At 45.5% G+C, this 132327-nt stretch overlaps 2 protein-coding genes across 2 annotated transcripts; both read left to right on the forward strand.

Annotated features, from left to right (window-relative positions):
• The first annotated feature begins 8157 nt into the window (after positions 1-8157).
• Positions 8158-21639, forward strand: LOC142813874 (uncharacterized). The gene is made up of 5 exons (XM_075891831.1): positions 8158-8227; positions 9851-9915; positions 11088-11255; positions 12790-12888; positions 21494-21639. The coding sequence occupies exons 1-5, from the start codon at positions 8221-8223 to the stop codon at positions 21572-21574; spliced, it is 420 nt and encodes a 139-aa protein (XP_075747946.1). The 5' UTR covers positions 8158-8220; the 3' UTR covers positions 21575-21639.
• A 6486-nt stretch (positions 21640-28125) lies between these two features.
• On the forward strand, positions 28126-104123 carry Gad1 (glutamate decarboxylase). The gene is made up of 14 exons (XM_037422218.2): positions 28126-28267; positions 58275-58508; positions 76373-76463; positions 79340-79446; positions 83817-83932; positions 92360-92439; positions 96285-96456; positions 96569-96633; positions 97788-97866; positions 97929-98078; positions 99087-99136; positions 99782-99836; positions 100539-100628; positions 103749-104123. The coding sequence occupies exons 1-14, from the start codon at positions 28219-28221 to the stop codon at positions 103920-103922; spliced, it is 1512 nt and encodes a 503-aa protein (XP_037278115.2). The 5' UTR covers positions 28126-28218; the 3' UTR covers positions 103923-104123.
• Positions 104124-132327: the final 28204 nt, after the last annotated feature.

A 132327-nucleotide genomic window follows, 5' to 3' on the forward strand; every position in this document is an offset into this window, starting at 1 on the left:
CTACTAGCACATCAGTTTCGTTGGGCGGACAAAGAGGAGGTCTTGGAGAGTTCGACGACGACGCAGTTCTTGCCTCCAGAACTGCGGCTGTCAGTTTTCCTCTCGAGCGGGGCTCGTGCGCCGAAGCATCGGGGAGACAGATCGGCGACGGGGTGGTAATGACCGGCGAGAATCGACAGGGCGTCGTGGGGACAATGAGTCGGTGATAGGTGAAGATGATCGCCTGGGATTCTGGGCAGCCTGGTAATTTGCAGAATTTCCATGGTCTGGAGGCTGGAAGTTGTGACGGCGACAGTAGCGTGCTATATGTCCCACGAAACCGCATGCAATAGAGAAGGGTCGATTATCCAACGTGAGCCATGGGTTAACCACAGAAGGTGCAGGGGGCGAAACAGAGTGGGGTGCCGTGTATGTAGGCAGCGTCGTAGGGTAGGAGGACCCGGTGCCCCGGTATGCGCCAGAGTCAGGTGGGGCTGGGGGTCTAGCAACGACGGCAGCGTAGGTCAGCGGCGTAGGGACAGATGGCGATGGAGGCAGTGCCTGCGTGACCTGTGTCTCAATGACCTGGCGTAGACGTGGGTCTAACGAGGTCACTGGCTCGGATGCTTCGGCCACAAGAGAAAGCTGACGCGCAACTTCTTCACGAATGAATTGTTTGATGTGGGGCAGTAAGACGGTGTGATCAGAAGTGACGTCGTGCACGAGGGCGGAAACTACAACCGTATCTTCAGCGGCCCTGTGCGTCGAGACACGATGCTTATGCAACTCGTCGTACTCCTGACAGAGCTGGACAACATCGGTGACGGTCTGTGGATTCCTAGCGACGAGCATCTGGAAGATATCGTCGTCAACTCCTTTGATGATGTGCTTGATTTTGTCGCGTTTGGTTAGAGATTCATCGACGCGCTTGCAAAAAGACAAGACATCTTCAATGTAACTTGTAAAGGTCTCGTCCCTGCGCTGGACTCGACTACGGAGACGCTGTTCCGCGTGAAGCCAGCGCATGGCGGGACGACCGAAGACCACGGCGATGGTGGTCTTGAAGGCGGACCAGTTGGTGACTTCGCCTTCGTGGTTCTTGAACCAGAGGCTGGCCACATCAGCGGGGTAAAAGCGCCCGTTTGTGAGCTGGTCGCAGGCGTTCCACTTGTTGGAAGCGCTTACGATTTCGTACTCGACGAGCCAGTCCTCGACGTCTTGTTCGTCGTTGCCGTGAAAAATTGGTGGGTTGCGTTGCCGAGGCACGCCAGTACAGTAGACTGTCGTTGGTAAGGCAGCTTCAGAAGGGCTAGGAGCAGTCATGGTGAATGGCGAGGGTAGCGTTCGAATGCGAAGTTCCAGGTTGATGGGAACCCCGGCTCCTCCACCACTTAAAATAGAGGTGTTGTACGTCGAGAAAGGTTCAGACGCAGCTTGGCAAAATTTACGTTATCAGGCAGGTCTGGCTAATGTCGAGCGGCGTGCGCGAGCTACTACTACAGCCACCGATCATGATCATCTTCTCCATTACCAGCAGAGCGTCCGTTATTCATATATATATATATATATATATATATATATATATATATATATATATATATATATATATATATATATATATATATATATATATATATATATATATATATATATATATATTGTGTATTCTGTTAGTCATTAGTGTTAGTCTACAAAGACGTCATTAGTAGCATGTGTTAGGAACACCCTGCGGACTTGGGCATTTTTTTTCAAAAGTGTCCTGTATATAGTGCTTATTTATTTGTTTATATTATTGTGATTGTTGCATAGACACTGTTTCCATGTATTTGTAGCGTCCAACGATAGAATACTTTTCTCTAAACAGAAAGATGCGAGGCCATGGCTGGAAATCGCCACCAGCCTGCTTTGTTGCCGATACTTGGGCGAATGAGACAAGCGATCATTGCGTGCCTCTCTGAAGAGCTCTTCTTCTTAGGGGAACGCAAGTTCCTGTGGCATTGGTCGTGCTCCTTCGTCAATGTTGCACATGAAAGTGTACAACTCATTTTTTGACCGACATGGTGCTAAACAGCGCCCGTTGAGTCGTTGTCCATGTCTTTATTTGTAACCAACTGTGTTTCATTGCATTGAAATGATACAATTATCGTTGTACCATTGGGTCCACTGTGCCATGATATCCTAACGAGTAATTTTGTACATGCAAGCCACGTCTCCCATGTATGTCAGGGTAAGTATGTGTTTGCTACAACCTAGTATAGTACAACATGTGTGTGCGCCTCTTAATAATGGAATGTTATGGCCTTGTTTTTTTTTACATAGTGCTAATAAACTTTTTCTAAGCAGACAGACCAAAATTTTCGCGTCGAAGTATCTCAAGAAAAGTTATCGTCTTTAAAAAAAACTTGGACCACCTCCCCGAAGGGAACCCAGATGGGATGCGAAGCAGCAGCGTTGCGTATGGGTGGCGTCACGGGTTGAACGGCGTGAACGCGGGTGCTGCGGTGAGAGCTGTAAGATTCATTTGAAGGGATGGTGGGTGTAGGCTTTGAGTGTGGCATGTACAGACATGTTTCAACGCGTATGTTAGGTGTGCGTCAAGTTTATTGCGCGTGAACCAACGAGTCGGCTGTGTATACAGCGAGCGGTGGTAACGGCAGGCGTTGCGGGCGAACGGTGGTGGTGGTAGTGGTTAGAAGATGAGAAAAGGCACCTAATTTCCGCAACCCGGTCGAGAGCACGGCGCAGTGCCTGGCGAACGGACGAGGTGGCAACTGCGGGCACCGCGGCAAGCGTGCGGCAGGTGAGGGAGTGTGATGCAAGGTTCTTGTTGCTGATTTGTTTTTCTCCCGGGCTGAGCCTCAGAGAGTTTTTCTAATAAGGACAAAGCCGTTCGGTTTCCAAGAAACACACAAAAAGTTTAATCGAAAAGTAAAAAGGCAAAGATTCCTCACAAAACAAAACACTTAATAAACAGTTGACTGGACATGACGAAACACATCTGTAAACACCCAACAAGAACGTTCAAAGTCAGTAACTAAACCTAACGTTCGAAAGAGGCTGAGTGATGGGAGTAGCGCAAGAGTATCGGTGCAGTCTCACCCACAAGTTGGTTTTCGGCGGTGATGAGAAACCGGAACGCCGTGACTCCTGCGTCAGTGCGTGGGCTGGACGAGGACGAGGGAACGCTGGCTGCTGGCGACACGTCGAAAAGCCCTACCAAATCGTGATGGTTTCGGCTTGAGGAGCGTGGACACGTCGGAGACGGGAGAACGCAGGCTGGTGGCGACGCGTCCGGGAACTAGGGTCGACCTAGTCAAGCAGCTGGGCGCACAGCTCGGGCCCGGAGCCCGACGGCTGTAGCTCGCCTGCCGGAACCAAAGTCCGCAGGCCCTGGAAAGGAGTTCAGGACCGGATGGCCACGGTCCTTTGGAGCGGGAACCCGACAGCAGGAGGCCCCGGCCGGTGGAAGTCCTGTAGGCTCGGGTCCGGAACCCAACGGCCCATCTTCAGCGCCCGGTCCGGTGACGACCTTCCGCTTGCACTCCTGCCTCGAATTCCCCTTGCTCTGGTCTCCTCAGGCTCCTGCTTCAGCTCTGGCCCACTTGTCTCGTTCTCATTGGAGATACTGCTGTTTCGTGGTGTCAAGCCATTGGGCCTTGAAATCTCCGTGTTCGCTGCCCATTGGATGTTTTACCTTTTGTTTACTTCACGTCCTGCCACGCATCCTCGTGCTTGACGCTCTTTAACGTCGTCATTCTTGTTTAAGCAGCACCGCACGTGCACTCTGGTATTTCTCCTTTTGTTTTTTTTTTTTCCGTGACGCGCACTTTTCGAAGGCGCGCACTTTGAACGCGCACCACACATCACATACGCCCCCCTTTTATTCAAGTTTTTTTTTTAGGAAAAAAAAAAAACTGCCGATGAGTGCGCGTTCTGCACTACGTCACAATTAAACCACATATTTGCACCACGCAGTTCAACACATCACCGGGCTACAGTTCGCTACATCGTCCAAATGTCCACACTTAAACTTTAGATTCACCCAATTGCATTTAAAAGTTCTGAAACCCGGAATAAACCTTTTTACTACAAAATCGACTATGGACAAAGCTACTTGTGTCCGCATCTAAAAGTCGAAGTCCAGAAAGAGCTACCGGTTTTCTAACCCTACACTCAGGTTATCGCGTCCCAAACCAGACGCACTGCCCTTCTCGCACGTTTCGAAAGTAACTGTGGCAAACATGCTTTTATGCACTTTCGCTGAAACGCGTGTCTGCGCCCCCGCCGGCCACATGAACGCTTACCGGTCACAGAGGAACAGGGCGCGGTCTCGAGCCGTCGGCGTCGACACGAAACGCACTGAGACACGAATGTCCAAATGCCACAATCTCTCACACAAATGCTTTCTTTTAGTTCACCATCTAATGAACACAAGCTCGGGGTGCCCTCAGCAAGCCCAAACGCTCCGACAAGCGTGTGAGGTTCCTGGATTCTTGAGAAGGGATGCCGTTGTGCTCGGTCATTATACAGCTCATCTTGAGTGGACTTAATTATAGGTTCAAAACCAATCACGTTCTCAGGTTCAAGACCCTGTCTGGCATTCTCCATACCTACTATCGAGCCCACCTCCGATTCGATACTGTTTATTTTGAAGAGTGCTTCAGCACTCCCATCGTGTTTTCTCGGACAAATAGCAGTTACGCTATCCTGTGAACTAGAATCCCCTCTCTCTCTGAGTGAGATATACGTATGGTCTAGGACCATTGACGTGGTGCCTGCTGCTACCTCTGTCGGTACAAAACAATCAGTGGCCACTATATCAGAGCCTTCATGGCATTCGCTGCCATCTTCCCAATGACGTTCTAGCGCTCCTTCCATGGAGCTATTGAGAGGTAGCCCTACCCCTTCCCGAAATGTGCTCGGCCTTTGAGACGTTCTGATACACACCTCATTCTGAATGGAACTTCTTTGTTCCCTGCTATCGAAGCTTTGCTCCACAACATTTTCCACAGCTTCTAGGTCGCCCATATCCAGGCGCTCTTCTTCATAGGTGCTTGGCCTCTCAGAGGTCCCCAAGCAGCTAACGGAAGTAATATGTTCCCAGCCAGAGAAGCTTTCCGTCGCTTCAACAAACTCCTCATGACTCCTGCCTTCTTGGCTGTCCACCTCTCTGCCTTCCTCTATCTGAGCTTCTCGCTCCGAAGTAAGGCTGTCGCGAGGCTCGAGGCCAACCTTGCAGGAATCGACTTCCCTCCAGCAAACGCTGCTATCGGAGCAAACATTCACCGCTTGCTCGACCTTCTGCATCGCCAGCTGCCCCCTTTTCGCCATCGCAAGCTCGAGTCGCCGCTCGAAGTCCACCCTCTCTAATTGGAGCTGCTGCTTCAGTATGCGTGTCTGACGCTCTAGCAACACTTTATTTTCACGCGTTACGCGCTCTAGCTCCTCCTTCTTAGCTCTAAGCACCAATTCAAGCTTTTCCTTCGCCGCCTTTCGTTCTGCAGCCCGTTGTTCACGCTCCCTCTCCATCCGCTCCTCGTACCATACTCTAAACTCCGCTCCCGTCAGTCCCATTTTATCCGCCAACTCAATTAACTCCCACGTGTTCGTCATCGTGTTAACCGCGTCAAAAAATCTACTGGAAAAACAAACGACTTTGTCCTGTCGCGGACGCCAGTTTGTGATGCAAGGTTCTTGTTGCTGATTTGTTTTTCTCCCGGGCTGAGCCTCAGAGAGTTTTTCTAATAAGGACAAAGCCGTTCGGTTTCCAAGAAACACACAAAAAGTTTAATCGAAAAGTAAAAAGGCAAAGATTCCTCACAAAACAAAACACTTAATAAACAGTTGACTGGACATGACGAAACACATCTGTAAACACCCAACAAGAACGTTCAAAGTCAGTAACTAAACCTAACGTTCGAAAGAGGCTGAGTGATGGGAGTAGCGCAAGAGTATCGGTGCAGTCTCACCCACAAGTTGGTTTTCGGCGGTGATGAGAAACCGGAACGCCGTGACTCCTGCGTCAGTGCGTGGGCTGGACGAGGACGAGGGAACGCTGGCTGCTGGCGACACGTCGAAAAGCCCTACCAAATCGTGATGGTTTCGGCTTGAGGAGCGTGGACACGTCGGAGACGGGAGAACGCAGGCTGGTGGCGACGCGTCCGGGAACTAGGGTCGACCTAGTCAAGCAGCTGGGCGCACAGCTCGGGCCCGGAGCCCGACGGCTGTAGCTCGCCTGCCGGAACCAAAGTCCGCAGGCCCTGGAAAGGAGTTCAGGACCGGATGGCCACGGTCCTTTGGAGCGGGAACCCGACAGCAGGAGGCCCCGGCCGGTGGAAGTCCTGTAGGCTCGGGTCCGGAACCCAACGGCCCATCTTCAGCGCCCGGTCCGGTGACGACCTTCCGCTTGCACTCCTGCCTCGAATTCCCCTTGCTCTGGTCTCCTCAGGCTCCTGCTTCAGCTCTGGCCCACTTGTCTCGTTCTCATTGGAGATACTGCTATTTCGTGGTGTCAAGCCATTGGGCCTTGAAATCTCCGTGTTCGCTGCCCATTGGATGTTTTACCTTTTGTTTACTTCACGTCCTGCCACGCATCCTCGTGCTTGACGCTCTTTAACGTCGTCATTCTTGTTTAAGCAGCACCGCACGTGCACTCTGGTATTTCTCCTTTTGTTTTTTTTTTTTTTCCGTGACGCGCACTTTTCGAAGGCGCGCACTTTGAACGCGCACCACACATCACAGGGAGAGAGTGACGTCAGCGCGCACTGCGAGGGAAAAATGGCGTAAACGCGCAGCAGCGGCATGACCTACTTGGCACTATGCCAACACCTGCAGCGCGCAGCGCGTTCGTACGGAGGGATAGCGTCACAGCGGCTAGTCAAAGAGCTGCTTCGCATCTAAAGGGGGAGGGGAGGAGCTTAAGCTAAGTCACGCAAGGCTGGCCAACAGCAGAGCTCATGGGTACCTATAGCTAGTTCTAACTTGGCTTGCTTTTACCACCTTGTTTCTTTTTCACCCCTTGATGCACTATACAGTGCATCGTAATATGCTTTTCTCTTTTTTTAATCTTTTTAACAGGACAGTGTTTTACGCCGGCGTCCACCTAACTTCAATAACGTACTTGCGTCGTAGTAATGACGCCGAAAATATGCGCACAATTAGATTAAAAAGAGTAAAAGTTTTGTCAACGAGAGTGGAGCCTACAACCTCTCGGTCGGCGATAAGAGATGCTGGGCACGCTATTCACGGTGCCACGACCACACACTCTGGAATATTTAGCAACACGCATTTTATATCTCTCGCACTTTGATCTCACAGTGCTTTCTGTCGGAGGGGTCATGCCATTCTCTATAGCGGTAAAGTGAAGTAATGCATCACCACCGCGGCCTCGGCGATTAGCTCCTGCAATTCGTTCTTGCTAGGCGTCCTTCCCGATGGCCCGTCCAATTCAGAGCATTGCCGACGCGAGAAGTTCAACTTTTGCTGAACTTCTCCCTCTCCCATGCGCAGGGTAGCAAACCGGCTGCCTATAGGCTGGTTAACCTCCCTGCCGTTCTTTTTCCCCTATTTTCCTTCCTTCAACTTTTGTAAAACCTTAAGGTGGACCCTTAGCCTATGCCTTGGTGTCGTTGATAGTGACCATCCATACCAAAAATAGCTTTGTGACGTGCGCCTGCTTCGCCTAGCTGTAACGCCGCGTTCCACGCCTACACCCGCACCAAGCATCAACGTGGGTGCACCCACATTAAACGATGCTGTAGCTGCCAAACACTAGGAGGCACTGTACAGGCTCTCGCATTATGTTACCATGCTATCATGTTCACCAAATCGAACCGCATTTCCCCTGGCTTCGATGTACGCGCAATGTCTAAAAAACGTCACAAGAAACAGAAGTGCTGTAAACCTCAATAACAGCGCCTACAGTAGCGTAGACAGAAATCGTTTTCAGCGTGGTGGAGAGGTTCGACCATATATTATGTCAGTTCGAATGCGCGTTTGAATGTGTGAGTATAAACATACACATGCAAAACAAAACTGCCACATTTTAATGTATGGAAGGGGAGTTGAACTATGCTTTTCTTTTTTTTCGGGTGGGGGGTGATCATGCTTCAGTAAAGCCTATTTCTTGAGATCCCTTATAGTGGGTATGAACCACATGTTCAGTAAACAACACCGTATATCAGGCAGTTCACGGCCGAGTTAGCTGTTCCAGCTTCTGTTCTTTGCTGACATCTTGCTGCAATGTCCTGTAAGCAGACACATTTACAATACCTTCGCTCCCTCAATGCATACGCCCGCCATATGTTTTCAAGCGGCTAGACAGGCAGAGGAGTTTAACGAATGATCATACTAACTAACCCTAACTTCATTTGCTTTTTCGTTAACTAGGGGTGGCCAGTATGATGCTGGTAAAATGACCTGTAGCATTTCAATTATGATGTGCATGCTGAAATCATTTGTATGCGATTCGTGTAGATCCCGGTGACCATATGGATGGCCGGTTCTTAATAATCATGGCTATATGTAAATATAACTGTTGAACGTTTACGCCGCGAAACCACGACGTGATCATAAGGTGAGCTGTATAGTGGTGGTCTCCGGAAATTTAGGTCACATGGGGTTATTTGACGTGCGTGTAAATATTATGATGTGCGCCACCCCGTACAAAAAAAAATAATGTGAAACGGGAGGGCTGTGCATTTTCGTGCACTTTATCCCACTAAAAATCCCGATCAAATAAAGGCTAATAGCTTGACTCTATCAGACTAAATTTGTCCCTAAGGTGTGACATTGATAGCCGTAGCAAGGTTAGTGTTGCGCTGGCGACATCTCAGAGCTACGCTTTGGTGTAAAGCGAGGCACGGCAGTGGCACTCCTTATGTCGCGCAACTTGAAGGAAATTCCGTCGGTGACTCGTAAGAGCTGCTCAGTGTTTTAGCGGCCCACACCAGGTGGCAGAACAAACGCGCAACGCAACTCAATCCATTCTAAGAGACCGGGCGTGCAAACGTGGCCCCACGAGAGAAGTCGAGAAGCCACAGAATCAATCCAGCGCAGACGAACTCCTTTGCTGAAACCCGTGTATACTCTCTGTCGGCACGTGAGAGTTGCGGTGCCACTCGACTATGTGTTTCCAATTCAAGTAGTAGCCCGTGACGACACCTAGTGTTAGTGTGCGACACTGCTGTCGGCATTCGAATAAACGGCGTGCGCCCTCTTGTAGGCTGCACAAAATCGCCTATTGATTGGCGGTGCGTTTATTTTGGCTTCGTCCCTTTTAAAGACCAATACGTCGCCTATAAGCCGAACTGTTGACGACAGTAGCGACGGAAATGTGTTGTAGCTCCACTGTACGTTACGCATTTGCACGGAACTGCAGCTTTCTACTGTCTAGGCATTTATGCCTCAACACCATATTATTCGCGAAAAAAAAAAAACTGTGGTAAATAAAAACAGAATACTTTCGTACACAGGTGATATTCGGTTTTGACAAAACGAAACACGCGTAGAACAAGGAAGCACTCAAGATCAGCGCCAATAAGCCCAGCGAGGTCTCATCCCTGTAAAAAAACGCAACGAACTTCACAAAAGGTCGCCACGCTGAGCTTGACGTTTCAGGTCGCTAACTTCTTTTCCAAAAGTTCTTGTGACAATAAGTGGATTATTTAGGTCTATTTGAATTTCATACTTCTTTTTTAATTTACAATACATGTGAGACCCGCATAACACGCTTTATAATCCTCCATTACGCGTAAGTTTACTATAAGCGGAGTGCACATAATTAAATGAAGTTTAGTGCACCTTTTCTTGAGTGTCTCACGGAAGTCGTTCTATTTATTCATACCTTTAATTCGGACGCTTTCGTTTTCAGCGGTTGGAGACGCGATCAAGACTTACTTCGACAGCTGGCATGGATTCTTCAACATAACAGAAACGGTACGTTTCATGTTTGTATTCTGCAACTCAGCGATGTGACGAAGAGCCCTTGATGACATATTCCAAACGTTTCGCTTTAAGTAAGTGTTACTAGGTGTCGCGCCCCTCGTCCATCCTCGTCGCTTCCCCATATAAACGAGAGCGTGTGCCTGTTGCCATCATTAGTCGTTCCCGCGGGCACAAAGCAACCGCGGGTGTGTCATAGTACGGTGAACCAGAAGAGGAGTGGTTGGCTCGACGGCGTCAAACACGTAACAACGCCAACGACTCCTTGTGCACTAAGGAATACGACAGTACATACGAATGCCGATGGGCTAATGTCGCCACCTGACCCCATAAACATCAAACGTTATGGCTAGCTGCCTCTAAGTTTTTGTTCTCTTCATTGGATAGAGGGAATTCCCGAGGAAACCACTAACATTGTGGTAGGCTCAGTCAGTATCGAAATGCAATTGCTTGTACGCGGTATACACTTTAAAGGGCTTTATAATACGTCCAATGAGATGCGCTGTGGTGGAGAGGCCCGAAGTTCAAATCTTGGCAGGGGGGATGATTTGGGCATTATTATTTATGTTTATCCCGGGTACATACTGCGCTGGGGGCAGCGCCTTCTATATTTTATAGAGGAGGCTGTTGGAAATCGTGCTCGAGCAGCGCATGGAATACGGCGACAAAGAGGTCAAGTGCACGTGCAGTCGAATCTGGACGGTTTGCTCGTGACCGATTTGTTCGCCATGTTGGAATGGCTTAGCGTTCTGTCAATAAACATGGCAGAAGTGTCTTATCCCTTCAGAGGCGCTGGCTGGACTAAAGTCTCGAATGTGTGCGTGTGTTGAGTGGCAGAAGGTGACATCACGTGCCGCTCAAATCGCGCCCAATCAATTTCAGAAGGGTCAAATCCCCCCCCCCTCCTAACTAATTTTTTTCCCCATTTTGTGTGGGGGTATACGAGGACACATACAAAACTAACACACAAACGTACATAAAAGGGGCTCCAACCTCCATACAAAAACTTCTGGCTACGCCCCTGCTCGTCGGTGAAGGAATGCTGTCTACATTTAAGATAGCAAGGTAACAATATCTGAAAGTGTCCTTCAGGCTGTTCAACATTACTGGCTTGTTCGCTTGCAGGCCATGCCAGGCGAATCATTGACAGCTTGTGGATTTTGCAGGCGGGTGACATGCTGCTGTTCCTGTTCCTGTACATGGGAACCCTGGAGACAGACTCGCAGAAGTGCCTGATGAACATGTGCATGGGATACGGCGTCAACGGGCTACTCTTCATGGTCTCCTCTGTGCTCTCAAACCCTACCGCCGGCACGCTGCCGTACATATTCTACGTGAGAATTCCCACAAAATTATCAAAACAGCAGGTTGCTGCTCTTATGTGCCACAGTCAGGCTATGGCGAGCCACACCGTCATTCGGAGGGGCTCCGGGTTAGCACAGATAACACGGCGTTCTTTAGCATGCTCGTATATCCAAGCACACGTGTGTTCTTTGCAATTAGTACCCTGCGAGATGTGGCCGCCGACGGCCTAGGGACGGATGCAGCCGCTGATTTTAAGGGGGGCGGGTGGTCACTTGAAATATATTCGTAGAGGGCGGGAGGAGGTTATGACTCTTTTGTTACTACACTCTAAAAAAATATCGAGTAAAAAGGGTGTCTTTTTGTCCCACAACAATAATCGTCATAAGGCTTGCGTGCGCTTCCTTTCTTGAAAACTCGGCGCTGGCCACTTTCCAATCGAGAATGCAATGTAACCTTGATAATGGGCATGTCGATCGTGACCGGAATGTACCGGGCGCGGGGCGATAGCTCAAGGATGGAACGCAATATAGCTGACGATTATTGTTGTGGGATAAAAAGACACCCTTTTTACTCGTTCTTTTTTTAGAGTGTTGTAGTAGTTACTATCATCACAGGAACACCCTTGCACCATAATTACTGGTAATTTCTCCCGCTCATTTCCCCCAATCGCTAATGGGAGGTGGACGACAGGCACTGAAGGGAGTGGTAAGGGTGCTGACACAGGCTTTAGGGGGAGGGGGAGTGATAACCCCTCCCCCTTTTCTGGATCCGCCACTGCGCGAGCCACGAATCGAACCAGTGCCCTCGAGCTTAGCAGTGCGACACCTTGTACGTGCTTGGCTACTGCGAGTTTCAACAAATTCTTACTGGAAAGGGTAGCTTGGAGCAATGATGCAACCTGTCGCGTCTTGCAAAGCAGGAGCTAATTTGTTTGGAATAATCAACCTTCGTTAGGCGATACGTGTTTAGAATATAGGTGACATAAAAGAGACAAGTATGAATAAGTACAGAGACTTTACAGACACTAAACCTCCGATGCAAAGCAGTTAACAACAAAGCTGAACAAAACGCCACGCACGATGCGAAACACTTCAAGCTACACAATAACTTTTTTTTTTGTGAGAGTTGGTGCCTACTGAAGGATATTGCAGCCTAACGGTCGGAAAGAACGACTGGGAGTCGGACAGGTCTTCCTCTACTTTATCTGTATGCCTCCTAGTTTTTTTTTTCTTTTCGAGTTTCACGCCACATGATTACGCAGTTCAGGCTACATGTATTATCATTCGCTTGCAGCCCATTTCCAAAAGAATGTCAATAGCAATCATCACTATAAAACTAGTTCTGGTCAAATATGTTCACAAACTGCCACTGATGTCTTTGTTAAAGCCAATTACATTCTATGCTATCAGAGTTCCTGAAGTCCGACAGCGTTAAGGACGGTCTATCTTGTACGTTTGCTCCAATCCGGCACATGCATGTCGCGAAAGAAAGAGGCGAAAACGTTACAGATCAGGACAGGCATTTTATTGCAGTCTCGCATCTGAGTCGGCGTCCTTTTCGCAGTACCACCTGTTCGAGTGGACGGCCATGCTGGCGCTCATCATATGCGGCGTGAAGATCATAGCCGACAAACAGGGTGGTGGTGGAGCGACCATGCAGGCGGTGGGTGAGATGAGCCAGTTGAGTACCTGGCATTTTAATCTGCCGTGAATTCAGTTACTGTTGGTACCGGTGTTATCTCGATTCGCTCTATTTCGAGAGCGCAAGCGCGCTCCATACCCTAATGCGCGCAGCAACGAAACTGCCGGTCTCTGCCACATGAGGGAGTTTCACGTGACCTGAACAGGAACGTCACATATGACGTCATTAGCACAGGCCACCCTGGCTCTCATAATATATATAGTGACGCTGGAAAACTATATGGTGACAACCGCGAAGTAGCGCGGTGCAGATCACTGGCACCCTAATGATCCACGTCACCCCTTGGCATTGTCAAAAAAGCGATATTTAGGCCACAAATCATTCGCTTTCGTTCAAATTTTGGAGGTGGTGTGACGATATGAGTGAAGTTAATGTTTTGGTAATAGAGGGAGTTAAATGGGATATAACAGGGCTCAGTGAGGTTAGGAGGACAGATGAGGCCTATACGGTGCTACAGAATGGGCACGTCCTTTGCTACAGGGGCTTGGCAGACAGAAGAGAACTGGCAGTGGGGTTCCTAATTCACAGAAACATAGCTGGCAACATAGAGGAATACTATACCATTAATGAAAGGGTGGTAGGTATCGTAATTAAACTGAATAAAAGATACAAGATGAAGGTAGTACAGGCTTACGCGCCTACATCCAGCCATGATGACGCTTCAGTTGAAAGCTTCTATGAAGACGTGGAATCGGCAATGAGTAAGGTAAAAACACAGTATACTATAGTGATGGGCGACTTTAATGCAAAGGTAGGGAAGAAGCAGGCTGGAGACCAGGCAGTAGGAGATTATGGCGTCGGTAGCAGAAACGCCAGAGGAGAGCTACTAGTAGAATTCGCAGAACGCAATAATTTACGGATTTTGAATACCTTCTACCGGAAACGAGAAAACCGCAAGTGGACATGGAGGAGCCCTAATGGCGAAAATAAGAACGAAATAGACTTTATAATGAGTGCACACCCTGGAATCGTGCAAGATGTGGAAGTGATTGGCAAGGTACGATGCAGTGACCATAGAATGGTGCGGTCTCGAATTCGCCTGGACTTGAAGAAGGAACGGCAGAAACTGATACGCAAGAAGCCAATAAATCAGCTAGCACTGAGAGGGAAAGTACAGGAATTCAGAGTGTCGCTGCAGAACAGGTACTCGGCTCTTAGTGAGGAAACAAACCTTAGCGTAGATACAATGAATGATAATCTGACGAGTATCATTACGGAGTGTGCAGTGGAAGTTGGAGGCAGGGTAGTTAGACAGGACACTGGCAAGCTTTCCCAGGAAACGAAGAACCTAATTAAGAAGCGTCAAATCATGAAAGTGTCAGGTACAACAGACAAAATAGAACTGGCAGAGCTTTCGAAGTTGATTAATAGACGTAAAGTATGCGATGTAAGAAGGTATAACATGGAGAGAATTGAACACGCTCTGAAAAACGGAGGAAGTGTCAAAGCATTGAAGAGGAAACTTGGGATAGGCAAAAGTCGGATGTATGCACTAAGGGACAAAGAAGGCAAAATAACTACCAATATGGATAGGATAGTTAAAATAGCGGAGGAGTTTTACAGAGATCTGTACAGTAGCCGAGACAACCACGACCTTAATACTATAAGAACTAGCGGTAACCCAGATTACACCCCACCAGTAATGATAGAAGAAGTCAGAAAAGCTTTGGAGAGCATGCAAAGGGGCAAGGCTGCTGGTGAGGATCAGGTAACATCAGATCTGCTGAAAGATGGAGGACAGATTGTGTTAGAAAAACTAGCCACCCTGTTTACGAGGTGTCTCCTGACGGGAAGGGTACCAGAGTCTTGGAAGAACGCTAACATCATCTTAATACATAAGAAAGGAGATGACAAGGACTTGAAGAATTACAGGCCGATCAGCTTGCTCTCTGTAGTATATAAGCTATTTACAAAGGTAATTGCTAACAGAGTAAAGAAAACATTAGAATTCAATCAACCAAAGGAACAAGCAGGATTTCGAACAGGCTACTCAACAATTGACCACATTCATACTGTCACACACTTCGGGTGAGGCCCCGCCGATCCAACATCGACGTGCGGCAGACTCGCAGGCTTCCACTTTACGCTTCGGCCTGCGACGCCTGAAAGGCCTCGAAGTGGCACATTTTGAATTTATTTGCGGGTTGGTCGACCCGTGCGGGGTTGCACGTGTGGTGATGTGTGGGCCTGACCGACGCACTCATAGAGCAGACACGGAGTTCGATTACACATAAACAAGCATTTAATTGGAACACTGGCAAAGGCAGGAGTTAAGAAAAATAACAGAGAGGAGTAACACTGATACGCAAAGGAAAGAACAGCTATATAACAAAATATGCTAAAAGAACACTACAAAAGATACAGACTAAAGACAAATATGCGGAACATTAATAAAATAACAACAAGATGGAAATCAAAGGAGAGAGACACTAGAAATTAATTACAGAATGATCATGGTGGCGCTTTAGAATTTAAACGTGCGACGCAGCGCACACTACAAATATTTAAAAAAAAGGCTGGTTAAAACAAGTTTACGGTTTAACAAAAAAGTCACAATAAAAAGTTCCATACGGACCAAACCAGCCCTTGGTGCACGTAGGGGAGTTGACGGGTGCCGCTGAAGGTCTCGCCGGCTTGGTAGACGACGAGGGTGCCCGGAATTGCAGCCGTCTCAATACGTTGCGCGGGTCACTCCGCGCTCGCCGCCTACGCGAGACTCGCGACACCGACGACCGCACTTGTTGCTGTCTGTACGTCAACTGCCTATTCCGATTCAGTCCAAACCTCTTCAGGGGCGTACACGTGTTCCCGTCTCATCTGGGAGTAATTCTCCCTGTTGAGACCGCCGGTTCCCCTTCCGGTCAGGGGCAGGGAAGACGAGCCGGCGCCACGCTGGGTCGTTATAGTCGCCGGATGTCGTCTCCCAACACAAAAACGCCCTTCCTTGGAAGATGGGGCCCGCGGATGCTCCGAAAATTGGAGTCGTTTGTGACATAGCCCCCTTCTTAAGAATATTACTTCGTAATGTTCAAGAAAATCACAAACGCTCAATGTTCGAGAGCCTGCCGTGTTCCGGTTGTCCACCAATGCGTTTTCTTTTTCGCGCGCACCATTTCGCTGATGTGGACGACACCGCAGAGAACACCCGACACACCACACTTTCACGGTCACTATACGATGAAAGTCGGAACTCGCGCACAACGTCATGCCCACACATGAAAAGACAATGACAAAAATACTGCACATTTCCAAGCTAAGGCACGTAAGCATCCTTTGATGCCACATATTAAAAACAATACACGCTTTAAGCGGTATTAAAAAGTCACTTATTGACACGCAGCTTTCGAAAAAGATGAATAAGAAAGAAATCGCCATGATCATTTGTGCACAGTTCTTGGACATGCTCCACACTAAAGCGCTTCCTTTCAAAATAATAATAGAAAGAAAAGTCTTGAATAACATAGCGCCATGTTTGTGCACTCATGCGTACCGTGATTTACTTCAATTGTACGACTAAGCAGTACCTTAAATTAAAAGTCCAACTAAATAAAATAACAACGTCCCTAAAACAAAGCTTTCCAAGCTGAACGGGTAATAGGTTGAAACGACAGAACATCGTCCACAAACACACAGACGACACAAGAAAATCAAATAAAAAAAAAGCCAAGCGATTGCTCCAAACGTTTATCAAATGTTTCAAAATGAAAAGACAGAAAGGAACATTGTTTTAAAAAATGTCCTTTTTCTTTAAGGCCACGTTTTCACTTTGATGTGCGTAACCTTTAACCGCGCTCGAGGTGGTCGCGCTCTTGGGGGAGCCATTCGAAGCAACCGGGGCAGACAAAAGCGTGTACGGCCGCTACACGGGCACCTGTTTCCCTTTAGTCTACACCTCGGAGGCATGCCTTCATCGACACCGCGTTCTACGGAAACGGGTCTCCGAACCATGTGGTGTCGCTCGGCCGAAAGGCGCTGCCTCGCAAGGCGCCCCGCGCTTCGAGCAGGACAATGGAGCGAAGGGGGTCGGCTCTTCCGAGCTCCACGAACAAATGCCTGCCTCCCCCCTCTACCTGTCGGGTGGTTTCGAGCATGGCAACCCACTCTACTGGCGAATGCCACCAAACGCAATCGAAGCTTTCGTTGCGTTGATTGCCGTTTGGCAATTCTCGATTTCATGGGTGGATTTACACCCTTCGCTTCTCTCTTGTTCTTGCTTTTGCGGCGTCTTTTCCTTTTTGCACGTTGCTCAGTGCTCACTTTCGAGAAGTCCGCTTGCAACATTTGCAGAGCAGAACTTGTCTCGCTTGTCTCTTCGGCTATAATGCCTATACAGTCGGGATTTTCCGTTAACTTGTGGACACCCTGACTTGCGGGAAGCTTGACTGACGGCTGAGCAATGCAAGCATCTTCCTCGGGGCTGCGCCGCTCGCACCTGGAAGAACTACTTGCCCCAACATTGCCCAGCTCGCAGTGCGCGTCAGCACCCGACTGTGCCCCGCTCTCTGTACAGGGCTCCTCACCTACTGGGCCGGAGGTACTGCGAACTTTACATTTAGCTGCTATGGCGACGCACAAACAGGGCGGCTGTGCCAAGTCCATTACAGATGACATTTCTGTATTAACAAGACTCTCCAGGCACAGCGCCTCGTCGCCATCACTGTGGCCTTCAGTGGCCTTTGTGGCCACAACGGGACTTTCAGCAGCTAACTTTTTAGGTTCACTCGCGAACCTGATGTCCGCCTGAACAGTACAAAATTTTTGCCCGGCTCTCGGCGGTTTGGCACCTACGGGCTCTTTGCTCCTTTTGTGCCGTGCATCCCAGGTCTCAAACATGCGCCGTCTATCTTCCATTTTCTGGCGCAGTAGCTGAACATGATCCTGGTAAGACTGCTTGTTTAGGCCACGGTAGGTCACGCTACTGGGCGTTCCAGCGGCTAAGCTGGGACCCGATTGTGTGGCACACAGTCCCAAGCGCTCTTTTTCTCTCTGAATTCTAAGTCTTGAATTTTCTCGCTCCTGTTCCATCGAATATTCCAGATGTTGCCTGTACCTAATGCGTTCGGCATTGCGCTCCTCTTTAAGCCTATTTCGTTCTTTTTCAACGAAATTATATAACTCCTTGCCTACCAAGCCAAAGGCTTTGCCCTGTTCAATAAGCCTGTCAAACTGCGTGCCGTCCATTGTTACAAACAGTTGATCACCAACATAACAATAAAAGGACGTCTACATACTGGACGCTCAGAGTTACGTCAGTCTCCCAGACATCACCACGCGGTCGGCCAGTCCTGTCGCGGACGCCAGATAATGTCACACACTTCGGGTGAGGCCCCGCCGATCCAACATCGACGTGCGGCAGACTCGCAGGCTTCCACTTTACGCTTCGGCCTGCGACGCCTGAAAGGCCTCGAAGTGGCACATTTTGAATTTATTTGCGGGTTGGTCGACCCGTGCGGGGTTGCACGTGTGGTGATGTGTGGGCCTGACCGACGCACTCATAGAGCAGACACGGAGTTCGATTACACATAAACAAGCATTTAATTGGAACACTGGCAAAGGCAGGAGTTAAGAAAAATAACAGAGAGGAGTAACACTGATACGCAAAGGAAAGAACAGCTATATAACAAAATATGCTAAAAGAACACTACAAAAGATACAGACTAAAGACAAATATGCGGAACATTAATAAAATAACAACAAGATGGAAATCAAAGGAGAGAGACACTAGAAATTAATTACAGAATGATCATGGTGGCGCTTTAGAATTTAAACGTGCGACGCAGCGCACACTACAAATATTTAAAAAAAAGGCTGGTTAAAACAAGTTTACGGTTTAACAAAAAAGTCACAATAAAAAGTTCCATACGGACCAAACCAGCCCTTGGTGCACGTAGGGGAGTTGACGGGTGCCGCTGAAGGTCTCGCCGGCTTGGTAGACGACGAGGGTGCCCGGAATTGCAGCCGTCTCAATACGTTGCGCGGGTCACTCCGCGCTCGCCGCCTACGCGAGACTCGCGACACCGACGACCGCACTTGTTGCTGTCTGTACGTCAACTGCCTATTCCGATTCAGTCCAAACCTCTTCAGGGGCGTACACGTGTTCCCGTCTCATCTGGGAGTAATTCTCCCTGTTGAGACCGCCGGTTCCCCTTCCGGTCAGGGGCAGGGAAGACGAGCCGGCGCCACGCTGGGTCGTTATAGTCGCCGGATGTCGTCTCCCAACACAAAAACGCCCTTCCTTGGAAGATGGGGCCCGCGGATGCTCCGAAAATTGGAGTCGTTTGTGACACATACTATCAATCAGGTAATAGAGAAATGCTCAGAGTACAACCAACCCCTATACATAGCCTTCATAGATTACGAGAAGGCGTTTGATTCAGTAGAAATATCAGCCGTCATGCAAACACTGCGGAATCAGGGCGTAGATGAAGTATATATAAACATTCTGGAAGAAATCTACAGGGGATCAACTGCTACCATAGTGCTTCATAAAGAAAGCAACAGAATACCAATCAAGAAGGGTGTAAGGCAGGGGGACACAATTTCCCCAATGCTATATACCGCGTGCTTACAGGAGGTTTTCAGAAGCCTAGAATGGGAACAGTTAGGGATAAGAGTCAATGGAGAATACCTTAGTAACCTGCGCTTCGCCGATGACATTGCATTGCTGAGTAACTCGGGGGACGAATTGCAACTCATGATTACGGAGTTAGACAAGGAGAGCAGAAAGGTGGGTCTTAAAATTAATCTGCAGAAAACGAAAGTAATGTACAACAACCTCGGCAAGGAGCAGCGCTTCGAGATAGGTAATAGTGCACTTGAAGTTGTGAAAGACTATGTCTACTTAGGGCAGGTAATAACCGCAGAGCCGAACCACGAGATTGAAGTAACTAGAAGAATAAGAATGGGGTGGAGCACATTCGGCAAGCACTCTCAAATTATGACAGGTAGATTGCCACTATCCCTCAAGAGGAAGGTATATAACAGCTGTATCTTGCCGGTACTTAGCTACGGAGCAGAAACCTGGAGACTTACAAAGAGGGTTCAGCTTAAATTGAGGACGACGCAGCGAGCAATGGAAAGAAAAATGGTAGGTGTAACCTTAAGAGACAAGAAGAGAGCAGATTGGATTAGGGAACAAACGGGGGTTAAGGATATCATAGCTGAAATCAAGAAGAAGAAATGGACATGGGCAGGGCATGTAGCGCGTAGACAGGATAACCGCTGGTCATTAAGGGTAACTGACTGGGATCCCAGAGAAGGGAAGCGGGTTAGGGGGAGACAGAAGGTTAGGTGGGCAGATGAGATTAAGAAGTTTGCGGGTATAAATTGGCAGCCGCAAGCACAGGACCGGGTTAACTGGCGGAACATGGGAGAGGCCTTTGTCCTGCAGTGGACGTAGTCAGGCTGATGATGATGATGATGATGATGATGATGATGATGATGAATGTTTTGGTCAGATGACGGCGGCCTGGAGTTACTCTCGATAGAGTACGGACACACGCAGGTTTGATGGCAGGCATGGCCCACTCCCTAAATGCGACCACGCTTTTTAGCGGTTTGCGATGACTGAACGCTGCCGATTTCAGAAGTCCAGCAATCTGGAACATCCACTACTGTGGCAAAGTCGACCGAGGAGAATTGGTCGTCGCAAAATTATGGGGAGCCTCCTTTAAATATAGATTAGTCAGTGATGCCTCATGTTTCGCTTATTGCGCTGGAGGCTCTTAATCCTGACAATGCGTTTGTGACGTGCATCGCGATTAGCTTTAATCCTTCAGCTAGATTCTTTTTTTACACACTTTTGTGCAGTTATCGAAAGTGGACGTGACAATTTTTAAAATGTTATTTGTAGCGCAATGGTCACTAACGTGATAATCACATTTTGGTGACAGGTACGTTAAGACGACCTTTCTAGGTGTACGCAGTCTTGTGGGATTACGCCTGCTGAATTGCTTCCCTAAGCAGTTCTTTTTTTTTTAACCTGATACGGCAGCAAAGCAGTGCTTTCAAAAAGAAGAAGTGAAGAAATAAGCGCGGCGTTGTAACTGTCTCTAACATCGGAGGTCACCTCCACAACACGGCACGGGGGATGAGGTAATGGGATTGTAAGATGGAGAGGTGAAGGATAAAGGAGAGAAAGATAACTGGGATGGGGAGACATGCTACCATAGGCGTGCGTATAGCTATAGGGGGGAGCCCTACACCCCTAGTCACATGGGGGGGGGGGGCACAAAAAATTGTGCCCCGTACATTGACTTAGTAGAGGGGGGTGCCACGAGAAACTTTCACTCCCTCCCCCCTTCATGAAGGGGAACCCTACGAGGGCTATAGACATGCCACACCGCTGGAAAAGCGCTATACGTTCCATATTCTTCATGTCACTTACGAGGTTGCCTGCTTGAAATCAAATCTCTCTCTCTCTCTCTCTTTTTCGAAGAACAGCTTCTATAACGCGAATCTGCTGTTGAACAAAAAAAGCATGCGTTTCACTCTCGTGTCATTTTTGTGCTGCATGGCCATTCGTGTCACACCTGAAACGTTTTCGTCATCTCTTCACTGCTCGCAGATAGTGGCCGTCCTGTGCGGATCCATCCACGCGGCTCACAGCGGCTACATTGTGTACCGGCAGTACATCAAGGAGTCGTAGTACTGGCCAATAAACCAGGTCTTTGCACGCTCTCGGAGAAAGAGGGCCGCCGCAAAAACGAAATTTCTCATCCTCCATTGACGAATGTTTATACTCGCGATAACGAACACAGCCTGGTGGCGAAACTCTTGTGGGCCTATATACTGTTCCACAAAAGTCTACTTGGGGAAACCTCTTTTCTCCCCTTTATCCCTTCTCCAGTGCAGGGTAGCAAACCGGATGTGCGTCTGGTTAACCTCCCTGCCTTTCCTTGAATCTTTATCTCTCTCTCTCTCTTTCTACTTGGGGAAAAAGCTATTGTAACGCGACAGCGTTGAACAGCTCACTTCGCAGGAACTCCGGTATCGGTGTCATTGCTCAGGGTAGTCCTTGTGGGCTGTCCCGTGTGAGAGAAATTTATAAGGATGCAAATAAATAACAAAAAAATGTTCGATTGAGTGAAAATAACCCTGCCTACTGCGTCGCAAGCGAATGTTCCGACAACAGGGCCACGTCATTGCTTGAAACCGGTTCGGGGGGAAGTATTTTTGATTCGGCATCTCCTCAACGCATGGAATACTGCGGAGCAGAATCACGCCAGGCGGCAATGCATGTAAAGTGCGCAACGAGCAGCTGTTTTAAATGCACCATTCATTTACAAAGCGCGCAGATATAATCATCATCAGCTACAAAAGTTTCAACAAAAAGAGCAGCTGCGTAGCTTGGCGTGTCGATGTACGGACGCGTGGTGGGGCCTCCACGGGGGTACTATTATGGACACTGTCAAATTCTGCCGTATTGTAATAGCGACATTTTATGCCAATCACAGAGGGCGTAGCAGCTCACTTGGCCAATTAGCATCAATGGCGGAATCTGACAACATGGCCGAATTCGACAATGTTCTGAATAGCACCCCTGATTCGCAGAAGGTGCCCCGCCACGGTGGTCTAGTGTCTAAGGTACTCGGCTGCTGACCCGCAGGTCGCGGGATCAAATCCCGGCTGTGGCGGCTGCATTTCCGATGGAGGCGGAAATGTTGTAGGCCCGTGTACTCAGATTTGGGTTCACGTTAAAGAACCCCAGGTGGTCAAAATTTCCGGAGCCCTCCACTATGGCGTCTCTCATAATCATATGGTGGTTTTGGGACGTTAAACCCCACAAATCAATCAATGATTCGCAGAAGGAAGAATCTTGGTGTGTTGGCACGGCCGCTAGATGAAAAAGCGCATGTTTCTCTTTTTCATCCAGTAGCCAAGCTAGCGGGCACTGTGCAACTGTACTTGAAGCAGGTATACTCTAGGATAGTTTGAAATGGCTGATTTTCGACGGAGGCGAAAGTGTTTCAGGCCCGTGTTCGCAGATTTAGGTGCGCGTTAAATGACCCCAAGTGGTCGAAATTTCCGCAGCCCTCCACTACGGCGTCTCTCATAATAACAGCGTACTTTTGGGACGCGTATTAACAAAACTGAGGGATGCGGCAAAACGACCAGTAAGATATATTTTAGCGCAAATAGTGTGCGCTAACAAACTGCACTAAAATGGTGTATTGTTTCGGTACTCATAAACCTGTGTCATCGGTGACGCAGAGCGGTTCGGGCAATGCTGTTGTCGAAAAACGAATTGTGTAGATGGCCATAGCAAGCAGAGGTGGGTTTCCACAACGTTCACACGGTGGATAATGCAAGCACGCCATTTTCTTTTGCAATTTCTTGCTTGCGGAGTTTTCCTGCCAAATCGCATTATTTTGTGAACATGTCTTGGTACAATGTTTTTTGAGAAGTCTGTATACTACAGGCGCAGCGAGACAGGGAGTATTTTGTAGCACGCTACAATAACGATTGCCACTCGTCAAAATAGCGCTATTCTTGCATGACACTCTTTTAGCAGCCCATTGACAAGCTTATTGGAGGTACTTCAAAAAAAAGGAGAGTTAAAATTTGTTTTGGTATCCTGTGGCAAGAAAAATCACAAAAGGATGTAAGAATGAGCTTGTGCGTAGAAATACGAAACTTATAAAATGAATAAAAAAACAGAGCCGACAAAGTGACGACAGGACTGTCGTCACGTCGTCACGCCGAGAGCTTTTTTTTTTTCGCCACAAGTTTTGTTAGTAAGACCACTCTACCTCACATGGTGAAGATGTTTAGACAATGTTTTGTCTGTGATATCAGACAGGGTTTCGTTTAGTGTTTCAGAGGTCTGGGGCCAGACACGGGAGTCAATGTTGCCTGACTGCCATAAAGTCTGGTGGCTAGGTCTACCCCTTTACATGTTGTTTTCATGTAATTAATTTTTTTATTTGGGGTTTGACGTCCTAAAGCCACCATATAATTACGAGAGACGCCGTAGCAGAATTTTGCGGAAATTCGACCTCTTGGGGTTCTTTAATGTCCACCCGTAGCTTTCGCGTAGGGTAGTTGTGTAGTCCACTGTGATCAGTCGTTCCTCCGTAATCCTGTGTAATCCACTGTCAACAGTCGTTGTAATTAATGATCCCTGCATATTTTTGGAGTATAGACCCGTCTTTTTTGACTTTATGCACCGTTATACCATTGCAGAATCGGTCTCTATTGTGCTTAACGTGAAACGGACATGATGTACTCGCTAAAGTCTGAGCATTCGTATAGGGAATTCACACTTTTAGGGCTCTTTTGCGTGTCAAAAATAGGGAATCAACGCGCAACAACGCGTTTGCTGTAGAAATCGAATGAATGACATCGTAGAATTGAATGGCACGGTGTTACCCTGTTCCAATACATAAAATTCAGGTCCCTGACATACAGAATATCTCCGTATTACAACCCCTTGCGATAGCTGTAGTAGTTAACGGTGGATGCATATCGAGAGAAAGTGGTGTGACAACCAGAAGAGCGTCGCCGATTGGACGCAGAACCTAGGCTGAGGTCGCCATTGTGCGGCATGTTAAAAAAAAAAAAAACTCAACGCGTCTCGTGTCTCGCCTGTCATAAAGTTTCCTAAATTTACCTATAGAGTGGACTCTGGCGCTGCGATCGTTCAGCGATCATTAGAATGATGGGTAGTACACACATTTGCCTATATAGTCTTCGTACTTGCGGGCTGCGAATCGTACTTGCGGCTTCGTTAAACGGTTTTTGTTTTGAAGGAAACAACGAACCCTTTTGAACTTTGTGACCCGATTTGAAAAAGGTAAGTCTAAAAGAATGAAATGGTGAAGTGCAACCGCTGAACGTTTGTTAATATCTGTTTCGTAAGAAAACAGCTCCAAGCCACACGAACACACACGGAGCCAAAAGCAGGCCAGAAGTACGAATATTAGACAAATGTGTGTACCACCCATCATTCCCATGCTCGCTGAAGCGCTGTGCGTTGCAGCTCCCAGACACTAGCGCCGAAGTTCCATCTAGTATATATTAGGAAACTGTATGTCGACTTTAGCTTGGTCGCGATTTTTCTCGTGGAAAGAGATGGACGCGTAGCAACGACGCGTTGCTGGAGTTAATCGCGGTGACCACGGTCATGGCGCATTACTGCACTACTTCTCTCAGAGAGCAACACCACCCCACCGACCAGGAGCAGTGCGAGGCTAAACTGTGAAATATAAAATGCGCGTTTTAGAAACTGCGAGAATGCGACCAATGCAGCTCTCGCTAAAAAAAAAAAAACATGATTGGTTCTTCCGTCATCGGAATATGTAAAACACCAAAGAAAAACTTGTCCTTACAGACGTAGTTTATTGGACGTTGATGTGAGAGCGCTTGTCTAATGTCCAGTGATGACTGACAGACACAGCATCTTTCAGCAATGATGCATCCCCGCTGAAGCTCAGTCATACATCTACATCCCGGTGACTAACGCCCATCAGTAATGAATAAAGAAACCATTGAGATTATAGATCCTTCTTGTAGCTGTTCTAGTTCACGGTGAAAGCAGAACCAGAGAAAGCGATGTGATAGCCCGAAGAGCATGACTTAATGGTCGCCGAACTTGCGCTAAGGTTGCCTACTCCGGGCATGTTGAAATAATTGAACACCCCTTCCCGACCAGAGGCAAACGCAACGTGCGTCGTGTCTTCTCTTTGGCCGGCCGCGATTATTGGTGAGGCAAGAGTAAGTGGATAACGCGTAGCTACGTCCAGGCGGCCGCAGAGCTTCTAGAGGTTGCTAGAATGGCACAGCTATATTTGGTATGGATGGATGCTATATGAGCGACGCCAATGCTCGTGGTAAGGTAGCCGTCTGGGAGTTTTCTCATGATAGCCTGGTCCAATGACTTCGAAGCACCTACTGAGGCAGCATCATCATCATTGACGGAGGGTCGGAAGGGACCGAGGTTAACTCTCTCTTCCCCACTCATCGCCCGAAGGAAACGGCCGAACTTCAAGTAAAATTTATTCATTCATTCATTCACAACAGCTTGTCATACCCCTATTTTACTTTTTTTTTCGTGTAACTCGTTTACAACTATCAGGTATAACGATGAAATTTTCGTTATAAGTGGGTTAAATTGTATTATAATAATAATAGCTGGGGTTTTACGTTCCTAAATCACGATATGATTATGAGAGACGCCGTGTGAAAGACTAGGAAGTTTCGACCATCTGTTGTTCTTGAACGTGCACTGATATCACACAGTATTCGGACCCCTACCATTTCGCCTCCATCGAAATGTGACAGCCACGGTCGAGGTTGAACCCGAGGTTCAGCCCGAGGCCTTCAGGTTTGCAGCGAAAAAACAATGATGGTTTTGCGAAACCAACGCCATTGTGAAGCGACAGTACTCATGGACGTTCTGCCTCATCTATGTAGAAGCCGGCCGCGGATAGTAGTCCTAAAGCACGTCTGAGTTAGGACGTCCCTTAAATGCAGTGCTAGCGTAGCAGCGGAAGAAGAAAAAAATTCGGCAGATCCTACGTACCTGGGAATCGACGTTATGCGAAGCATGTGGAAGAAAGGTGACCGTGTTGCAATTCTTTTTATTGAGTGGCAGGTCATGAAATGACACTAAATATATGTACAAATTTTGCACGCACAGACATATGTTGAATAGTTGCAGATGTTTATATAACCAGTTGTTTGCACTTGGGCAACGATAACAACTAGAACATGCGTATTAGCCACGCCAGAAGCTGATGTGAAGCACTGATGCTCGCGAAGATAGTGGCCCTGAACACTGCTACACAAATCAACTTCAGCGCATGACAACTAACCACAATTGACGCTAACCCGACGTGACGGCTGTATCGAAAGAGTACATATGTAATGTTTATACAATTGGGTAGGCAGCACTGCAACTACTATTGACGTTTCACAAAGATTAGCGTCCATTTGAAAAGTAGTTCCGAGACCTGGCGTAGCTCTGTGGTAAAATGCTTCATTGCCACGCAGAATGCTTGGGTTCCATTCCAGCTGGGACCCTGGCATTTATTCTTTGCATTCATCGGGTCGACGCTACCGATGTCGAGTCTTTCTTAACGCTCACGCGTTAAGATTGCCCATGTGTGTTCTCGTCGTTCCCGTGTAGATACTGTCAATCACCTGTGGCACATACCCGCATACCAGCGGCGCATACCCGCCCGTGGGTATGTGCCACTGTCTGGTGGGAAGTGTTTGACGACGTACGCGACAAGATTGTGACATTATTCATGTCTTGATCAGTGCGTCTTATTCCTCAAGCTATCTTACCTTTCCATGCTAATTTTGGTTCATGCCAAGGAGTGACCACGGGAGCACCCAAACGTAAGCGGCTAGATAGATAGATTCGCTCGAATTCGCCGAAGTTCTTCGCATTTAAAAGTGCAAGTTCAACGGCTTGTTTTCTTTGCTAGACGCAATGTTAATGACAACCAACAGACAATGATACCAACAGAAGTACGGGGGATGTGTTTAGAAGTAATTGTAATAAAACTGTGAAGAAAGATAAGTGGACAAAAAAGTATCGTCTTACTGGCACGACCAAAACCTGCGACCTTCAAATAACGCGTCCGATGCTCTACCACTGAGCTGCGGTGGTGGTAACCCATCCGTCCATGAAACGTGGGAACGTCAGTCAGCGCCACCTGGCTGTACTTTAAGTTTATTTTTGAGGAGTATTTTAATGTCAAAGCGAAAACCCTTCGCGGGAAAAAATCTGAGGGCGTCAGTTACAAACGAATGCGTCGGCTGCAGTATTGAATGAAGGTCACATTTGCACAGCACCATAGCAGCCTTCGACAAGGTATCGAACCCGTGCAGTGCCTGCCGAACCCGCGAGGAGAATAGGGTCAATGGGGCTATTTATAAGCTCGTTAGGAGAGGGCAGAAGTTGCCAGCGAGAGTGTGTTCGATCGCCATGTTTGCCCCAGGGACAAGGGTGAGCTCGGCGTGGGTGCCGCTTCTTCGACCGCCTTTCCGACGTCAGTGCTCCGCGCGGCGCTCATCAGCGAAGCGCGTTCCGTTGCCGGTGGTAGCCTTCGTGCCACAATCGATCTCGACTTTCGGGCTGGGCTGTGCACGGGGGGGATGGGGGAGGGATAGCCTTTGACGTCACCTACGCTGCTCGGCCAATGAGCGCGCGCCGATCGATGCAGCGCCTGGTCTGGGGGCGGCCCGAGGCCGGCATTGCAAAGCAGGGCCCAGCGTTCCTGCAGTGCGCCGTCGACACGCTTGCCGGGTGCCGCCAGCAGACCGCGCCGTCGTCCCACTGTCATGGCCGCGCAACACAAAACGGAGGATGTGTCCAAGCTACGGTACACAGGTAAGTCAACCCCACTTGGCTGGCACGAAACGGCAGTGTAGCTCCGCACGCACAATCGGCAGCAGTTGTCTCCTGAGTACGAGCTGCCAGAGTACAACAGTCACCTCCAGTGGGGAAGCGTGGTTCAGGTTATATTCAAGCAGCGACACAGCCACTGGCAGCAAACGTCTCACCACGGCATAGTTTCCAAATGAAACCTTTGATAATCCGCGGTAGAAAAGCAGATTATCACTTGAGCCAGTAATCCTTGCACAGCCACACTGTAGTGGCCAAGGTGACTCAGCTGCGCGGAGCCATGCTGCGCGGAGCCCTTTCCACCACTGCTCCCTCTCCCTCTTTTTTTTACTCGATTCAAAGAGGATCGGTGCGCCATTAGCGCCATCGTGGATGGTACTTGTCTCAAATACGGGGATTCCGTGATCTTCTGTGTACCTTGCAGCTGCCGTCTGTGTCGTGGGTACGGGTATACGTCAGCTGCCACGCAGAAAACATCCCATGTTGGGAATTGCGAGTGCGATATGGCGCGCAAGTTAAAGCCGCTTGTGTCGTCACGCTGTAGACGTCCTTCACATCATTTACCACTTTCGTTCACCCTTTATTGCAACAGGAGAGCAGCCTACACGCAGGAATATTCATTTCGAAAAATACAGCTTGGGACGTATACCGCTTCTTCTTTCTTTTTACTTGTACGTTTTATTGTGCCCCATTACAGAAAACTAACCCTGAAGTTGTAGATTTATGAAATTTCTAAATTCTTTGTTGAACTACAAAAGTAAAAGGGCAACATAAAAAAAACACTTCGCTAAAGATTAGAAAGCAGTGCAAAATTTCCATGTTCCACTTAACTTTTTAACCTTTCAAAGAAAACAGGTCATTCTTAAAACTGGCTGAAAATATTCTTTAATTTTTTCATCCTTCGATAACTAAAGGTAAGTAAACAATGAATGCTAACGAGTAATTTCGCGTCGATATTGAATTCGCATTTGCCCAAGTAGTGCAATACGCAGCGCGCACACCGATGTTAATTAAGAGCCCTCCGAAGAAGAATACTTCGGTACGCGTAAAACCAAGGACAGCCTCTGGCCAAGAGCCCTTATATTAACAAGTTATGTCACAAACATCAGGCTTCCCTAAAGATATCTTTAGCCTCAACTATTGACCACCGCACTTAAATCATAGTGCTTTCGCAAACCATTGTCGAACGTTCGTTAAAATTCTCGCGTCTCTACTAGTATGTTAGCTGAACCAAGAACCGCACTCATGGCCACAGTCCTTCATTTAAATGGTGCTCGTGGCATGGCCTCTGCACCCACACTTATAGTTACGAGAAGTTAGGAGCCCACGTACAAAACAAATCAGAACTATTATGATGATGCCGGCACACAGCAATGGTGTGCGTGAAGTCAATTATTTACGTAATCAAACGTTCAACACGTATGAAAAGGTGACATAGCACATTGTACACTACCGTGCTAATTAAAGTGCCCATCTTTAAGTCGCAGAAAAAAAAAACAATAAACAAGCGAGTGACTCATAATCACGCCGTTTTAAAATGCGTTATAGTCTACTCTGACGCACATACAAGTAGAACGCGATCAGTAGGCATTTTCGAGCAGTGAATCCAAAACCACAAGCACAGATTCGAAATGAAGCCCTTTTTGCGAAAGGCGAGGGATACACAGCGATACATTTGTTATGGCTAGCACCCGCCCACGCGGCTGTGACCTAGCTGGCCTACGTCATCAGCACTGAAAAAAAAAAAAGCAAAGACGCTAGCAACAATAATCATTCGTTTGTAAACGCTTGAGGCCGACCAGACCCGGCCGTCTGTCGTTGGCGATAGGAAAATCCGGCAGTGGGCCAAACCCTTGCACTGACGCTCTCTGCGCACACACCACATTATGTTTCTTAGCAACTGTCATTTCCATCACAATTTCACTTGAGATGTCCATGCGGGAGCAAACTTAAAACACAGAATTCAACAGGCATGCAGCTTCCTATGGGCAACGATTATAGAGCTTGCCGTGTTTAGTGCTTCAGGTATGGGATCATACACATGCGAAGTGTCTTCTTATGGTAGGGGGAGTGGGGTCTCTGTGGACCTCTTTCTCTCCTTCTTGAATGAGTCTGAAAGAAAATGTGCTTCGCAATGGATGCAGAAATCAAACCGAAGCAATGATGTGCTGATCGCAAGAACCTGCGTTGGGTCCTCAGGTTCCCGTGGGTCAAAATGGGAAGTAAACAGTTATTGTAATCTAACATCAGTGGTACTCGCCTGTCTTCACAGTCAACAACCTGCGCTCCTGCACATTTAAACAGTGACGGGGGAGATCTGACTTGGGGCTGGTTGATTCATACCGTATAGTTAACATCATACGTTACTATTAGAAGAATACATTGTCAAAACAAGTCTAACATTACGAGATATTGATCGACGAGCATATACTAAATGTTGTCATTGATATTGTCTTCATAGCAAAAAGTTTATTTGTCGTGGCTGGAAAAAAAAAAAAACCTTCATCTTTCCCAAAACGATGCATTGCAAGAGTCACTTTCTGGACAGCAGTAAACAATGGGCACCACGACATCTATTTAGGCCTCACATGAGAAGGTCGAAATGAAACTGTTTGCAGGAAGAGACTGAATGCAGGCACGCCATACCAGACGGTTCGTCCCTTTAAATGCTACGCCATTTAGAGCTATTCTTGCTGTTTTAAGCTTTCCTTTTTTTTCCGCAAATCATAAATCTATGGAATGAGTTTGATGGGTCTCTGCGCAGACTAGGTGCTCAGCTATTTGAAAAAAGTGTTGCGTAATCATATATTTTGTTAAGTTGTGTTAGTTGATTGTGTTGAACATTTTCTTTTATTTACAAATGCTGCAGCACCTACTCGATCCCAAGTAGGAGTGGGAATATTATTAAAAACAATACCAACAATAAAGCTTAGAACTATCGACAACTTAAGTAGTAAACCTCAAATAACAAGCAAAAGAAGACGAATAAATAAATATGCTTCGTAATTACGGACACACAACATTATAAATAATAAAATATGCACGTAAAATATTTCAACACATGAGATGAACACTATGCATAAAAAAGTAAACGCGAGAATCATCTACAACAAAGCTGTTCAGGATAAACAGAACTATACACATCAAACGAAAGGTTATTTAAAAACTGAACAAATGATTCAGCGGTGTTAGCGTTTATTACTTCTTCGAGTAATTTATTCCATTGTGATGTAGCACGTAGAAAAAGGGAATACTGATGTATATAAAGATTACTAAACGGCTCCTTTATTATTTTGTTGTTTTTTGTACGACCAGACCACATGGGGACTCAGTTATGTAGTTTTCACGTGGTATTTTGTATAGTGACCGTGATACAGCTGATATATATATTTTAAAAATATCTGACGAGATACGATTCTGCGATGAGCTAATTTTTTTCAATTTGGCCCTGTCGCCAAGAACTGACGCACTAAAAAAACGCGGGTATGTAGTGTATACAAACCTCAAGGCCAAGTTTTGCACTCTTTCTAATTTCCTGATCAAGTATTTTTGCTGCAGGCTCCAGGCGAGATCCGCATATCCTAATTTTGGTCTGAAGAGAGATTTGTATGCAGTTAACATTACGGTTGATGACGTACGACATAATTTTCGTTTCAAAAATGCAAGCTTTTTTAGCGTGTTCCTGTAAACGTATTCTATGTGTGTTTCTCAAGTTAAACTGTTTGTAATTGTAAGAGTTGAATACTTTATCTGACTGTTATTTTTTTCAATTTAAGCACTATTATTAGTACAAAAATTCTAGGGTTTTTTTGTTGCTAAATGTAATACATGCCGTCTTCGAAATATTAAGCTTCAATCCCCCTGTTTCACACCATACGCCAATTGAGTGCAACGTATCACTAAGTCGAACTTGGTCGGAAGGGTCAGTCATATTAGCATACACAACACAGTCGTCGGCAAACAGTCGGATCTTCACAGGCGAATGAACAGACAAATATATAATATTTATATCAACTAAAACATTAAAGGGCCAAGTACCGAGCCTTGTGATACTCTTGAGTGAACATCCAATGTATCGGAAATACAATCTTTAACGGCAACATACTGTTTGTTTCCTTGAGGACAAATAACATTCTATACAACGAATGATATTGTGTTTATTACCCATCGAATGTAGTTTGGTTACCAAATAAGCATGCGGAACAACATCAAACACTTTTGGAAAAGTCCAAAAATACTGCATACATTTGATCCCTCATGTTTACTACACTTAAAAAGGTGATCCGTTATCTCAGCTAGCTGTGTTTTTGTAGATAAACCAGACCTAAACCTTGTTGATTTGCATGAACTAAATCATTATCCTCGAGATGTGTCATAATTGCTTTAAATAAAATATGTTCAAGCAGTTTACAAGCTGTGGATGTCAAGGAAACTGGTCTGTAATGATTTAATTCTAAAGAGGACTCATATTTGTGAATTGGAACTATTCTTGAAGAGCGCCAATCATCAGGCATTAGACATAATTCAAACGACTTTTTGTAAATTATGTATAAGTACTCTGCTACCCAGATTGCATACCTGTTGAGGAAAACATTCGATATTTCGTCCTGATCTGGTGATTTTTAAAGTCTAAATTACGCAAAAGAATAAAAATGCCGTTCTTACTTAAATTTATTTCGGACATCTGGTTACGAAGTGTGTAAGGTTGTAAGTGTGCATGCGATGCTGTCAAAGTAAAAACAGACCGAAATAACTCATTGAATTCATTGGCAATGGTAAAAGGATCGTCAATGTTTATGCCAGACGTTCTGATCTCCGTGATGCCACTTTTATCTTTAGATAAATATCGCCAAAATTTTCTTGGTTATTCCGACATGAAACAAGTCAAGGTGCAAGAAAAAAAAAACTGGTCTCTTGCGGCACGCACTTTATCCTGAAAAGTTCGATCTAAACTGGCAAGTTCCATCCTATCACCACGTTTTCCAAATCACTTTATCTTGTGTTTCAGATGTATAAGATCACAATTCATCCACGGCTATTCGCTGTTGATACGCTTTTTTTTAAAGGAACGTGCGTGTTTTCACAATGAATGACCATGTCTTTAAAGTTGAACCACAGCTCATTAACATCATTTAACCCAGTAAAAGAAGGGAATAAGGATTCCATGCAACCATTGACCCCATAATCATCTGCATGCGTATAGTCTCTCACTAATGTGTCGGTAGGTTTAACATAGGACCACACACCAGTAATATGACACTCTAAAACAATTAACTGATGATCAGATTTGCCATTCCTAACACTGATGGAGCAATCTTGAAGCGAGCCACTTGCAAATAAAACATCAAGTAAAGAAGAATTGGAATTTCTTGTGGCATCGGAAACAAACTGGGTTAAAGAAAACATAAATGCCGTTTGGAGTAAGAATTTGGTACTTATGAAATATTTGCCGTCATGAGAAAAGTTGCATCAGTTATTAGCGGGAAGGTTGAAGTCGCCTGTTACAAGAATGTTGGAGCGTGAATTCGTGTTTTGAAGCAAATAATCATATAATGTATCTAAGTATTCCGGAGGGGCATTTGGGGGACGATAAAAACCACCCAGTAATATATTTTTACAAAAAAAAAACCTTAACTTGCACCATATGCTTTCGTGATTACTGATGTCATTTAAGCGAGTGAATTTAGTGTTATTCTTAATTGCGATTGCAACTCCGCCACCCCTTGATCCTCTGTATCTACGTATGAACGTGTATACGGAGGATGCACTATTTCTGAATTTTGAACATCTGAATGCAGCTATAGGTTTCAGTGATCACTACGACATGCGGTTGATAAGTCAAAAGTATATCTTCGGGGCTCTGTATCTTATTCACTACACTGCGAGCATTTAGCGAAACAAGCCGGAGCGTCTTGACAGATTCTCGTCATTTGTTATCGCGTTTACGTGTATTCGCACGCGTGGAACGATAAGATTATTGTTCGGGTTGCGCAGGCGCAGTGGATTCCTACAACGCCACTCTGCAATCGCACACTGCATCCCATGTGTACAGCTTACCATCAAGTCTGAGTGTATGAAAACGAAGAGAAACCTCAGAACCACTGCTTCTTTCCTCAGCGGCAGAGCGCCATGACTTTGATCGAATGTCCCGAACTTTTTTGAAAAAGCTTTCGATATGTCTATACCCGTGCCCTTTAATTTGAAGCAGGCTGACATAACCTTAGTTTTGTTTATGTGGTCGAAAAATCTCAAAGTATAGGATGATGTCGCTGTTCATGTTTTAGTCTGATTCGGTGGGTACGCTCTATAGAGTTAACTTCAACACCTATAATTTTTTTGACAATTTCTTCGTTAGCTTTCCGCTCCAGTTTTTCAATTACTCTCCTTGATCTTCTTTGTACTCCATAAACTACAATGTTGTTGCGACGACTTCTATTTTCGAGGTCATCTACCTTTCCAGCCAACTCGAAGGCTATTTTGTTCACCATACTGCAAGCTTCATCCGTTTTCCGCAACCTTTGCTCACACTTCTCAATTCGGCGCAGATCTTCCTCTATCCTCGTAATCTTGGTTTGAATATTTTCGACTGCCGATTCTAGCTGTTTCAAATTCGTAATTAATGAAGCAAGTCTTATTTGTCTTTGTTTGCTCTTTCAAAATTTTCCTAAGTAATTGACTGTTTAACTGTGTCTCAGACTCCCAACTCAAAAGAGGAACCAGGGTTCGACTCTATGCCGCCGGACGTTAGTAGCAATAGCCTAATCACATGCAGACACTCACACGATAGACTGAGCAAACACGTTGGGCTTGGCAACACCGTCAATGGGACAGAATCATCTCTAATAGAAGAAATTAGATACGTGTCACCCACCTGGACGAAAAGAATCTAAATCAGCATCCGTCCGCATCCGGTGTCACCAAGCCCGCTGAAAGGGTCTTGCAAAAGACTTACGTATTTCCGCTTGAAATGGGCGATATAAGCTGTTAATTTGGTAATCGGTGGCGCATGTTGAAGACGTCAGTATAAGTATTCGTTTCAGGGCTGTGTAATTAATGTGAGACTCTCATCTCAGGTAATCTCCAAAGATTCTAAAACATTTGGGATTACATATTCTGCCTAAGGGACGGTTGTCGTTAGCGTAAGAAATGTTAGACGTGAGAATTTGGCAGCCTAATGCCAAAGGAACATATTTACTCGTGTTCACGAACATTTGCCTCCTTTTGCACCACTCGCGCCCATCTTCTACCACTCCGTATAAAAGATTAGGTTGGCTGCAGGAGTATGTTTAATTTATTTTTTTGTAATGTACAGGGTCACGTATAAATTGCCGACATTTATATTAGTGGAGATGTCAGGTCGTCTACAAATATTGTTAATAAAATTGGCGCTTGAACACTGCCCAGTAGTGCGCCTGATGTAATCGATTATATTCTAGAGGTGGTGTCCTGTAACTGTGCAAACTGTGAACGATTTGTTAACTATTTCTTAATTCAATAAACAATGAGACCATCTGCACGTGTTATGTCTAATTTCGATAGTTTTTTTATAGAAACGTGGTAGAATATTTTGAAAAAATCCAAGAAAACCACAATTTGTTTGTAGTTATCAGTGGTCTTGGTTATTCGTCTCGCAGTATGCACGCAGGCAATGAACCACTTAATTTCTCAAGAGTGGTCATGCAGGCTTAAATATTACAAGAAGCGCAGATATGCAACACACATGCTACATTGTAGCATGTGTCTTGATTAGTGTTAATGCGTGGTGATGTGCGTTTCGCGTGCTATTTGGCGACGCGATACTACAAAGAGTATCAAACTCATAATTGGGTTTGCAGCAAATAGACCAAAATCAAAACGACGAGGCTATCTTGAACGCCTCAAAAGACCCTCTTGGAACTGGCAATTAAAATATATCATAAAGGAGGCAACTGACTCAAATGCCTGTTCTGGTAATCAAAGCTGCTGCAAGCAAGTATGAGATCTACTGTTTATCACATAGCGTTGGGAGTACAGACTAAATGCTTGTTATGACGGCGTAGCTCCGAGACCATTATTTATTTCGCCACATTCGATACCCCTCATAAAAATATTGCTATAATCCAGCTCTCAAGCTGAAAATCCGGCCCACTAAAAAATTATGAAACTCACGATTCTACGCTTCAAACCTTCTATAAACGAGCTAACCCTTACCTGTCTTCTTCTGAGACTTTATAAACCAAACACAGCGGGAAATAAAACGAGTGGCTTAATTACAACCACTTTGAAAATTTGTCTTGAATTGCAGGTGGCGTCGTGCTGCATAACATTGGTGACCTCGACTACCGGTCGGCAGCGTTTTCTGACCATGGTCAAAAAAGTCTTGCAGTGCCCCTTTAAATTTGAAGTGAGACTTCGCGGCAGAGCTGACTTTTTTTTAATAGGTGCTTTCACTATTTAGCACTTCTAAATTGCAGTGAAACCACCTTTACAAGCGGTTACTTGCGGACTAATATACATCTATTTGTTCATTGCAAATACTTTGGAATTTTCAGTAATCTAAATTCGCATCAAAGTTAATTTGAACAATCTACTATTTGTTCAAATATTTAAAGCATTTTGTATATTCGCACAAGCCTAGTGAAAGCTATTTTCTTACTTTTCTATTCGCCCCACCGCGGTGGTCTAGTGAATAAAGTACTCGGCTGCTGACCCGCAGGTCACGGGATCGAATCGCGGCTGTGGCGGCTGCATTTCCGGTGGAGGCGGCAATGCTGTATGCCCATGCACTCAGATTTGGGTGCACGTTAAGGAACCCCAGGTGGTCAAAATTTCCGGAGCCCTTCACTACGGCGTCTCTCACAATCATATAGTGGTTTGGGACGTTAAACCCCACATATAAATCAATCAATCAACTGTCAGAAAATGAAATTGAAACTATTATTATTTAGCAAGTGGCGTAACCCTATAGATTTACCGCTCTCGTTATTGGGTGATTTGCCTCCGCCTTTCTTTTTTTTCTTAGTTAACTACATTCACTGTTTGAAGCTAAGACAAATGCTGTGAGCATCGTCAGAAAACATTGCGAATGAAGGTTCCCGCGAATACGCGGGCGGAAAAAATTCGCGTTCACAGGGGAAAAAAGAGAGAGAAAGGGCCCTAGATCACGAGGTGCAAGTTACGTACCCTTTTTCCTCGTGCCATACCTCCCTGCTTAGCTTCCAGCGTTATTGGTTGGAACGAGAGAAGAAATAAAGTAATTGCAGCGCGCGACATATTTTTGTAACTCCGCTCACACTGGGCGGATTCAGAAAATTTTTGCAATGGCCAGTTCCAGAGGCAATAAGCTCCTTCACTAACTCCATTCCATGGGCACACTTATAAAAGTATTTCAGAGCCCTTCGCCATGATTTCTACTACCACTCCCTTTTCATTCAGTCAACCAGCCAGTATCTATACCATCAAAAACTCGGTAATACAAAGCTTAAAACCACTGACTATGCAACAGCGATTGAAAGGAGAGGCAGTCTACAAGGTAAACATGCAAGACATGTAGTGTTGTGTGGCGCGCAACGGTACGAGAACCAGCATGAGCTAGGCATCACAGAAAAAAAAAAACAGTCAACTCATTGCAACATCGAAAATGAAGCTGTAAAGCTGGGAAAAAGCAAGTTGTAAAAAGGGCAATGGTATTTTTTGTGTGTAGCATTTTTTTTAATGTTCTGGAACATGTTTGTGAAAAAATCGTGCCGGTAAAGCCAAAGGTACGCTACCTTTCTGACAATAATACACATGGCTCGGTGGAAACCAGTGGGCTCGGTATGTGAGCCAACTTAATTTAATTGAAATTAGGTTGAGTGAGTCAAAGTAATTTTGGTGGTGACGATATGGAGGTGAAAAACATATTGGCCGCATTGCGGTAAAAAAGCTTCCCAATGTGGGCAGCGTACAAGGCACACTGGGAAATTACACCTAAGAGAGAACTTTGTGCTACTCACCTAACATTGCAGCTACACAAGGAAGTTCAAATCTATCCCGCGGAAGTACTCGCTGCACCCGCGTGTTGTATTTCATGGCTGTTTACCATTTCCGAGTTTCCAAATGCAAGCTTCACGACACTTCTCACCGCGAGGACACGTTTGAAGGCTGACAACCGGGCTTCGTTGTGCAAGTTCGGCAGACGCTTTAATAGATAGCGACTGCATATTGCAGCGCTCTCAAAAGCTATCAGGTGATGCAGCCCAACACGTCACGCTGACGCTGGCACCTGCTTTTCTGGTGGCAGGTCTCGCGCACAGTAGGAAGCTGAGCGATAATTCCCAAGCCCAATCTTATCCCGATAACATCTACAACTGGTTCCTGGCATAGAACATGAAGTTAAATGCGTTGAAGTGTAAAATAATGCGCATACCACATTCTTCACTGGCTATCACACACTACGTCATCGGAAGCGCTGTTCTTGGTACTGCAACGTCGCACAAGTGTTTAGGGGTACGTATTAACCCCAATTTGACTTGGAAAATGCTTTCCCAATAAAGCCGCCGTACGAGACCGATACATCTTTCAGTTTAAAGTTATTTTCGTATTTGGTTGGCGTATTCATTTTTTTTTTTTTACTATGAGCCTTTCCGACCTGGCAAGTTTTCCCCCAAACCCTTGATTTCATAGTTATTTTATTTAAGACAAGAGTACAATAACTACCTTCTTGACTATTGTTATGGTTTGTTGTATTGATATAGTGTTATATTTTTTTCTTTGCCAGCAATATTATCTCCGATGTTGTTGTGTTATACACGACTCTAGATTGTATACATGCACCTATGTTGTGTTTGATGCATGTGCTTGCCCCCACTAAAATGCGAAAGGCCCTAAGAAAACTCATAAATGAACCGAAATTAAACATTTCGTGTAGGCTTGTGCGAATAGTGTGTTTTAAGTTTGAAGTGAATTTGAAGCGAATGGTAATATCAGTCGAATAATTTCAAATCGAACTCAAATATGTAGTATATGTCACATATTATAAAAAAATTGGGCAAATATGTCACGATCTAACTAACCTGCGTAATTTTTAATTAAAAAATGCCTGTAAAAATGCCTTTTTTTTGTTCAAAGAAAGTGGAAACACCCTACACGGTGGTCTCATATGGCTATGGCACTCGGCTGCTGAACCGCAGGTCACGAGATTGAATCCCGGCTGCGGTGGCTGCATTTTCGATTGAGGCGAAAATTCTCTAGGCCCTTGTACTTACATATAAGTGCACGTTAAAAAAAACCTTAGGTGGTCAAAATATCGGTGTGGCATGGCTTCGGCTTTCGGTGCATCTATCAACCATGCCCTAAAAAAACGAACGATTGTGCGAGTGACATTCACCGTATGAAACTATCCTATAATGCCTACTGCAAGTGATGTCATGACGTGGCCACTACGTCACAGTTACTCCTTTTTCCAATCATCGAATGGCCCAATACGCGTCCGTAAGGCAACACGCGAACCTACGCAGACGTTCGCTTTGTTGATGCTTTCGCAACTAAAGTCGATTAAGTACGTCCGAACGCTTTGTGATGGATAGGCTTTCATAACATTCACTCATTGCGCAATTCACATGCTTTGACGCCTGGTGCTATTCTACGTTTCTGCCATGCATTATTACATGCGGTAGGGAGACGCCTCCCATTAAATCACATTCATGCAATGTTTCTTTTTCTGTAAGCAGTTAGAGACGATAGCGTGGATCTGCTGTAGGACAACTGCATGCTTCGCAGACATCCGCAGGTTCTAATCTCACTGCATTGAAGATTATCATAATTTTTTATTTTGTCCCCATATTTCTCGATTTATCAGTCGCGGACAAGATGGCGATTGTTCGCTAACAACCAACGGCACCGACACGATAATTCCTGGGAAGTGAGTTTCTCAACGCAATTCCGTTAATAAACGTCCCACAGCAGAACACAAGGTACGCAAACGCAATTCATTTGAACCGCCAGGGAGTCATAAATATTCGGGGACTGGTTTATGTCGGTTAAAATAAGTGCGAATCTACAATCGGCGTCGAACAAAACCCGAACTGCGGCAAGCATTCGCAGGGATCATATAGAGTGCGCCATGTGGTTCTCGCCACGAACAGGCTCATCTTCACAAACGCTACTCGACTCGACTTTCACCCTTCACTTGACAGAGTTGAGCACTGCGCCGCTGCTCGGCCGAAAATGACGCTGCGCTACTCAAGAATAGCAGCAAATTGTTACTGATATGCAGTGATTTGGCCTGCCTAGAGATGGCGCTCACATCGGCTTTCTAAATTGAAGGTGAAGCGTTGAGTGAAGGGGCGTTCTAGAATGCGGGGGTCAGTGCTGCCAAACCGGATGCGCGCGGCTGTCAGCGAGGATGACTGGAGGACGCCCAGTATACCATTGCGAATGCTTGCCGCAGTTCGGGTTTCATTTGACGCCGATAGTTCATTCACCATGTCAAATGTTTCGTATAGTCTGACACACGCGGGAAAAATACAAAAGACAATAATTACACGTATCGTGAAACACACGATCTTAGCATGATACAATTTCGAACACATAACAACATCGACGTTACTCATTTTACTTTCAAGAGTGCAGCGTAGCTTAGTATTTTCGTAACACATTTATTCATTCGAGAAACTCTTTCAGTGCAACAAGCAATGTTTTTTTGAAGGCTTACTGCTGTCTATAGTCCAAGTGTCTTCTTTAGACTTCATGTTCTTCAATCTAAGAATAACAAAATTACTCTTAATATATTTCACACTGAATGATATCTCGCGCACTCGAAAGAGAGAATAGTGGACATTTTCGTCTGTGGGTGTAACAACAACGCTACATACTGACAGCACGCTTTGTTCCATACAGGAAGCGCAGCGTCAATGTTGCAACAAGGCGCTGCCGATGCACTGAAGTTTCGAATTTCTGTTTTCGTTGAGATCTGACAAAGTCAATGGGTTTGTGCAGGTGCCCATTAAATATAATTCCGAATAATAATATTATTTATCGAATTTGTTGCTTTTGCTAAGGTGACAGGACGTCTGTTTCGGGAGGAAACGAATTTCACTCCATGAAGGAAGAAGAATAATTGCATCTATGATATTCTGTGGCTGATTCGCAGTCTGCGTCAGCCGCAGTGTCTAGGTACCCGCTGAAACAGAATCATGTGGCTCACTGCACTTGCTTTTTGCTTTTACCTGTTCAATTTTCTCGTACACAGACATAGCTTAAAGGGGCGTTCATTGCTTTGTAAACCGTTTGCCAGAGTAGTCTGAAAATTGCTAAAAATTACCCATTGCTCGGCATTTTCTGCCGATGTCTCGAAGCACAATGCTGCTGGAATCGCGAACAGTTGTGCAGAAGATGACACTCGAGGTATTTATCTCAAGTGTCCGCTCCAGCACCACATGTGGCATGACAAGAGTTGAAATAGAAGAATTTCAATAAACTCGCCGCGCTGTTCTAGTGTTTGAGGTGCTCTAATGCTGACCAGAAGGTCACGGGATTGAATCCCGGCTGCGGCGGCTGCATTTTCGATGACGGAGAAAATGCTCGTGGCTTATGTGATCATATTTAGTTGCATGTTAAAGAACACCAGTTGGTCGAAATTTTCGTAGCCCTACGTTACGGCGTCTCTCGTAATCAAATCGTGGTTTTGCGATGTTAAACCCTATCAAATATTAGAAATTTTTATGGCATCTTTTTAGAAATTGTGGCATCTATGGCATGGTACCTATGGCAAATTTATAGCATCTAGTAGAAATTTTATGGTAATTTTTTAACAGCACTTTTTTTCCCAAAACTATTTCTGAATGGACTCGTCTGCCTACTGACAAGGTCAGCATAATAGATAACGAAGCTTTTGCGGCCGCTCTTTGACATCTCATTGTCTTCAGCTGCAGTCAAATTTTATGCAGTGTTTAGTTCTTATCACATCGTTTTTGTATTTTTCATGTTTGTATAAATTTCATTTTGTTTTCTCTCTTCGGCTGGGTTAGCTGATCTTCACGTAATTAATGTGTATTGACAACAATGTATGCCGCTATTTCTCCTTAGTTTTTCACTGCCAATGTTCTTGAAATGTATGATTTATAAATTCTCTGTGTAACTCCCCCCCCCCCCCCTTACTCTAATGCCTAAATGGCAGTATGGGTACGAGTGTAAATAAATAAAAAGAAACACGTCCGTTCTTAATCCCGTGTATACACTTAAAAAAAGAAAAAAACGCGAGGAACTGCATTCTGCTCGCGTGACCATTTTTACGTCGCATTTGCGGTGGTATCCTCTGAAGATGGCTCACATGTACCGGTGCTCAGACGATGCTCGCGCCCTGGGTGTTGAATATGGTGCAGGCGTTCGCAAACCGCGATGCTCGTCGCAGATAAGAGAGGCTCCGGTGCGCCTTCCGGTGGGTGCCGAGCGAGGGTCCCCTTATCGGCACCGTGTAACCGCCAGGAAATGAAGTGTCCCCCGGCGCTGCGATAAGGGCGCTACCGCGGCGTCGCATTTCGCGGCTCATCGATCGGCTCGTCGTGGCCGGAAAGCCAGAACGGTCGGCACAGTTGTTGTCGTTCATCCCGGCTCTGTCAAGCTTCTCAGCACCGTTCCCGTCTCTATTTCCTTGCTATGGTACTGCTTAAAGAAAGACAGACAAAAAAAAAGGTTTACCTGCGGCGAAGAGTGCATTGCGAAGATGCCGGAGATGTGCAGCATTCGACAGGACGAGTCTGTTACGAACCAGTAGCTTGTGCCATAACTTTGTTATAGAATTTTCGTCTTCGACGTACTTCTCCAACGCCGTTATTTTATCGTTGGTTTCTTCATTTCTTCTTTAGTAGTTTTAGGCTTTAAACCATGGGTTGTCCACAACATTCGTGTGCTGCGTATTTGCAGATAGCGAGTATTTTGAAATATAAGAGCCTTGGTCGGTTTGGTAAAACTTCAGGACACACAGTATATCCGCGGGCATTTATTGGGACATTTGTGAGAATATGCTTAATATAAATACTGAGCTGTTTCCTTTTTTTTTTTTTCACATCTGTAGAAGTTGATAGAGGCACTTCAGAAAAAAAAATTAATGTGTATACTCGGTAGCAAGCAAAATGGCACCCAATTTGGAATTTCTTTCCTGGTAATGATCAACAATCGCAGCACGCAAGCTGATAAGACTGGCGAATAATGCATGAAATTTTGAAAAAAAAATACGAGTACTTTTGAGAGCTGCGATAGCAATGATCGAGGTCTTTGTTTTTTATGCGGACCTACATAAATACTGTGTATACTTCCAGGAGACATGCAAAACGAATAATAGAATGTCAAAAATTATATTTTGTTATCTGTACAGATGTTTTCCTAGATTCAGTACAGATAAATTAGACGTATAATTAAGGCAGCCAAAATCCCATTCATAGTGCGGTGTCAAAGGGTTACATGAGGTGGCAGATTTGCAAGGTCCCTAACTGAAGCGCGTGTAAATGGCGTCACTCTTTCTACATACGGCAAATTTCTTCTTTTTTTCTTTCTCGCTTCTCGGAGTTACGCCTAATCCTTCGTCCCACGAACAGTTGAGTCTCATTTTACCAGCTTTGGTTCGCTGAAAGACACGATAAGCAGACACGTGCGAAAGAACCATTTAGGCACTTCTTCCGGATGACGCACTTACAATGCGCGCTCAGTTTTCCTGCGTTTTCTTTAATGTATCTCTCTCTTTCTCGGTGAAGAAACTCGATCTAATCCTGTTCCTGAATCTCCGTCCGCGCGACGGGTGACACTGATCGAATTTCCGCCGCTAAATTTGCAGGCTATTGTGTCGCGGCCGCTTCGCCGCGCCCGCCTCCCGACAGCGCCTTTCTTTAAGCGGCAGGTACCTTATTAGGTGACTGGCGTGATTGCGCCATTGTACTAAACGAACCGTGCCTTGTGCTTGGTCCAAACGAACATGTATGTGCCTTCGCTTTCACGTTCAGTATGAAAATCACGCGCATTTTTGTCGCATTTGCTTTACTGTTGCGTATTATAACAACCGTTTTTTTCTTACTTCACGGTGACTTATTAACTCAAACAAACTGTTTCGCTGGTCTCAGTTGGAGCTTGAATTTTGTGATGCCGTCAGTTGGTTCAGCGTCCGAAACGGCTAGCACAAGTCTTACGAGGCTTTAAAATATCAGGCTGGAAGTCAGACATTAGAAGCCTCACTGTTGGTGCACTGGGCGTTTGCACATCCGACATTAAGGAGTGTCAGAGTTATTTAAGTGATAGAAGAGTATGGTTTATGTGCACCGTGCCATTTACAAACATGGGCTAGACTATTCGTATGGCCATAGAAGACGCGGCTCGATCGCCACAGACAATGGGAGACAGCACGAGAGCGCTTGGCCATTTCGACAACTTTCACAGCAAGACACTGTTTTTGTTTTGTTTTTTGTTTTTTCTCTTGAAGGAGACACTCGCTTGGTTCTGTGGTCAAACACTAGACCATACACTGAATACGTGGAATCCATTCCAGTTCAAACCCATTATTTTTTTTACATAATATTTACATCTCTCGTGATTGTCCCTCACGGACAACTGCGTCGATGTAGACACCTGAATTTCTTCTGCACGGTCTTTTTTCAGCGCTATTGCTTTAGAAAGTGCACCAACATCTTCTACACATATAGCCCCATGGTCGATTCTCCTATCTGCATTAACTGCTAATGTACAGCACACAGGTACAGTCGACCATAAAAGTTTACGGACCACGCGGGCGCATGACCGAAAGCTTCCTCGCTACACTTCCATTACGTCAGCAGTGGTCGAAAGCAGCGCAGCGCCTTGAAAGCGTCCCGCCTCTAATCGATGGCATGTCTCTTTTCTGACTGGGTACAAATAATTTTCACCTTTCGCTTTTTAACCCGACTCTCTTTTGGCATCTGCATCTACGAGCTTGGCCGTCCTGGCCAGCAGTCTATGAGCTTGACTGTTATCAGTCGCAATCTTTATCACAAAGTGAGACCTAGCCAACAGAATGCCGTTTGAGGCAGGCCGTGGTGGTTTCGATCCTCCTATGAAAACAGAAACATGATGGTCATACTGCAGATAAGCACTTCGCGTGAAAACCATGAACTAACAATGTGCTACGCGGCAGTACAAAACTGAAAGGCCAGTAAATAAGAAGGCGACCCGTTTCCGGCCTATAACTGCGGTCGACGGTAGATGGCGCACCGCTAGGGGGCGCGGACAGGCAGTTTGGCACACACTCAATGGTCCGGAAACTTTTGTGGTCGACTGTACATGAAAATTTAGATATATGGTTTCGTGCTTACTGAAGGTCGGCCAGTGGAAAATAAAGAGCTACATCGACGACCCTGTTGCTCAGGGCTACAGACTTATAGATAAGCTTTCACATGCACCATTTGTTTTGATGACCATAGTTAGGGACGTGCAAAGCATTAAAGAGGATCGCTAAAGGCAACCAGTAAGTCGACGTATATTGTTGAATCGCGTTCCAGAAACCTCACAGTGCTTAAGAGTGAAAAGAGCGCTATAAAAACGGAACAGGAAAGGACCTGTGGTCCACGTCGTTAAGTGCCGTGGTCCCCAGTTCTTCCTTATCTCGTCTTCTCAGCAATGTTTTTCACTCTTAATCATGAATCAACCCCGCCAAATGCGTACCCCAATAGCGCTTGTTTCATTCGAATGAAGTGCTCAGTCTAAAAGAAAACCGGGTTAGCGCAATTCACACCACGCACCTCCGAGAAAGACCTTCTCACGTTGCCGCGCCTGCCCTTTACTTGCTCTACGGCCCGACAGCCGGCGCTGCGGCGCAGCAAAGCATAGAGTGCCTCGATACGAGCGCGTCGAAGCACCCTAGCAAAGCAAGGCGTCTTAGCGTGCTTTAGCAATGGGTTTTAGCAAAATCGAAACTTTGTTCGTTCTCAAAGCTAATTGATGACGCATTATGTTCGAAAGGGACGAAGAACACAGGCGCCGAACAGGCGCAGCCAAGCGCGCTAGTACGCGCATCGTGTTCTTCGTCGCCATCCGAACATATGCGAGTAAAGTTGCAAGGCAAGTTTCTTGGTACGGCATACTTGAATAATACTGGTAGCTCAAGACAAAGGTACACAAGAACACGTAGACACACATGCTGTACTGTGTGTGTGTCTTGGTGTTCTCCTTCTGTTCCGTTACCTTTCGCTATCGTAGTATTATGAGCGAAAGCTATCAGAAGAAGACCACGACGAAACTTGGGAAACGTTCGAAACGGAGCGAGTGAGCGCACCATAACGGGAAGAGTACCAAGACGCTGACTCGAGCTGTATTCGAGAGGCAAGCAACGACACGCTAGGATTGTCTGCGTGGACTGCGAAGCGGAAGGTTGCATCGCCAAGCTTTAGATGCACTGGGGACGGGAGCGACGGGCGTTCTAGTTCGCTACCAGCGGAATATCCCAAGGTGTGGCCGGCGTACCTGGCGGCACTCGAGCTAAGAAAGCTCCTCGGGGATGAGGCTACCGTGCCCGGCAAGTACGGGCCTTCTCGGAGCAAGCCTCACTGCACCAGGCCACCGAAGACAATCTCTGTAGTGTCACATGACTGTCAGAACACCACACCGGCTCGACGCAACAACAACGACGTTAGGCAGGCCTTACGGGCCTAGAGCCAACTGCCTGCAATGACGGCTAGCGCATCAGACTAGCAACAAGTTATAGTCTCAAGCACTATAAGGCAGACACAGACTGAACTTTCTAGAAGACTCCTACCCGAGATATACATCGGTATTGCGTCATCACAATATCAGAAACGAGAGACTACGAAAAATATACATTATGCGGCTCATGCAGTGGTTGTTACACGAGCAGAATGTGACATCAGGTGGAATTTCGCTTTGTCACATCAAAACTAACGAAGTGCATAAAGGCAAGAGCACCAACCCTGAACCGAAAGAAAAGTTATGGGAGTGAAAGTAAGTGGTGAGTGCGCCCGTCATGCTTTTCTGTATGATTCCCGACACCGGGTGCTAGATAACGACCTCCTCCCGCAAACTGCGCGCAGCATAGAAGCCTAGGCACAACGGAAGCCAAGGCGGTTATTAGGGGGAGAAAAGCAGAGTCGGTCCCTAAAGTCAGCCGGCGAGCAGCAGCAAAGGAGCGGTGATTTGCAGTCGGCCATCGCGAGATGTCGCCCCGAGCGTCGCTCTTCAGTAGCGCCCCCAGCGGCAGTAAAGCCGCAATCATGGAGTCACGTTGCCGTGCCACACCGAGCTCGGGAGGGGGTGTCCGCTTTCATAACTGCGCTCGTTCATCGCCTGCCGGTGGCCGTTATTTTTTGACGCGGTCTGGCTCCTCCCGCCCTTCGCCGGACCGCAATTTTCGACAGGGCTCTTCTTTCACTACCTTCATTGTTTCTCACGACGCCTACTCAAATGCGTCTTTCTTTCTTTCCTGTTTTATGTGTTCGTGTCTATCCCATCTTTAGTTTTCTCCTCCTCTTTCTGCGCATTGACTGTTCGATCCCCACCACGTTGTTACTTTGCATACTTCCTTTATTTTTCGGGTCCCTTCATCCTTCCGCAGCTGCTGCTCACTTTGCTTTATTTCTTTTCGCTACTTATTTCTCGCGAGTACACAGCACTGTTCCAGGGCCATGCCGCATACCGTCCTCCTCTAAAAATTGTCGCAGATAGGTGACTCTAAAGATTGGCTCTGCGCACGTACAAAGGTACATAATAAGCAAGATGATCGGTGCGCACCACAGTTGTCACCGGAGCGGAAAAGCAGGCGCCCTAGCCACGGACCTGGGATGCTTGCCTGTAGCATCCTAGCGTCATCTTGCGTTGTCTCTAGCTGCTGCTCGAGAATGAAACTGTCATAGCGGTGCTCAAATATCTTCGCAGTAGCCTTTTTCATAGACGTTATTTACGTAAACCCCACGGCATTTCTTCGAGCACACCTTGTTACAGGCAAAATGTTGGTCACCCATCCGCTCGCGATTTAAGCGCGCGTTAAAGAACGCCAGGTGTTCGACATTATTAAGAGCGAGACGGCTTCTTTCATATCCTGAGTCGCTTTCGGACGTTAAGCTCCGAAAATCAACCAACCGTAACGTGGAATCGCGAGCAGATCTCCTTTTAGACAGTGTTACTCGAACATGATTCACTGTGCATGTGCCATATTTGGCCTCATGCGGAGCCTATACGAGCGGCCTCTGTCGCTCACGGAGTTAAAGAAAAAGAAAACAGAGATAGGGAGAGAGGTAGCATACTACTTGGAACGGGAAAAGATTCGGCACCTATAGGCGCACCCGAAAGGATAGCGTGAGCTTTGTCATCCTCCTCCGTGGTACAACATTAGTGTGGGCAGCTTGGTGATGCCTCCAGCAATTGAGTCTCAGAGTGTGTTTTAGCGTGTGTGCTTCTCAGTTCTGGAGATAATTTTGGGATAAGAAAACCTCGCTGAGTTTTCAAGAAGCCTGGCGGTATTAAAAGAAAAAAAAGAAAAAAAAACACTCCATGCAGTTCCACCCAATGTGAGGACACTGGAGCTGAGGTTCGTTCGTGTTCTGCTTGTGCTTCTCTGTAACTTTTTATCATTTGTAATTTCCTGTGAATGTCCATGATTATGTTATTTGCTGGGTATTTATGTACTGGAAAGAAAGTGTGGCAGTCCCTGCCACGAGCGTTCTTCCTGCAGTCATTCCAGGCCTCATTCGCACGAGCCATTCTTATCCGCTCTTCCGTGCGCCTACCACATTTTTTTTTTTCCGCGACCAAGGCCGTAGCACCGTCTAAGGGTGTATCGGGGTGCCACTTTTTGCGGCATGACTTTCAGCCCTCTTAATGCTCAAGCTGCCCTTCTCAGTTTCCTCGCGCACAGCGACCGCTTCGTTTCATCCTCGATCTAGGCAGTTGTGCCATCTATGGGGTTCATCTGAAAAGTGTGTATCTGGGAAGTGCAGCGTGATATGCGAAGCAGACACTGATCTGTCGTCAGGCGCAGCCCTAGAACACCTCCGCTAATTTCATTATTGATGGTGTAGACTATTACGTACTTTGTTTAGAAAAAAAAATATTATATCGTGGGACGGATGCTACAAACCCGAAGGACCAGTGTATATGCAACAAACACAATAACAAACCAATGGCTAAGTAGCGGTCGAAGGTTTCCAGGTTCCACCGTCATGGGAGCCCATAGCTCAGTCATTCACAAGTGTCACAGGTTCCGTTAATTAGGGAGGCAATCACCGGGCTAATTCCAAGGGCCGAAGTATCGGCCCCCCGAACCGCACCACGAAAGCGTGGACAATTTAGAAGTAGTCCTATTTGGCGCGCCAGCGGACGCCGGCTGTGGGCCAAAGAACAAGTCAGAGCTGAGAGTTGATAAACAAAACAAAATTATATTCTCAATTATGGCAGATCAAAACGATACCCAAGTATGCACACTCGACAATAGTTGAATACAATATGTCACCATTCAAACAACGTACTACGCAGTACAATCAGCCACACTCGAAACAACGGACACAGACAACAATACGCACTACAAAGCAGTCGCATGCATCGAACAACCAAGAAACTTAAAGACTAAAGAGTTAGAAAACTTATTCAGTCCAAAGTTCTTGGAACAAGTCTGGATGATACTCTTCCGAGAATCACTCACTCAAAGTCCAGCGTTGTTGTCGTTCCGCTGCCCCCGAAGTTTCTCTTCCAGGAAACCTCGCGTCTTCAGTTGGCCTCTCTCCAAGCTTCCAACTTCTTCGCCGAAAACACGTCGGCTTCACACACGCAGCTGTTGCCACGCGTCTTCGCTTGATAGCGGTAAACACACACTCTTGCCTGTAGCTCGAGTCGTCACCCCTCAGGTGGAATTCCTCTTCTTCTCCACTTCCTTCTCTCCTCCTTTGTCACGGAAGACAAAAGGCTTCGCCCACAAGGCGGTACACCCTACGCACTCTGGCGCATGATTTCTTCTTCTCCTGCTTTGTCACTAAGGACAAAACCTTCCCCGACAGACGCGGCGGGATACCCTACGCACTCTGGCGTTAACTTCCTTCTTCTCCTGATCTCCCATCTCGGCTGCTCGATTAAATACCTTCCGCGCGAGATTCCAGAAAGTTCTCACCATTTCGTCGGCGCGATACGCAGCGAAGGCTGGGGGAAAGGGCCAGACGGTAGGAGGGCCGTCCGCGACTGATGACGCAACCCTGCATCACCACGCCCCTTTCCATCTAGAACGTTCCAGGGCTTGCTCGGGCGCCGATGAGAGGAGGTTCGTCAGCGAACCCACGCTTCTGAGGGGAGAGGGACGTGCGCCCGGGGAGTCTTTGGATGCTTGTTTTCTTTTTCTTTTTATCGTTTACCTCTTGGCGCTTCGTCGCGAGAATTCGGCGGCGCGCCCTTTTTTGAGCGCTCGTTTTGTGACAACAAGTAGAGCTTTTCTCTTTCACCAACCCGAGTGGCACAAGTTTTCGTAATACTTGTTTGAAAACTACAAGCTTCAGCTAAATACATAATTGATGGTGTAGAGTATTACGTACTTTGTTTTAAAAAATAATATTCTATTGTAGGGCGCACGCTACAAACCCAAAGGATCAGTGTATATGCATTAAGCACAATAAACAAATGGCTAAGTGGCTGTCGAAGGTTTTTGGGGTCTATCGTCATGGGAGTCAATAGCTTAATCATTCACAAGTAGAGCTTTTCTTTTTCACCAACACGAGTGGCACAAGTTTTTGTAATGCTTGTTTGAAACCTAGAATATTCAACTTCATATAGGGCACCAGTTTACAAAACTGATAAACTACATCTATAAACAAGCACCAAACTATATAATAAGAATTTCATGGCAAAACTATAGAGACTGCTTTAGCCTAATAATGACGCCTAGAAGTTTCGCACATAAAACGCTTTGACCCACATTACCCAAACCGATTTGAAGTACAGTTGTAGCTCTCAGGTAAATACTTCATTGCCATGCAAGATACTCGGGCTCGATTTCTGCTTGAACCTTGACTCTGATATCATTTGTTAAATGCGAATGCATAAAAGCGTATTAGTAAGCAGGTTCCCTAGTCATGAAGACAATTACAGAAATAAAGGTACTTTAAAATGCGAATGAATTTCTTAGTCGGGTTATGTAAGACATCCGGCGTTGTCCGCGGCGCCGCTCTACCCCTACGCTTTCACTCACTCTCCCATAGCAACAGCTGCGGGCACGTGCACTTATCCTCGCCCCTAGCAACCGGCGCATGGGGTACGAGAAAGAATAGGAGAGGGTAGGTGCACTGCTTCGCCGCTTCTTCTCTCGCCGTTGATCTCTCTCCTCCCTGCGCCCCACTTTCCCGTCCGCTCGCGCCTCACTCTCGACCGTTCGCTGGCTGGGCGCCTCTCAGGAATAATCCGGAAATATGTGCTTGAGATGAAAAGCCAACGCCAATAACGCTGTTTGTTTTGTTCACTTCACAGTATTTTTTTAAACCGTGCACGCTAGCTACTAGAGCTGGAAAAGCATACTGTGTTTTTCGCGACGAAAAAAAAACGCCACGCGAAGTGAACGGCGCAATTGGCTGCACGGTCTAAGAAAAAAACGTTATTCTGCTAACGCTGGGTAGTAGTAGTAGTAGTAGTAGTAGTAGTAGTAGTAGTAGTAGTAGTAGTAGTAGTAGTAGTAGTAGTAGTAGTAGTAGTAGTAGTATGTGGCCACCTCTAGTTTACGAATTGCTTAATATATGGCGTCGTGTGTGTATATATCCTTCGAAATTTTATAACTAGAAGGCATTAGTGGTTTTCACAGGATATTCATATAGTGAATGATGATGAGTGGGGCGAAGCGTCCGTCCATGTGTCCGTTCGTGCGTGCGTCTGTCCGTTCGCCCGTCTGTCCATGCTTCCATCCATCGATTCGTTCGTGCTTCCGTCCGTCTGTCTGTCCGTTCATGCTTCCGTCCGTCCATTCGTTCGTGCTTCCGTCCGTCTGTCTGCCCGTTCATGCTTCCGTCCGTCCGTGAGTTCGTCCGTGCTTCTGTCCATTCATCTGTGCGTCCGTCCATGCTACCATCCGTTCGTGATTCCATACGTGCCTCCGTTCATGTGTCCGTCTGTCTGTCCGGACTCACGGGCAAACGGACGGACGGATGGACGCTTCGACCCACTCTTCATAATTGACTCCGTGGATATGGTGCAATTTTTTTTCAAAGCCAACATTCAATTGAGCAACAAAAATTAAAAAAAAACGCAAGTTCAAAAATTTGCTTCTCCTCAATGAAGGTCTATGTGAGGGAAAGCACTCTTTACAAGTCCAGCACATTCCACTTGTCATTATTGCTAATCGCATTTATGGTGCTTCGCATTAACGTAGGGAGGTGGGCGAGTTGGATTTGGTGCACCTTGTGCAAATCAGCGTGAATTGCACGAAACACTGGAATAAAAAGACACAATACGAGTGATGTCTACCTGAAGTTTAATGAAACAGAAACAGGAAAATTTAGGTGACTTTAAGGAAATGATTCAGCTTGCGTACCTCGCAATCTAGTTGACAAACAGATGTACAGATAGACGATCAGATATACATTCAATACCCTCGTTTTTGATGAGCTACGTTTCAGTAGTTTCACGCACGCTTTTTTTTATTTTTATGCTTCAGCATAATGACAGAGTTACTAAAAAACGGCTATCATCCACATGATCTGCAATGACCCGGAATGTGTGACGTCGGCGTTTTTTTTTTTTTTTGAAGTATTATTAGACTTCGCCAGCTCAATTGCCACGCTATCACATGGCCTAACTTTCTTGCATGCTTGAAGCACAGGTGGCGTCGTCTGGTCACGTCATCAGCCCGTTGCGACGGCATTCACCAACAGAGCAGCAAATAACCGGACTCCTCAATATGAAGGCCGCCTTCCGATTATAAACAGCATAGTAGTCAAGCTATGCTGACCAAAATAGAAGATGACAGCCGGCGTGGTAGTACGGTGGTTACAGTGATCGGCTACTTATCCTAATGCCACTGCTTAATCCCCGACGGTGATGGGCCGATAAGTCCAAAACGTTAGAGACCCGTGTAGCTGGATTTAGGCACACGTTTAGGAACTCCAGGTGGTCGAAATTTACCGAGAACTTTATTACGGCTGTGCCTCATCGTTACATTGTAAACTTTGCAACTAAAACCACAGATATTTAGTATTAGCTTATATAACGCGACACCAAGTTCCAGTCTATGAGTAATGACATGCGTCTTCGTGACGTCAGTGCGAGGTGATGCTCCCTCTAGTCGACAACAGAATTCTAAAGACACATACAATGATTATTTCCAGTACGTTTTTTGTAGTTCCCTGCATTCTACGAAAAAAAAAAACTGAGCGTACTTCGCACGCAGAAAGGCGTTCTCTTGTGGGAAGACGACCATACTGGCGAGATCCAGAAACGCCAATCAGCCGCCATTTTGTTTGAGCATCGAAGTAGTGTGCAAACTATTTGTCTCCGACACTGTTTATTTTACCGGTTGCACGAGAATCGGAACGAAACATAAAATGGCCGCTCTCCAAGTTGGACGTCTTTTTAGCCGAGAGCCGTGAGTGTTGTAACACAGCCCAAATCTATTCCCCCCCCCCCCGCACCCCAATGCACAAATCAAAGTAAAAATAAAACAAAATACAATACAGTAATAACCAAATACAATTCAGCTGAACGGCGAAATAGGCAAAAAAAAAACTAGCACTTCAGTATTTCAGCAGCAACGCTTGAAGAAAAGTGACTGTCATTTCTGCACGCCCCCTATACTGCTCCATCACCACCTTGCCTACAGCTCAGAGGAACGGTATACAATCGGAATCGCCTGGCGTCTGTTGATTCGGGCGATCGCTTTCAAAGGATTTTCTTTTTTTAATCCGTAAAGAGGGCATCGGATTGCACGGGGGGGGGGGGGGGGGTCCGAAATCTTGCTATACAAAAAAGAAGCACAAAAGAAAATAAGCATAAGCGCGAAAGGCAAAAAAAAAGATAACTGGCAGGGAGCACAGAATGCTGCCGTGTCTTTCCAGCTCACACATTTGGAATTCTGAGATACGAAGCCCGTATATGGGGGCAGAGCGGATCGTGTGGCTGCGATTGACGCTTCTGAATGATCGCGACTGAGAATGTCGAACGCTTTCGCTTCGGTTTGACGCGAGCGTCCCCACCAACGTCAGCGCGAACGTAAAGACGCCGAAAAGACGATCACCCAGGTGGAGGAAGAGCCGCGCATCCTGCGTCTCTGATTTTTTGTGTAGTGGCGCCTTTTGCGCTGTTTATCATCAGTCGAACGTGCGGGCCGGATATGTTACCTAGGTTAGAAATAGGTGCGGTGTGTGCGTGGACACTCGCCAGGAACTTTACGCATTAACTTCGTGGCGGGTACACACTGAGGGACGGTATCGGTCGAAAAGCGCATATAAATGCGTTCGCCCGGTATTGGACATGCACCCCGCACAGGCATTGCTTGGGCGCCGTATCCGGCATAGCCTGAAGTTAGTTCGGTGCAGCGTGCGGAGCGTAGAGCGAAAGCTCGCCTCTCTTCTGGCTCTGGCTGAAAGGCACCAGAGGGGGCCGCTTATAAAAATATGACGTCTCTCCCCGCACGCACCTTATCGGCAACCGGCAGCCCCGCTTGTGGAACTAGCGACTCGTGAACGCCAGTGCGCGGGGGACCCATTTCTCGTCGGCAGCTGTCGGCTGTCGGTCGGGGAGCGCGCCGGGAGCAGTTTTTGCATATTCGTGGACGCCAGTGTTGCGTGCCCTTCGACACTGCGCTGAAGCTGTGATCGCAGCTAGTTCATTTGTTGATGTTGTATGCTTCGCCCTTGCCTCCATTTTCTTGCCCCTTCAATATTAGCATTCTTGAGCACTTGCTGAGAAGGAATATAGGGTCTACGTTAGTATTTGATGCCCTCTTGCAGGAAAAAAGTAATTTTTTCAAGAATACTTTAGCGAATTGTCACCATGTTGGCTGTCTTTGTTTTAGGAGAAAATAAAATGAGTAGGAGGTGGTGCTTTGGTAATTTTTGAGCTAATGCCGTGCTATTGATAAATTTCGCCGGGATTCGACAAATTTTGATTGAAGTACCTCGTGACTATTGTATCCCACACCAGGTGGCAGCAGTTCATAAGTGAGGACAACATACTTCTACAATTTTCCGAGAGTGAGATGTTCGGCATCTATTCTACTGACGACACATGCCAAGGTCTGCATGATCTAGCCGGCGCCATGTCATTCAGGCATTTTTCCTATCTCTCTTTAATGACAAATGACCATAGATATTTCAACTAAATTTATCAGAAAAAATTCACACACGACATCGTGCATGCATTTTTTTCAATAGAGATAAATTTACTTTGCACAGGGACGACTGTACCACTCTAGTTTGTATTCATATTCAATGCGTCATGATTCACCCACGTGAATAGATGAGCGAGTTCAATGTTAATATATTATCCCATTAAAATAGCAGGCTTTCAATAAAGCAGTGTCAGCGTAGACAAAATAATTCATACGGTAGTTACGTTGAGGTTGGCTTTTGAAACGCTGCTATAGGTACCTTACCGGGTGAAAGTAAGCCATCATGCTCACGTATTGTTTGTGTTAACAGTTAAATTTATTGAAAACCAACTAATTTTGCCTAATAATTTTGTGTACCGGCAAAACACTGCTTAACGCGTTGGTAGTTGCTCAGTTTCAACTGTTTTTTTTTCTTTTAAGGTTGCATTGGGTAATGATGTGTGACCTAGTGTCGACAATATTATATTCAGAATATTGTACAAAATTCAAACAGTTGAGTATAACAGACCCGTATAGGGGGAAAATGCAGCTTTAGGGTCAGTTCTCGTGACTATATATCAGGAAATAGAGGCAGTTGGAAAAATGTACCCGGTAATGTAGCTGTTGAAGGCTACGGGGCAGGTGAAGGACGCTAAGACGATGTTTTCTGCCCCTGAAGACCACCTTCAGTGCAGGCATGTTCATACAAACCAAATAGTGCCTTTATCAGTAGTATTTTCAATCCGGTCGTCAGCTCTGCATACCGAAACAGCAAACACGACACTCGCGGCCAATTTTACTATAGCATGGGTCTTATAGTCAACATACATCTAGCAGTTACCAGAAGGTTCCCGAATGCCACCAGCCCACGACGCAGCCTGTACACAAGAGCGAAGTTCGCATCACCCCTTTCTACGCCAGTTTCTCATGCTGTGCTTTATCGCTAACTTTTTTTTTCCTATTTTGACATCTCGTTTTGCGTACGTGATCGAAACACGCGTTTTCAAATCTAGGAAGGCATTCCGTCACTGCCAGAAGTCACGAGTCAGCACGAAATTTACGCATCAGGGTATTTATTTACTTCCTTCTTTTAAATCACTCGCTTGGATCGAGCTCCTCGTGATTGCAAAAAAAGAAAGTGGAACTCAAAGGGGGTGGTTTCTTACAGCGTTGGGTAGAAATAAAAAAGAGAAATGTGGGAATAAATGATCACCGACACATGGCGTCGACAGGCATGGCGCGGATTCAAGGGTTCCACGCGGAGGGAACGAGTCCCTCACGGGAGTCCCCCGTCCCAAACCGACGCTGCCTCCCGCTGAGGCCTCGGCTAATGAATTTCTCGCGCTGGGGCGCCTATACGCGGCGGCGGTCGCCCTTGCAACGGGGAAAGCGCAATCGTTTAGCGCCGTTGGCTTTGTTGCTCTAATTGCGGTATGGCAGTAGGCCTCGCTTGGGAGGCTCTGAATGAAACGAGCTTGTAAAAGCCAATAGAGCTCCCCTCTAAACTTCCCGCAACGTGTCACTCTTGCGCTGCATGGGAAGAGTCGCGGATCATGAAAGTATTGTTTTTATTTTCATTATTTTTATTGTTATGCTATCTTGTTTTGCTTATTTATTTATCTTCAGTCGCGTCTCAATCCAAACACGTATATAGTGTATACTATATCTCCTTTCGGCAGAGAGGACAAACAACTCATTTATGCCATATATGCTTCACGAATAGTACCACCACCTATAGCCATTTGAAGGAAAGGAAGAGATTCTGCTGAACCTTTCGTCAGTGTGGCCGTTTCGACAGTGTCAGTGTGTGTGTGGCCCACACCACTTGGGGGCCAGTAACGCGTACCGTGCCGCGTCATGGTTTTCACTAGTTTTGCTAGCATCACTAAACCAGAGCCATGGTAGATAGACAGCTTACCAGTGACCAGTGACGTCATACGCAGATGAGGTCGTGTTGCCGCGAACCACTGATCTGCGAGAAGACTCGCCCGGTTCAGTTGCTCGCAAATCTGTGCCGAGGTTAAGCGTACGCTATTGGCACCGGTTGTCACGCGCAGGTATAAGGCCAGCACAGCGACTGCGCGTTTAGGTACAAATTCTGACGAGTGAGTACTGACGGCAGGCATGCGATGAGCACAGCATGCGATAAACACGGCTGACTGGAGGCTGACCTGCAGCCTCCGGTTAAAAGATGTGCCCCCAGAAGTGGTGATATTTCTTATCTATATAGATGCGGAAATCACAACACCGGGTGCTAGATAAAACGCTTCGCCGTGTTTGATTTAGCGCAGAAAACAAAAAAAGCAATGTATACGCGCTATCGGGCTTCCACCGCAGTGGTTTTGTCAAATATTTCTTATCACTACTAGTTATGGACAATGAGATGCCAACAACGGAGTTTTGCAAGGCACAATAATATACTTGGCACAACTTAAGCGTTTATGACCTGTGTTTTCTATAGAACTAACACTTCTGTCTCTCCCTGCATACGAGATTTAGTAGCTTGACTCGGATTTCAGCGTCCATTGGTGCGTGCGCACTTTATACGACTAGCAGAGCAGATACAGTTGCGAAGAGTGTGTGTAAAACTATACGCTTTCACACGACTAGCACACAAAACTTTCCATCATAACTGCATCTATTTATTTACTTATTTTTTGCTTTGTTTTTCATATGATGAAAGTACGGTGGTGCGCAGGCAGAATAAAAATGTGTCTATTGTACGACTCGCAGACCTGTACCCTTTTCGGGACGACTCCGCGCCGACACGAGAGTTCCTGCAGCGCGTGTTCGACATCCTGTGGGCCTACGTGGACCAGCAGCAAGACCGCTCGAGCAAGATACTCGACTTCCACATGCCCGAGGAGCTGATGCAAATCTTGGACCTCGAGCTGCCCGACGATCCGCAGCCGCTGCAGCGCGTGCTGGGGGACTGCGCCGAAGCACTCAAACACCAAGTGCGCACAGGTACGCGGTGTTCGCTTTCTGAAGCAAAGACAGCAATCATGCTCTTTTAAAGACGATAGCCTTTCTTGGGGACCTTCGACGCAAAAATTTTGATCTGTCTGTCTGTCTGTCTGTCTGTCTGTCTGTCTGTCTGTCTGTCTGTCTGTCTGTCTGTCTATCTATCTATCTATCTATCTATCTATCTATCTATCTATCTATCTATCTATCTATCTATCTATCTATCTATCTATCTATCTATCTATCTATCTATCTATCTGTCTGTCTGTCTGTCTGTCTGTCTGTCTGTCTGTCTGTCTGTCTGTCTGTCTGTCTGTCTGTCTGTCTGTCTGTTCATTCTTAACGGCACCGGGTACTTGAAACGGCCGACCCCACCCGCAGCGCCCGCCAATGTTGGTCAAGATTCAGCGTTCATACTTGTGCAATTGTCAATTAAAGTTGCGCTGACCATGCAACGCTTGCACGAAAGGGCGAGTGTTTCCAACGCTTTGCTAAGACGAGATGGTGGTGGCACCTACCCGTCGCCTTGCGTTCTACACCTTATCACCTCTGAGGCGGGCGCGCACACCCGCCTCAGAGCCACGCGCTTCGTTTTCCAAGAAAACTGCCAGATGGCGCTCATGTCTCACGTGTGACGTGATTTGATGAGTTCGTTCGCCTCCGCTGCACGCTCGAGGCACTCTAACGCAGCGCCTTCAGAATACCATACACCGATTTTATTGCGCAGAACATGAAATACATGTTTTGTTCACTCTCTCCACGCGCCAAATTATCGTCTTTCGACGACATTTGCAGATTAACATGCAGATACGGTGCAAATTTTATTTTTTTTGCATTAAAAGTCGTTATGAGATCACAACAAGGGTCCACGCAGGCCTGGTGATTTTTCTCGTTATGAGTTGCAAAGTTCGATTGAGACAATGTACACGAAAAACCTGGCTCCTGTGGTCAGAAACACGGCTCCCGAAAGTGTGCCGGTGCACATGCGTATTCGCGTGCGTCGTCTTCCAATAATATAGACTCTCTCGATCGTGACCTGAGTGATCAGCCGTTTCTGATGCGGCAGTCTGGTATCTTATAGAGGTCGCTTGTCATATCACGTTGGCACCTGTTATTGTTGCCTGCTTATGAACAGATGACCATCGTTGTAAGTGAAGCGTCGGGCTGCTATAGGCACGTGGGTGAAGGCCCGAATAGCGGCATGGAGGAATCAAAAAGTTAGGAGGCAAGTTTGCGCAATGTGAAATAAATAAATAAATAAATAAATAAATAAATAAATAAATAAATAAATAAATAAATAAATAAATAGGGAGTTTTAGTGCTGGGTACCCAAGCGGTAAAAATGGTAGGTGTAACCTTAAGAGACAAGAAGAGAGCAGAGTGCGTTAGGGAACAAACGGGGGTTAAGGATATCATAGCTGAAATCAAGAAGAAGAAGTGGACATGGGCCGGGCATGTAGCGCGTAGACAGGATAACCGCTGGTTATTAAGGGTAACTAACTGGATTCCCAGAGAAGGCAAGTGGGTTAGGGGGAGACAGAAGGTTAGGTGGGCAGATGAGATTAAGAAGTTTGCGGGTATAAATTGGCAGCAGCAAGCACAGGACCGGGTTAACTGGCGGAACATAGGACAGGTCTTTGTCCTGCAGTGGATGTAGTCAGGCTGATGATGATGATGATGACCCAACTGACTTGTACCCAGGACGTTGGGGCGGCCGCATTGCGCATGCGCGAAACCCCAAACAGATGCGTCGCAAGATCGCTGGGGCGATGGGGACATGCGTTCGCGCGGCCATAAAAACCGTTGCCACCACTGGCCTCCTAGCGGAGATAAGCTGCCCCGGCGCACATGCTGGCGCATCATGTTACCTTCACGGCGAGAAAAGCCGAGGCTGGCTAGAGCCACCATTTTGACTTTTAAGTTTTAAGCGCAAATATTATAGTGGCTAGCCACTATACAAATAGCATGGCACAAAGGCACGAAATCTAGGACAGCATGGATCGGCCGCCTTGTAAGGTCCACCCTCGCAAAAACTCACGGTATCCGCACTGCGGATACTCTAGCCGTCGAGTTAAAACAAGCTAAAGGGCGAGCACTTATAGCGATTACACGGTTTCAGCCAGATTTCCAAAGCTAGAATGGCCTGGAACATAGAAACTAAAAATATGCCAGCCCCCGACCAGCTGAATAGGTGTCGCTATCTAGCGCGGCCATAGTGAAACAGACAACCACAACATTGTTATTGCAGAAACATTGTGCATTGTACATCTGGTGCAAAAACTGCGCAGCGACAATATTGCAAATGAGTATACTCATTTGCAATATTGCAAAGGTTATTACCTTTTTATTCATTTTCACCTCAAAAACATTACGCATAAGTTAACATGTTCATGACTGTGGTTGCACAAAGTGTCATAAGATGTCGATACTGACGTTACAGTAACCTTGTATATTTCACTTTTTTGCGTATACCAGGATACTGTACACGATAAAAAAGTGTCCTGATCACTATGTATCTTTAATTTAACATTTTAAATTATAAAAATAATTAAATAATACTTACGCGACAAGATGCTATGGCGCTGCGAGCGCGTGTGATGGATGGAAACTTAGCAGTATGAGCATGATCTATAAGGAAAATGGGGACAAACCTGACATAAACAAATACCGTCCTATAACAGTGACATCGGTGGTCTACAGGCTGGCGATGCAGATTATAAATGAAAGACTGCAGGCGTGGATAGAGGATGAGGGGGTCCTGGGGGAACTGCAGAATGGGTTTCGGAAACACAGGAGGTTGGAAGACAATCTGTTCTCACTGACGCAGTGCATCGAAATAGCAGAAAAGGAACACAGGCCCCTGTGGCTAGCATTCTTGGATATCAAGGGAGCGTACGATAGCGTGGTTCAAGAGGAATTGTGGGGAATACTGGACACACTAGGCATGGAACATATAGTCACTAATCTTTTAAAGGGTATCTATAAAGGTAACAAGGTAGTTATAAAGTGGGAAAAACAGGTATCCAAGCCTGCAGAGGTAAAACGGGGGCTTAGGCAGGGGTGCCCCCTGTCACCCTTATATTCATGATGTACCAACAAGAATTAGAGGCAAAATTAGAGGGAAGTGAGCTGGGCTTCAACCTCTCTTTAGTCAAACAAGGAAAACTCATTGATCAGGCACTACCAGCATTAATGTACGCAGATGATATAGTGCTAATGGCCAACAACAAGGAAGATTTGCAGAGATTGATGGACATCTGCGGTAATGAGGGAGATAGGTTAGATTTTAGATTCAGTAAGGAAAAATCAACAGTCATGATTTTCAATGACAACGAAGGTAGTGAGCTTAGGATACAGGACGTCACGCTAGAGATAACAAATAAATACAAATATCTGGGCGTATGGATAGGCAATGGGACCGAGTACCTGAGGGAACACGAAATATACGTGACGACTAAAGGTAACAGGAATGCAGCAGTGATGAAAAATAGGGCACTGTGGAATTACAATAGGTATGATCTTGTGAGAGGAATATGGAAAGGGGTCATGGTTCCTGGGCTGACGTTCGGCAATGCAGCCTTGTGCATGAGATCAGAAGTTCAAGCAAGATTAGAAATTAAGCAACGTGGAATAGGTAGGCTTGCTTTAGGAGCTCACGGGAATACACCAAATCAGGGAGTGCAAGGTGATATGGGATGGACATCATTTGAGGGCAGGGAAGCTAGCAGCAAGATAAAATTTGAGAAGCGATTGAGAGAAATGAAGGAGGAGCGTTGGGCTAGGAAAGTATTCAGCTAATTAAATTGTACATGAAGAATGTTGATACAAAATGGAGGAAGCGAACCAGGAAGTTAACTGGTAAATACTTAGAAAACAGCAGGTGGCCAAACCAAAAAGAACTATCGGTTAAGAAGAAAGTGAAGGAAACGGAGACTGACATGTGGAGAATGGGCATGATAAAGAAGTCCGCACTAGAGATCTATCGAACGTTTAAGCAGGAAATTGCCAAGGAAAGGATCTATGATAATACTCGGGGTAGTTCTCTACTGTTTGAGGCCAGAACGGGAGTACTGCGAACCAAGACATATCGAGCCAAATACGAAGGGGTAGACACAGTATGCAGTACGTGTGGAGAGGAAGAAGAAACTGCCGAACACTTGATAATGTTCTGTAAAGGGCTTCACCCTATAGTTCAGGATGATAACGCAGAGTTTTTCAAAGCACTGGGGTTTAGGGACCGGGAGGGCAAAATAAACTTTAAGCGGGTAGACTTAACTAGAAGGAGGTTATCTGATTGGTGGCTAAAGTCAAGGCACGAGTGAAAATTAAACTCTTCACTGCAAAGTACGAATCCTCGAACTCTTTTTTTAAGGAAAAAAAATATAGTTTCTGGTTCATTAGGTATTACGGCTTGGTGGCGCTAGCCACCGCCCGATCTAAAGGGTACAGCCATATCCATCCATCCATCCATCCATCCAACCTTCGTGCGGCTTGCGTTTGCGTGCGCGCCTATATAAGGCATTCCAGTTGGGTATGGGTTGGGTACGCAACGCCGCGCGCCCCCAAGCCCGCAGCGCCCCAAGAGCTAGGGTGCCCAGCACTAAAACTCTCTAATAAATAATATTCTCGCCCCACCATACTGCCCCAACGTAGATCACTCACAGCTGGAGGTCTTTTTAAGTCAACGTGTTCTGTGTCCCCAGAGTCAATTCAATTATACATATATACCAAATAAACGCTATATACCGCAACAAAAAACTCACATCTTTATACCGAACCGCCATTTTTGCTACAGTCCTCAATATGGCTACCTTTATTACCCATTCATCACCAACTGGCCTGGTAAATAAAACCTCATTTCGCTGTGAATTCGAAAGAACACACTTCGAGGCACCTATTTGCTATAGTTTGCCCAGTCAGACGGTCCCTAAGAAAGGGAACACTTACAAGCGCTGCTGTACGAAAATGTCCGCCGACAACGATCGATAAGTAGGAGACGATAACGTTCGCAGGCAACCTAATTATTTAACGAAAAACCTAAGTGCATTTGGTTTATCTCAATATGGTGTTTGAACAAAAAAAAACAAAGTGGTGTCAAGAAAAACAGAAAGGATTGAATTGTTGTGGTGCACACAAAAAACACTGTGTAATCTTAACTGCTTTTCCTTGAAGTCTGTTTACGAGAAGGTGTAATGTGATGTTACAAAGCGAGACTCTGACCTAAGTATTGTATAAATATGTCACAAATTGATTAAAACAAAGTTTCAGAGCACACGTTTCACCTAATTACCTATCCCATTTTGTTTTGTTTATGCGTCATCGTTTTTTTTCTTAGTTCCAGTTATATATATATATATATATATATATATATATATATATATATATATATATATTCACAAAGCTGGACCTGCCAGCAGGGCGGCAGCCAACAGGTCTTTATCGATGACGCTAATGCCGTGTGCTACAACAAGCCTATTATGGTCACATTTCCAGCATTCAGCTTTAAGAAGAAGCATTCATGAATGTCACATTTCTTCGACGGCGAAGTAAAAATGCAGCGTGCTCGCGAAACCTCTTGGATGGCTTAACAAGAGCCATGACCACAAGTAAATAATTTTTCAGAACCTCGTCTTATTGCCCCCTCACCATATCTAAGTGAGCCATGATTCTAGAGAGTCTTCCCAATAAGGTCTCCGGTGAGGTTACATAAACGCCAGTTCATAATTTGCTGTGGACTGTAGACGCGGGCGTTAATATATATATATATATATATATATATATATATATATATATATATATATATATATATATATATATATATATATATATATATATATATATATATATATATATATATATATATATGCAGGCATGGTGGTTGAGTGGCCGTATAGCGTTGCATATAGTCAAGTAGATCCTCCGTGAGCGGTCCCAACGTGTTTTATTTCAACGTGTTTTATTTCGACGTTTCGGCCTAGAGTGTGGCCTTCATCAGGATCAGGATTCCCGATCCTGATGAAGACCACGTCATATTACGCCAGGCTTCGCACTAGAGGTGCGAAGTTTGACGTAAGACTGTCTTTCAATTTCTTGTATTTTTATTTTTTAATCTATTCTTTTCTACTTATTTATTTATTTCTCAATCTTTCTATATTTCTTCTGTTTCTTCCTTTTTTCCTATCTCGTATGAATTTATCACTTCTTTATTTCTATTTCTTTCCTTCTCTCTTTTCGTTGCGCTCTAGTTCTCTCTTTTTTCTTGTTCTGACTGAGCGACGTTGGTGCACATTCAAGAACACGAAATGGTCGAAATTTTCGAGAACTCTCAAGTTCAGCGTCTCTAGTATAATCAGATCGTGTTTTTGAGATGTTAAACTCCAGGTGATATTGTTAGGTTGTTATATAAAAATAAAATACCGAATTGTATTCAATGAGAAATGCCGAGAACTGTCTCAATGAAGGATTGAACTTCCGCTGAGATCAAACGCTTGTAGAACATTTTTCAAGCGACATCGTACTGGTGCTGGTTAAAAAAATATTGGCAAGAAAAGTCATTTTTTCTAGTCAACTTCAATGTCATGCCCTGCATGATAATGAATTCAATAGCGTTCAACGTCGTTGTACACTAAGTGCAAAGCATCCCTTTCTCTTCGTTGAAATCATTTTCTTTTTTTCTGTCGAGAACATAAAAAAGTGCCATCATGAATTTGCATAACTTTTTCGTACGGCAATGACCTATAACGTTGTAATTTTACGAGAAAGTAAAACAAAAGCTCTCTGGATTTGTAGGGAACGTCCCATAGTGTGCGCAGAAAGAAGCGATTAGGGTGAATGGCATGTTGTGAGTGTCATAGTTTGCAAACCACAAACTCTTCAATGGCAATTTTTACTGTCGTGTATATATATATATATATATATATATATATATAACTCTTCTGTGCACTGCCGTACAGCAGAATACAAATACAAATATTGCAAACTGCGGACTGCTAGACGAACAAAAACCTCGCATTAGGACAACGCCTGGCGGCCGCCACATTGGGCTGCCACGTGCCGCAAAAATAATATTTGTGTCGGCTGCGCCTGGACAATAGCGGCTGCCGTCGGTCCCCACACGCGAGGAGTAATGCGGCGCGCTTTGTCAGTCGGTTTCCCCACTCCTGCGACAATATCCCCAACCGCGTGAGAATGCGGCCGAAATTGAAAGCGAGGGATCTGCGACTCAAGGCATTGGCGCGGTAAGCAAATTGGAATATCGCACTCCCTTGGCGTCTCTCTTTTCTTTGGGAGGATGATTCGGACCATATCGTCTTCGTGGAGACAGTAACTCCGTGTACTGTTATTGCGCTCTCCTCGACGCCTTTTCGACTGAAGGAATTTGGGGATGAAAAAAAAAAAAAACGCGTTGTCTCCTTTGTTGCTTTGTGGAAAGCAGAAACTGAAAGAACGTCAAAGAGCATTTTACTGTGGATATTGACGCCCCATTTGTAATCTTATTTCTCTGTGCTTGCTGATGTGACCGTGTTTTTATTTATTTATTTATTTATTTATTTATTTATTTATTTATTTATATGACAACATTCAATTGAAGATACCCTCGAAGGGCTGGAAGATTAGTGGATACTGGCATGAAGCGAACAATCCGGATACAGTAAGCCAGTAAGTAAAATACCAATAGTCGGTAAGCAGAAGTTGCGATTTACGGGAAGTACAATACGGCGCATTGCACTGTCTCGTAATTCTTTCTGCATTACGCAATGCAGAAATTCGTAAGGATTAATGAGAAGTTGCCTTAAAGTGCGCTATGTGGAACAGATATAAAAACTCCATTCCAATCGCCTCCAAGAAAAAAAAGAAGCAATGCGGTAGCACGCCAATTTCAGAGGAGCCATCTTAGTGTGTCGCCAGCGAATGGCATAACCCGAAGAATTGTCGACACAACTTAAGGTGTCAACTGTTAGATGTCCACTGGTTCTCAGGGGGCGAAACTTGAGGTGGAAAATACGGTTTCTATCCACGACGCGTTCATTAATAATTCAGAGACTAACGTCCGACTGCAGGAGTCGAAGTCAAAACGTAAGGCTTTCTCGATCATTTCATTCTTCTGCAGAGCATTGTTATAATCATGGCCGAATGGCTGCGACGTTCCTTGCGCCCTACACGCGAGCCGTCCGACGGCAGCGACCCCGCGCGTCGCATTCCGACGGCGCATTCTTGCGCAGTGCGCATTCCAAAAGGGCCGCGCCGCGTCAGTTGCCGCCGATGCAGAACGAAGCACAGTTGCACGCGGAGCGCCGACGCTCTCCATGACGTCAGCCGCTTCACCTTGCGTAAAAAAACCTCGCCGCCCCCGCTTCGGACGGGAGTCGTTTGGTGCCTCGTTCTATCGCGAGAGCGGAGGAGGGGAGCGTTTTTCCGCACGCGCGCGCTTTCTGGCGCGACATTTGAAAGCCGAGCAAGACGGATGATGCCTCGCACAAAAAAAAAAAAAAAAGAAAGGGAAGAGCGCTCCCTTTTCACGGTCCGACGGACGGGATAATCGCTCGCTACGCACGGACGGTCGATCGATGCGGTCCTCCTCGCAAAAAAAGGGGCGGGCGCCGAGCGGGGCCCGCCCACTTCAGAAGGAACCTCCCCGCACCCACCCGCCCTCGCGTGTAGTGCGTATCAAGGTGCTCGACGAAGTATACGCTCACTCGGGAGGTTTACCGCTTGGCGTGTACATTTTCGTGTACTTGCGAATGCCTTGTCATCAGCTTCTTTCCGGATGCGGAGTCAGCACGGAAATGACCAAATAATACATATATACTTCATTGGTCAAGTAAATACAGCTCGTTAAATAAACACTAGGGAAAAAAAGTAATATTCCTCGCATTAGCAAGGAACGGTTTCACAATACCGGAAGCACAAGACGTACCGCAACAAGGCTCTTAGTAACGATAAAACGTGCAAAAATGTAATAATAATAGTATCAATAACAACAACAACAACAATAATAATAATAATAATAATAATAATAATAATAATAATAATAATAATAATAATAATAATAATAATAATAATAATAATAATAATAATAATAATAATAATAATACTAACAGCTTAGCTTGCACTAAAGGCGCAATGCCAACGAGAAGGCAGGACTCATGGGCACCTATGTATTTCTGGCTTTCGCTGTTTTGTTGGGTTTTGTAGATTGTCTTTCTTTCATTCTATCTTTTTTTCTTCTTCTTCTCTGTTCTCTCTCGTTCCTTCTGTCTTCTTCTCTATTTTTTTCTATACTCAATTTTCTCTCTATTCATTTCTCTTTCTATCTTTTTTTGCTCTTTCATGCCTTTGTTTCTCTCGATCTTGCACTGTTTCTTTCTCTCTCTCTTTCGTTGATCTTCGAGCTGCTTGTGTCGCTTACTGTTTCTCGATGTCCTTCTCTCTTTCTCAATATTTTTCTTGCTGTGTTTTACTCTCTCTTCTCCTCTTTCGCTCCTTCTTTACATCACATCTTTCCCCTTTACGTTCGCTACCCTCTCCCGACTTCCTGCTGCCATACCTAGGGTGCTGTTTTTTTTGTTTTGTTTTAGTTTTTTGGAAGTGAGGGTGGGGTGAGGGTGAGATAGATCCAATAGATCCGAAAAAAAAATCATAAACACTAGCCGGTAAAACAATAGATAATCTTAATTTATTCAATTAGCTCCTATTTTAACGGGGCCTTTTCAACGTTAAAAGAGCATTTTCAAAGCTGAGAATGATCAACCAAGGGAGCACACCCTCATGGCAGCAACCTCGTAAAGTATTTGTTTGCGTCTAGGGCACTGTAACAAACGTGGGTGTATTCTATTCAGGTATTTGTACTTTTATGTATGCGTGTATGTGCGTTCAAACCTTCCGAACACCTAAAATAATCTCAAGTGTTCTCGTGTTCTCGCGTGTTTTCGTGTTCGGATAGTTCATCTATAAGTTTTCCGAGTATTAATATCTTCAAAACCACTGTTAAACTTCTCATTAAGGCACTCGAAAGTTGTAAGAAAAGGGTACAGCCATGTCTTGCCTTAAATCGGCCCTCAAAAAGTCGCGTGAGCACAAAATAGACAGTTATAGTTTAGCGTTAGCGTGATAGCGTAGGTTAAGGGAATAACGTTACCGTGGAGCAAACGTTCATTGTGGGCAGCGTCTTATAGTTTATCGGGATAGCGTTTACGTGGTTTACGTGCCCCAGCTGGGATGGTGGCACCACCTATTAGATGGTTAATAACTTAAACAGTTATTCTTGTTAGGTTAATAACTTAAACAGTTATAGCGTTGACGCACGGGTTACGCGTCTTTTAGAAGGATACTCTCCTGCTGTTTCAGTGGCCACTGCCACTGAATGTTCAAAGAAGTCCGTCGTGTTACGTCCGAGAATGGTCGCAGAAAGAGACAGGAAAAAAAAAAGTGTCGTAATTATAGCGTGCACTCATTCCATACCTCACATGATAAAGAAAGTTGGAAGATGATGATTATATTGTTTTTACGGCCACCAATAAGCTATAGGTAAGATTTGTGCCACCTTATAGAAATAGTGACAGAGCAAAAGACAACAAGCAGACCAATTTTTGCTTCGTAAAACACTCATGATTGATATGTGGGGTTTAACGTCTCAAAACCACCATATGGTTATGAGAGACGCCGTAGTGGAGGGCTCCAGAAATTTCGACCACCTGGGGTTCTTTAACGTGCGCCCAAATCTGAGCACACGGGCCTAAAACATTTCCGCCTCCATCGGAATGGTAAAACACTCAAACAACTTCACTGATTACCGTATACATATGTAGTATTTGGGCTCCCTTTCAGATTTGATCGCGTCTACGTATAGACAGATGGGCCGCTGCATTATTTATAGACATTATTTAACCATCAGAAGTTGCTAACCACAGTCTCACACAATAATATTTCTCTAAGTTGTCGAGACTGTGAATGAACGTTAAAATTCGATGAATCCTCAGTTTTGTACCGGCATAGCAATAAAGAAATGCGTCTGATGATTGAGGCGATGTATATCAATAATAGCGGTTGCGCATGCGCGAGGCAACCTTAGATTAACTTGCATATTGATGAAATCAATTGCCTTAAGAGCCATCCTTCATGTAGACCAACCAGCTTGCAATCTTGATAGCTTCACATATTGCATGGGCACGCACAGATGTATGTTTTCGTGCCTTTTTTTTTCGCCGCTATGCGCTTTCTCAATTGCTAGTATAGGAGTTTGCGGTGTCCTGACCTCTTTTTTGCGTCCGCGTCTGCACACCCTGTCTCTTTTAGAAAGAATCGGTACCAACTAGCCCAACTCTATTATTCTAAACTTTATGTCTAGCACTCTGAGCTAGTTTATATGTTGTTCTATATTTATCTCAACAATCCTGCTCCATATGCTTTTTTAATCGCAGTTTGTTTGTTCCGTGCTAAGACTTCCTCGTTGTTTCCTGAGAATAGAGTTTGCCCAGCAGAGATTGAACTTTTTTGCCTCTTTCTGCAACCATAGACGGGACATGCCGGGAAAGTTTGTGTCATGCTGCTCGCTAAATATTATCAAGTCATAGTGTATCAGAAATGCCGCACAGTCCGTTGCTTTCGGAGGCCTTACGTCTGCCTTTTCTTTGTCGATCGATGAGTGTCTCGTTACCTAGATTCAAGGAAAAATATTAATTACGCAAACTTGGGGGATCAGAAATATCTTTGGAGCTTGACAAGACGCACATATTGTATAACAAGGCTTATGCTGCTGTAGATGAATACCAACATGCGGCGATCCTCATGCAAGAGCAAACTGGGTGACGATAAACAACACGCATGTCAGCTGAGTGTTGGAAAAAAATATTTGCGTGATGCACTGTCAAACGTGAACAAGCACTATGCATCTTGTCGTTCTTTCTCAATAACACGCCACCTTTGAGTCTTTCAATCTGGGATTTCAAGTCCCGAAGCGACGACACGATGACGAGATGCGTAGTAGTGGAGGGCACCCGAAATTTTAACCACGTGGTGCGCGTTAACGTGCACTCACAGTGCACGGTCCCCCACCATTTCGCCTCCATCGAAATGCGACCGTCGCAGCCGGGAACGAACCCGCGACCTTTGGATCAGCAGCCGAGCACCGTTCCACCGCGGCGGCTGTCAATCTGCGAAGACGCCACGTCTTTTTTTTTTTCTGTCCGAGTGGTCGAAACGCACTTGAGCGGCCTCTTCAAACGCCGTCTCCGAAGCGTGTCTGACGTGGGAACCGGCGCGGGTCGACAGTTCCGTGACACAAGGCGCGAAGAACCGCACACGTCAGGTGCGACCGTGTTGGATTGCACTGCGCGCCCTTTTTGGACTGCCCTCGATTGAAAAAATAGAAAAACAAGAGAGGCGGGGGAAGGGACAATACCAACGAAAGTCACAAGCTCTAAAGCGGTGCTCCTAAAAGCCTTTTCCTGTAGCACGATGAGGGCGCCGTCGCCTATGCCGCGTGAGAAACGTCGCAGGCGGCGCAGTGTACCACGCTGAACGCTGGCTTTTCAGATGTTACATTACACCACTCACCTCCTCCCCCCCCCCCCCCCCCCCGCTTTTTCTTTCTTTCAAAACGGCTTCAATCGTGAGCTGGCTCTTACGTGTCAGATGGGCAAGAGTGTGGTTTTTTCCCGCGACGCTTATGCAGCCATGGTGGCCCACTGGTTATTAAGATGCTCGGAAGCTGACCGGAAAGTGACAGGTTCTAATTCTATAGCCACGGCGGATGCAGTCAAGTGCGGGCGAAATGCTGGAAGCCTGGAAGACGTACAGCGTCCGGTTTCTGTGCGCGCTGAAGAACCCCAGGTGATCGACATCATTATTCAGAGTCCTCCTCTATACGGCATCTCGCATAGCGTGAGTCGCTCCGGAACGTTAAACCTCACAGAGCGGCCAGCCAGCTTCTGTATCTCTTTGGTGGTGAAGTTGAGGTACTCGCACACAGAAATTGCAGCTTTGCAAATACTTGATGTCGAGCGTACGTTTCGGTCGCCGCAGGATGCGCTTGCCATAAGGCATCTCCAAACTTCAGAAGCAAGTGAAGATAAATAACTCAAAAGAGCACGGCCACGAAAAGCAAACAAATAGGACAAGTACTGCTGTGTGTTTGCTTTTACTTGCCATGCTTTCTCGTGCTATTTATTTTCAACGTGAATAACCAACTAGCCTAGTCAGCTACGTTAGTTACAAAGACGATGAAAGACACTTGGCCAATGCCACCTAAAAGCTGCGGCGTTCCACGGAAGGCATAAACCTACACTAAAACCTAACGCTTTCATTTATACATAAGGTAAAACACTTGCGCATAACGTTTTATTTTTTCCTGTTTTTTCTCTTTCTGTTTTTTCTTTTCTTCTAAATATCAGATAAATATAGGAGAACCATTTGATAATAAGCAACAGTATAATATGGATGTTTTATTTCGGTGTCTACACAGGCTGAAATTTATACTGCGGTTAAGGTGTATATCTACATATTGCGATGTATAATATTGCTACAACTATTCAACGTCACAATCTTGAACTGGTTTCAAAAAATTAATGTATCTGCTGCACGCACTTGATTGAGGCTTGCGCTCGCTTGACAAATGGTTGACGTAAGGCGCGGTCCTCTACCGATCACGTGCGGTAAATATGTTCGCTTTTCTAAAGGATACAATACCTTGGCCTCTTTCACGTACTGAAACTTCTGTGAAAACATGAGTGTGAATACCAAAAGCTAAAACAAAAATAAACAAAACAAAGCTAGATGTAACTATTCGTTGCAGCATCTTCGCCGCATTAACGATCGATAGACAGTGAAGCACGCTTTTCAAGACGAAATTGTTTTAATGTCGCAGACATTTATGCAGTGTTCTGGAGTACATGTTTTTTTTAAGACGATAGTCTTTCTTGGGGACCTTCGATTCAAAAATTTTGGTGTATGTATGTATGTATGTATGTATGTATGTATGTATGTATGTATGTATGTATGTATGTATGTATGTATGTATGTATGTATGTATGTATGTATGTATGTATGTATGTATGTATGTATGTCTGTTCATTCTTAACGGCACCGGGTACTTGAAAGGGCCGACCCCACCCACAGGAAAGAGGGGGCTGAGCCCGGTTCGGTGCACCTGCGGCTCTGCTCGTCGATGAGTGTGACGCTCTCGAAATGACACCAGCCTCGCCATTCGGTCGGTAACTGTGACTCAGCTCGTGAGGTTCCACAAAGCCAGCTGCTTGTAAAGAAGGCGTGCATTGACTTTTGTAAGAGGTGATGATTGATTGATCTGTGGGGTTTGACGTGCCAAAACCACCATTTGATTACGAGAGACGCCGTAGTGGGGGCTCCGGAAATTTCGACCACCTGGTGTTCTTTAACGTACACCCAAATCTGAGCACACGGGCATACAGCATTTCTCGCCTCCATCAAAAATGCAGCCGCCGCAGCCGGGATTCGATCCCGCGACCTGCTGGTCAGCAGCCGGGTACCTTAGTCATGAGACCACCGTGGCGGGGCTTGCAAGAGGTGCGAATGTTTCAATGCGGCTGAGCACAGACCCGTGTGGAGCAGTGTTGTATGTATGTATGTATGTATGTATGTATGTATGTATGTATGTATGTATGTATGTATGTATGTATGTATGTATGTATGTATGTATGTATGTATGTATGTATGTATGTATGTATGTATGTATGTATGTATGTATGTATGTATGTATGTATGTATGTATGTATGTCTACTCTTAACGGTACTCTAAATGGCACCAAAGTGGCCAAACGATACTCCAAACGGCCGAGCCCAGCCGCAGCGCCCACCAATATTGCTCAAGATTCAGCATTCTTACTTGTGCGATTGTCAATTAAAAAACAAATATTGCGCATATCTGAGGTGCCATGACAACATGTTAATAATATGTGTATTTTTTACTAGAAAAGGCATACATAAGTAGTTTTAAGGACCGTAGCCTTTATCAAGTTGCGCTGACCATGCAACGCTTGCACGAAAAGGCAAGTGTTTTCAACGCTTTGCTAAGACGACACGGTGGTGACACCTACCCGTCGCCTTGCGTTCTACACCTTATCACCTCCGAGACGGTCGCGCAGGGCGTGCCCACTTTGTTTTCCAAGATTACTGCCAGATAGCGCTCATGTCTCACGTGTGACGTGACTTGATGCGCTCGTTCACCTACGCTGCACACTCGAGGCACTCTAACGCAGTGCCTCCACATTAGCATTCACCGATTTTCTTGCGCAGATAATCAAATAAACGTTTTTGTTCACTCTCTCCAGACGTAAGACTATCGTCTTTCGACAACATTTGCAGTGTAACATGCAGATGCGGGGCAAATTTGTTTTTTGAATTTCTTAAACTGTGCCCCAAATATATAATAATTCTGAAAAGACGCTCAGTGCAGTTTTCATTTCAATATTCAGCCGCTCTAAAGCTTCAGGTGGTAAGCCCTGTCCGCGTCGATTAAAAATATAAGCTGGATGTTCGCTTCTGGTTGTCAGCCTTGCCTGATAATTACCCGTATAACTATAAGGTCTGCGACCACAGCTCAGCCGATTTTATGCCAAATTGTTTCATTTTAATTTATCTGTGCTGACGTGTGTAGCTCAATCCCAACAGCATCTACTCGAAACTACTGGATTGTCACTCCTGTCGGTCATGTGATACGCCAAGCATATGCTGATACCATCAACCGAATAAGTGACCCTCGTTTGCGGCATACGACTGTTTTACAGCACATAACTCTTCGTCTGGTTCGATTGAGCATGTTTGAAAATACACTGAAAGAAAACTGAAACTCATACGCAGAATTCTTGAACAATTCGTTATCATTGTAAGCGCAACGCCACAGTTCTTACGCACAGTTTCGATAAAAGTTTCCCTGAAATATTCCGCGTTCTAACTCTGGTGCCAAAGTGATCACAATTCGTGTGATGACCTATAATTGTCTTTTTTAGACAATTGTGTAGGTGTTGTCCTGTATGGGAGGTCTCACAAGGGTGTGTGTTTGAGTGCGCGCGAAGCTTCTTAGTGAGCTGCAGTGCGAAATTTCTGTTCTGAACGTTTTTTTCTTTGCTAGATGGACATTCTTAAAAGCGATTTAGTGTTTCATTCCGCTTTCTCAGTCATGTTTCTTATACGGCATCGGCATTCTACACCAGAGTTCTCGAGTTGAAACATTCAACCAGCTACGCTTTGTGGGCACCGATGAAACAGCGCAGCTGGTGACGTACCGTTTGTCAGGCTAACGCATTTCTAGGCTCGGCATGTCTTTCAGATAAGTTGTATCACTGATCTTTGCTGAACCCTCTTTGTTAAGCTTTAAGGCAGTGTTTTTGTTACATCTCTTCCATACCACTCTTATATAAAGGTTGACGATGAAGACTTCGTTTAAGATGCTCCGATATGTTGAATCCCTTGTCTTTATTAAACACTCCTTGTTCAGCATTGAGGTGGTGACATAGCCACCACCATTTTTTAGACATGAAGTATCACGTGACAGTGGTGTGACTATGTCAACACGCATTCCGTTCGTTGGGTTACAACTGTTGTCTTCTTTCTTTTTAGAGGAAGTTGTGTGTAGCGGCGGGATTTACCTGATTTCTGTGGCACATACCCGCTTGTGATGACATTTTTCTGATAGGTCGCACAGATTTCTACGGCACGTACCCGTTTGTGGGGATAACTGTCGTCTTTATTATGAGTGGACTGGCTGTTAGTAGTGAGACTTACCCTATGTGGCTCACACCTGTCAACGATGCCCACAAGCGTTACCACGGATCCCGGACATGGAAGGCTCGATGAAGAACAGCTTCACGGTTAACACCATTGGCGTAAACCATAGGGGTTTGAGAGGGGTCTGAACCCCCCGTGTCCTCAGGCTGGAAGGGACACACCTCTTGAGGTTTAGCTTTAGAACGTCATATATTTGAGTTACTTGACGGTTAGGTATAAGGCATACAACGTTTTTTTTTTAACTGACTAATTTTAGCATGTATTTATCTTGAGTACCCTTCAACTGCGTGAGATTATATGAATCACAAAATCTGCTCGACTGGTTGAAAGAAAACTGTATAGAGAAATCCAATTACTCAAGCTCAGACCCTATATGCTCATCTTTAAAACTTTATGACAATGCATGTGCACGCGTGTGCTGCCGAATGTGCTGTGTTTATCTCTCTTCCCTCTCTGCTCTCTTTTTTTCATCTCCCCTACCCCCTCCTATGCGCAGGGTAGCAAACCGACTGCTTATAGGCTTGTTAACCTCCCTGCCGTTCTTTCCCTCCTATTTTCCTTCCTTCCTTCATTCTTTCCTTCCTTTCTTCCTTCCTTCCTTCCTTCCTTCCTTCCTTCCTTATGACAATACATGATAAAATTCTCATTTAAATAAAATAGAACTCATATTTTAAAAAATGAAATGGTCGCAGTAGAGCTTCAGTTTGGGCAAGTGTGTGCATACTTGAACACATATTTGGGTTGCGCGAAAAAGACACGGACGAAAGGGAGTGCCCGTGTCGCTCACTCCCCTTCGTCCGTGTCTTTTTCGCGCAACCCAAATATGTGTTCAAATAATGGTCGCCATATTCTGATTTATGTCTCCACTTGAGATTTTCCTGAATTCATGCCACTGATTAATACAGTCGTAGAAACATTCTTGTGTGCTCAGTAGTTCCACGTTCGGCATTGTTATAGATTCCTCTAGGTACGGTCCAAGGTGTTACTGTAAACCCCGAAGTGCAACGACGTTCGCGTGTTTACGCGTGAATAATGAAGCACGGGGTGTTGTGTCCAAGGGTATACACGAGCAGCACAGTGATGCGAGCTTTTCCTTCTCTCCCAAGGCCACCCACATTTCTTCAACCAGCTATCAAGTGGCCTGGACATTGTCTCCCTGGCCGGCGAGTGGCTCAGCGCAACAGCCAACACTAACATGTGAGAGGACGTCTTTTTTTTTTCTCCAAAAAACTTCTTTTTGGATATTACGGTGCTGTTCCCGTGTGCTCTTAAGCAAGCGTTATTTATTTATTTATTTATTTATTTATTTATTTACATACACTAAATAACAAGAGAATAATATAACGGTGATTGTGAACACAAATATATAAATAAATATAAATGCAGATGCACTCTACAAGAACAAACAAATAAACTGAAGCCTCAGTTAGAGCCTGGGCAAACTTAGGTAACAACAGAAATTCTGCAGGAACCATAGATACAACAGCTTCTTATACGGATGTTTTTTTTAAATAAGAATTAGAACTTTTATACGATAATTCTGCTGTCTTCACAAACGATAAGCCTGCTGTCTTCGCAAACGAACTCAACGTCGATACATATATTCTTGCCACCGTTATATAAAAAAAACCATTCATGAAAACGTTCATTAACCTTCTCGTTATTGAATTCGGGATGGTGATTTAAACGGGAAAGTTAGAGGACGTTGTGATTCGTGGTTTTTTTTTTTCATTATTTAGCAACGCAACAAGTATAGCGTTTTTTTTTTTTCGGGAACCAAAAAAAAAAAACACGAGTAGAAGTAATAAAAAGCGTGGAGCGTTGCAGACAACTGAAATAGACACGAGGATTTTCAAATTTTTGTGAGCAAACGGCTGCCCAGCTACCCTTGTGCTGCTTAGAGCAGTCTCGTTAATGAGAAATAACAGACAACAATTCCAAGGATGCGTGGCATGCTACATGACGCCAACAGGCAGAAAGGGGGCGTTCCATGCCCGCCCTCTTCTACCTTTAGCGCTGACTAGCACTGCCATGTTTGAAATGCATATAGGTACCCCATAAAGTTGACGGACGAATGCCCACCGCTGAGGCTATGTTGGAAGTGAATCGAAGGCTTTATTTGAAGGTCGCCGGTTCGGTTCCTGCCAGCGGCGGGCTATCTTTTCGTCCACTTTTCTTTCTTCACATTTACGCTACAATGACTACTATTAACGTCGCCTATATACTTTCCTTGGGATCGTTGTCTGTACACGCTCATTAAAATCGCGTCTAACAAAGGAAAACAAGCCCTTAGTTTTCCACATCTTTCATTCATTTATAGCAGACTTGCAAGTGATAAAATTATATTTATTTAAAGTAATTAGAGTAATTAAGTAATTTTAAATGAAATAATTTACACTGTTTTAGTAACGTATTCAATTAACTTTGTGGACTGGTAGATAAAGACAGAGGGAAAAAAAGTTAAGGAAGGCTAACCAGAAGAAAATCATCCGGTTCACTACCTTGGAATGGGTAAGGGGTAACGTGGACAAGAAGGTACGAAAGAAAAGAATGAGAAAAGCGATAAAAAATATAAATAAAAACACACAGGCACTCAGGCTCGGGCGTGTCTTAGTCGTTCAGCGAGGACGGTTGGCTGCAGAAACTTTCAGCCGAACCTTCGTTGCTTTTTAAGGGTTACACGCTCATCACCTGCAATGAGCTAAAAAATGCGACGTTGGCGTTCTCTTTAACGTATTTTGTGTCGGTGAAGACGTTGATTGATGCAATTACCTAATCGGCCCATGTACGCTTGTAATGATATATGATTACGGCATATCTGTATCTTCTGTTTGTTTGCCATATCGCAAGACACGCACGCTTAGCGATTTCTTTCGCATGACCCAAGATTCTTGCACGTGCACGGAGTTAATTTTTTGCTTTGTCAGTTTTGTTTCAGCGAAGTTCCGTTGTTAGACAGCGCTAATACCGTATCCTTCTAGTATTGTATCTCCATCGCGTTCGCGCGAATTTTTCAAATAAGTATTTTTTTTTCAACCCGCTCACCTGTTTAAGTTATAGTAGAAAATCTACCCGCTGTAGTGTTGATAACATTGTCAGTTAATCATTTCAATAGTAAACGAACAAGCATTTTTTGGATTCTCAGAGATTCTCAGAGATCAGATGTAATACGGGGTTGCAGATTGGGAGGATACTTGGCTTGGTGGTGTGCACTTGATGCTAGTGTGAGCGAATTTCATAGCTCCAGTTTTATGTATGAGCACGCGAAGTGTTCTTGCTGCGACTGTATATTGAAATTGAACTTGGCGTTTTATTCTGCGGCAAAAACACGTTACGAGGATGGCAGGTGAAAGCTGTGAAAACAGCTTGGTATTTGCCGTGCACTGGTGCAGACGGGTTAATATGGTTTGTCCTGGAGCGTGAATCTGGTGCCGCCGTGTCAAATCGTGACGTACTTCGGTATATGATACAGTTTTGATACTCATAGTTCCCGGGAAATTACTGAAATGTGGGCTTGTAGTTGCAGCAGGGTGAAGGAAAACAGCGCTCATTCGGACCTCAACGTAATTTTCGAATTGTTCTGTACTGTAGGCACAGTGGATAAACAAAGGCAAATAAATCATCCAGACACTTAGCAGTGTTCGCGCTCCAAATCTTCAACTGAAAATAAACAGGCAAAGCAAGCAAACGCTAGTACAACCACACCATTTGCGCAGTAAATTTTCTTTCACCCAGGCAAGACAAGAAGGTAAACATAGCGATTCTTCAAAACATTGACCGATGCAATAGATAGTTAATGCCCCATGCTTAAAATAAATAGATTTGTATTCGCAACCACAAATAGCATGGTAATTTTACTATACGTCGAGCTGCTTGATGTCCAGCTTGATGCCCTGAGAGGCTAGTTAGCTTATTAGAATATGTTGATAAATGCGCAAGATTAGGCAATAAGATGCCACGAAATACGAAATAGAGAAAGATAAATGGAACCGCATAGTGCCATGCATTGCCGAGCCGATGGACGCATGGATCCCGTGACGCAGATCTATAATCCAGCGCTCGTGGTTTTGCAGGTTCACGTACGAGATCGCTCCCGTGTTCATACTGATGGAGAACGTGGTGATGAAGAAGATGCGAGATCTCATAGGCTACACCAACGGCGACAGCATCCTGGCACCCGGTGAGCGCCACGTGGGCTTTCCACTCTATACAGCGTATTCGTCGAGCACACCAAAGTCGAGAGCTATGCACTAAAGAGCGCGGCAAAAAGCGTCAATCCACGCGTGTTAATGAAGCACTCGGAAAATAAGAAATATAATAGCAAGGGTGTCACACGTACAGTTTCTCATCATAACATTCTACGGTTTCACGAGTCAAAGCCAGGGTATGACTCTAAGGTACGCCGTAGTGGAGGACTCCGGAGGAATTTCGGCCACCTGGAGTTTACGATCGCTACAATTCAGGATCTTTGGTCACTCGTGGTCACGTCGCATGACCAGAACCTGGTGTTCTGTAACGTGCGTATGAATGTAAGCACACGGGCGTTTCGAGTATTTCTATCTCCAACGAAACGCAGCCGCTGTGGCCGGTAACCAACCCACGCCCTTGAACTCCGCAGGAGCGGAGCTACACCCCGGTGGGTAAGTGCCGAAAATAGACGCTCGTGCCACTCTTTCGGAAATTCATCTGCACTTGCCCGAAGCAAGAGCAAAAGGAGACCTATTCAAAGACAGACGACGAACTAAACCTAATTGATAGCCATGCCCTAACCTTGGCGCGACTGGGAGATTACTCACGTAAGTGCATCTTCGTGTCTAACTTATGTAACAGATGTCAATCATGTTCGCACATTCGACTTCCGTTTCGGTGAGAAGCGTTTCGTTCAGCATGAAACGTTACCCGAGTTGCGCCCTGTAATCACGAACAGTAACGTCGCGGAGTGTTATGGCGGATGAGAAGATTTTGTCCGGTCTTCATTTTTCGCGTCCTCTCTGGGACATAATATAGCCTTCTCTGCTCGTCCATCGTCGCCAAACAATTTGACAAAAAGAGACGAAGCTCCCTTTCCTATTCCATCACGTTTTGTTTTGTTTTTTTTTCGCACTACCTGCTATAACGAACAATACATTTTGACATGGGCTGCGTCAACATTTATTTTATTTCCAGATCCCAAGCTTGAAACTTCGCGTTTTAGCTCAACCTGTTTCATCTCACCATAACCCATCTTGCGTCTATTCGTTCGAGAACAGTTTAGCCACACGGTACTCTGCACTGGGAGAACGGTTATTTAAAAACATGCGGTCATGTGGTAGGTACTTTTTTTCTTTTTAGACCAACCGTTCAAAAAAAAAGAAGATGAAGTAGAAGCCTATTTTGTTACATATAGTGAACCATGGTAATTTGTAGCTGCTCCGTGTTTTCATTTCCAACATGTGTTGCAGATGGCGCGGTGTAGCATTCATCCAACTTCTCCTTTTTTTTTTACGTTACTCTGTGGCTCCAGGCGTAAGCGTTTTTTATCCCTCCTCCAAAGAAAAAAGTTTATAGTTGGGTTGTACGTAATCCATGTTTTGATTTCACTCTTGGGCACTCTAATGTACGAAGCTACAAACTACTGAAAATGCCATTTTCCTCAGTTCGAATACAGCTTGCAATATTTTTTCCCCTTTTACCAGAGGAAAACGCTGTTTCTTAGACCAGTGCGCAGTTTCAATACAAAAGCTACGCTTTTTTTGTTTGTGTCTACATATGGCTTAGAAATCTAGGTTTGCTTCAGCTCAGCGGAGTCCTGAAGTGATACTTTTAGAGGGAGACAGAAAAGGCACTTTACAATTTGACTTTATACTTTCAGCGCGGTAGCTCTGTGGTATTGTCGCTAGTTTCTTTTTTGTGTTTGTTGCCTGACAAAACGGAAAGAAAAAAGACTCCCTATTTTGTTCTTATTCTTTGCCTGCTCGCTAGATGACATCGCCAGCCCCGTTCTCGTGCGTCGAATGCGGGCAACAATAACAAATGAAGCACAGCAGCCTGCCTGGTCGAGCTGTCGAATCGAAGCAGCCACTGCGAGTTTCGCTCTTTCATTCTCGTCTTCATCGCTACGCATCAATCCACTTCGTTTCTTTTGTTTTATTACCCAAAAATGTGATTCCTTCTTTCCGATTCCCGTGCTCGCGTGCTCCATAGGAGTTCGCGTGCTCCATAGGAGCCAAGGCATTAAGAGTATATCCATCGAAGTGACAAGACAGTTCACGTACGGACATAAAACAAGATCTGGTGCCATGAGATCTGTTAAGGACAGGCTTATATGCCAGGCAAAAAAGTAACGCCTGATTACGAAATAGATGGCTAATGGGCTTAAAATTAATGGGTTTAAAACGACCAGGGCTTACGTCTCCCGCGAGGTAACGTCATGACATCGCCTCCAATGTCGCCTCACAACCAAAAGACACCATGGTTCGCGGTACGTGAGCTGTGAGTTTCATTGTGTTTGCAGCACTCGTGTCACACACACACAAAAAAAATCGGCTGTCTTATAAAGGACACACACGCTTTTAGATTCAAGTTGCCTTAAGTGCATGAGAGACCGCGGTCATCTTTCAGGTGCGATCACCTTAGGGTCGAGCGTTGTCCGTTGTGCGTTGTCCGTTGACCAGCACAGCCCATGCAAGGTATCTCCTGTACGTGTTGACGATGAAGATGAGGAACAAGCGCGTTGGCACATGCAAGGTATCTGATGACCATGATGCTGCCGTCACAGCACAGCGACCCCAAGCTCAGGAGGCGAGAGGGTGGCATGCAGCGACTCAACGCCAAGGCCAACAGCAAGGTGCTACTCTGGATATGAAGGCGTGGAAATTGTTGAGGGAGGGGGGAGGGAGGCTAAACGGCGAAAATTCATTGTATATACTGTGCACCTACGTTGTCAATCATTTCCCCCTCCTGCATGATGAGTGGGCAATGTCACGGCTGATTTACGCCAAGAACGATCCCCAGTGCTTCGACCACTCGTCATCCTTCACTTGATGGAGATGCGTCGATTTTTCGTGACTGATTTCACGGTGACAATGATCATAGAAAAGAGCAAGTACAGATTATTAAATGGTATACTGTTAATGTTAAGGATGTTGCAGGTAGCCGGCGGATCTAGCCTTGCATAATTCGCAGGCAATTGCCCCGCCTGGTTTCCTGTTCACTAATTGTAGCTAATGTCTTTTGTTTGTTTTTTAACTAAGCACGAGCAGGCTCTTAAAATAAAAATCGTACATAGCGCGACGTATAAGCCTGCATAAGACGGCGGCCTCTGTGCTATTCCACATGCCGTATTGTGCCAGTGCACTACCTCGCTGCACCATACCCCAAACATTATTGTCACTTATCACCACTGTCACATGCGAGATCTGTAGCATTCAAGAATTTCCAGAGAAGTCGCGACACCTGTTTCCTGAAGATTGAGTGACCACGCGGAAACACAATATGAGCCACGCTTAACATGGCGATGTCTGCCGTCTTCCGAAAAATTGTTAAATGCGATGTTTCTCAAATGACGCGAGGGTTAAACGAGAAACTACTCTGCAGTGCAACTAGGTGGAGAGTCCATCTTGATAGGAAGCGCAGCAACTACTACATGGAACACACAACACAAGCGCTTAACTTCAACTAAACGTTTGTTGCAAACGTCAGAGTATATAAAGGGGATCAAAGAGAAAAAAAAATTGTATTGCGTTTCCTACCAAGATGGATTCATACCAACTGGCCCGATACAATTGTTTATAGATAGCGAGATCACGTTTAACAGATCTTGAAACATAAAAAGATAATCTTACAGAAAAGAACAACCAGCATTTCATCAACGCAAGGGCTACGTAAAATACAGCAATTTTCGTGAATACCCGCAGCATACCATAGATACACAACAAACCTTATAAAAAATAAATGAATAAATATTTTCAGTTACCTGCTGGTACAGCTAGCAACTAAGGTTGGCACTGCAAAGCTAGAAGACGTGGGTTCGGTTTCCTGCATGGCGACAGCATTTGAATGGGGACGAAATAAAAAAAAAACACACCCCTGTATATATTTTAGGTCAAGGTGCACGTTATAAAACGTCTGGCCCTCAAAACAATCCGAATCCCTCCGCTACGGCATGTTTTATAATCATATCGTGGTCTTAGTAAGTAGTATCACACAATCAACTCTTCTTTTGTTTCCACTTGTTGAAGATGCGTTGTATAGCGCGCTTCTTTGTAGCTGATTCTCGGTGCTCCTATAGACCCATAAACATAAACTCGTGTACCGTCATCACGGGTAGAGTTGAATTCACGACAAAACGTGTGTGCATGTAAGAGCAGTACAGGTGTGCTGACCAAAAATATATCGTGGTCAGCGCTTCCTTTAATGCTGTAAGAGCTTTGAGGAGAGAAAATCGTCTCTATTGTCCCACTGCAGCTTGCACTTCACAAAGGCGAGACATACTTCTATCCATTCTCTGTAAAGCTCCTTTCTTCTCCCCTGTCGGAACACCTTTCTCTTTACGAACTTTTTTTATCGCAGGCGGCTCCGTGTCCAACTTGTACGCTGTGATGGCGGCGCGGCACAAGATGTTCCCCAGCTATAAGACCTTGGGCCTCAAGGCACTGCCGCAACTCGTCATGTACACCTCAGAAGACGTGAGTCCCTATACTTCTTATGGCAGTGATGCAGAAACGATTCCTTTCTACTCATCATTGTAAAGTTACTTAATAATACACCAAAGAGAAACGTGAAATTAATTTAAAAAGACAAAGTGAGCTTTAACAACTCCACAGACGTCACCTGAAGTTAAAGGCTCCAAGACGACGACGTACAAATAGAAATACACACACACACACACACACACACACACACACACACACACACACACACACACACACACACACACACACACACACACACACACACACACACACACACACACACACACACACACACACACGCGCGCGCACGCACACACACAGGGTTGCTACCCACAACAATGTTTACATACAGTAAAAAAACTTTGATGAAAAGTGGTGCGATTTTATTGGACGACTCCCGCCTGTGTAATCGAGGGGGATAGAGAGAATTTATTTTCACATAACGTGGGACATTTAAAGTGGTCGGGCCCCTATTTCAGGGCTCCGGTAGCCTTGTCATCATCTCGGCCCATTGGACCAGGCAAAATAACACTCGAAGGCCAAGCTGTACAGCAGCGCCTCTCGTTGTTTTTCTGTGTTGTTCATGTTTAGTGTTTTTTATTGCGTAGTGTACTTATTCCAAAAAAAAAGAAAGTGCAGCTAATACAAACAGCGTTGTCGCAGGGTATTCGTGCGTAGTTGCATTCAGATAGAACAATTTATTCAGGCGATAATGATATGGACCTCACACTTTACCTGGCTTTGCCCGTCTTACAGTCATCTTGCTTTTCGCGTCAGCTGACGTTAAATTAAAATTCCAGATTATCCACCCTAACCATGGTCCTGCAATTCGTCATCAGACGTTAATTGTTCAAAAGAAGCAATGAAGGTCGAAAGCTTTTTTTATTTGTTTTTCAGTGCCGATACTTAAGCATGTGGACTTGGTCTGACGTCACAAACCTCAGTCTTATTCGGTATTTTTGTCGCATTCGTTGAATGAAGTTTTTTGTTGTTGTTTTTGGACCCTGCTGTATGCTATCATGTTGGTTTTCTCAAAATGCAACGCAGGCAGTATTTTACCGATAAACAAGTACGTAGGCCTTAATAAAAAGTCGCCACCGAAATCTATGACGTCATTGAAAGTCGTGCTGGAAAATCAACGCTTCATTGCCTTTTTTTCCCTTTTTTTTTTGCACGTGCTTTGTCGCTTTTCAAGTGCCTTGTCGGGACAACAGTGTTGCTTCGGATACAGCGAGACTTTCTAGTTTACTAATACAAAACATTTATTGTTCTGGTTAATGTTCCTTTAAAACACATTGTTTGTCAGTTCGTTACGTAGCTGTGTTGTTGAGCATGCACAATGTTATGGGCAGTACTTTCCATAGGGAATGAATGTAAATATTTCTGCGCCACTTACTGTACTGGCGGTAGCCAAGCGTGGTTCATAAACCACGCATGAAAGCCAACATACAAGAACTAATGAATTGATCGAGCCCGGTGAAGCGCGCTTTCATTTGGCCCTGTTTCAGGAAGACCAGGGTGTTGGAGATTCTTTGACGATGCGGTCGTCCAAACAATTGGTTTGGGCAACTTGGTGTATTTCGTCTCCAAGCCTCCTAAATCGTAGGCCCGTGTGCTCAGATTTGGGTGCACGTTAAAGAACCCCAGGTTGTCAAAATTTCCGGAGCCCTCCACTACGGCGTCTCTCATAATCATATGGTGGTTTTGGGACGTTGAACCCCACATATCAATCAGTCAATCAAGCCTCCTAAAGAACGAGGGCAAAAGCCAGTTATCACCCTATCGGCCCAGTACTTCAATAGTTTCTAGAATAACGGCTTTTTTTTATTTATGCGGGTATTATTTGCACGATTCAACTATAGCGCTATCTGCTAAAGTCGCTTTCACTTGGAATCAACTGCGAGTAGTGTATTGCACCAAAAAAATAGCAAAAATGTTGATCTATTTGTTCTAATGCATTTCGGTGGTCCCCTCACTCTCGCTTTTCTGATTACCGAAGGAACCGCGGACGTTTTTTTTTTCAAACATTTTTGTCTGTCATGCTCTTTAAGCTACGAACACACGCATTATTCTCCACTCGTGCATCGCGCACAGGCCCGGCCCCCAAGTCGACACCGGCTGACGCGAGGGCGAAATGAAACAATGAGAGGCAAGTGGCGACGCAAAGCGGAGAACGGTGGCGACAGCTTGCGCGCGCTCCCCCTTCTCGGGCGCGTGTCCCTCCCTAATCGGCGCGTGCCTTATTGGTTTCATTTCGACCGGAACACGCGCAGCGCGGAGTCGGCTGTTTCTTGAGCGACAACTCCTGCACAGCGGTGGCGCCAGCAGCAGAGGCTTGTTCCCCCTGCGACGCGAGCCCCTCGCCAAAGTGCCTCTTTTGCAACGGTGCCCCGACGCGCTGTGCTGCTCAGGAATGTTTTTCTTTCCAGCCTCTATCCACATTCGCTTTTTCGTTTTTATTTTTTTTTTGGGGGGGGGGGGGGCGATCTTAACCGCTCTGCGAAGTTCCTGCGCTGCTGCGGCCGTCATTTCGACGTTCTGCCCCGTCTGACTCACTGCGGCTGGCGCGTATTGTAACTATACTGCGTACGGACTGGCGCTGCTCACAATGGGATCGAGGGAGCAGCGGCCCGACACAGTGCGAAGCGTTCAGACTGCGTATGTGAGACCGCAACTTGCTCAATCCATAGGAAGCGGAGGCGAATATAGGCAGTGGAATTACGCCATGCAACGAAGTCGGTTAACCTGTCGCAGTTTAGCGTTTAATTTTTGGCTAACGCTGCCCTCGAATTTTAAACGCAGTTTAATATTATTATTATTATTATTATTATTATTATTATTATTATTATTATTATTATTATTATTATTATTATTATTATTATTATTATTATTATTATTATTATTATTATTATTATTATTATTATTATTAACTCTAGTAACCACTGCATGCCTCGCCAAGTGACCGACGCTCTACGAAGGCCGATACGTGCCGTTTCAAATTGACAAGCAAATGAAGTATAATGGTGGTTCGTTTTTAGGTGAAGCTGCTACGGGGGCCAATCGATATGACTTAATGACTGTCCGGGCTGCTCGAAATGACACGTACAGCGGGGGGCGGTGCCTGCACAGTCATGGATTCAAATCTTAATGTAGAATGCACATCATGACGCGCACTTGGCATTATTGCGTGAGCGAACACACGGTAGAAGCCACACTCGACGCTGTGAAAATTGAGAATGTGCGTGCCCCGTTCACACGTCACTGTTGTATAGTGAGCCACAACCATCTATAGTCTCGGCTGCGTTGTCCAGTAAGATATTGCGAAATATAGACTGATACTGCATACATGCAGCCGCCTTTCGTTATTGCGGGCAAATTGTGGAGGAAAATGTACACTGATACCTGCTGCTTATTTAGTCTACGTAAATCTTCTCACTTCGACTACATCTCTTGAATGCATACTTCTGTTAATTTTTTTCTTTTCTGAACACACCGTGTGCTTGAGGAGCGCCAGGTATATACGAAAGTCAAGGCTCGTTCCGAGTTTTCTAGCTAAAGCTCGCTTATATAAGACGGGACGAGCAGACGCGGACACAAGAAGAAAGTCAAACACCACTAACGCCGTGTTTTCGCGCCCTGTCTCTCATAATCAATACTTATCAACTAGCTCATCCCTCTGTTATTTTAAGCTTGCTATATCAATAACTAGTCAGTCCTCTCCTGAAAGCAGGGATATACGCATCTCTAAATGTTTCCGACCAACACGCAGAATTTCTGAGAACCGACGCCTTCGCCAGTTTCGGCACACACGGTCAGCCGCCCGGGTCACAGGTCCGCGCCACAGAGCTCCGACGAGACCGAGGTCGAACCACTGGCGGAGAATCAATCGTGGCTGTCAGCGTAATTACTTACCTCCGGGGAGCCATGAAGTGGTTCTCGCAGCGCGAGATTGATCGGCGCGGGGCGGCCTAGGAGAGCCCATCTTGCGCGGATTAAGCCCTCCCCCCGCGAAAGCCAGCTGTAGGCGGGTTCGGGGTAGGAAGCACGTTTGTAATCCCGACAGCACAGCCGATGCCAGAAAAACTCGCTCTGGCGCGCTTTGGTCCCGAGCCGTGATCCACCCGCGATGATCTCCCCTCGCGCGTCATAGCGCCCCCCTCGTTATTCCAGCAGCGTCCCCCGTAGAGCGGGCCTTCCTTGTTTCAATGTTCAGCAAGCTGGAAAGTTAATATGGGGGCTCAGCTGAAACTGGACGGAGCATCGCTACACTTGTCTCACAACGGGAATTCCATGCGGGAAAAGGGGACGGAGCTGGCCAGGCATTTCGAAGTGGGATTTTGGGACGGGTTGCATGCAGGATGCCTTTCTCTTCTTTTTTCTCTTTTTTTACCCGATTTTCACCGGAGGCTTACGCACGTTTAAAGGTCGTACGACGTATGACACCAGTCGGGCGTGATTCCCGAGGATTTCCTTTACGCCCCAATTTGTTTTCATAAGCGTTGTGGGTGAGCTAGCTCCAATATGGCTGCGCGCGCCGAAGCAAACTTTTTTTTTTTCGTCTGTATGCGTTATGTTGCAGTGCCAGGTACATGACCTAGCTTAGCCTGCGCTTGAGACTTCAAAACGCCGGCCACAAGCCTGTTGTTATCATTATCATCATCACCCTATATATGTTCTTAAAAACAGAGGTTTCTCCCAACTATAGCCTACCTATAGTGCGAGCTGGTTCCATTTTATAGCTGCAAACTTCTTTATTACGTCGCTCTGCTTAGCCCTTGGCAGTCCTCGGCTACGTTTACCATATTTTGGTATCTATCTATTCACTACGTCGCCCTAAGTGACCACCGGTTATCTGTATTACGCATTACGTGACGTGCTCGGGTTCACTTCTAAATGTTGTCTATATCGAATGTCGTCCGTACCCATGTTTGTCCTCTGGTCCACTGCGCTCTGTTCTTCTTTCAAAGCTATGTGAATCATTTTTCGTTCCATCGCAAGCTCCGTTGTTCTGAACAACTTCTCGAGTTTCTTTTTTTATGGTCCTAGTTTTCGTGTCATACACGTCTGATAATGATAATAATGACTTTGTATAAGCAGAAGACAGACCCGTTATTGAGGGGCTTGGGACGTGTTGCATAAAAATTGTGCACATATAACAAGGCGTCCAAGTTGTTCAATACTGGTCCCGTAGTGCAAAACAGCCAATTTTCAAACTTAAGTGCGTGCTAAAGGAGAGGCTCCTTATGACGAGGCCTCAGTCAGTGGACTCCTCGTCAGTTTCGACGACCCCCGATTTTTTTAACGCGCGCCTGAATTGATGCAAGTGGACGTTCTTGCGTTTCGCTCCCACGAAAATGCGACCACCGTGCCTGAAAATCGACAATAATATCTGACATTTAATGTCCCAAAACTACGATACTATTATGCGAGACGCCCTAGGCTCCGGTAATTTCTAACATCTGGTGTTCCTACACGTGCGCCCTGGAATGGCACAGAATATGGGTCTCGTACCATTTCGCCCCCATCGAAAGGCGACCACCACGGCCGGAATTGAACTCGCGGCCTTCGGTTCAGAAGCAGAGCATCGTAACGGCTACACCAGCGAGGTGGACTCGTTGGTGTAGTAGGCACTCCAAATCCGAATGTTCTTTTTTTCTTTTCTTCATGACATTACCGCTAAATTCTGTGAGGTCTCATTGTAGCTTCTCAGCATCAGCGTTGCCCCGCCGCGGTGGTCTAGTGGCTAAGGTACTCGGCTGCTGACCCGCAGGGTGCAGGTTCGAATCCCGGCTGCGGCGGCTGCATTTCCGATGGAGGCGGAAATGTTGTAGGCCCGTGTGCTCAAATTTGGGTGTACGTTAAAAAACCCCAGGTGGTCAAAATTTCCGGAGCCCTCCACTACGGCGTCTCTCATAATCATATCGTGGTTTTGGGACGTTAAACCCCACAAATCAATCAGCATCAGCGTTGTTAATGAAAAACCTGTCGTTAGGGGACGCACTGTGGGTGTGGTAAAACGGGTAGTCATGTATAGGCTGCCTAGGGTGTAGGAGTTAAGCATAACGAGCGAGAAAGTTGGAGTGGTAGTAGTGTATACCTAGTATCCATACTCTGTTTTGTAACTTCCTAAAACACTACATTACCTTGCAATTACCACGCGGTAAACTACCGTAATGCGCATATTCACCCCGCTTTCAGACAGTCAAAAAGAACTGTTAATAAACGCAGCATAAACTAAATAGTCGGAACACCCGCATATGTGGTAACTTTTGCGACATTGGGGACACAGTCAGCTGTATCAAAGAATGAGGCGCAGAAATACTTTATATCCTTAAGAGCTCTTATGGCTGATTATCTAGTTTGTAGGAAAGTCATATCAAAGTCTCTCTTTGATCGGGTGCACATTCGATCCTTGCAGCATTTCGATGAGAGGGAAATGCTTAGGACACCCGTGTATTCAGCTGCAAGTACGCGGCAAAAGTAATTCGGTTCTTCCACTATACGACGTATGCCTCATAACAAATAATGCATAGTAAAGGTTCATTTGGTTTAAGAACAAACCAAATGAGTTTTTAATTGAATTGCACAACTAGATTAACAGAAATAAAGCCAAATAATGCGAAGTCATTCGCAGTCATTGAACGTGATCGCCCGCTGTCGCATAGCTGTGCTTCGTTCGTCGTTTATGATATACACGCGTGAAGTTAACACCATGAATGCATTCAGCGTTGAACGCGTTGCGTCCCCGCAAATTTGAAACTGCCGCATAATAACGACTTCGGCGAACACGCTCGAATTATCGTCTCACGCCGTGGTTGGTAGAAGAATTTTGAAAATGCTCGAGGAACAATGTTTGCCCCGGCTTGCAGCGACAAAGTTCCGAGAATGTGACGACCGAAACGCGCCACGTTCGCCTTTTTTTTTTTTTTTCTTTCATGGCTTCGAGTTGAGCATAGCTTCGCCAGCGGGGATCCGACAGAAGCAGTCGGCGGGCGATGAATGGTCGGAGACCGCGCAGGAATGACGTTCTGTCCACCGCTGATAACAAACGGGCACGCCGCGAACGAGGGGATACCGGCGGGGTTATGGCGAAGCTGCCGGGGGAAGCGGGAAAGGAAAAAAAAAAAAAGTCAGACTTGCAAATTGCCCGCGCGCACCGTTGGGCGTGTTCGAGTGGGTGAGCCTGCTCGGGAAACGTTACACGAAACGGGAGGAGATGCGCCCGTCCTCCTCCTCCCTAGCCGGAAAATGATCGTTTTGCTTCCCCGCATTAAAACAACGGGAAAGGGGGAGCGCGTCGAGAACGTTTCGGGAAAGGAGGCTCTCGGGAAGGTGGCTACTCTGCACAAGACAACGGGAAAGGGGGAAGGAGAAGACGGCGGCGGCAAGAGGTCGGCCGTCATCTGGACCGACCGGGATTCGTCCATGCGGCACGCTGGCTTTAGCCGGCGAGTCGTGTCTGTTGCCCGGGCGCTCGGTGGCACGCCGGAAAAAGATTCAGTTGCGCGGAATAAATCGGGCATATTCCGCTCCGGCGGTCACCGCAGGCGCTCGCACAATGTACGCGGCCGCTCCCGGGACTAGGTATTTCTTTAGGCGCAACGCTTGGAAAATAGCGGCATACTCAAGAGAAAAGACACTGAGACCGATTGCTCATAGCGCGTGTGAGCCATGTACCGTAGAAGTAAACCAACTACGTCCCGTGTTTTAATATATTATCGGTTGAAAGCAATGAGCACGCCAAAAATACCTAAATCTTCACATATATTCCACCGGCACTAGCGCAAAAAGCAAGTCGACAATGCGTTTTTTTACACACATTTATCTACTTTGTTGCAAAGCATCAGAACCACGCAATGACTGGAAGATATCACGTTGTCGAAGAGCGAGCGAGGGTCACAGCTTTACGTTCATTTAAAATGCACAGGTAGATGAACAAGCATGCAAGAAGTAATGACTTTCACTATAGATTTTAATATTGCACTCGCCATACAAATTCAGGTAACAGAACCACCCGAAAACATGGCTGTCTTAAACAATCAAACGTTCGCGAGATATGTCACCCATAGGCTCTGTGTTCATTACGTCGTTGTTGTCTACAGGAATCGGACGTAATGACGCACAGAGTGTAAGAAGTGTGAGAGAGAATACAGAAAGTAAACGTGGATTTCGGAGAGAATGATTGAGAGAGGTGGAGTGGAATACAGGGAAAGATAATCACGCTGTTCAGTTTGCTACCCTGCACGTGGAGAGGGGAATGAAGTGGTAAAATAGAGAGGGAAAACAAGAGTGGTCGCAGTTCACAACACAATCATGGAGCGCCGTTTTTCAGACGAGTTTATGTTTCATCCCTGCATTCTGGGAAGATACACAATAAATGGAAATACAGTGCATAAAGAAGTAAACTTTTTTTACCCGCAGAGCCACTACTCAGTGAAGGGTGCTGGTGCATCCATTGGCCTCGGCACAGACAACGTGGTTTCCATACCCGTCGACAAGTGGTGAGTCCACATTTTCTACCACTTACATATTCCTCTCTAAAGTCGTCTATAACTGCGAAACCATGTGGACTCTTTCACATCTTCTTTTGTCGCATTTGAATGATTTTGTTGGGTTCCTTCTGTAGTTACACATTTATTTACTTTTCGCGGAAAAAGCTTAGCACGTATAGGAGCCATGGACTCAGTGACGTAGACAAACGATCTCTTAACTATTAACCACGTATTTTTTTAAAAAAAGCCAATATATCAACACGAGCAGTCTGTGTTGAGCACGTGAAAAGCGATTCATGAGTTACAATAAAAACAGATGAGAAGCTTCACGTGGAATTCAACTATGCGTCTCCTTAACCACTCAATACTGGTTTGAAATATGTTGAATCTTGTATAGCATCAGGTTTTAACACATTCTTGTGCAGAGAGTAAATGCATTGGTATTAATAGCTGAAGTGGATGATGTTCATCTCAGAGCATTGGTTTGTTATGGTGCCAAATTGCGCATTATTGTTTAGCCAGCTGGTATTAAATGATAAATAATAGGGAACTAACATCATACTGGGCTTGTTCATTCATGGACTCTGCAGGTCAATGGACTGATTTATGCCGTGTTTGACACTGCATGACCATATTGCCACCGCTTTTATCGACATGATGTCATACAGCTTGAGGAGCTCTGTATGACTTGAGAATAAAGTTGCCGCTTCGCGGGAGCTTTTGCAGTCACAGTAGAACAAGATAGAACTGGCGAAATACCACAAGTCGCTTGTAATATAAATAGGTCTAGGCAAATAGTCTCACAAATGTGACACAATCTGAGCTTGCCTTGATACGAATTTAAGGCTTCCGAAATATTGAAGTATTTGAAACGCGCGAGAAGTCTTTGGAAAGATGGCTTCGCAGCAATACTATGCATTATGCTGCGAAACCACCTTATCAGGGGAATTCTGCACTATCTCGAAATCACACCTCAAGGTTACGTGTTTGAATTACCTGCAACTTGATTAGCATTATTTTTAATTTTTAAAGGCTGTTCCAAAAACTTGATTGGCTAAGTGCAGAAAATGTTAAAGCTTAACTAATTTGGGCACTTATTACTTGCATCCTACTACTTTTCTCATTTACTTACCATTCATTTCAAACCAAATGAATGACATTTACTCAAGCCTTGTTCTTACCAATAATATATTGGGAAGTTAGGAGGATTGTGATAAAAACGCTTAGTTGTGTTTATATTCGGTAATATAGATTATTAGAAGTGTTAGAAATTAATTTACCAAATAGGTGTCAACTTATAAACGCACATTTACTGCAACAATGTTACAGCGCATTGAAATCGTCGGGTAAACCATGTCGCCCGAATCACTTACGAAGATAAGTGAACTGAGAGAGACCATACAATAATCTTGTATAGATCTGTTTTGCTGAAAAGGTTGTTTCGTTTACTGCACTCAGTTTCTCAGTCTGTCGGCTAGACAGCATCAGCTCGACTTGCAACACTCGCGAACTTATCAAATAGCTGCCCCCCCCCCTCCGAAAAAAAAATTAGGGGTGCTGTACCAGGTTGAGAAATAGTGACATTGTCGGCAACGCTGGCAATGCTGCCTTCGTAATTACGCCATCAGCGGTGTCGGGTGCTTTACCACATAGACCATTGTGTGCGTGTGCGTAATACCTCACCCCGTTCCCAGTGTCACGGATCCATGACGCACCTGTGTTTTGCTTATCGCAAGAAAAAAAGTGTTTCTTTGCAAACACGTGGTATCATTTCCGACTCAAAAAGTAACGAGATAACCACTCCCGACATAGTATCGCGATATAATTAGTGGATCCTAAAATTATTTCACAACCTTGATGCAGGTACATATCTCATATGTATACCGATACAGATACTCGGCATTATTTCGGAGATATTATCACCATACTTTTAGCGTTACTAAATGTAATAGTAATGTTATGTCATTACTTAGAGGCCAGCTGTAAATAATGACAGAAGTTAATCGTCTTTTAAGGTATTTCGGAAAGTAATCGGTAATACAGCAGGAATAACTTTACACTTTCTGCCAAAATAACGCTGATGGCGCAAATGCTGTGCAGCCGGTGCCACGAGGGAGCCGAGCTAATCGGCAGGCGAGGCGCCCATTGTCGCGGGCTAATATGGCGTGCGCCCGATAACGCTTGACAGAACGGCTAATTATTTGCCCGCGCGCACAACGATGGATGAGCCTTGGGGCGCTCTCCCAATTCGCTGCACAACGCCAGCAATCAACTCGCCACGTGTAACCGGCGCGCCATGTGTTTGTGTACGTGTGTGTGCTCCTCCAGATTCCCCAGAGATGGTGTGGCACGTGCATAAGCTATCGTTGTTACGTGTGCGTTAAATGTGCTTTCGTTTTAATCATTGTCACCAACGCCGATACCTAGGATGCTGTTCTTTCGCGCTCACTCTAGTGGCATTAGTTACTTTTGTTCATCGTTCGCCAAGAAGGAGTTGCAATACCGTCAAGGAAGCCTCCTGTTTGCAGTCTACAACAAAATAGTAGTCAATAGATTACGGCAATATAGCAATGAAAGACGTCAGAATACTCGGAGTTAATAGCACAAATCATCACATACAATAAATGTACTTGTTGACTTATGTATACAAAAATTGAAATAGATGCCACGTGTATGAGTCAATGGAGATGTGGCAATTGACACGTTATGTAAACAGAAATAACGCATCTCAAGGAACACGGGGTCAGTGTAGCTAATAATTAGAGACAAACAAATGCTCGCAACGTGTGTAAAATACCAGTGAAATACATAACATGCAACGAAAAACTCGGAAACTTGTAAGAAGTTTAGAAAAGAAAGATAAACAATATAAGCGATGATGCAGATACTTGCAGAGATACCTTTTTAGATGTCTCTCACGGCACGAAATAGCAAGCTCTTTGGCGTGAACATCGAAGCAGTGCACGGTATTATGGACGAGTGAGATACTTTCGGAGAAGGAAACTTGCGTACATTCGTCGCTGGGAGGCTGCTTATCCCACATCCGGAGGAGCGCGGCTCGCCATAAGCCGACAACGGCAGATTGGACGGAAGCCGGGAACACGCGGACGCACCGATCTGGTGCCTCGAGCAGTGATTCATCGTTATTAAAAGTTAGCCACCGCGATGGTGCGGGAAAAAGGGGAACCGCTTCGCGCGTCACTGCTTCGACAAATCGGCAGCAGCCTTCCGGCTATTGTCTGCAAGCAGGGGATTTTCCCCTTTGCTTTAACCTCGATCACCTGGTTGCGCATTGCCAGTTGAATTGTTGTTGTTGTTGTTGTTGTTGTTGTTGTTGTTGTTGTTGTTGTTGTTGTTGTTGTTGTTGTTGTTGTTGTTGTTGTTGTTGTTGTTGTTGTTGTTGTTGTTGTTGTTGTTGTTGTTGTTGTTGTTGTTGTTGTTCGAGAAACGCTCGTTCAAGGCACCCGCAAGATCGACTTCCTTGCTCGGAGTTTACGCCATGTCCTACTGCTAGACGGCGCTCGTCGCTACATGTTACCGCCAGGGGAAGAGGCTACGTTATGGCGCCTCATGACGTCCACCGAATCAGCCAATGACCGTGTCCTCCCCTCCATTGACGTAGTCGAGCCGTCGCTTGCGTAGTTTTCCGAGAGAAGAGCGAGTAACTTCTCTTTCTGTGAGACGCAATCGTAAATTCCCTGCCGCGTGCAATGGTGTATGTTAAACTCACGTGTTTACACGAACCCCGACTACCGGATCGGAAGTGTTTCCTGACATGTTCAAAAAGTGTTGCAGAGCCCCTTTAATTGAAATGGGTGTTTTTCTATCGACCGACGAGTGATGCATTCTCGCAGCGGACGCATGAAGGTGGACGTGCTGGAGAAGGAGATCCAGGCGTCCAAGGCCCGAGGTCACGTGCCTTTCTTTGTCAACTGCACTGCCGGCTCGACGGTGATCGGCGCCTTCGACCCCATTCACCCGATCGCCGACATCTGCCAGCGGCACGGGCTTTGGCTTCACGTGGACGTTAGTGCGATTTCCCTTCCTCATCACACGACTGCTGATTGCACGAACAAGGCCAGAAGAAGTTTGGCTCTTGACCTGCCCTTGCAGCGTCTCTGTTTGTGTTTCCCTGCAGGCTGCCTGGGGTGGAGGTTGCCTCCTCTCTAAAAAACACCGCCACCTCTTGGACGGCGTTGAACGGTGAGCGCTACTGCCATAAACGCCTCAACCGTATCTTGTTAACGCTGCCAAATTCTGACCGTCGGCCCGTCAACCATCTACAGAACCACAATAAATCAACTTACCACAGAGAACAGCATTTCTAAACGCACATTTCGTGTGATCGACGGAAATGTGAATCACTCTCAGTCAGTAACAACTAGAGATTCGTTCCTTTTAACAAGGAAATTATTTGTACATTGACGTAATTGTTAGAAAAGACCAATATGACGATAAGCGTTTTTTTTGGAAACCTACAATCAGAAAGAGAGAGAGAGAGACTCTTTATTAGAAAGAATGAGATTTTGCTGGTGTTTATATATCATTGGCAAATCTTTCAACTAGAATGCCCACCATCAGACTACGCATTACATTCGGACAGCCGAAAGGAAGCGAAGGCGACGAAATTAGCGACCGTCATTACCACCACTCCACGCACATACAGAGATCAGAGGCAAGCTTCCACTGGTGGTCTCTACGCGGCGAAGGCCTACGCGCCACCGCTGTGTTGAGGTCATTGATTAAGCACAATGCACACAATACTCACCGGATTGACAACCCATCAGCTCGACGCGCCGTGCAAGTTCTTGATACCTTGGCGCCAGTCCCCTCGAGCCTTCATTAATATCATTTCAGACGATTCGAAATAGGATAGTCCAATTCGAGCAGTCCTTGAACAGTTTGTGAGCTGGCTACGCGCAGGGAAAGCTGGCGTGTTCACGCGCATATTATTACTTCTCCTTATTTTACTTTATTGTTTTTATTCCCCTTTACTTCCCGGTACTTTCACGCACTTGAAACTAGACCAGTCTGTTGAAGCATCATCCTAAACGTGCCTATCAAGATAAAACAACGCTTTGCGGTGAAGTTACAGATTACCGAAGGAGCACTATCCGGAACATCTGGCAATGAACGAACGTGTCACGCTTCGCTTGCTAATTCTACGAAGAACTATTCAGAAGCCATGCATAAACAGAGAAAAGCCTAAAACCAATACTATCCTTAGTCTCACTATAATTAAATCAGACATCCCAAAGCTTTATTTTTATGTCATACTCCTACAGCTTTTCTCCTGTTGATAGCTACTTATAATCATGGCACTCGCGAGCTCAAATCAGCTTTCATCTCGTTCGTAGATCCGACTCGGTGACATGGAATCCTCACAAGCTGATGGGAACGCACTTACAGTGCTCCACGATACATCTTAAAGAGGACGTAAGTGGTTGACGAGTGAATGCTTTCCCTTGGCGTGCGTGACGTGCTGGTGCATCTCGCAGGGCCTGCTTCTCAGCTGCAACCAGATGTGCGCCGAGTACCTGTTCCAACAGGACAAGCATTACGACGTGTCCTACGACACAGGCGATAAGGTGCCGCAGTGCGGGCGCCACAACGATATATTCAAGCTGTGGCTCATGTGGAGGGCCAAGGTAGGCGTACGGTGCTCTCGATCCGTTGGTGGAGCTATTGCTTGCTCTTTCTTCTCATCTTGTTCACTTTATTTTTATCATTTCATTTCATTGCCTTAAAGACTCCGTTTAGGAGTATTAAATAAGGAGTGGTTAACATAATCGTACAACAAAAGCAGGTGTTATGGTGTGATACATGTTGGTAACATGACCAGAATTTGGTATGACTCCTTGTGGCAGCAGCATGGTGTCTACTTTTGCACCTTCTCCCTGTAAGCTAGCCAATCGGTTGCATTCTGGCTAACCTCCCTGTTTTTCTTTTGTCTTTCTCTCTAAACAAATGTTCAACTCATTGGAAACCAGGGTGTGATGAAAGACGATGAGAAACACAAAACTCGCTATTCGACTTTCATTATGTACCGATCCGAGGGTATTTTGCCGTGCTCTCAATTTCAAGCCAGGAACGATGACACAGAAAGACAAGGAGAGGGCTATACAAAGCGCGCTCCAGCGAAAATTTAATACAAAAGTAAACGGCACTGGTAGAAACAAGGTGAAAGGTAAAAGCATTAGTCAAACGTTGAAGTCTGGAAAGCCGACAAAAACGTGTGATCATTAAGAACAAGAAAGCCTATGGAACGGCAGAATACATTCGTCTCCTTGGTTGTGCCCTACACCGTGACCTTATGAAGACGTCGCGAAAGATTGTCATTATGATGGTGATTTGCGTTCTCTGAGAAAGAACATCCTGGGCAATATTTTCATCTGCTTCGATATCGAATGACTCGACACGGTACATATGGTTACGATATGTAAAATTCAAGTAAAAATATTATATACGAATGTGGCACGATGACATATGCGTGACATCCCTTGATGCAACTTTTCGTTAATTACATATGTATGAGCAATGGTTGAAATATTATTATTTATGACTTTTTTAATCAAAAAGGGTATGGTATAAATAGATTGTTACGCTCAGTAAAAGTGCTCGTTGTGTGACTTGAAAACACCTCGTCTTTGTTCCAGGGGACAGTGGGTTTCGAACGACAAATAGACCACCTTTTTGACATGTCCAAGTAAGTTTACTTTCAAATAGCAGCAGTGCTGCTCGGTAACTGATTCGTGACGTTCTGGCGTCTAATATTTCCTCGTAAACGAGTGCCGTTCAATTCAAGCGCACGTCGGAAGAGCTCCACTGGAAGCTCTTCCGATGCTGCTCTTCTTATCCTCATGAATGCGTCCTGCTGCACAGCTCCTCCTCAACGTATAACGCACGCGTCGCACATTTATTATTTCGCTCAGCTATTAATAGAACTTGCAACTTGGCAAAGAAATTAGTGTGGGTCATGACGGAGGTTTAACGAGACACAGAAAATTCGCCGTTTTTTAGGCAAGAATTTGTCCATGAGAATGACTTTTTTTTTTGTCAAAATTGAAACAAGTATGTCAGTAAATTCTCGTGCCATGCACAAGCTTCGCAGGATCATTTCTTTTTTGACTATGCAAATGTGTAGTCGGGAGAATAACAGACGTGCAATACTCGTTAAACCTGTGAACGAAGCAGTTCCAGAAATGCCACTCGTCACGTTCGTCGTGTCGTGCCTTTTTCACACACAGTGTTTTCAGCGCATGTTCAATCGATTCTCAAAGGCAAGAGCTGCTTGTCGCTTTGATTTCCAAAACGTATAAGCACGAACCTGAAGCAATTCCTTGTGTTCCAGCTACCTCGTGCAAAAGATCAAGGATAGGCCAGACATGTTCCATCTACTATTGGAGGTGAGATTTGCTTTCACGGCAACTTTCACGCATTGGCTTAATTGCCTAACTTTCTTGGTATTGACCAGGTACCAAAATATTTTTCGTTTTTTTTATCATGTTATACCTGAAAGTGTCCCCTTTCGGGTGGTTAACGTGATTGACGAGCTACTATAAAGTATCGCTGCCTGATCGTGCTTGGTGAAAAAAAGTGCATACAGTAGAAAGCAGACACTGGGGCGAGCAGCTCAGCCAAATGTTGCAGTCGGGCGCGGCAAGCGGAAATAATTAGCGCATCGCGAAGTGGACACTTTCTCACGCGCGCTCATTTCACACAGAGACTCGTCTTCACTCACTGCTTGCTATATACGTCACCATACTATTGACCGATTGTGTTTGTGTGTGTGTGTGTGTGTGTGTGTGTGTGTGTGTGTGTGTGTGTGTGTGTGTGTGTGTGTGTGTGTGTGTGTGTGCGTGCGTGCGCGTGCGTGTGTGTGTGCGTGTGTGTGTATGTGCGTGTGTGTGTGCGTGTGTGTGTGTGTGCGCGCGCGCCACGTCACAGATACCGTTTGAATCTTTGATGAAAACATTGCTCATTACTTTGTGTGCAGTCGTCAAATTATGCAGGTGCATACCGCTCGTGCATCGTATTCACTTGAAACAGTAATACTACGCATCCCACTTTTTTTATGCAAGCAAAATGCCGCCTTTCTTCCTTCGCAGCCGGAGCTAGTGAACGTGTGCTTCTGGTACATTCCCAAGAGGCTTCGCGGCAAGCCCCACAGCAAGGAGAAGGAGCAGGAGCTGGGAGTGGTAAGTGGACGCTCGCCGTCTGCGCACATCTATTGTGCAATTCAAAAAATGATTTGCGCACGTGTGTTATCTTTATTATGGGACATGTATTAAATATTTCAAAACTATTTAAATACAAGTTTTTGGAATGCAAGGAGAAGGAAGAAATGTTCACAAACTCCACTATCTCAGACCACTGCTTCATCTTTGTTTAACCCGAGCCGACCATTGGTTTGACAGGTCGCGCATTTCCTATGGTCTAATTTCGAGTCAGTACTAACCCTAATAGCAACTAATGCTACTTACTAATACTACAAATAGCAACAACGCCTGAAAATAAATATGTGCTTTCCATGGCGAGATGTAACACATTAAGGGGATGCCTCATTAGGAATTTCGATAGATTCTGAATGACAAGGCTATCAGGTGTATGCAAAATTTTTAAACAAACAAAAAGAAAACGTCAGGCCTGCGTGGCACGCGCAGCACAGTCACAGCGAGAGCTGGAAGAACGTCCTTTCAGAGCCTTTTCTAAACACTCTTTGGGTAACTGCTGCCACTTGTTGGCTATCTCACTACGCCTTAAATAAACATAGTGTCTGCGAGAGCTTTAAATAAAAAAATTCAGGAGTTCCTATAGAAAGAAAAAGCAATGCTTTAAAGAAATGACCCATGGGCCGCATTTTGTGGCAGAAGACGGGAGAACCATAGGGGCCGTATGCGCTGCACACAAATTGAGTCGAGTATTTTGTTCTGAACTTTGTTGGCGTACCATTGCAGCTTCCCCATTCAGAGTCTTTCTATTGATTCATCTGGTTAAGCCTTCTATACCATCTGTTTATTAAGCACTAATTATGCAAGAGTCGCTTTTTGTAAATGTGCGCATGGTTCATCTGAAACAAAGGATAGACGGCAGGGTCAATCGTGCATAACACAACTAACTGAATATCAGCATGACGTATATAATGGCGCTTGACCATAACAACATTGTTGATTGTTTCTCAATTTCCGCAACACATTTGATACGGTTCCACATAATCTTTTAGACATTAAACTTCTTTGTTTAAATATTAACGGTAAGTTGCGAATCTGGCTCTCGAATTACCCAAGTGGTCGTGAACAGTGTGTTGTTCTGAATTCTAAATAGCCTTCATATGTAAACGTGACTTCAGGCGTGCCACAAGACAGCGTTTTGGGTCCGCTTTTATTCTTTGTTTACATAAATGGTACAGTATATGACATAAAATATTGCATAAAACTATTCGCAGATGATTCCGCCATGTACCGTCCTATTACTTGAGTCGCAGACGCTGAATCATTACAAGATGGCTTAAACACAGTAGCACGTTGGTGCTCCACATAGCGTATGTACTTAAATATCTCGAAGTGCAACGACGTGTGCTTTGCAAAAAGCATTTCAGAAATTCAGCACACATACAGTATCTATGGCTGGGCAGTCAAAAAAGTGCCAGAGTGTAACTCCTACTCCTACTTAGGAGTTTACTTAACGGGATCAATCATTGAAACAGACTCATAGAGAAAATTATCTCAAAGGCTTGCAGAATGTTTTTTTTTTTATTCGCCAAAAGTGTCATTGTGCCGCAAAAGTACATGTACAATCAATACTTGACTGTGACTGTGTTATCTGGGACCCGACTTGAAAATATTTTGCAGAAACAATAGAAAAGGTTCAAAAACAGGCAGCCAGATTCATCAGCAATAACTACGACCCAATCGCAAGTATCTCAGAAATGAAGGCCACATTAGGCTGGGAAACTCTGCAGTCTAGAAGACGGAAACTTCCATTAAAACTTTTGCATAGTATTTATTATAACCAAACAGGAATCGCTAAGCCGAAATATCTGTTAGCACCAACATATAGCTCTAAGAGACGCCAACACTCACATAAGATAAAAGAATACTCATTCAAAACCACTAGTTTTGTCAACACCATTTTTTAAACAATTAGAGAGTGGAATGAACTTCCAGAAGATATCGCAAACGTGAAGGACAACGGTGCTTTTTTTTTTTTCATCGTTGTGATATTATGACATGTATTGCACCTTTGTACTTGTTTGCTATGTGTCAAATTGTTTCAAAGATTTGTTTACGTACTACGATTGCTATATGTTGTTATTTTATTTTTATTGTGGTGTTGTGAACTATTACAGAAATTTCATTAACTGTACTGGCTTTTGTACATACACCCCCTGCAGCAATGCCACTGTGGTGTTGCAGGAACTGTGTAAATAAATAAAATAAAGAAAAAGCAACGTTACTCAAGTTACTATTGCTTTGCTAACCGTATTATTAGCCTTTTTTTATTAGATAAGAACACAGAAGTGGTTTCTTTGGCTAAGCCATTAAGGAGAAGCTCAGCAGGCTGGTGTTGCCGAGTTGTGATATAGGTAAATAATGTGAAACGCCGAGATGAGTTTGCTGACGTGGTTAGGTACAACAGAAGTAGTATCGACACCATATCAACTTCTAGTTCGTTGTCAAGGCAGTATGCACGACAAAATGAACGAGTCTTACGGCGAGATAAGCACTAAGCTTACAATGTCGTCATCGGTCCCTCCCACTGCGGCTAATTGTTGCAAAATCGTTGTGCATGCTGCTGCGACACAGTTTCCGCGGGAGTTGAATGCCAGCTGATCTCTTCAAGTCGGGTCTTCCCCTTCTGTCGCGGGTATTTTCCTCTCCTATACTACACAGCTGAAAGTGGTTGCTACGGTAGTTCTTAATGCCGGCATCCGTTCCGGTGGGAGAGATCACGTGCTTTCCGGGTACGGTTTATGCGGACGCCTTATGTGCGCGTGGTTATCTAGTACCTAGCCAAGTACCTAGCCAGTACCTAGCCAAGCAACGCTTCAGCGGTCGTTATGAACTTACGAAAACAAGACGTCAGGAGGCATACAAGCAAGATGGTGCTTCACTGGGCGTACTCATGCAGATCCTTATATGCAGCCGTACATGAACTGCATTCATCAAGTCCATAACAAAATCGCTTTCCTTTTGTGAATGATACCATAGTTTCATGTCTAATATTACAATAGGGCTCATCCTGTTTTGTGTGTTCATTAATTTGGACATCCTCTCACCCTGTCACGTGGCCGTCATGTACCCTACTGTTCCACGCAGGTGACAGCGCAGCTGAAGGCGCGGATGATGAACACCGGAACGCTTATGATCACCTACCAGCCAATATGGGACAAACCGAACTTCTTCAGGAACATCGTCTCCAACGCAGGCGTGCGACGGGAAGACATCGACTTCCTCGTCGACGAGCTAGACCGCCTAGGTCACGACCTGTAGGACCTCCGTCTTCCCCATGGCCTCCGGCGTTACGGAACCTAAAGGTCACGCGGGTTAGCAGACATGGTAGTCGACCCGATGGGAAACACCCGTGCCGAGTTTCTTTTTTTTTTCCTTGTACAGAAGACGCTCTCGTCTGATGGCGATGCTCTTGTTGCCCGGTGACAATGTTGGCCAAGGCATAGTTCGTTGTGCAAAGCATATTCGAGGACAAATCTGCTCGTCCTTTTGTTTTACGATAGTTGTTGATCTTGAAATTGAATTTCAACACCAATCTTGTTAATGCCGAGAACAATATATATATATATATATATATATATATATATATATATATATATATATATATATATATATATATATATATATATATTCTCGCAAGGCAATGTGTGTCAACATGAAAAACGAAAGTGATCATGTTGTAGAGTGTCAAGTCACCACACTGCGTGTTTTGAGAGTACGGTGGAAGGTTCGGGAATCCAACTGAAACGTTCTTGTTGTGTGTGTTACGTTGTAACCGCTGTGATTGGTTGCGGTCAGCGTTTCGTAATTTATAGTGTGTGGCTTCGCTGCTGGACTATGATGATTACTGCTCCAGTGCCTATTTACTTGGCGCTCATATTTATCAGAGTTCCGGAATAGTGGTGGTTGGGTGACAGTACCTGCCAGCGTCACTTATTATAGGTTATATTGCATAACGCATGGTTCAACATAGATAAAAGTATAGTTCTGCTACACACGTTATCAGTTACGTGCTCAGCTCCACTAAGCGGACAAAGTGTACGATGTCCTGCACCATGTTGATTTGGAGACAGCTGGTGTTAGAGGTATTTTCGTAGCCAGGCAAATATGTTTGGTTAGGCTTACTCAATTGATTAACGTCTTCCCCAGTATAAAACTATATATATCGAAAATGAAATAAGCAACTGACGTATGCACATTCTTCTGTGCAACGTCCACAACCAAATTCAGTCGCTTTGGTTGATGTTAGCTACCAGACAAGAGAGAAACATCTGCACAGTGCAACATTCAGTGCACGTTTATGCTGCATTTATAGTCTTATGATGCCGACTTTTACAATGACCTTTTTCAGTACATTTATGTTCTAGGAGCCGCACTACAAACCAATTTTCTTGTAGACTTTATTTATTTTATCTACTTTGTCAAAACTACATCGCATATTACGTCACACGGCAACAATAAGCTACGTGTTCATGCGAAAAAGTGCATACCTAATTACAAATTGTGGTACTAAGTCTGCTCCCCAAAAGAAGCTTAGAGCAATGAACAATGATATGGTGATCTAATGCAATATTCGTAGCGTAACAGCACAGCGATCAAAGTTCAGGACAAAATTATTCTCCCATGACAGTGAGAAAAAAAGAAAAGTTTACCAACTTTTGTGACTTTGTACTTTATTATTTTTCTCCTACAGAGCAACAGAAAATTCTTGATATCTAGTTGGCTTGAGCAGTCTTTAGTGAGAAGACCTGTCCAGTATTCAGTGAAAAGCGGAAGCGAACTTGTCGCACGTCGGTTGGCCATGTCTTTATAAAACGATCAGCAGAGCCTCCATCGTTTCCGATTCTTGGCGAGTCAGAAAACATGGCGGGCACGGAAGGATATTCTTGACGTAATATTTCTCTGAAGGAAAGATACGAATAGAAATAAATTCGCTGTTGTTGTGTTGGCCACTCGTTAGATAGAAGTATATATATATATACATACATAGATACCTGTATATCGTGTTTCTGTTGACCTATAGCGCCGATGCGTGTTTCAAATCATATTGCATCGCGGTAGGCGACATAGCAGAGCAGTCTTTTACTATCGTCGTTACTGTTGTTAATTATCCGTTCGCGTACGAGCGATAAGCGGATCGAGTGCACGGTCGATCAGCTCAAACAGGCGGCCACCAGTTCGGCGAATCGGCAACCGCTTTGCGACGTGCCAAAACAGCAAAATCCCAAGTCTTCCAGGAGCAGGTCGTGGGAGCCCCCTTGCGGGCGGGCCAGCTAGGCCTAACTGCGCAGTGTCAGCTAAGCCTAAATACGCCATCTTTGACCCGGGCCTTTCCAACGCGCGCCATTCGGGCGCTGTGTGTGTGTGTGTGCGTAGATGCGTTCCGCCTGGTACGTCTGGACGGACGCTATAGTCAGACGGCAGAAAGAGCAGAGTTATTTCACGTTGAACGTCTAAAGAGTCTATCTGATCTCCGTTGTTTCACTGTTGAACGTGAGGCCGTATATAAGAACTTCCACTACTGTCACGTGATATGTCACAGCTCGATGAAAATTGCCCCAAGTCTCATTCTGAACGAAGCGAGCAGTGCTTTCACATGCGGTTCATACCCGCGGTGCACAACTAGAAGCCATAGTAAAGTTGTAGTCTGCCTTTCTTTACACATGTTCATTTTGATACCATAGGGACACAGGTGCTACTATTCTTTGTAAAATGATGCTCCTTTCCCGGTTTGCAACTTTGCTGAAGAATTCATGGATACATTTGACAGTAGACTTTCATTGGACTCCGCTACTCTGCACGGCTATTGAAACCAATTAGGCCAACGATCTGTGAAAGAACACACATCGTGCCACCTCCTTCTCGGTCCCGTCAAATAAGCACTCGCGGGCACACGACTATTTGAGAAACATAAGCAGCGAGATTTCTAGCCTATTTTTCTTAGTTTCATCCATCGAATGTATTAAAGGCGCTTCTACCGGCTTTCACATTGACTTTCTGCCATAAGGCGGCACATAATGACATTGTGGTCTCTTGACTTCCCACCTTTTTGTTGATATCCACTCGTTCGAACAAAATCGCATCACGTTCGAATCATGCTCATTTCCAAAATTGTGAAAGTGATACGATTCGCCATCCAAACGCGCTGATGGGATGCGTGAAGCCTTACCGTTATACTGCAAATGCCACCCCCAGAGCTTCTTACGAGGGGCGCCATCCGGGTGTGTGAACGGTCAACGCCTTGAAACTAGACTGGTGCTTTCAGCGGCGGTCCCCTCTCTTTTCTTTTTTTACTGCAAAAGTACTCATCTTTTATTTCATCACCGTAATGGTTTTCTGCGTAATAGTTGCGCGCTGCCTCATCAGTTGTCTTTTTCTGCGACAGCAGTTGTAACTCGTTGACGGCATCAGTTGAAAGCATATATAGTCACACAAACTACTTCAAACTTGTCCCGTACGGTTAGTGCATTATCGCTGAAGTTCTTCAAGCTCACCCGAGGCAGCGTGTCAAGGATATCTGTCATTTTTTCCCTCGTTTAACAGACTGATACCGAGTCTCCTAGACGTGCGTTGCTGCAAAGTATACTGCATTCGCCATTCATTTGTGTTGCACTCATGACAGACAAGAGGCCACCACACTAGTAAAAAGTTCTAATGCGGCCATCAAGACATGCCTGTCGCACTCAATCCTCCCGGTGTACATATCCGCCACTCTTTCACGTCCCGTATCGTGATTATCGGTGTCGTCTGTGCTGTTGAAAAGTGGCTCGCTTCCTCTGGCTCTTGGGATTCAGTGAGGTGAATCGCTACATCGGAGTTCATACATCTCGTATTCAGGAAGATAATTCAGGATGTATTCAGGATGAGAATACATGGCAGTCTTGTAGTAACACCCTGTTCGTACGCCTGAGTATAACCGTTCGATTTCGTCACTGACCCGGTGTCTGCTCGAAGCTTCGCGCGTTCCACTAACCGGACATTTGGTCGGCTCATTGACGTCATTGAAACTGACCCTCGTCGTTTAGGAGCGGCGCCTCCGCCTACCTTTTTAAGCACCGTACTTTATGTGAGTCGGATGCGTTGATGCGGATAGTGAAGCATAGTGCCACCTATGCACCTGTGTGACGACAGTGTATAGCCGAAGGGCTTCTCCAGTCCCGCCACACGGTCATCAGCCGTCGCACTTTCACGAGGGCGGATTCCGGAGAGCGCAGCCAATCGGAATTCGTCTTTCGCCATCGTAGCAACAGCAAAGATTACACGCACTCCCAGTCCTCTTTAACCCTTTGAGACGCCATATATACACTTGTGTACACCACTCGTTTTCGTTATTTGCATCAAGTAGAGGCTAAAAAAAAGCAAGATTTATCGTAAACTAGATGATTTGAACCTGCTGCATGATTATTTTGTCTTCATTTAACCTAATTTCGCAGTCTACTGATACATGTGATCACTTTTCTGAAGGCACTACAACGTTCGACGAGTCGTGCCACGTGCCGCTTCCTGCAAGCAATGTGAAAAGCAGATATTTGGCTTGCTGACAATTAATATAAGGAAAAATACGTGCACTATATTTCTAGCCTGAGATTACGCTCTGTTTATTCCAAAAGTAAGCATCAATGACTTCGAGATAAAAAGATATTTATTTGCAGTTTAATTAGAATGAGTTACTATAACACACATGGATTCAACAATTATCTCATTGTTCCTGTGGCAATAGAATATTGAGTGCATTGAAATAACTTTGTAGTGATTTGACACATATACAGATAGTTCTGAATAGTTGGCGTCTGAAAGGGTTAAAGCCCCGGCCACCCCCTGGACACAAACGACGGAGCCAAATTGAATGGCACCGAACGATGCCACCAGTGCCCCTCTTCGAACAGTGAGAGGGCTGATAGTGTAGCACGGTCTCGTCGCTCTGTCAAGATTACGACACTAGTGAGTTGAAGCACTCGAATCAAGCCTGAATAGTGCACCATGGCAAATAATTTCCGAGCTCCAATCATATTCTGCCTCTGGAAAATCGTCCCACGCGTGCTCTCTGTGATGTTTATGCTGCTCCTATGGCGCAAGCGGAATCCTAGCAGGCAGCACTCGACGGGGCAACACCTTGCTTTTGAGTATTTGGGTTGAGAGAACCGGCGTACGATGTGTCGATGTTCTTTCATATTGCCGGAACACACACGATGCAGCCGTGACCCCTCACCCCCTCCCTTTTTTTCTGTTTTTTTTTTTTTTTGACGTAGAACAATACATTCTATAATGGCTGTCACGGTCGACATGTAAGAAGGGCTTGAAAGCAGGGATTCAAAATTTCAATTGAACGTTGAGAATTCAACCTGAAAACGAAGTTCTTTTGTAACGATCATATATAGCTCCTCCACTCGTGTACGCAAAAGAAACCGAAAGTAGTTCAACTGGTTCAACTACACTGTCGCGGCCATTAATCGCCGTAATGAACTACTCACGCCACGGATCTATACGCACGCGCTCTATTTTAATCAGCCATTATATTTCAGAAAAGCACAAATTCATAAGCATATATAGTTTACAGTCTGAAATAAAGACGACTAACGTGCTCAGCCCTCCACTGCTTCTTTCAGTTGGACAAATTTTCCCTAGGTTGCTTAAGCCAATACAGCAGAAAGTCGTAACTTTCCCTATAGGACGAAAACAAAACATGCTGTGACCGAATCAATGCCGCGTTCCTTATACGTGTTATGGGTTCGCTAATTGATGTTCACTATCAGAAACAGCAGTGTGCTAGATTTTCCTGTGCGAATGAACGCGTGCCAGCAGCGAATGTTGAACTACCTTCTCTCGAGAGGCGATGACAAAGCAAAATGTAGAAGTGATCTCGCTCATCACGTCTGTGATTGAAAGTAACTATACTCTCGCGCCTTCCTCCACATCAGACGGAAGGGGAGACGGCCTCAAAGATTGCCCATCAGCATACGCTGCTGAATACGGGAACTTATCAATATGTAGCCGTGAAGTCGAACAGCAATTGCCGCTTTACACATCGTATAGAACGGAAGCACTATAACAACAAACACTTTAATAACAAAAAAAGACTTGACAAACAGAATTCCAAACTCCAGATTCTTGAAATTAAGTACTATTAAGTCCTGTCAATTATAAGAAAAACTCCTATCAAATAATGAGCTATGGCTCGTTACAAATAAAAGCCTATTCTGAACAAGCGCAAAAGTCTTCGACATACTGCCAAGCGAAAAAAAAAATGCAAAGGGTGCGATGATACTATTATGCGCAGCGGTGTGCCTTTTAGGTCGTCTTCCGGTCCACCGATAAGTGGGACATAACTACACCCCATCAAGTCTAAGATCAATGCATCAGCGGAAATCCCGCCCTTTCACAAAGACGAATAATCTCGTTTTGTCATAAGCGTAGATACACGACTGCAAGCATTCTGGCAGCAGCTTAGACCTTGCCATTAAATGCGGAAACCACGTGTTATAACCACGGCTGTGTCCATGCCTTTCGTCTGTCAACGTATATGCGCTTTTCCTCGTCAACCCACTACCCAAAGAACTCTGTGTATCAATGAATAGGAAGCACGATCTTCTCGAAACCGCTGTTCGCTAGATTTCAAAAAAACTGCCATGACATTCTCTATATATAAAAAAACTTCTATGGAGCCGCTCGCTAAACTTGCATGGCAACGTGACTCTTCCCACGCTGTAACATAAGAATCTTAAAGAAGTATTTAGGCGCCAGCAAAACAGTTTTCGCAAGAAAATCGTATTTTGTATTGCGTTTTTGTTGACTGGAACCTCGCGTTCTGAAGCTTGTTTTTTTGACAATCTTGATAATTATGAGCTTTTATCGCCACCTGTGAAAGGACTCTCAAAGTCCACGTGCTATAAAACTATAGGTGCTTTCTGTTAATTTCAACGATGCGACTAGTGATTTTCTTTGATCTCATTTATTCGTACGTATACACATACATCTATCCAACACAAGCGTCGACAAATCGCATTAAGTTCGCACTTTGAAGCAATCGTCGATTTATTCGCTACGGGCTCTGATTACTCAAAACAGTCTTCCATAAATGTAGGCAATACTATTTACTGGCTGATTAAAGCTAGAACCAGCTTTATTCATTCGTCGCCTGGCGTAGCTTTGTGCCGTTAGCACAAAGGACGTCCTGCGCACATCTCTTGAACTTATCGCTCCTTGCAATGGTCTACCACAAACCACGCGTGCACCGTGCAATCGTGGCTCGAGACTCGGCAATAAATGTCAGGAGCGTGTAGCATCGAAGATCAACTAGCGTTCATTACGATATCCCATTAGTGTCTTGAGTAAAATCATTCTTTGTCTTCCACGTAGAGTGATGCGCGCATTTCACTTTCCACGCCGTCACACAAAAAACGCAATAGATGGATATAGATCGCTCTAGCGCGTAGGAGATTTCTGAGAGCGTCGTCACATGCCAAGTAAAAGCTGGCAGCAAGCACCGACGAAAGCCACGAATGGCAGCTGGTCTGAGTGGCACTTAACCAATACCCGTGTATTGTAGATGACCCAAGCGCTTTTCATCGATTAATGACTCGCTGCACAATCATCCAGCGCCCGTCACGGCGCGAACATTGTTGCATTCTCAATCAAGAGATAGCCCGTGGGAACACATGAAGTCTATCTTAGATATATCTTCACTCGTGTCCGCGGGGTTGTTTGTTAAGTCGCATCTTATTTTTTTTCTCCGTATATACATGTTTGTGCGCACCTGAGTGTACATACTCAGTTGGTTGTATGCTAAAATTTGCGGAATATCAGCGAACTCGTCCGTGAATACGTCGTTTTCGCATTCTCCGTTCTGGTAGACAGGAGGCAAAAATATGTAGTGTGGAGCCAGCATCCGTCATGTAACAACAGCACCAGCCACTTCAAACGCGCCAGTGAGATACGCATGGCATTAAAAACAAAACATAAGTAAATAAAACACCAACATTGCTTCACATGCACAAGAAACACAGCAGTCGTTAAGATTGCGGTCGCTTTGGGTTACGTTTGGACCTGCTTGGTGATATTTTACATAAACAAGTGTTGAGTGACAACAGACTCTATGTGGCAACCAAAACACACACACTAAAAATGTCTGCTCAAGATCCCTTAACTGCGCAAAACATCTGCTTTTCGACTGTGGGCTGATCTGTACAGTACGCGACGAATACCAACGAATACGTGTGAACATTATCGCATATCGCGTTGCTGTGCGTGTCTCTCAACATTACTGTATTCTAAGACGACTTGTCTGTTCGTTTTGCGTCTGCGATAAGTCGTTGTTTGAAGTTTCAAACCGAACGGACGTTGTCATCGTTTCACAAGGCTGTATTCATAACATTGGATGAACATTCCCGCATAGCAAAAGGAAACTCTCGCAATGTGAGCTGTGCTATCTGCACATCAATGCTTGTGTGAAAGAAACACCCTATCCCCCTATTCCGTGTACATTATACGTGTTCGTGTTCCGTTGATGTACGTCTCTGGCGCTGAGTGTGAAATTCTTTTCCGTGAACGTACTCGTGAATAACAACAGTTGTGCCGCAGAATTCAAATTTGCCGCCATGCAGCTGGTCACGCATGCGCATGAGTCACGTCCGCCTGCCTGTTTCATCAGTTATGCCTAATTGAACAAATCAAGGTATTCGTGCCGCATACGTGTTCAGCGAACAACTCTCCCACGAGCAATTTTACAAAACCTAAAAGCAGCCAGCTTTGCAATTTCGCGTGCAGCACTGCAGTGCGTATAACGTCCGTCAGTATGATTTAAGAAATGATTAAGTAACAAAATCCAGAACTGCTCGTAAAGGAATATTTCCCGCCTTTGTGATCAACCTTTACTACAGTCTGGCCTAATCGTCTGCAAAGTGCCACATTCAAAGGCACGCCCCTTTCAACTCTGCTTTTTCCAGAGTTGTGAGCACGAGTCATCTGTATTAACGCAACAATATCCATGGTCATCGATATGTATAAAACAAACGGCACGAAAATTCCGAAGTTACACCATGACGTGGGGTGTCCTGATATTGGCGTAAAACAAGCAGGCTCTGACAAAGATGAAGCTGCGTATGCGTCACTGTGCAGATGTGCGGCAATCTTCCAACATCTTTACTGGAGGCAAACGAAAACGACCCTCGTGTCTTCTTAGCAGCGATTAGTCGCGCGTACACGGCACGCAGACCTTTTTGAACACTACAGGCTGACTTAGCGACGAACGTGTTGTTAAAAATAAATACCACTGTTTAGATCGCGCACTTTACTTGCTTTTGTGCATTCGCAACTATTGCGTGTATACTGCAAATGCAAGAAATGATGAATTATCTCAAAGCAACAGCCAAAGCAAAGTGTGACGTAGCGGTTATCAGAGTTAAGCTTGGTAAATTGCTCTTTCAGAACTGCCATGGTTTCGTCAATGAACGGAGACTGCTTAAGGAAAGCTGGCACAGCCATTTATAAAATTCTTACTGTATATAGCCCACACTCTGACTGCGTCATCGTATACTGTCGCTAACTTAGTGACATTCTCCCAATAATAATAGAAGTCGAAAATTTGCACCTTCACACCTTGTTTAATAGTGAAACAATTAAAATTACAAATTTTGGTGCTTCGCGTTCCATGACCACGATACAACAATGCGGCTGAAAATTTATTTGACCACATACAGTTCTTTCAATACGCCTGAATTTCTGTACACGTGCGTTCCTGCATATTTAAGCTCGGCAGCTGTGGCTGAGAACCGAACCTGAGACACCGTGCTCAGCATCAAAACGCCATCTCCACTAAGTCGTAATTGTAGTTTATTAGCGATGTGAATGTAACGATTTCGTGCCACGTGGTGTACGCGGAGCTGCACATAAAGCTGAGACGCGTCTCCTTTCATCCCGAATTGATTTCTTGTAAGCATCTAATACCTGCGGTGGCGGTAATATACAAGCCGCCATTTGCAACTCGAAAAGTGTAGAGCATCATTCTATAGCTTCACTTACTGTTCATGGAGAAGTCTTCAAAAGGGTCTGCCGCTTCGATGAGTGTCTCTCCCCAACATATAGGCGTGCGCAAGGTTATTCCTTTCGGGAAGCCAAGTTTAACAGTAGATCAGCCCCTTCCCCCTCCCTCATGAGGTTTAGTCCAAACAAAAACAAAAGCTTGGGAATAGATGCAGTAACGAAAAAGAAGCGAGGACATGTTTCTCGTAACTGCCTGTCATTGATCACCGCTATTCCAGGGGTACAGGTGGCAATAAAACAGTTCTTGTTACGCAAAAGGCGGCTTCGGGTGCCATAATTGTCAAAAACCTACGTCACAATATCTTTGCGCTGACGGGGTACGTGCATCTACGCAAAAGTACGAGGCAAACTTGGCGCCCCCTTTTAGATTACCGGGACAGGGTAACCTCTCCATGCACACGCCTGTGAGCGTATGTTTATAGCAGCCTAATAGATATACATGTTGTTTAACCTGCAGTTTCCCGCCCTGTGTTCTCCCTAGTTGAGGGGAGCCGCCAGCGAGCTTCCACCGCGGTGCGGGAAAAGCTGGCGGGCCGGTGCCCCTTCTACCGTAGTGAGCAATAAAACAGCATTGGCTTCAACAATCCGCTGTCCTGCCGCGATGCAGACGCTGCGCAGTTAGGAGTCAGTGAGAGGAGAAAAAAATGCATATATACAATGATAGGAGTGTCGTGTAATCGAGCCAACTGTTGGTGTTCTTCGGCTCCTTTTATCCGTCTAACTCTGGATGTATAGATACCTTCTGCCTGTATGTGTTATGCGCTGACACGAATTCAGCTGTCCGTAAATAAAATTTCATAGCAAAGGGGGAAAAAAACTTTAAAATGTGTTTATTGAATGTGCCCGCGCGAGTGTGTGCATGTGTGTTCTCTCGTGTGTTTCCTCCCTGTTCACCAAAGTTTCTGTGCGCGGAAATAAAAAGAAAAAGAAGACGTGAACATCACGCAACCTATCCCTGTACTTGGAAGGACGCTTGTCGGCAATAAATGTCCAGTTTAGACGCCGTGACCTTTCGTGTCGTTATGCCGCACGAGGATTCGATGGACGGCGTGAGGAAGCTGCCACGGGCCACTGAAGTGCCCTTGCATGCACGGTCACTTCTTTGATTTTCTACGGGTCATTTTTCAGGAGATCCAAATTAAGTGATCTGCGTGAAGAGTGGCTGAAAGAAGGAGAACGTATAAAAGGTTCATTTTCTTTGTTACACACAACCTACATAAAACCAACAGACAAGGAAGCCAAGGAAGGTATGTTATGAAGAAGGATCGATATCGTTAATTTGATGACGCTGAGGTTTCTTGCCACCACGAAAAGCTTATTGTACATAGTCACAGTTACAACTGGGTAAGGAAGCGATAATCTTTCGTCCTTCGTCGCTGAATTGCCTTCCCTGCTCAGCCTAAGGGTCTTCATCCCCTCCCCCCCCCTCGCCGGCATCTCTCTCTCTCTCTCTCTCTCTCTCTCTCTATCTCTCTCTCTAGTTCTTATTAGCGTTGTCCTGTTCAGTTAGGCGCTACGAGCCTGGCTATCATACCACTTAGCAAGATAACGCAGGTGTCCTAATCAACCTACCTTTCTTTCCCATGGGAAAGGCAGGTTTCGGCCAGATACACCGTGACGATCGGAGCGAGTAGCGAAAGATTATCTTTAGCGTCAAGTATAAGGGACGTTATTGCTTATGTGTGAGTTTTATTCTGATAACAAGTACCTTCGGTGGCGCCATCGTGTCGTACGGGATGCTTACCTGTATATTCTACCGTGGGTAGGGAGCATATACAGTAAATTTACAGGAAACAAACCTCTCACGCCGTTTTCAGATCACGCGCAGCTGACGGCACAGGGCTCATTTGCATCCAGCTGCCCTAATCCCGAAGCCACAAAATTTTCGTCACTGAAGCGCCCAAATGGCTATCACATATTCTCCAACTTGTGGCTCACCAGTATTTTTGTATTCTGCTCGGCAGGAAAATTGTTACAGGACAGCGCAGACAACAGGACGAATAACATTCAAGGCAAAGCGATAAATCAACTGGGTTTCTGTTTGTTTGTTTTTATTAGAAAGGCAGAGAGTATATGGACATGCAGGTGTACAAAAATCGAAAAATGGCACAAACTCCGGTGAAAAACCTAGTGACTCGGCCGACCGACATTGCTATCAATTAGGATACGTGTTTACAAGACGCGGCAAAAGCTTATTTTATGAAAACGTACACACGAGCAAAAATGCCGAAAACGAAAGATCAGTGACATGATGGTCGGTACAGAACTGAGTAAAACCAAGTTACTGCCTCCTGTATATACTTCACGCGGCTGTTCCCCATTGCTTGACGGTGTGCAAGTTCTCAAAAAATATCGAGATCAATGTACACGCGAAATTTGTGAGGCACACATAATTCACAAAATGTGAGCAGCTTGTGTTAGCGCACCAACACACACACACACACACACACACACACACACACACACACACACACACACACACACACACACACACAAAGCTATAGCTTGGGCCTCAGTTATGATCACTGAGCTTGTTTTCCCGCGCTTTTGTTTTCTCGTTTAGTTTAGTTTTTTCATGGCCTGTGGTTGCAGTAGCCTTGTTGTCACTTGCTTACAAACCTTTATTATTGGACTTTGGTTCTTGGTTTTTGTTGATTTTGGAATGTCCGGTTTTAGCAGGTTTAATCAGTTTTGTGCTGACCGCCAACTCACGGTCCTTTTTTTCTTTGTGTTTGCGTTTTCATTAAATCTTCTTTTGATGCATCTTGTAAACCCTTGTTCAAATAGATAGTAATGCCAGCTGTCTGACTCACTCGACAGCATTTGTGCCATTTTTAATTTTTTTTTGTTCGCTTGCCTTTATTCTCAGCTTCCTAGCGAGGGAACGAGTTTATTGTCAGCGCTGTGTCGTGTATGTTCGAATTCGTCCCGTTGACTTCGCTGTTTTGTGGCAATGTTCATGAACGAACTAGTTCACCTACGAACACTAGTACAGCAGAAAACGTCTGGACTTCAGTGTTTTACAAAAATGTAGGCAGCTTGCTGAGTCACAGTGGAGTTGGTGGTTTCCTGGCTAATACCACTTGGCTCAATCTCAATTAGGCATAGTTAGCATAACTAGACCACGTGAAACTCAAGTACTTCTGGTGGGTTTGGTGTGACCTCAGATACCTTAATTATTTTTAATTAGACACGACTTAATCACCGCCAATTACATTTAATAAGTCTTGTCTCAGTAAGTAGTAATTGTGATCTTCTTGAGCTCGACTTGACTAGCTTTATTGGTAGCTGAACTTAGATTGCCTTTTCTGTGGCTTTCCGATGCTGACAGTTTCCCGGTGACGCGAACCCCCGTAAAAAATTGATACGGTAAAAGCTTGAGTGTCAATTCGGATTTCACGGGACCGGAAAAAATTACCCTATTAAACCAATGCCAATATATAGAAAAAGGCATCAAGAGAAATATAGCCCCAGAAAGTTCTTGCGATCACTTTTTTATGTACCATATAAGTTCCACACTTCAGATTTGTTTTCGAAAGCAGGTATAAGCCGTGTGTTTAACTTTCATGATAAAAGGTTTTTCCCTGAGCTATGTCTAATCTAGCGACAAAAAAAAAAAAAAACGCGCAATCGTATGGGCATTAGTCACATAGAACAACGGAAGGTTGGTCACTGTGCGAGCGAAGTATTCTATGCAGAGCATATCCCACGCACTGCCGAACCTTCTGAACTCCCATTTCATAAATTATACAATGAAATACCAATATACCTTCTGCACGAACACTGCGTGAGCATTTCATCGATCCCCGCTCACGTGGTAAACAGTGTAATGTCTCGCTTTCTATAAGCTCGCCTTGGTGTGGCTACGGTGCTCGGCTGCTGAACTGAAGGTCGCGGGTTCGATTACAACCGCAGCGGTCGCACTTTAACGGAGGAGAAATGCTAGCGGTCCTTGTATTATGCGGTGGCAGTGCACGTTAGCTGAAATTTCCGGAGACCTCTATTGCGGCGCCTTTTATAATCAATCCTAGTTTGGGGAAGTAAAACCCCGAGATATTAAGAAAAATCACCTTCTTCATTTTTCGTTGCTTGTTTTTCTTTTTTTCTTTGCATGAAATTGTATTTCTTGGACAGTTTGTATTTTGAATCTGTTTTCTGTGTGGTTTTCTTCTTCTTTTTTTTTCTGAACATATGGCCTATCACTGTCTGCATTGCGGGCCTCTGTGAAGTTGCTTGTGTTTCAGCGACTTTTAGCCACAGTCTTCTCCATATCGTTGATGTAAATAAAAAAAAATCGTTAGTAAAGGCCGCAATTTTTTGTCATCCCTGAGTTCCGTCTTCTTTCCCAATGCGATCACAGCTCAAGACTACCTTGTCTAAAGCACTGACCAATCCCTCATTGCGTACCACTATCACCAACATCGACACGCGTGTATATACGTGGCAGTGATTTCCTCGCTGGCCGGCAACTAATCGTTCTTCCATCACAATGTATACACTAATCGTTCTTCCATCACAATGTATACATAAAACTCGCTAGCTATAGCTAGCGAGTGTTATGACAGCATGCGGGCCGCGTCTGAAGCGCTTTTTCACCACGTTTGATTTTTGTGATTGAGTGTCACGTTCGCCGTGGACGAAACCATGCTCTGACGCCACACATGCGAGCTATATATCTCCAGAGTCGAAACGAAACTGCCCAGTGTCGCATCTGCATGCTGCCGAATAATCGATGGCGACTACGCAATTTTTGATGGCACGCGGCAAAGACCTAACTTCTTGTCGCTGTTGGCGCGATCAGATAGCATCCACAGAATTCACGTGCGCTGAAACTAAAAAAAAAAAAATGCCGCAGCCACTTTATCCTCAGTCGCCAACCACGTAGTTGGTGTAATATTGCAGACGGCGACCATTCTGCAAGCACGGGGCCGTTTCGGTAGGACTGCCCATATGCAGCGCTACGAAAAACACTGCCACCAGCGCCCTCGTCGCACCTCTGGCTGGCTCTTGCGCTTACTGGGCAGTGCAAAGATAGTTGTCCGGTGTCGGGGCCCGGTTTCCTGAAAAAAATCATGGTCCTGCAAACATGGGCGTTGGCAGAATTTTTTCTTGGGGGCGCACCTGTGAAGCTTCGGGGGTGCAAGTGCCTTTTAGCACCCCCCTGCCGACATCCATGCCTGAAAAGCTTTTTTCGCCAGTCCACATTTCACAAAAAGTAGAAAGTTCACCAAATCGAACTGCGGGTACGATGTAGAAGTTTCATTTCTTTTTGGCACGCCGCAACTTGCAAGAACAAGCGCGCGTCGCCCGACATCGAGTTCGAGGCATGCCGCGACGTCCGTTCTGCGGCGCCTAAATGCGCTAAACTTGGGCACACGTGAGCGACGAAGTGCTTACGCGATCAATTTAACCATTAAGGTAAGTATCTTACGATGAGTGGTGCAAAACTTGCTTTATCTGGCACGAATGACCCAGGCGCTTTCCGTCGTCTTTTCCGTTGCATTCTCCCTTCAGCTCGCTTGCTGAGCGTTGAACTGTTTCATTACGCATCTTCGAATGTTCGAGTGTTGACGTCAGTGGCGGTACAAGAGGGGGGGGGGCGGTAGGGGCGATCACCCTTTCCCAAACCCTGTCAACCCCCCCCCCCCCTTCTCTTCAGTGCTTGCCGTTCATCTGCCATCCTCAATCAGGACAAATGAGCGGGACCACTTTGAGCACACATTAACACTGTATTAAAGACGATAGTCTTTCTTGGGGACCTTCGACGAAAAAAATTTTGTCTGTATGTACATTTGTCTGTTTGTCCACCTTAACGATACTCCAAACGGCACCAAAGGCCAACCCCATCCGCAGCGCCCACCAATATTGCTCAAGGTTTAGCGTTCCTAGTTGTGCGATTGTAAATTAAAAAAAAAAACAAGTATTGCGCATATCTGAGGCGCCATAACAGCACGTCAATGTTTTGTATGTCTGACTTTATACTAGAAGAGGCACACACAAGTAACTCTAAGGACTGTAGCGTTTATCGCGCTGCGCTGACAGTGCAACGCGATGCTATAGAAAAGTGTTTCCAACACGGTGGTGGCACCTGCCCGTCGCTTTGACTTCTACACCTTATCACCTCCAAGACTGGCGCGCATCTTTCTCCGCAGTCACGCACGCCTTCGTTTTCGAAGATAACTGCCAGATGGCGCTCGTATCTAACGTGCCTTAGAGTGCCTCGATGCGCGCGCCCCCGCTTAGAGTGGTGTCAGCTTTTGCAAGGGCAGATGCCGCCGCCTCGGCTTCGGCGCCAGCGCGACCGCCATTTTGGCGCCTCCGGCCGGTAGTTCGTGCTTGGCGTGTGAGGTGTTGTTGGGCAGTGTTCATTCCCTTACAGTTTTATGCACCCATCTCCGCATCACCATGCCCGGCTGCTGCGTGCCGCAGTGCTCGAATCACTCGAGAAACGGATGGAAGTTGTACCGGTTTCCAAGAGACCCAAAAAGAAGGCTTCTTTGGACCGTTAAAATCAAACGAGACAAGTGGCAACCGACTAATACGTCGCACGTATGCAGCGTAAGTAAACATTTTTTTTTTAGTGCGTCGTATTCTGACTGGTCAGCATTATTTAGGGCGCCGTTGTTTTTTATTTAGGTGCGCAATGTAAACGCAGGACAGCCAAACGTCGTGCAGGGTACTGTGCGGCGTGCTCGTGTTAAAAGATCACGCTTTAAGAAAATGCGTCAAGTACGGGGGCTTCGGAAGCCCCCGTGTCGATAACATTTCATGCTGGTTCAAGGGCCTCGAGTGTGCTACTACATTCATAAGAATTGCGACTAGTTTCAGTGCCCTTGCACGGGAAAGTGTTGCCTTGGCAGCAGCGTTGTGAAATCCTTCCCACCCCCTACCCGAGGCTGTTAATTTCGTGCACTGCGCTTCGCAGCTATTTTGCTCGCGAGACCGGCTGCCGCTGTCGTGACCGTCCGCCTCGCAGCCCGAAGACAGACTTCGTGAAATTGCCGTACTCGCTCGCCAACTCGCCCCGACAGCGTACGCGTCGACCGGGTGCTGGCGGAGTTGAGCTGAACGAAAAGTAGGCAAGAGATGGGGACGCAGGAGGTGTAGTTAAACAGATGAGAATTTAGAAAGTGGAGGAGGGAGAAAATTATATGCAAGGGCAGAAAACGGGGAGTGAGTTCAGGCCGCGTGCCGGCGAGCGAGTACGGAAATCTGACGGCGCCTGATTGCTGCCGAACTTCAAGAGTACGGCACGTAGAGTTCACGTAATTCACATAACAGGAAATTGGACGTGAAATGCGCGCATATGGCCTCGCAGGGAATTAACATAGGCTCGGGTGCGTGGTAGGGGGATTTCACAACGCTTACGAGGCCTGCCCATGTTTATTCGTGCACGCGTTGGCACTGATCGGTCGAAATTTGAACGCCTCTTGTGAAATCAAGCCGTTTGAACATAAACATGCTGTTCCTGCGAAAAACTCGTAATATTACGAGGCCGGACTTCTGCCCGTCTTGTGTGTATCGTCGTATGTATACTTGGGAATCAGGAACACTTCAGTGACGAACAAAACAAGCGCTGTTACGGAGTGTTGTCATTTTTACCTGACAAATAAATTCGATTGCATTGGGAACTTGGAGGCTTGGGTACAAAGCTTTCGATAGAACGAAATCTGTAACGCTCGCTATAAAATCAGACCTGGTCCTTTGTCGGCACAATAGACTAATATTTTATTCACATGAATTCAGGAATCCTTACAGATTTTCAGTGCGAAAATTGAAAGGGTTATTATAACAGCAGGCTGGGTCTATGATCGCGCTCACTGAAGTGGCTTACGTGAAAGCGCGCGTGAGCTCAATTAGTTTCCTTCTTTTTGTGCTTCAAAGTTGCTGCTAGTTCCTGCTGCGAATCATACTGAATGCATACATGAAATCTTGTTTATTGACAGTGACAGACATTCGTTTTTCTTCTGCCAGTGTGTTAATTTCCAATTCTGGTTTTATTTGCAGGCTCACTTTGAAGAGAACAACTATGAGCAACATCGTGCGGATGGCTGGAAGAAGTTGAAACCAAATGCCGTCCCAACTTTGTTCACATTCAAACGTAAGATTGAACTTTTTTCTTGCATTACATAAAGCAGCACCAGTTGCAAGTACTCTATGTACCTGGAATTTCTACGAAGCTAACACCAAATAGGTCCTCATATGCTGCGTCCACATTAGTGCATAAATTCTGGAAATGCAGTCACGGACAAAGCTAGGAAATGCGAACACAAAAATGTGAACCAGACCACGCAAAATCGAAAAATACTGCTAATATTAGACGGTCAAATAATGGCACGCTATTAGTGCGTTTGTAAAGCTACATTTCCCAACTTTGTTTTTGTGATTACGTTGCATCACTTTGACTTGCATGTAAAAAAAATTGCGATACTTGAGTGTTGTGGTTTATATTTCTTGTTTGCATTTTTTGGTCATGACTGTATATACGTCTGGATTTCAGTGTTTACAGGCATGACCCACTGCACAACAGTTTTCCGCTACTTAGCACACGGTCGTGTACTGCTAGGATGTCAGGTGCAGTGGCTATGTTATTTACAAAGGGGGAAAACGGAAACCATTATGTATACGAGATCCACGATGCACGAGCCCCCACTACAGTGCGCCTCATTACCTGCGTTGCGTTGGCGTGTTAAGCCCTACAATCAAATAATCAATAAACTGCATAGGGAGCGAATGTCAGTTGAGCCCTCCACAACGGCGCACACGTGTAGCTCTGGCATATGAAGCTCCAATTTGAATTAGAGCCATTTATTGTGGGGAGAAATTTTGAGCACAATTTAATTATGGTATTTTAAGACCTTCCCCTATCCCTTGTGGAAAGGGCGGGGGAAGGACAAGTGTCTTCCTCGCGTCAATAACTAAGCCGGTATCTGCTGCATGTGTTACATTTGTAAAATTAACAAGCTAGACATGAACTGGCATTGCTTGAATATGTTCATGAATACATACATTTCTGCTTGCAGCACTGCCTAAGGAACGAAAGCCACCAAAAGAAAGAACTGTGCCTGCACCCTCCAGCAACGAGACCAACAAATCTCCTCCTGGTCTGCGTCAATATCCAGCTGCAGTTAAAACTACCCTAGAGACCCCACAAAACCACGCCGTTCCTGAATCTACACGGCAAGGAACATCGTGTTATGGGCACGACACCATGGAAGTTGACGACGCCGTTGTTGAACTGTCAGCGAACACTAGTGATGCAGATTCAAGAGAAGTTAATGCAGCGGCTGGTGAGACATCAAATTCTACTGCAGAATCAGCAGAACTGAAGAAGAAGCTTGCTGACCTTACAAGAAAGTACTCTGAACTTCAGCAACATCATGACACAGCCAAGAACACCATTAGTGGTCTCAAGAAAAAAGTGCAAAAACTCGAGACTGAGGCAACAAATATTTCGCAAAATATGAAATTTCTCAACGACGATCAAGTACGCGCTCTCTCAAGGAGCAGCAGCTTGGGGAACTCTTGGTCTCCGCACACTGTCAAGCAAGGCCTTCAAATTAAGTTTGCTTGTGGAACAACCGGATATGAAACTTTGAGAAAAATGGGATATCCTCTCCCATCCAAAAGAACGCTCGCACGGAGGATTCAAAATTTGAAGTTTCTCCCAGGCGTTCTTCACGAAGTGATAGACGTTATGAAATGCAAAGCCGAGACCATGGAGGATGTAGAAAAGGACTGCGTCCTTTTTTTGGATGAAATGGAGATAGTGCCGGGGTTTGAGCTAGATCGGGCTGAAGACGCACTTCTCGGAGGAATAACTCTTCCTCCGAAGCCTGAAGAGCCTGCGGTTCATGCTCTGGTATTTATGTTGGGCGGACTTAACCAGCGATGGAAGCAGGTGATTGCATATGAATTTACCGGAAGAAACATCGATGGCGGCTTGCTGAAAAACTATGTGTTGGAACTAGTACAGCTGTGCAGTCAAATATATCTGAGAGTTCACGCAATCACATGTGACATGGGCTCGGCAAACCGCGCAATGTGGAGGGAATTCGCCTTTTCCAGTCACAGAGATTCTTCCACGGTGTGCTCCATACCTCATCCGTGCATGGACGGGAAGGAACTTTTTTTCATTGCTGATCCGGCTCACGTCTTGAAGAACCTCAGAGGCCAGCTCTTGAGCTCAGAAGTTTTCACGTTGAGTGAGGCCACAGTTGCCAAACATGGCCTGCCTTCTTCACAAGTCAACTTGGAATATGTTCAGGCTGTGCTCGAAGAAGATTCTAAAAGAGAACTGAAGGTAGCCCCAAACTTATCCGAAATGCACACCAGCGCAGGCCACTTCACCAAAATGAAGGTTGGTGTCGCTGTACAACTTTTTCGGGAAGCTCCCCCAGCTATCAGATTCCTTATAAAGGAAGGAGTTCTTAAACAGGAAGCAGAAACAACAGCTTGGTTCATGGAGCTGATTTCAAAATGGTATGCACTGATGTCTTCGCGGCATCCAACACTGGCCCTGAGTCGGAGAAGTAGGGCTAAGTACTCCGAAGCCCTAGATACATTACACACAGCAATAGAAACCATCAGAACTATGAAAATGGGTGCCACATCCCATTGGAAACCGTCGCAAGCAGGTGTACTCATATCAACTACAGTTGTACTTCGCCTCCAAGACGTTCTTTTAGGAGACGAAGGCTATGAGTTTTTTCTTACGAGCAGGCTCCTGCAGGACTGCTTAGAGAACCTTTTTTCTGTGGTGCGGCTTATGAAGCCGGTTCCCAATGCCTACGATCTCAAGTGCGCTCTGAGACTGGTAAGCGTAAGCCAATTTTTGCATACACCGAGGACGACCAGCTACGAGCTTGATGACAGGGAGTACCTGGTGGACCTGCTATCCCAGGGGAAGGAAGCCTGCGTCGAGAAGGAAGCTCAAGAAATCGATGATTCAGAGATTTTGTTCATCGAAGGATTGTCGTCCACAGAATGCAGTATTCTCTTTTACCTAGGAGGATTTATTTTGAAGAGAATTTTGACATCTGTGAAGTGCGCAAAATGCAAAGATGCTCTCCTTGGAACTGCCAACGACGAGCATGCTTCGCTGACAGCACTGAAAGAGTACGTTTCAGATGGAGGCAACCTCATCTACCCCAGCAAGGGAGTTATGAAAGCCTTGATAGACTATGAGGAGCATTTTGCTGCCATAAACTCTTGGTGCACGGACAAAGTAGTCACGATGAAGTCGCCGCTTCGTTCACTCACCGCATACCTAAACAAGGTGCACCGCCGCAGCTTGTGTGTATGCGCGGAGCACGAGGACAGTATATACCGACTGCTCACAGAGAGGTACGCAAGAATAAGGCTGCGCATTCACCTTCGGCAGGTTCCAGTCGGGAGTTGCAATGGACATGCAAGCAAAACATGTGCCGGCGTCAACCTCTCATGAGAAATGGACACGCCAAGATAAGCTGTATGCTTAAAAGGTTTCGGCTCACGTGGGCACGCTTTTGACTCTTGCATTTTTTATTTTTAAACATTTCATTTCGTACTGCATTTGGTTTGTCTTGTATCTGACTTTGATTTTCGCTAGTGGGACAACGCAGCATTAAGGCGCACAAATAAATGGCCTGTTCACTGAAATCGTGGGTGTCGTTTCATAAAGGTACACTGGTAAAGCATGTTACTCTCGGGTATGCTGCCTGCACAGTGCATGAAATGGTGAGGCAGGGGAAGGTGGTACCGAATGTCAGATAATGTGTGTGTGTGTGCGTGTGTGTGTGTGTGTGTGTGTGTGTGTGTGTGTGTGTGTGTGTGTGTGTGTGTGTGTGTGTGTGTGTGTGTGTGTGTGTGTGTGTGTGTGTGTGTGTGTGTGTGTGTGTGTGTGTGTGTGTGTGTGTGTGTGTGTGTGTGTGTGTGTGTGTGTGTGTGTGTGTGTGTGTGTGTGTGTTATATACACACACACGCAAGTATATAAAGTACAGCGATTCCTGCCTTTGCTATTCGGCTGATTCACAAAGACCCAAATATTGCATTCCTTTCAGCAAGCGTAGTAATAAAAGTTCATGCGCCCCTCCGTCTTAACGACGACAACGGTTTAACGCGAATCTTTCTGGTGTGGGAGTTCGTGGCTCATTTCATTCAGTCTATGTCAGCCCCTGGCGCATTGTACAAGCACAGGCCACCAGTTTGTATGACGTGCGTTGTTCCATTTAACAATTAGGCAACAACAGCACTAAGAGGTGTCCAAGTTGCACCAAAAAAAAAAGCTCGCCAACGAGTACTTCTTTCCTACCATACGCGAGCACCGCAAGCGGTAATGCGCTTCGCATGCTGCTCCACTACGGCAGGAGCCGTAATGGCGGCCGTCGTAGCAGACGACGCGGCTGTCCTCACCCTCAGCGGAGCGCGCGGGCATCAAGGCACCCTAACGTGCCTATCTAACATATCTAACGTATCGTATCTAACGGAGTTCAGTTCGGGCTGTCAACGTGGATGGACGTGTTTTTTGAGCGCTCCGGATCGACTGCGCAGATAAGTGTTTTTGCATGTTTTGAGCTTGTCTTTATAATTATAAGGCAGCGGTTGAAATTTTCGTAGCACTTATTTTATGGTACGGCTTTTTCGGGGGCCAGTCACCAGGTATTTATTAGTTAGTGCGGGTGTGTGTGTTTGAATTTTTTTTGTTTTTTTTGCCACCCCGTGGGGGAGGTGCGCGTACATTGAACACGCAAATTTTTGTAGTAGAGCTTAGACTTTCTTTTTTTTTCGTAGTGCAGGGCTCGAGTTTAGTAATTATCGAGTATAGGGACAATTGGTGTCAGAAAGGCATGGTTAAAAAGACTGTAAAGTGTTCAGGATGTGGAGTGGGTTTGAAAGTGGACCCAAGTGTAGAAGCGGATGGAGAAGAGGCTGACGCGAAGTGTAGGCAATGTGAGGTCGAGGAAAAAATGGAGAAAATGATGGTTGCCCAGAGTGAACTGCTGATGAGAATCGCCGAGCTCGAGACTGCGTTGGCGACAGAGCAAGAGAAAACGAGGGCAATGGGAGAAAGACTGAAGTCCGCCGAGGAAGCGCTAGCGAAGCTGAACAAAGAAGCGACCTACCGAGAGAACAGTAGAGAACCGGCAACCAGAACGGTGGAGAAGGAAAAGCAAGCAAGTTTGGAAAAAACAGGTTTAGCCGGTTCAACTGTCGTAAGGCCCAGCTTCGGCGAGGTAGTGGTGGGGCAGGGAGGGAACAAAGCAGCCGGCGTCACAGGTGAAAGTAGCCCCCAGGTGCAGAACGCTCCAGCTGAAAAGTCACAGCATGTGATAATCGCCGGGTACTCGAATTTAAACCGATGCACAGAAGCCATCAAAGAGAGGGTAAGAGGTGACAAGAGGGTTGCAGTAGGGGCGTTCCCAGGACGCAAGCTGGAAGCAGTCATGAGGCAAGCGAGCGCAAAGCTCAAAACGAAAGCTGATAGACGAAACCTCGTGATAATTTCAGGCGGTTTAAACGATGTCCTAAATGAAGATGCAGCAGGACTAGCAGCCACACTGGCGAAAGGCGTCGATGACATGCGCGCCACTTCTCCTAAGGTACAGGTAGTAATATGCACGATACCGGAGGTACCGGTGCGTGATAGCAACCTGCAAAGAGCGGTGGTCAACGCAAACCAAGAGATATGGCGGATGAGTCGAGAGAAAGGCTTTGAGGTGGTGGAAATAAACAGAGAGGTGCATAGGTGGGGGGGTTTTCAACGAGACAGAATTCACTTCGATGGGCGGCTAGGTCATGAGGTGGGTTGGCGACTTGCAGGACGCGCAGTAGCTTTTTTGGGGGGCAAGCGAGCCCTTCGGGGTGCAGGATAGCTAGTAACGAGGAAAACAACCAGGGAGACTCTTCGACAGGTGGTATGGACAGATACGATTCCAAAGTGGCACCAATATCTAAGATAGGTAGAGTCCGGGGCATAAATAGACGTAGCCACGAGCGCCGAGCTAATTCAGACATAGGGTATATTAACATGCAGGGTGGTAGGAACAGGCTGAAGTGGGAAGAGATAGAAGAACAGCTAAGGGAAGAGAGGCCGATGGTATACGGTTTTGTAGAAACACATCTCAGGGACATGGAACAACCTCCGAACAATCCGGACTACGCGTGGGAATATTGTAAGAGAACAGAAGGCAGCAGAAAGGGGGGTGGTATTGGGGCATTCATTCATAAAAGTACAGACTGGCAAAGGGTCAAGCAGGAGTGCAAGGAACATTTATGGCTAAAAGGGAAAGTGGCAGGTCAAATGACACTCCTTGGTTTCGTGTACTTGTGGACGGGAGCAAAGGCCAGAGAGGAAAACCAGGCAATGGTAGAGTGTATATCAAAGGACATTCAGAAGTTAGGAAGAGAGTGCGAGATAATTATACTAGGCGACATGAATGCGCACATAGAAGATATAGATGGGTATACCGACCCGACAGGCAAAATGATCATGGATATGTGTGAAAGGCTTGATTTGATCATTTGCAACAGTACCGAGAAGTGTGAAGGGCAAATAACATGGGAGGTAGGAAGGCTTCAGTCGACGATAGATTATGCACTGATGTCACATAGGATGTATGATAAGCTCAGGGGAATACACATAGATGAAGGTGGCTCCAGAAGTCTGGGTAGCGATCACAAACGTATCAAGCTAAGTTTTGGAAGAGCAGTGAAAGTGGGAAGGAGACAAGATGAGCAACTACAGGAAAATTTTTATCCAGAAAGGCAAATTGAAATAGCCACTAAACAAATTGAGAAAGTAATCACGGAGGATAATAAGACAGTGTGGACATACACGAATCTAATTAGACTCTTTGAGCTAGAGCTTGCTAAGACGCGTGACAAGTCACCCCGGAAAATAAGACACAAACCCAAAAGTTGGTGGGATGAGGAAGTTAAGAGAGCCATAGCAAAAAGTCAGACAGCCTCTAGGGAACACAGGCATGCTAAGCAGCGGGGTGAGCCGACAGATGATGTTGAAAGAAAATGGGAAACCTTTCTAAGCTGTAGAAGGGTGCATCCCTTCTGATCAATGAAAAGATTAGAAGGAAGGGAGCTCAGTGGCTGGCAGAAGTACATAAGAAAGATAGAAAGGCAGCTGCGAAATTTTGGAACCATCTAAACTCCCTAAGAAATCAGACGAGCCTAGAGCAGAGTTTTATAACTACAGCCCAAGGTGCTAGGCTAGAAGGGGACGAAGCTATTGAATATATAAGAACAAGGGTGACAGAAAAATTTCAACAAAGAAGTACTTTATGCACCACAATAGACAAGGACGAATCAAGTGGTGCAATGGCTCCATTTTCACAACAAGAGTGGGAAAGGGCTGAGAAAAGGGTTCCTAGTAGTACATCAACAGGCCCAGATGGCATTCCAATTAGGCTGATAAAGACATTAGGTCCGAAGTCTAAGCAGGCTTTGAGAGAGGCAGTGAGCACAACAATAATCGATGGTGAAGTTCCCGATGGATGGAAACTTAGCAGGATGAGCATGATCTATAAAGGAAAGGGGGACAAAGCTGACATAAACAACTACCGTCCTATAACAGTGACATCAGTGGTCTAGAGGCTGGCGATGCAGATTATAAAGGAAAGACTGCAGGCGTGGATAGAGGATGAGGGGGTGCTGGGGGAACTGCAGAATGGGTTTCGGAAACACAGGAGGTTGGAAGACAATCTGTTCTCACTGACGCAGTGCATCGAAATAGCAGAAAAGGAACACAGGCCCCTGTGGTTAGCATTTTTGGATATCAAGGGAGCGTACGATAGCGTGGTTCAAGATGAATTGTGGGGAATACTGGACACACTAGGCGTGGAACATGTAGTCACTAATCTTTTAAAGGGTATCTATAAAGGTAACAAGGTAGTTATAAAGTGGGGAAAACAGGTATCCAAGCCTGCAGAGGTAAAACGGGGGCTTAGGCAGGGGTGCCCCCTGTTACCCTTATTATTCATGATGTACCTACAAGGATTAGAGGCAAAATTAGAGGGAAGTGGACTGGGCTTCAACCTCTCTTTAGTCAAACAAGGAAAACTTATTGATCAGGCACTACCAGCATTAATGTATGCAGATGATATAGTGCTAATGGCCAACAACAAGGAAGATTTGCAGAGATTGATGGACATCTGCGGTAATGAGGGAGATAGGTTAGATTTTAGATTCAGTAAGGAAAAATCAGCAGTCATGATTTTCAATGACAACGAAGGTAGTGAGCTTAGAATACAGGAGGTCACGCTAGAGATAACAGATAAATACAAATATCTGGGCGTATGGATAAGCAATGGGACCGAGTATCTGAGGGAACACGAAATATACGTGACGACTAAAGGTAACAGGAATGCAGCAGTCATGAAAAATAGGGCACTGTGGAATTACAATAGGTATGATGTTGTGAGAGGAATATTGAAAGGGGTCATGGTTCCTGGGCTGACGTTCGGCAATGCGGTCTTGTGCATGAGATCAGAAGTTCAAGCAAGATTAGAAATTAAGCAACGTGGAATAGGTAGGCTTGCTTTAGGAGCTCACGGGAATACACCAAATCAGGGAGTACAAGGTGATATGGGATGGACATCATTTGAGGGCAGGGAAGCTAGCAGCAAGATAAAATTTGAGAAGCGATTGAGAGAAATGGGGGAAGAGCGTTGGGCTAGGAAGGTTTTCAGCTACTTGTACATGAAGAATGTCGATACCAAATGGAGGAAGCGAACCAGGAAGTTGACTGGTAAATACTTAGAAAACAGCAGGTGGCCAAACCAAAAAGAACTATCGGTTAAGAAGAAAGTGAAGGAAACGGAGACTGACATGTGGAGAATGGGCACGATTAAGAAGTCCGCACTAGAGATCTATCGAACTTTTAAGCAGGAAATTGCCAAGGAAAGGATCTATGATAATACTCGGGGTAGTTCTCTACTGTTTGAGGCCAGGACGGGAGTACTGCGAACCAAGACATATCGGGCCAAATACGAAGGGGTAGTGAACACAGTATGCAGTGCGTGTGGAGAGGAAGAAGAAACTGCCGAACACTTGATAATGTTCTGTAAACCCTATCAGAAAAATTGCCATGGTGGATACTGGAAAACATGGTGGGCGTAGTGGAAATTATAGTGGGCATGGTGGAAATTATGACGGATATGGTGGGACGTAGTGGAAAATATGGTGGATATGCCGGGACATACTGGGTGGTATGGTGTACAGATGACGGGTAAAGTGGAAATGATGGTGGAAAGCAGAGGCTAGATAGTGGGCAATAATGGGACACTCTGCCCACCATTGCGATAATGCTGGGAAGCCCTAAGCATATGGTGGGTGGTGCTTATTATGGTGGGCCACATGGTGTACCAAGCTGAGAAACTCTTCCCACCATTGCGATAATGCTGGGAAGCACTAAGCAGATGATGGGTGCTGCTTGTTATGGTGGGCCACATGGTGTACCAAGCTGAAAAGCTCTGCCCACCATTGCGATAATGCTGGGAAGAAGTAAGCAGATGATGGGTGGGCTTATAATGGCGGGCAATTTATATAGTGTACAAGCTGGGATTTGTAGACTACATGTTCTACCACCATGATTTCGACCAAAGGTTAGGCCTACCGACCGAGCCCGTACGATTGTGTTATCCGTGCTTCCGGGTTTCAGAATACACAATTTCGACGATTAAGAATGACAATACAGCACAGCCATGGCATCAATTAACCTAAATGAAGCATTTTTCATTGTTTATGGTGTCCGCTAGAGAAACAAAAAAACATCGATGCGACGCGATTCAAGCACTCTCAGAGAACGTACGTCTCTTCTCACCGACAGCCGCCGGTCGCACTCGCCGGCACTTCTCTACCTTTTGTGCGAGAACTCAGACGTGGCAATTCGTATGCTTGGGGAACCAATATGATAGCGTAATGTTTCCGGCACACTGCATTCGTTTTGGCCGAGCCGTTATGTAGTTGTTGCTTTAGTGAAAGAGCTACAGCATTGCGCTGGCACAACCGCCCTCTACATTGCGCGAAAAGCATCCCAATACTCAATCAAATAAGTTAGGCGGGCGTATCTATGGAATGAGCCTAGAAGCGTCACAAAGCGTGAGCAGATGTCGCCCTTTAGAACGAGCGCGAAGCGGATATTAAACTTGGCAGACCCCGCCGGTAAACTGCTGCTGCTCCCCAGTCCACTTGGTTTTTTTCTTGCAGTTGTGAATTGTAAAAAAAAAAATAGCACTGGTGCCATTAACACAATGGCAATCGTTACAGGCAGCAGTTGCTTGTGTTTAATAAATCTGCAACTTTTAGTAGCAGGTGCAGATCTCGTCTATGTTGTGTACACGACAAACATAACTGAAGTTGAACCGTAAATTTGTATGACAACTAACTATTTAACACACAACCAACCTCATGTTGGTATGGCGCCATTCGTCATTAATTCTCACACAATACGTTATCTTCTGCCAGCAGCGCCTGATGAAGTACCATATGATATGTTTTTCCTCATGGGTATGCACAGCTTGTGGAAGACACGAATGCAAGACCGCAATGCAGAGCCCATCACCTCTTCAAGCGCACACTTCATTCAAATGGCTATCCACCTAAAAAACATTTACGACGAGCTAGACTTTAGACC

The sequence above is a fragment of the Rhipicephalus microplus genome, chromosome 4 (genome assembly GCF_043290135.1).
Source record: "Rhipicephalus microplus isolate Deutch F79 chromosome 4, USDA_Rmic, whole genome shotgun sequence".
Classification (NCBI taxonomy): domain Eukaryota; kingdom Metazoa; phylum Arthropoda; class Arachnida; order Ixodida; family Ixodidae; genus Rhipicephalus; species Rhipicephalus microplus.

What these genes read in the sequence shown, in the direction of transcription:
- LOC142813874 (XM_075891831.1), top strand. An exon ending in CGCTGCCGTACATATTCTAC is followed by an intron (nt 11,256 to 12,789) that starts GTGAGAATTCCC and finishes TCCTTTTCGCAG; the next exon opens with TACCACCTGTTCGAGTGGAC. An exon ending in GTGGAGCGACCATGCAGGCG is followed by an intron (nt 12,889 to 21,493) that starts GTGGGTGAGATG and finishes CACTGCTCGCAG; the next exon opens with ATAGTGGCCGTCCTGTGCGG.
- Gad1 (XM_037422218.2), top strand. Translation starts at nt 28,219, where the DNA reads ATGGCCGCGCAACACAAAACGGAGGATGTGTCCAAGCTACGGTACACA. An exon ending in CGACAGCATCCTGGCACCCG is followed by an intron (nt 79,447 to 83,816) that starts GTGAGCGCCACG and finishes TTTTTATCGCAG; the next exon opens with GCGGCTCCGTGTCCAACTTG. An exon ending in CGATACATCTTAAAGAGGAC is followed by an intron (nt 97,867 to 97,928) that starts GTAAGTGGTTGA and finishes TGCATCTCGCAG; the next exon opens with GGCCTGCTTCTCAGCTGCAA.